The following is a 144179-nucleotide window of genomic DNA, read 5'->3' as shown; positions in this document are numbered from 1 at the left end:
CTGCTTCATTGACTATGCTAAAGCCTTTGACTGTGTGAATCACAAGCTGTGGAAAATTCTTGAAGAGATGGGAGTACCAGACCACCTTACCTGTCTCCTGAGAAACCTATATGTGGATCAAGAAGCAACAGTTTGAACCAGACATGGAACGACAGACTGGTCCAAATTGGGAAAGGAGTACAACAAGGCTGTATGTTGTCACCCTGCTTATATAACCTGTAGGCAGGGTACATCATGTGAAATGCCAGAATGGATGAATCTCAAGTTGGAATCAACATTGCTGGGAGAAATAACAACCTCAGATGGGCAGAGGATACCACTCTCATGGCAGAAAGTGTAGAGGAACTAAAGAGCCTCTTGATGAGGGAGAGTGAAAAAGCTGGCTTGAAACTCAACATTAAAAAACTAAGATATTGGCATCTAGTTGCATCACTTCATGGAAAATATAAGGGAAAAATTGGAAACAGTGACAAACTATTTTCTTGGGCTCCAAGATTACTGTAGACAGTGACTGTAACCATGAAATTAAAGACGCTTGCTCGTTGGAAGGAAAGCTATGACAAACATCTGTGTGTATGTGTCCTCCGTCACTAAGTCGTGTCTGACTCTGTGACCCATGGACTCTAGCCCATCAGGCTCCCCTGTCCATGGAATTCCACAGGCAAGAATCCTGGAGTGGTTGCCATTTCCTCCTCCAGATGATCTTCCCAACTCAGGGACTGAACCCACATCTCCTGCATCTCCTAGATAGCATGCTAAAAAGCAGAGACATCACTTTGCCGGCAAAGGTCCATACAGTCAAAGCTATGATTTTTCCATGTTAGGATGTGAGAGTTGGACTATAAGGAAGGCTAAGAACCAAAGAATTGTTGCTTTTGAATTGCAATACTGGAGAAGAGTCTTGAGCATCCCTTGGACTCCAAGGAGATCAACCATTCAATCCTAAAGGAAATCATCCTGAATATTCATTGGAAGGACTGATGCTGAAACTGATCTCTAATACTTTGGCCACCTAATGCGAAGAGATCATTCATTGGAAGGACCCTGATGCTAGGATAGATTGAAGGCAAAAGAAGAAGGGGACAGCAAAGGCTGAGTTGATTAGATAGCATCACTGACTCAATAGTCATTTGAGTAAACTCCAGGAGATAGTGGAGGATAGAGGAGCCTGGCATGTTGCAGTCCATGGGGTCGCAAAAGTTGCACACAACTTAGCAACTGAACATCAACAACAACAACAGTTAATGCTCATGCCTAGGTCCTGGGCTACATCGCATTATACCAATTCCATTTCAATAGCTCCTTGCTTCACGTGCAGATGTCAAATTTTCCACCATCACAGAAAGTTCTATTGGATAATATTGTTACAGGGAATGTCTTGTTTTTATCAAGTAATCTGCTGGTTCATATTGTTGGAACAGGTTTAAGTATCTGTATATTAATATCTGGGTGAAATAACAATATGGAAGAATATTTACACCAAGATTAATCTATGGATAGAAGAAATGCTACTTGGTAAAGTGAGCTTTGTAGTATATTAATACACAATATACTTGTCAGAAGCAAAAGATGTTTTTAAAAATTCAAAACTGATTTCTGAAAAACCATAAAACTAAAATTAACACAAAGCTGCAATATAGATTGTCATATATAAAGTATCCCATATAATGGACATTCTTTTGACTTGACAGTTTATATTTTCATTGCAGTTATTAGAACTAAGAAAAATAATGTTTATCAAAGTAGATAATCTGTTTATTCAACTACAATATTAAAATATAAGCAAAAGTATAACTAGTATTTTTAGAATATTAGAAAGGAATTTAAAATTATACCTCAGAGTGTGTGTGTGTGTGTGTGTGTGTGTGTGTGTATATATGTATGTATTTCATCTCTCACCAATAGTCTCATTCTTCAGATTTGTTTTAACCTTTTACAACTCAGTCTCAACCCTACCTTTTTCTTTATTCACAGGACTGGAAACTTTTTATACTTTAGAAGAGCATTTCCAAAATAATGGTATACATATCACTTTAGATGGAACATAGGAAATTATTTATTTTTAAAATTTACATATTAGAAAAATAATTATTCCTCCAAAACAATGAATTTTCAGATATTAAGCTTTAAAAAAATAACTTATACAAAAGTATAAGAGTTTATGAAAAATACTGGATAACTCGATAGAAAAAAAATCATGAAGTTAGTATGTTTATGAATGACTTTGGTTTAGAAAATACTACTTAAAATAAACACCACTCTTATCTGGCAGACTGTCCCTTACATGTGATGACTTAAAGGAAAACACACAATGTAAAAGTTGTGGGTTTGGTTTTCTAGAGGAACTTTACTGAAGACTATAGCCTGGAAAACAACCTCTCAGTAGCTCGGAGGGGACTTCCCCAAGAGGTAGGGGAGAAACCAGTACATGTATGGTGTTTAGCTAGGGAATACCTACAGTCAAGCAGACATTTGGGTAAAAGATTACTGCTGGGCGCAGAGAATAATCTCAGTTAATGATTTTAGAGTGCTTCTATGTATGGGAAGATGCAAGGATCTGAGTTCATTAAAATTCTCCCTGAGATACACATCTAAGGGACCTATGTATCCAAAGCACAGAGTGCTTCACCCTGGGATTTCTTCGGGTGTGAATTCCTTTCCGGGTACACTGTAGGTCTGCAGCGGCACTGGCTCATGACTTAATCTTTGTAGAATAGGATGGAGAGCCGCGGTCTTCATTTTACAGTCCTTCCTACTGGTCATAAATTCACATGGAAGGCACTTCATGACCACTTTGTCTCATAGTGCTGGGAAGGCTACTTCATGAGTCAGGTAAGGGTTTCTTTGATAGGTTGTTCAGTGTGATATGATGGGACTGGACTCTGTTAATAGTAGCCATAAAAGTCTCTGGACCACCAGTCTTTGCTAACCTGTTATGGTCCGGGAAATGATTCTCCCTTGTTGCTTCTTCCCATATTTAGAGTTATACTATGACAATAATCTTAATCTTAAATGGAACTATGCTTTGGGGCAATCATTTTGAGTCTCTTAGTCATCATTATTTTTGTCAGAGACTTGGTTATGCATTAGGTAATACGTGAAATAACGATCTTATAAAATAGGCAAAATACAATATATAATATAGCTAGTAGCACAAATTAGCTCACACATAAGAATTTAAGCCAAGAGTTTTCATTAGATGCAGCCCAATATAACCCCAGTTGTCTGATGCAGTCTGTTCTGTACCCATTGCTATTTTTAAGGATAATGATATATTTGCATTGTTTATAAGTCATCCAGCCCAGTTTCCTAGTGTTATTAGGCTGATTATCCTTTGTATGATCTAATACCCTAACGTAATGGGGCCTTTAAACTTAAATACTATAACCTGGTCTTACCCATACAAATCCATCCCGTAACTTAGGGAGAGTCCTTCATACTAAGTGGGTGGTTATGATTTTTGACTGAAATTTAGTTCATTGTTCTGAATTAGATTGAGTAACTTTTAAAGAAAAGTCATATACATGGCCAGAGTCATAGCAAGCATGATTGACTAGCCAAATAACAGGATCTCATCTAGTAATATCAACAGTGGCCCAAACAGAAGTATAACTTCTTTTTTCTAAAATAACTTTCTGAGGACCATCTAATCAGAGCCTTGAAGAAGAGAAATCCACCAAGGTAAACCAGAAATACTAGATGTAGGTAATTTACCATAAAGTCAACAATTGGATTCATTTTTAGGCTCTGCATAGGGTCGTGCCCATGATAGAAAAACATTTGATTCATATGCAAGATGTTCAAGAAATCAAGAAAACAGTGTAAATAATATATGGGTCAAGCCTAGCACCGTGGGCTGTCTACTTCTGGTGTCATCTTCTGGTCCTGGCAAGAGTGTCATTTATTCTCTATACGAACATTGTTTTAAGATGATTTTGAGGTCAGCAGTCCTCTCTATGGGCTTCCCAGGTGGCACTAGTGGTAAAGAACCCGCCTACCAATGCAGGAGACATAAGAGACACAGGTTCGATCCCTGGGTTGGGAAGATCCCCTGGAGGAAGGCATGGCAACCCACTCCAGTATTCTTGCCTGGAGAGTCCCATGGACAGAGGAGCCTGGAAGGCTACAGTCCATAGGGTCTCAAAGAGTCAACCACAACTGAAGGGACTTAGCACGCATGCACATCCTCGCTATCGACTAGTCCAGTGCAGGGTCCCCTTTAACTTGGGAAAATAGAGATCTAAGTGTTAATTTCTTTCATTTTTTTCCTGCTGCATTTGAGCTAGTTAAAAGTACCTGCTAAGGACCTTTCCATCAAGATTGAAGGGAGTCTTTTTACATGATGTCTTTTCCAGTATATATACTCTCCTGGTTGCAGGTCATGGGCATCTAATCTTCATCTAAATATAGATCACTTTAAAAAAAAAAGATAAGCTTCAAAAACAAGTTTAGAATGTGCTTTTAATAATTTAATTAAACTTTACAATAATGCAACGTCGTTACAAAAGTCTTAGCCTATAAATACAAAACTCAAAGAAAATTAAAAGGCAGTTAACAACAATGGAACTTAATATTCACTGAAACATTTTTTTCTCTAAAATTGACCCTTATTTCCATCAAATATAGCCAGATTAAGACTATTTATTGGCAAAGTAATTCTGGTTTCAATAAATTTGGTTTGATTACTACACAAGTGTTATTGATCATATAAGCTCTTTTAAATTGTTTTCACTGGAACTTTTCATCAGGAATCTCAGATTAAACTTTAAAAGGCCTCTCAAGGCAAGGAAAGCTATGCCAAATACTTCCCATCAGATTTTGCTTACAGTGCCTACATATTTGGGTGAATTCCTCTCTTCTTGAGGTCCCCCAACTATTTTGAGTTTCTTGCACTTGCCAGGAAGTGACCTTCCTTACTCACCTTGTAAGGATGCAGAGGATCCTGTGAGCAAGTTACCAGGTTGTTTTGCTAAGAGGCTTTTTGGTTCCCAAAGTTCACCTAAGTTCTTTAAAGCTAACTATTCATAGTTGGTTTTGCACATATTCTCAAATATATCATTGCACTCAAAACCTTGGTGATAGAACATTTCCAATTATGTCCTAGGAAGAACAGATTCTTATTGGACTTAATGCAAATAACAGTATGCTCATGAAAATAAGAATACTCACTAAGAGTTTCAAATTCTAGAGGGATCAGATTCAAGTACCTCTTCAACCATCACAGAATAAAACTCAGGATCAACCAAGATGGAAGATCTGAGACAAGAAAGACTTACTGAGTTACCTGAACTTGCCGAGGAGGCAGATGGACATAAGGGTCCCTTGCTGGTACCATGGCTCCGGACACTCATAGAGTTCAGGAGAAGGAGAGAAGTCTGCTCTGGGTTCCTTTATGGTCACCAAAAACTTTTAACTGGAAAAAAAATGCACAATGTAAGTGTTGTGGGTTTTGGTTTTATTCAGAGACTTCCAGTTCAGTTCAGTTCAGTCACTCAATTGTGTCTGACTCTTTGTGACCCCATGGACTGCAGCACCCCAGGCTTCACTATCCATCATCAACTCTCAGAGCTTGCTCAAACTCATGTCCACTGAGTCAGTGATGCCATCCAACCTTCTCATCCTCTGTTGTCCCCTTCTCCTACTGCCTTCAGTCTTTCCCCACATCAGGGTCTTTTCCAATGAGTCAATTTTTCGTATCAGGTGGCCAAAGTATTGGAACTTCAGCTTAGCAACAGTCCTTCCAATGACTATTCAGGGCTGATTTCCTTTAGGATTGACTGGTTTGATCTCCTTGCAGTCCAAGGGACTCAGGGACTTTACTGAAGACTATAGCCTGGGAAACAGCCTCTCAATAGCTCTGAGGAAACTGTCCCCAGGAGGCAGGGGAAGAAGCCATTATATATATGATTTTTGGCTGGGGAACACCTTCAGTCAAGCACACATCTCAATAAAGATAACTGTTAGTCACAAGGACAGATAAACTAGTTAACAATTTTAGAGTCTTTCTATATATGGGAAGATGCAAGAATCTCAGCTCATTAAACTTCTTCCTGAGATATATATCAACTATCTAGGGGGCCTGTTTTCCCAAAGCACAGAATGCCTCATCTGGCTTTTTGTCCTGAATTCCTCTCAGGGATTCCCAGGTGGCCCAGTGGTGAAGAATCCGCCTGCCAATGCAAGAGACTCAAGAGACCCGGGTTTAATCCCTGGGTTGGGAAGATCCCCTAGAGAAGGAAATGGCAACCCACTCCAGTATTCTTGCCTGGGAAATCCCATGGACAGAGGAGCCTGGTGGGCTACAGTCCATGGGTCACATAGAGTCATACACAGCTGAGCGCCTAGGCTCAAGCCTTTCAGGGTGGACTGTTGGTCAGCGACTACAGTGGCTGATGACGATCCTTGTATAATTGGATGGTGGGCAATGCTTGTTTTGCAGATGTTTTAACTTTATTCTAAAAGGCCTTATATTGGTCAGAGGTCCCAATCTTATTCCAGCTTTAATTCTCTAACATCATTTAGAATCTCAGTCTTATTTTTGGATTCCCATGAAGAGGTATTTCCTCATTTTCTCAGAACATTCCATTGCTGAAGCCTGTGAATTTCTAGTTTTACCTCTCTACCTTTCTTTTTCTTCTGGAGAAAACTCAGTTCTGACTGGTACTTGATATACTTTTTTAAAAAATTAATTTATTTTTTAATTAAAGGATAATTGCTTTACTGAATTTTGTTGTTTTCTGTCAAACATCAACATGAGATATACTTTAAATACACGCTTTAGTCTTTGTTGAGTAGCATTAACTTTGAGAACAGATTAAATGACAAGAGCCTTCTCATCAAATTAACTTCCCATCCAAGTTAGAAGATGTCTTCCCTGCAAGACTTCTCAGAACATTTCATATGCTTTTCTGGTAAAATCTCAGATGTTAACTTTGATTAAACCAGAGTTGCCTAAACTTGTTTATTGTAGAACCATTTCTTCAAATATAATTCTTCTCGAGTCAATCATTTGGGAAACGTTACTTAAAAGGCTTGTGTTTGAAAGCCAGGAGCTCAGAAAGCCAGTCACTTCCTTCAAGGTGCTTTTCTGTGTAAGGTTATGCTGCCCCCATGCGGTCAGAAAGGCCTTGGCCAGAAACCTGGAGTTTAAAGAGCAAGCTCTCCACAGGTGCAATTAAGAGGAAGTGAAATGCACGCACACACACACAAATGGTTTTTCTGTTCAGACATATCTTAAAATAATTTGGAAAAAGAGGTCTTTATTAAAACACTAAGTATAAAATAGTTATCGCCAGGTAGAGGGTACTAAAAGCTAAGGCTCTAAGTCACCTCCCATGAAAAGACATTGTCATTTCATTTTTATTATGTCCTGATTGGAACCCTCCACGCACATACAACAAGGTAATCGACAAATGTTTGCAAACTAAATGATTGCTTGGTTGATTTCTCTCAATGAGAGGCAAGAAAGGAAACTGAGAAAGCAAAGGCAATGCCTTGGCCTTTAGGGATCTCAAGCAACTGCTACAGATCTATATAAGATTTCAGGTAATATGGCTTAGATCAAAATTAAAAGGTGATGGACAGTTAACTAGCAAATTCAATGAACCAAAATAGCTAACTCTAAAAAATTACAAGCCAATAATTAAGCCTTTCTCTGAAAGAGCCATCTGAGAATGTGGGTGATGGGACAGTGGTTCTCAGCAGGGTCATATCGGAGAAGTTCCTACTCTCCAAGGGTTTATAATCATTTGTGATTCAAGGAAACCTTCTGTTTCCTTTCCCACCCTTCCTCCTCCTTGCCTTCTCCTTCTTTCCCCGATCTCCTCTCCTTCCTCCCCTTTCTCCTCCTCTTCCTCTTCTTCTACATAAGTCCTTTTCTTGAGTTCAGTTGGGAATGCAGTGATCTAAATGCCAATACTAAAAAATTGGGCATTGCTTCATTAGGGACCTTTCAGTTACAACTGACAGTAAATGACTTCCCTTGTGTTAAGCAGAAGTAAGAGACATATGGGAAACATCCTGGATTGCTGAGCAACCAATCTGTAGAAGAAATGGAAGCAGAAAAGTTCAAGATTCTTCGGCAGCAGAAACTGGTGGACATTCTGTCGTGCACCATTAACAGTGTTCATTTTTAATGACAGTTTCTCTGTCTCTCTCTTTTCGATCTCAAGTTCTAGAGCAAGAAGAGCTAATTTTCCAAACTGAGATAACACATGCACTGAATGTTTTCTGTTTTCTTTTCCAGATCCATTCGCTATTCTCCATCCTCTCCTGTGCCCCCAGGGAGGTCAACCTGTATGGACTGAATCAAGGGTCTCTTGTCCTCTGACTTGCAGTTGGGTTCGGCCAATGGAAAGCACTGCGGGAGACTGGAGGGAGAGAGGAGGGAGGAGACTAACTGGGGGTATCCGGTACCTCCCCCGACTCAAAGTCGTAGCTCCTGGCAGAGCTCTTTCCTTCTATGTCTGGGGCCAAGGTATTGCCTTTGCTTTCTCAGTTTCCTTATACCCTATCCACTCCATCTAGATGGTGCGTATGTGCTAAGCTGCTTTAGTCATGTCCAACTCTTTGTGACCCTTTGGACTGTAGCCCACCAGGTTCCTCTGTCCATGGGATTCTCCAGGCAAGAATACTGGAGTGGGTTGCTATGCCCTTCTCCAGGGGATCTTCCCAACCCAGAAACTGAACCTGCTTCTCTTATATCTTCTGCATAGGCAGGCAGATTGTTTACCACTAGCACCACCTGGGAAGCGCAGCTAGCATATCTAGTCCCAATATTAAACTCTTCCTGATTTACCCGATCTGAGTATCTCTTCTGTTTCCTGCTGGGAGCTGACAGATAGCAGAAATCAACCACAGAATCCACCTGGCAATTATTTAACCTCTCTGGGCTATAGCCTCCTCAGCTGAAAGATTGGATCAGTACCTCACAGGGTTATGGTGACCCTTCCGTGGGTTAATAATACATATAAAGCTTGGGCCTACAAAGACTCTCAGTAAGACTAGGCTATTTTTTTTCCATTTATTTTTATTAGTTGTATATATGTAAATCTGGTTAAGAATATTCTCTTTCTGAGAATTCTCACACACTTTTCAAAATGAAAAACAAATGTATGAGTGTGCCCACTTGGGGCAGGAGAGGGTGGGACCACGATGGCTGTGGAGCCCTGGCCAGCGTAGGGAAGTATCAGGTTCTCAGTGGTGATGCACTGATGTGCAGATCTCAGAAATGGACTGTGAGCAGTTCCCCCACCCACTAATCACCGTCCACTGCTGAACACCAAGAGAGTGGGTCTTCTGAAGAGCACCACCAGCAGACATCGCCCCTTCCTCTCCATGGAGCAACACTACTGCTGGCCCATCCTTCAAGATAAAAAATACTCCTATATGGAAGACAGTTCTCTTTCCAGGGAAAGCCATGGACCCAGGAACACTGCCTAAGTGGCTTGCTTACTCTCCGTAGCCCAAAGCCATAATGTCTGCTCTTAACTTCTGTGCTCCAGATCTGGGTCGTCTCAGAAAGGAAGAGACGAACTGAGAAAGCACCACCCCTGGGACATGGTTCCATGCGTTCAGCAAGGATTTTTTTTCCCCCTAGGAGAAGAAGTGACAGCAGTCCTAATGTTTAGGAGTGCCATTCCAGAGAGTCAAGATGGCTCAGCTGACAAAGGATGAGCCACAAAGCCAGACAGACCCGAGTTCAAATCCTAATTCAGTCAATTAAAGTGAAAGTGAAAATCGCTCAGTTGTGTCTGACTCTTTGCGACCCATGGACTGTATAGTCCATGGAATTCTCCAGGTCAGAATACTGGAGTGGGTAGCCTTTCCCTTCTCCAGGAGGTCTTCCTAACCCAGGGATCAAACCCAAGTCTCATTGCGGGCAGATTCGTTACCAGCTGAGCCACAAGGGAAGCCCTTCAGTCAATTACTTGCTGGATAATCTTGGGAAAGTTACTCACCGTCTCTGGGCCAAAGGATCCTTATCAGCACTATGGGGGATACTTTCTGCTTCTGCAGGATTCTTGTGAGGATTAAGCGAGAAAAGATGGAAAGTGCCTAACATGGTGCCTGACACTATGGACTGGAATTAACAGTCATTTATATTGGAATGATCATCGTTTTCTGTTTGTTGATTGTTAATGTCCTTGCCTTTTAAGCGGTGACCTCAAAACAACTCATAGACCCTTAGACTCTGATTTGGAAGGGCCAAAAGATCCAGCTGCTTTAACATCCCCACCACTCTGACCCTGTGTCAGAAAGATCCCCAGAAAGCCAGTTGAGCAGAAAATAGGGATATGTCTGAGACATCCAGTTGGCTTAAATCTAGACGTATAATAGCCATTTGCACCATGGATCCCCATACACTAGTCACTCTGTTCTAAGCACTGCACTAAGAGCTTCATAAATGTGAAGTGAATTCTAAATTAATCCTCAAAACAATCTATGCTATAATTTCTACCATTACTCCTCCCATATTGTACAGATTATGTAACTAAGGTTCAAAAGTGTTAAATGACTTTCCCAAAGTCACATAGGCCCATGAGTAGACTCGGAATTTGACCCGGGCAGCCTGATCTCAGAGCCCCCACTCCTAATCCTTTTGTTGCACGGCCTCTGTATTGGGCTGTGAGACACAGCAAGGCAGATCCACATTCCAGGATGTCTACTTGGGTTGAACTGATGAGGTAATTAGCAAAGCAAGTGATCTGATTGATTTAGTCATATCACATCCACCAGAGATGTAAGTATCCTATAGACCAGAGCTTCTCAACCTCTGGAGAGTGTTATAATCACTCAGAGAACTTTTCAAAAAATACCAATTCCTGGGCCCACTGAAAGATTCTTATTTAATTGCTCTAGAGTGGAGTCTGGGTGTAGAAAAATTTTAAAGCTCCCCAGGTTGTTCTAATGCACAGCCAGTGTTGAGAACCACTGATATAGGGTTTTTAATGGACACTTGATGTTGCCACCAAGTCTTGGAGTCCCTTCGGGATTGGGTCTGTTTATCTTGACATTTAGTTCTGAATTAATTAACTGATCCTCATACGTTAGGCAATAATACATTGTGTAAATTCTGACTTAGGGTACTGCTTTGCATAGAAATATGAGACTTTCCAAGGAGACTATTTTTCTCTATTACCAAGTGTAGTCAAGTTTCCTTTGGAAAATGGCAACATCCAAATCCTTTCATACTAATCATGTATTACAAAAAAAAAAAAAATTGCTTTGAAACATTGCAAGGCAGCCAACACCATTCAGTAAATTACACCATGTAACTGGCTTAGGCTTCATTAGGCTTGCCCTCTTTGGCTTTATCAAGGGAACAGCCACTTCTCTTTGCAATCCCTTATGGGAATGGATTTCTTCACTTTTCTCTGAAAGGTCAGTACATCCCCCTTTCCTGTATTCCTCATCAACTAGTGGCAGCTTGGCCTTTTGTTATCTTCTGGTGCAGCTCCCTTGGAGATGCTGTTTACTTCCAAATAAGAGATGTCTGCAATTTTAGACAATCTATATTTGTAAAAGAAACAGAACAATGTTATTTTGAATAAGGATCCTTCTAGTGAATCTGGTTAGCTATCTAGCCAGCATTTCCCTTACTCTTTCCAAGCAGCTCATGGCTTTTGTTGATTTATCATTACCCTCCCCTTCATGGTCTGAGTGTGCTCACTATTCCTTCGTGCTCCCCTCTTCCATTTGCTCCTCCAAATCCATCTTTATCCTTCTCCATTCTGACCTGATGATGGGTGTGCATTGGTGGGATTAGTGGCCCTCTGGCCCTGTGAATTTCAGCAACTGGAAGAAGAGTAAGGTTGGAGTATTTACTCTGTTGGCTTCCTCTATGGCTAAGTAATTGCAGGCCGACAGCATGCCTTTATGAATGGACAAAGACCCTCTGGGGTCGCCCTCGCCATCCAGTGCCCTGTGCGTGTGTTCTGAGAAGAGCTCCGCGTTGCTCGGGCTGAGGGGCAGTGGCGGCTCTCTGTTGCTGCCAGCCCCTGGGCACTGCACCAGCCATTGCCAAGTTTCTTCAGCTTTGCCCACAACCTCGTAAATGACCACTTGATTAAAGTTTCCTCAGCTAACCAGTTCTAATATGCCACCTACTTCCTGCTGGGACCCTAAGATATCACATGACTCACATCTCCAGTTTCAAGAGCTGGATCCTGACTAGTTTAATCTAGTCACAGCATCCCATTTGCCAGCAATCAGCTCAGACACCGCAGATGAAGGCACTCAGTGCACGGTACTTCCTTAACAAATGTTTCTGATCCAGAGATGGGCACCTAATTTATGTAGGCAGGCTACTTAGATGGAAGATGTTTCCTGTTCCATCCAGGCTGCCGTAAGAAAACACCACAGACTGGGTAACTTATAAACAACAGAGGAACTTCCCTGGTGATCCGGTGGTTAAGACTTCACCTTCCAACACAGGGTGTGTGGGTTTGATCCCTGGTCTGGGAGCTGAGACCCCCACATACCTCAAAATGAGAAAACAAAAACAAAAACAATATTATAACAAATTCAACAAAGACTTTAAAAAATAGTCCGTATCAAAAAAAAAATGTAAAATAAATAACAGAAGTATATTTCTAACAGTTCTGGAGGCTGGGGAGAGGGCTCCCGTGAAGGCCCGCTTTCTGATTCATAGCTGGCATTTTCTAGCTGTTTCCTCTAGCTGTCTGCCTTTCCACATCATGGAAGGGGAGAGAGATCTCTGTGGGGTCTCTTTGAAAAAGTGGAAGTGTTAGTCACTCAGTCGTGTCTAACTCTTTGTGACTCCATGGACTGTAGCCCACCAGGATCCTCTGTCCATGGGATTCTCCAGGCAAGAGTACAAGTGGATAGCCATGCCCTCCTCCAGGGGATCTTCCTGACCCAGGGATTTCACCTGGGTCTCCTGCCTTGCAGGCAATTTCTTTACTGTCTGAGCCACCGAAGATCTCTGTGAGGTCTCTTTAAGGAATGCTAATCCCATTCATGAGGGCTCCATCCTCATGACCCAAGCAGCTCCCAAGGGTCCCACCTTCTAAATACATTGTCTTTGGGGTTGAGGGTTTCATCATATGAATTTAGGAAAAGTAAAAGTGAAAGTCACTCAGTTGTGTCCGACTCTTTGTAACCCCACGTCGCACGTCCATGGAATTCTCCAGGCAGAATACTGGAGTGGGTAGCTGTTCCCTTCTCCTGGGGATCTTCCCAACCCAGGGGTTGAACCCAGATCTTCCACATTGCAGGTGGATTCTTTCCTAACTGGGCCACCAGGGAAGCCCAAGAATGCTGGAGTGGGTAGCCTACCCCTTCTACAGTGGACCTCCCTGACCCAGGAGTCGAACTGGGATCTCCTGCATTGCAGGCAGATTCTTTATCAGCTGAGCTACCAGGGAAGGCCCCATGAATTTGGGGGTAGGACATCAACATTCAGACCATTGCAGACAGGAAGAACAAGGTTTCAGCTTCTGTCAGTGACCATCCTGTGTGAGCAGAAGGGATGCCATTGTCAAAGGCCACGCACACGCAAGGACAGAGCAGGCGTAACAGCACCAGTGTCACGACTGTCACATCTGTGGAGTCAGAGTTATGGGAAAGCAGAAATCCTCCACAGGTGACTTAGCGTTATGGGAAACTAGAAATCCTCCACAGGTGACTTAGAGTTATGGGAAACTGGAAATCCTCTCACAGGTGACTTAGAGTTATGGGAAATTGGAAATCCTCTCACAGGTGACTTAGAGTTATGGGAAACTGGAAATCCTCTCACAGGTGACTTAGAGTTATGGGAAACTAGAAATCCTCCACAGGTGACTTAGAGTTATGGGAAACTAGAAATCCTCTCACAGGTGACTTAGAGTTATGGGAAACTAGAAATCCTCTCACAGGTGACTTAGAGTTATGGGAAACTGGAAATCCTCTCACAGGTGACTTAGAGTTATGGGAAACTGGAAATCCTCCACAGGTGACTTAGAGTTATGGGAAACTGGAAATCCTCTCACAGGTGACTTAGAGTTATGGGAAATTGGAAATCCTCCACAGGTGACTTAGAGTTATGGGAAACTGGAAATCCTCCACAGGTGACTTAGCGTTATGGGAAACTGGAAATCCTCCACAGGTGACTTAGAGTTATGGGAAACTAGAAATCCTCCACAGTTGACTTAGCGTTATGGGAAACTGGAAATCCTCTCACAGGTGACTTAGAGTTATGGGAAACTAGAAATCCTCTCACAGGTGACTTAGAGTTATGGGAAACTAGAAATCCTCTCACAGGTGACTTAGAGTTATGGGAAACTAGAAATCCTCTCACAGGTGACTTAGAGTTATGGGAAACTGGAAATCCTCCACAGGTGACTTAGAGTTATGGGAAACTGGAAATCCTCCACAGGTGACTTAGAGTTATGGGAAACTGGAAATCCTCCACAGGTGACTTAGAGTTATGGGAAACTGGAAATCCTCCACAGGTGACTTAGAGTTATGGGAAACTGGAAATCCTCCACAGGTGACTTAGAGTTATGGGAAACTGGAAATCCTCTCACAGGTGACTTAGAGTTATGGGAAACTGGAAATCCTCTCACAGGTGACTTAGAGTTATGGGAAACTGGAAATCCTCTCACAGGTGACTTAGAGTTATGGGAAACTGGAAATCCTCTCACAGGTGACTTAGTGTTATGGGAAACTAGAAATCCTCTCACAGGTGACTTAGAGTTATGGGAAACTGGAAATCCTCTCACAGGTGACTTAGCGTTATGGGAAACTAGAAATCCTCTCACAGGTGACTTAGAGTTATGGGAAACTGGAAATCCTCTCACAGGTGACTTAGAGTTATGGGAAACTGGAAATCCTCTCACAGGTGACTTAGAGTTATGGGAAACTAGAAATCCTCTCACAGGTGACTTAGAGTTATGGGAAACTGGAAATCCTCTCACAGGTGACTTAAAGTTATGGGAAACTGGAAATCCTCTCACAGGTGACTTAGAGTTATGGGAAACTGGAAATCCTCTCACAGGTGACTTAGAGTTATGGGAAAGTAGAAATCCTCTACAGGTGACTTAGTGTTATAGGAAAGTAGAAATCCTCCACAGGTGACTTAGTGTTATAGGAAAGTAGAAATCCTCTCACAGGTGACTTAGAGTTATGGGAAACTAGAAATCCTCTCACAGGTTAAGCCAGTTTTAGTAGGTTTTGCTTTGTAATTGCTGCTGAAAGCACCACAGCCAATACAGTTTTATCAGTATTTCTTTTATCTTTGTAGCAGCCATAGGACTCAAAGCACTTCCTGTGAGTTGTCCCATTTGATTTTCTCAATAAACACATGAATGATTATCATGATAGTAATAACTAAGATAATATGTAACAATAATAGCTTTGGGCCGGAGTTATTCAAAGCACTTCATAATTAGTAATTTGGTTAATTATCACAGCAGCTCTACTCAGTAGGCAATATTATTGATCCTATTCCACTTTTTATTAGATGACACAAGGCACAGAGGTACAAGAAACATGCATCAAGTCACCCAGCTGGTAAGTGGTGAAACTGGATTTGAACCTAGACAATCAGATCTGGGGGTCTGTGTTCTTCACCACTATGTTCTAGCACACTGTGGATTAGCAGGAGCAGGTTTTATGTCCATATTTTAAACGGGGAAACAATGGATCAGAGAGCCTGAGAGCTAGTCACAAGCAAACTTGACTTATGTTAGATCCAGCGCTATTTCTGCTATGCGCCATTTCCCTCCCAGTGAACTTTCCATCCAGGGCGTTTCTAATAATTTATGGAACAATCAGTGCAAATGAGTGTTCTGCACCCTTCCAAACTGTCCTAGAGTGGAACTGGGAAGAGGCTCCCTCTAGGGGCCATGGAATATAATGCAGCCTACAGACTCAGTTCAGTTCAGTCCAGTCACTGGGTCGTGTCTGACTCAGAGGCACCAGGCCAGGCCTCCCTGTCCATCACCAACTCCCGGAGTTTACTCAAACCCATGTCCATCGAGTCGGTGATGCCATCCAACAATCTCATCCTCTGTCGTCCCCTTCTCCTCCTGCCCCCAATCCCTCCCAGCATTAGGGTCTTTTCCAATGAGTCAACTCTTCGCATGAGGTGGCCAAAGTACTGGAGTTTCAGCTTCAGCATCAGTCCTTCCAATGAACACCCAGGACTGATCTCCTTTACGATGGACTGGTTGGATCTCCTTGCAGTCCAAGGGACTCTCAAGAGTCTTCTCCAACACCACAGTTCAAAAATATCAATTTTTCGGCGCTCAGCTTTCTTCACAGTCCAACTGTCACATCCATACATGACTACTGGAAAAACCATAGCCTTGACCAGACGGCCCTTTGTTGGCAAAGTAATGTCCCTGCTTTTTAATATGCTTTCTAGGTTGGTCATAACTTTCCTTCCAAGGAGTAAGCGTCTTTTAATTTCATGGCTGCAATCACCATCTGCAGTGATTTTGGAGCCCCAAAAAAATAAAGCCTATGGATTAGACAGTCTTTATTCAAACTTTGATCTCTACCCTCCCACCCCCCAAAAAAAGAGGCTCAACAAACTTTGATCTCACACACTCCCTAAAAAATTTCATAAAACCATATACCCCTTATATGAGGCTTCCCTGGTGCCTCAGATGGTAAAGAATCTACTTGCAATGCAGGAAACCCAAGTTCAATCCCTGAGTTGGGATGATCCTCTGGAGGAGGGAATGGCAACCCACTCCAGTATTCTTGCCTGGAGAATTCCATGGACAGAGGAGCCTGGTGAGCAACAGTCCATGGGATTGCAAAGAGTCAGACATGACTGAGCAACTAACACACACACCCCTTATATATTTTGAAGTTATTATTTTATCATGTGTTTCCAGGAATATAATTCCTAGTGTATTAAAATATTGACGTTTAAAATAAAACTAAGAAAATAAAAAACAAACAATAAAATAAAACCATAGACCATACTTATATAGGTATCCAATGAAATCTGAATTCCATTCCAATTTGGTACTCACCATAATCAACTCAAAATATGTGAATAAACACTTTGCTTATAGTTAGAAAATTTGTATCTTCCTATTTTAAAAAAAGTCATATTTCCATTCAATTTTGCATACAGAATTTTATCCCAATGATATACATGCTTAATTTCTTAAGGCATTTTGTTGATCTTTGCAATAAAAATATGAATATAAGTTAAAGGTCAGTGTGTTTTTTAAAAATTTCCTGTGACTATAAGATCCTAAGCATTAAAATATTTCTTTTGGATTGAGTAAAATGTACAAATATTACTAGTACACAATTTATAAATTATTAAAAAACTACAAAAGTTCACTTTAATTGGAAATGCATTTATTAATCAGATAAATGAAGATTTTTCTAACCTCCATTAGTTCATATAGAACTAATTTACTTATTGCTAGAATGAGTCAGGAATCAGTATTGATCCTATTTGTGTGTTTAAAATTTATTTTTTAATTTTAGGTATTTATTGATGTAAGTAGGCAAATGAGAATATAAGGTTTATTATAGTAATGTCCTTGATTTATTTGAACACCTTCAGATTTTTTGCCAAAAGTATATAGTGATCTATCATCAGAAATTATTTTCATGAAAAATTAGATGTTTATTGTCTTTAAAGCTCTCATCACACAAAATGATTACATTCTTTACTTCATGTCTCTCCTCCTGCATCCTTATAAGTCAGGATGCAGGCGTCACAAAAGCAGGAAACTTTCTCATATTCTTTGGAATTGTGTCTGATACATGGTAGGTAATTAACAAGTGTTTGTTGAACAAATGAATGAGGCAGCCTGTTCCCTAAGAGAAGGCAATCCTAGTGATTCTGTTAGGATGGGGATGAGGGAAGAGTGGATGTATAGGTAACTGGGTTCTCCTTGAGCCCAACTATTGAAGCTTCCTTCTCCATACATAATCTAAGTGCACGGTTGATCCAGTACAACAGAGATTCTCCTCCCAGCCTCAATGTGCAGAAGGGGCAGCGCTCCAGTTCTTCTGTACCTCTGGCTCCAGGGACCCTGGCAGTCACCCCCTGTCCTCTCCTCAATAGGTTTTCTCAATAGACTTCCCTGTAGACTAAATGGTCATCTGTGCTGTCCTTGGGTAATTCGATGGTGTCTGGTGTGTCCACCAAACTGTTCATTTTCCAGCTGTGTGCTACTTAGGAGAAAGCTTCTAGAAAGCTCTAGTGGTACCTTAACTTTCATTTCCATGCCATTTGAAGGTCTACAAGTTACATTGTCATATTTTATTTTTATTCTTATCCCAACTTTGTGAAGTGGACAGGACAGGTTTTTTCATCCTGAATTTAAAGATGAGAAAACTGAAGCCCAGAGAGATAGAGAAACATGTTTAATACCACAACATTAACAGATGGCTGAGTATGGTTTGAATGGCTAGTCTAGAAGTAGTATAGATTTGAAGTTAAACCCACTTTGCTTTAGCAATTTATTAATGTGACTATTAGGGAAGTAACTTAGCTTCTCTGAACTTCAGTTGAGGAAATTAATTTAGTTATAGCTTTACCATTCACTAGCACATAGCATTCCCTGCCATGAGCAGGTATTACTATTATCCCTGTTTTAAAGATGAGAAAACTGAGGCATATCATAGCAGAAGAGCATAACCTCCAAGAGTGTGGACTTTGGAGCCAAGCCGCCTGAGCTCAGGTCTTATCTCTATCACTGAGGAACTAAGTTACCTTGGGCAAGTTGCTTAATACCTGCCTGGTACAAGATAAAAATCAATGTATGTCAACTAATATTATTAGGCAACTTGTCCAAGGCTACAAATAAACAATGGCGGTGCCACACTAATAAAACCACCCCTGCCTCTGGCAAACTACACCCAGGAAGCCCTGCCTTCCTTTCCGCGGTAGTCAGGGCCCTGCGCATACTCCTGGCCTGCAGAAGAGAGATGGTCTCCTTTCTCAGCTGGTGTTAGATGTTACCTGTGGCCACCTGTGGGCTGCACTGGCGGCTCAATAGTAAAGAATCTGTCTGCATGGAGGAGACAAGGGTTCAATCCCTGGATCGGGAAGATCCCCTGGAGAAGGAAATGGCAACCCACTCCAGTATTCCTGCCTGGGAAATCCTATGGACAGAGGAGCCTGGTAAGGCTACAGTCTGTGGTGTCCCAAAAGAGTCAGACATGACCTAGCGACTAAACAACAAATGGCCACCTGTGGGAGACAGTGAATAGGCTCTGTACTGACCTGTAGCCTTATGTCTTTCAACAACTAGCTCTACCATTTGCCTGCAGTTTCAACAGCAACACCAACAATCATATCTAACATGCGCTGAACAACGACTACATTTGTTTGTTGAAGCCAGTTGTGTAGACTGTAAAATGTTACCTCCCCTTACCTCAGTTAGAGGATTGTTCTTCTTCCAGCATCCAGATGGTATAAATTCATTGTATACTATATGGTATTCTATGATTCCTCTTCAAGATGTTGTTATTATTACTGTTATTAGTTAAAATGAGGAAGGACATTTCTTAGACATATGCCATTGTGTTAAGTACTTAATATGTACTTGTTGTTTAGTTACTAAGTCATGTCTGACTCTTTTGCAACCCCATGGACTGTAGCCTGCCAGGCTCCTCTGTCTTCGGGATTTGCCCAGCAAGAATACTGGAATGGGTTGTCATTTCCTCCTCCAGGGAATGTTCCTGACCCAGGGCTCAAACCCACATCTCCTGCATTGGTGGGTGGACTTCTTTCCCACTGAGCCACTGGGGAAGTCCTTAATATGTATTAGCATGTTTAATTGCTAAAAAACCTTGTGAGGTATGTATGTATGTATTATTATCTTGAATTTGCAAATGGGGAGAATCAGAGTTTCGAAAGACAAACTTCTCAAGTTACATAGCTAGCTGTGAAAGAGCGGGGATGAAACCCTAACCTGTGTGACTTCAGGCTACCAGCTCTACTGGGTACAATTGTTCCTTCTAAGATATTCACGAACAAAAGGGTCCAATTTCCCTTTGTCTGTATGTCTGGGGCCAGAGATTGTGCAGTACCTACACACTGGTCTAAATCCAGGTTCATGTTTCCAGACATATTATTGGGAAAGATCAGGGTCTGCCTGTCAGATTCCTGCCTGACAGTGTCTGTATCCTCAGTGCGGATGGGAAGCCTGTCTGGAGTCCCGTTTTAGAACTTTGGAGAGTGCACATTGTAAGCTACGAAACAAATTCCATTCAGACAAGTGATCATGGTCCAGACTGTGTCCATGCCGCAGCACCAGGTAGTGGCAATTGTCAAGAGCTTATATATTTCCTTGGAATCAAAGCAAATTTAAGAAAGAGAAATGAAGACATCTGAGCAAAAAAAAAAGAGCAATTATGTGATAGAATAAGGCTTAAGAATGGTCATTGTGGAAGAAAATAATGTAGAAGCTTGTAGGAGAAATGCATGTCACCACTATAATCATTACTGAAACACTATGTGTCTCCTTACAGAGAACTTTGGGTTCTTCTAGAAGATGAACCCGACAAAAGGATTCTAGTACAAATAGTTTATTTAGGAACTGAAGGTAGAAAAATTAGGAAAGAGAGACAGGGAAGGAAAGGCAATGATTAAAGGACGTGTGATCAACAGCTCTTACTGTGGGCAGCTCAGCTTCATCTCACTGGGGAAACTCTGGGAGCCAGTGTCTATATACATTAAAAAAAGTTCACTACCAACTCTTATTGGTCATTGGTAGAAAGCTGATGGGAAGTTATTAATTTGCAGGCACCCTTTTTTACCATAGGGCAGGCAAAGTGCCTTAGAATCCAGGTAAAACTTTCAGGAAGAGAACTGCAAGAGCTAGTAGCTGGGAGTCAAGCTTTCCTGCACTGGAGAGGATAGAGGGATGTGGGTGGGTAACTGACAGTGTCTAAGCGAATTTACCTTTAGAGGACAAGAGACATGTAGAAGCTACCACTTACTGAATGCTTAGATTCACTTAATGATCACAGCCACTGTATAAAGTGGGCACTATTATTGCCATCATTTTGTAATTAACCAAAAGTACTGAGAGGTAACATAATTGCTCACATGCAAATAGCTGATAAATGCTAATGCCAGAAATTGAATCCAGGGCGTCTGACTCTAAAAATCATTACCTTTTCCCATCTATGTAGGCTCCTTAATCAATTCCCATTTCTCTAGCTCCATTCTTCATGGTTATGCTGGGTATTTTTATCCAGAAAAAAAAAATCGAAGTTGTTTCTAACTGATTTCCATTGCCCCTTGATTAGCATTTCGTAGGTAAGGTTGTTGATAATTAATGCTGACATTTAGCACTCTACTAAACTCTTTAAAGTGTTTATCTTAACAAATCTATGAGGCATTTACTGTTACATTCCCAACTTACTGATGAGAGAACAGAAACACAAGGTGGTAATAATCTGTTTGAGGCCATATGTTCAGTGAGTGGGAAAACCCAAGGTTCAGTCTGACTTCAGTGCCCTTGCTTAATCACTAAGTGCTGCTGTCTTCTTAGTCAGCAAGATTTACAAGAACAAAGTTTTGAGTGGACGTAGCCCTCAGCAATGCCAGGAACTACCTTTAAAAGGAGACAAAGTTAGTGAGCATAGCCAATCCAGGGAACTAGCATCTCCACTCAGTTTTTTTTTTTTTTTTTTTTTTTTATTGGTCTTGTTCAATCTCACAAGACCTCCAAAAATTATTGGGAAAGAGCTTTCTTCTTGGCTGTACTTGACTCGGTCTGCGTGGCAATACCAGAGACCAAGACCAAGTAGAGCCAAGAAGAAAGGGAAAAGGGTCCACTCAGTTTTGATTCAGAAAGTATGAATAGAAAAAGTCAACGATAAGCCTCTGGGTGAACATGCATATTTTTGAGCTCTTGTTTTAAGTCATCAATAGACAGGCTGACACTGGACTTAGAAATGTCATATTCATGTAAATTCCCAGCTGGGACAAAGCTCCCTTAGCCTTGGGAGTAACTTTTGATTCTAGACAGAGGATTTTTTCCCAAGGACTGAAAGGGAGACGTATCAGTAATTGACATTTTTATGTGCTTCTTTCTCATTTCAGTGGGATTTGTTTATTACAGAAAATACTGAAATAATGAGAATAAAAGCAACAGAAAAACAAAGTCGAAATTGTCTTTAATCACATCATTTTTTTTTCTTTTCTTATAACCACTATATAAGGTAAAGAATGAGAGCAGTCTCTGACCCCTATCCCAGTCTCTGTAATAACTGTAACCACTGGCAACATTCTGGTGCTCGAAAGTCTTTCTTTTCCCTCTGTGAGTATAAAAAATATACCTGTAGGCTAAATACAGGCATTCACACCATTGACAGCTTTTTGTTTTAATTAAAATATGATCATGCTTTTATTTTTTTCATTTAACCACACCTCCTAGGATTCCCTGATAGTTTTTACAGATTCACCTCATTTTCTTTTGAGGTGGTCCCCCAACAATCTTCCTTAAGGAGAATATTCTCCTTTTTATGATTACAAGAAAAAAAATAAATACTTGTGAGCAACAGAATGTCACCAGTGGTTAGGGTTACTACTGAGGCTGGGATAGAGGTCAGAGACTGCTTTCATTCTTTAGCTTATATACTGGTTTTAAGAAAAGAAACAAACAAGCAAAAAGGCTGTGATTAACTTTATTAACCCACTCCAGTATTCTTGCCTGGGAAATTCCGTGGACAGAGGAACCTGGCGGGGTACAATCCATGGGGTCACAAGAGCCCGACATGACAGAGTGACTAAATCCCCACCCCCACCAGTACAGTATTCCAGTATATAGGTTATAACTTGTCTAAACAATCTCTTATTGTTGGACATTTGGGTTACTTCAAAATATTTGTTAATACAAAAAGTGCTATAGAAATCATGTTGGTATTTTTTCTTAAACTGCCCAATTCATCTTTTTAATGCATTTAACACTTGCCTGAAGGTGTCAGGTGGTTGGAATTCCCTCCAACCCCCAACCACCCAGAAAAAGCATAACTAAATATTTATTTTTCAAAGGCCCAGACCCCCTTCCACAAATACTTCCTGCTTCTGATTCTAGTTGAGATACCCACAACTAATAGTAGCAATAATATAAATTATAAATCCCCAAAGGAATGTTGTCTGTCTGCATTCCCATTCTGATACCAGGGGACACCTTCCCTCACCCCTCCTCCATCGTTTCTCCCCGCCCGCTCAACCCTGTCATAGGTCCAGCCTTCCACCCTGACTTGTCTCCTGGGCCAGCCCCGGGCCCTCTGGGGATTCACAGAGACCAAAACCTGGAAGATGCTGCTCTGTCGGATTGAAGCATGCCTCGGTGCTTTCTGCCACACACCCACCAACCACACACACACATAAAGCATGCTCCAGCTTCTTAACAAAGACGGCATCTGTGGAAATCTTCCCTGGTCTTGGATGGAGAGGAAGACTTTCCTCCTTGAGCTCTGCCTCTACACTTAGAATGGAAGCCAGCAGAGAAGACCAATCTGAAGCAGAAGGATCTCAAACCTTCCTACAAAAGGCAAGGACCTCCAGACCTCAACCCCCAGCAGGGCCCTGGGAACCCGACCTTCCTCTCAGCTCTTCCTACAGGACCTGGGGGTGGTGAGATCTGGAAAGAGAGGAGGGAGGGAATGCGGAGACCACCCAGGGACTGGTGAAATGGGGACACTGAGATGCAAGACTAATACGGAGAGAATTCCACATCTAGCCACCCCTCCCCCCAAAGAGCCACGTTTCCAGGGGCTAGAGACTGGAAGTGGAGGGGGAAATGGGGAGATGAACTTACAGTCCTGGGAAATCTCAGCTCCACTGTGCAGAGACGCTTCTAACACATGTCTCTTCCTTCCCTCACTTGGAAGAGAAGGGGTACCTAGAGGGCTTGGGCTGTCTTTGACAAACCAGCCGCCCTCCGCCCTCCGGGGAGAAAAGCAAGGTCACCTCTGCCCTGCCGTCTCCTGGGTCCCGCGGCCGCCTTCTCCTCCTCTGTCATCTCCCTGGGTGCTGCCTCTCAGTGCAGAAGCTGAACTCCCAGCGCTGCAGACTTGGGTATTCAGGGGGGCGCCCCTTTCTTGGCCCTCTGACTCAGACCCTTCATAGGGCTCTTAGCTCAAGGCCTGACTCCAGGCTCCCAGAAGTCGCGGGTGTGGGTGGGGAGGGAGCAGAGCAAGAAGAAGTCGATGCGGACAGCCACAGTCCTGGTCCTCCCGGGTGGAACTGGAGACTGCCCAGGGCTGGGAGGACAGACAGACCTAGGGATGGCAGCTAACCATGGTCCTGGCCGACATCAACGCGTGGATGTTTAAGGCCAACCAACAGCAGCCCGCCCATATCACGCTAAAACGGGTAAAGCAGTAAAACGGAGCTATGGTACTGGAATTGGTTTTAATTAACCCACTTGCAGGCGGGCTAATTAAAGTCTGTGCCGCGTTTCCGCACCTTCCCAACCATGTGTCAATTGTCAGGGTGAATCTCAAAGTCTTAACACTTCCTGCTAGTACTATCTCCCCTTGTGAATTAAAAAGATGTTGATGCCTCCTACCCTCTTAGCCTGCCTCCTCCGAATCCTCCTCCAGCACCATTCCCAGCTCAGGCAGAAAAGCCACATGGTCCTTTCCTGCTTGACTCGAAATCCCCAAGCCCCTGAAACTGGTCCTGAAAGTTTCAGGGTGGAATGAATTTGGGATTGGCTTAAAATTCACTGCCCTGGCCTGTGAGTCCAGGGGATGCAATTTTAATTTTGTCAAATAAAAACTGGGTCTTTGGGTCAGTGAGGTTTGAACCCCTTAAAATGACATATATACACTGCTAAGCATAAAATAGATAGCTAGGGGAAGCTGCTGTGTAGTGATGAGAGCTCAGGTCGATGCTCTGTGATGACCTAGAGGGGTGGGGGGGGGAGGTCAAGAGGGAGGGGATATGTGTATACATACAGCTGATTTGTGGTGTTATACGGTGGAAGCTAATGCAACATTGTAAAGCAATTATGCTCCAATTAAAAAAGCAAAAGTGGAGCCTATGTTTTGATTCCATCTGAACTGAGTCTGAGCTAGGACTGAAGCATGGAAAGTGGTATCTTTCAGTTCAATGAGCTCCTGAGAGGGAAGAGAAAAGGAGATCAGGAAATGGGATGGTACAGAGGTGGCCACATACCAGCTGAACCAACACTCCAGTGGAGGGCCCATGGAGGCAGGCACTGCCAAAATGCCCTCCCAGTAATCATTTTAATGAGCCTGGTCCGCGGCTGAGCAGGAAGTAGACAGTCAAATAAATACTTGTTGAATTAGACCCAGAAAGTGCAATAAATTTTGTGTTTTTAAGCTTTGTATACTGGTATACTGGTTGGTTCTCTCTTCCATCTATCAAAGTATAGAGCTGATGACAAATTTTGGAAGCATTTATTCTATAATCCTTGTATAAGGATACCTTCTTATAACATCCACATCTTTGAGGGACTCATTCTGTTCTGCAAGAATTGTTATTTCCATCTGGTCTTCTACACTGGCTATTCTTTGGGTTGACATTGGAGCAAAATGTTCAAAGGGGGAAATGGCTTGATCATAGTACCAGCTACTTTTATTTTGAAAAAATGATCTCTACTTCCTGCCCCTGGAAAGATAAAAGGCCTGCCCAAGGTGACCTTAAAACTGGGCAGCAGACTGAAGCTAAGTTCTCTTGTGTTGGTTCCTCAGTAAAACAACATATCTAGAGAATGATGATTTTGATTCAATTTTGTTTATGTTAACCATCTTGTAGAATGAGTACAACATGATATTCCTAGCAGAAAGAAGTGTCATTAGCAGAAGAGTGAATGCTGGCTTTTGGAGGTTATGGTTTTAAACAGTGCTGGTAATGCCATAGCTCCAGAAGGAAAAAGAAAACAGGCAATGATGTGGGAATTGCAGAAATGGGATTAAAGGAGTGAAAGTCTACTGCTTTGAACTTCAAATGGGAAACTTCCATTTTGATTTCCAAAGTTATCTTTTACAAGATAGAGCTTTAGCTTTGAGTTGATGTACATTTCATTATTTTATAGCTCCCAACTTTTATGTATATGTGTACATAGATTTGGACTGTGGTGAAAGGTTTATATTCTGATTTAGTCAAACTCCTTTCTCAAGTGTAAACCAAATAGTCTTTATGTAGGGCACTTCCACAATTATCCATCTCTTTGGAAAAAATGGGTCAATTGGGATCTTGTTATTTGACCAAAACAACCATAATAATAATAACCAAATTTCATGTGAGTTCATTTGTGCTTTATGTCAGCGTAAAAATCTGGGAAAAATTGAGGGCAGTAGGAGAAGGGGATGGTAGAGGATGAGATGATTAGCTAGCATCATTGACTCAATGGATGTGAATCTGAGCAAACTCCAGGAGATAGTGAAGGAGAGGGAAGCCTGGCATGCTGCAGTCCATGGGGTCACAAGGGGTCAACTTAGAGACTAAATAATAGCAATAAATAAACATTTAAAATTGTTAGAATGTTACTAAAAGTGATTGAGAAGTGCCTATACACACATAATATGTTATTTGATTTATGTGGCAATCTTATAAGGTGAGCATACCTCTTCCCCATTTTACAGACGAGGAAATTGTAACTCAGGGAGATTAAGAGTCTGTCCAAGTAGGTTCAGCCTGATGGAAAAACAGGCATTTGAATCGGGGTCACCAGAGCAGTGCTACTGAAAGATGCTGTGTCTTCCAATCTCAAATGTGGGTGTGTACCGCTAACAAAAATATGACACCTGACTTTCATCTGTGTAAAGCATTGTCACCAAGGGGACCATGACCCACTGGTCCATCCTGCCTTGCCTTTACCCAGTCAAAATTTACTCAGTCCGTAGTGAGCAAGACAGTTGGCCGCTTCATCTGTGTACTTACTCCTCTGCTTTTTTCCCCCTTACCCTTACTTTTGCTCAGTGAAATGATAGCCTCCAGGTTTTCCATCCTCTTCCAGGTCAGTGAGTCAGTCCCCGCGCTGGGAGTGGGTGCTGTCCGCGGTGCTGAGACACTCAGCTTCTGGAGGCGCGGATAAATAGGGCCCTTTCCCCCCACTTACATCTTCTTTCCTGGTGGTGCTGGTGGTAAAGAACCTGCCTGCCAATGCAGAAGACAGTTCAATACCTGGGTCAGGAAGATCCCCTGGAGGAGGAAATGGCTACCCGCTCCAGTATTCTTGCCTGGAGAATTCCAAGGACAGAGGAGCCTGGTGGGCTTCAGTCTATAGGATTGCAGAGTCAGAGACAAATGAGTGACTTAGCATGCACTTCTCCACTCCAACCTCAGGCACATTTGAGCTCTCTTATTTGGCACGTCATGTTCATAAAACCCCGGTTCTGTAATCTGCTGTTTTGTAATCCCAGACCTCCCTGTGCACTGGGAAATTATTTTCTCCCCCAAGTGACACCCTTACAGGAGTCTCTTGTCTCCCTCCCTTTCCCAAGGGCATTCTGAGGATGGGAAGTTTGGGAAAGGTTCAGCTTCCTCATTTTTCATTTAGAAATTTGGTTTTTTTTAGGCCAAAGAAATGGAACTTAGCAGGCTCCACGGTTTTAGTGCTGGTGGGCAAGAGGAGTATTTGGATGCTAGAGACAATTGAAAGCCTTACTAGGCCAACAGTTACCCATCGCAAGTACTGCTGTGCTCCAAGCTGATTCTCTCCTTCTGGGTGGTGTCAATGGCTGGAGGCTCTCAAAGAAATGCTTTAAAACATGCTCCCTCCACCCTCAAATATGTCCTATGTGCCTTTATCTGCAGAGACCTTAACTCAGCCCCCAACTCATCTTTTGTAAAGTCTCTTAGAGGTCAAAGGAATGGTGTGTGTGTGTGTGTGTGTGTGTGTGTGTGTGTGTGTCTGTGATAGTATGAGATTCTTTTCAAAGAAACCCAAGGGCCACATTTTTGAAAAGAGAGCCATAAGGGAAAAACTGAAAACAAAGGAATGTACATTCCTTATCATTTCTTTCTAAGTCTAAACTCCACTCTCCCCTGACAACTCACAAGGAACAATGATAGTAAGTGTTTTGCCAACACTCTCTCCATTTGAAAGGTGATTGCAGAAAAGGACAGGATGCAGCTGACATTTTTTGAAAACGTGTAGGAATAAAGAAGCCTCAGAGAAGACTTAAATTTATTTCTTCCTTAATAGATAGTCTTTAATTTGCTTCTGGGAAGAATAAACTATAGACATCCAAAGCATGTACTAATTTTAATAACCTCAATGAAAGAAACTGATTTTGGGGCATCACCTACCTCCTAAGAATGATCTGAGAAAAAATACACACTGCAGTTTATGTGAATCACCGTTAACATTTTACCCGTTTAGACAGACCTGGAAACAAGCAGGTTTTATTCTTCTTGCAGTATCATCGCCTTCTTTTGGGAGACTCAGGTCCATCTCTCAATGAAGTACATTTTGTCTCTTTATTTTTCATAGGTGTTCTGTTATTCAGAGATTGTTATCATAAAAGAAACAGTGTGCAAGAGACATATAAAACAAATATTGTTAAAGAGTAACCCCAAACAATTATAAATAATGTTATAGGTGAGTTGTATAGATCCTGAAGAGCTAGAATCAATTTTCTCTGCAATTGCTTATCACTCTGAACTTATTCTTTTAAAATAATTGTGCTTACTACAGGTTAAAAGGTAAATTGTGCCTTGAAGCTAGCAAAGTTAAAAGTAAGAGCATAAATTAGGTAAAAATTCAAGGCACAGAAACTACTAGTTTCATTTCTAACGTATCAAATCTACTATAGCTTATAGCTTTTGAAACTGAATGGGAAAGCTATTAAAAGGCAGTGATCATGTGTGTGTGTGTGCAGACTTCATTGAGAAGGGAAAGTTTTGATCACATTTTTTCCTTCTTATTTTGAAAAGTCCATATTTTACTAAGCTTTCTCATTTTGTCTCCTGTGATTTTTTACAATCTTTAGACAAGTCACTTATTGCTTTCTGACCATTTCAGCCCCACTGTGGATAACTCTGAAGTTTTACCAATGCATTTTTTCCCCTTTATTAATTGACATTTATTAAGCACTCCCAAAGTCTTCCTTAGTGGCGCAGACAGTAAAGAATCCATCTGCCAAGCAGGAGATGCAGGTTCAGTCGCTAGGTGGGGAAGATCCCCTGGAGAAGGAAATGGCAAACCACTCCAGTATTCTTGCCTGGGAAATCTCATGGACAAAGGAGCCTAGCAGGCTACAGTCCAAGGGGTTGCAAAAGAGTTGGACATGACTTAGCAACTAAGCAACAACAAGCATTTCTAAATGTCAGTTGTTGAAGTAGTGTAAGATACAAACTACCTAGCCATAACCTAGCTTAAACAGGAGATAATATTTTTCTTTTAAAAAGTCATAACTTAGTGTAATATTTTTCAATAGATTTAAAAAGGGGAAATCACAAATTTAGTTGTTCTCAAATTTTTCTTGCAAAATAGTTTATTTGTGAGAGACAATTTCACTATACTTTTTGTGATTAAACTCAGAAAAAGTTTTAAAGATTAAAGAGTATTGAGCACCTACCATGTGTAACATGCCCAGGCTTTCCAGTGGTGAAAAAGATAATAAAGGTTCTTGATTTCATGAAGATGATATTTTAGTGGTAGATTCTCTGAAGCACAACTAAATGATATAACTTAGAAATTTAGAATTAAAATTTAGTTTCCTCCTTTCAGAAACTTACTGAACACTAATACTACACAATTTTAATATTCTTCCATGTATTTCTTTTGTTTGGACATAGCAAGATTAGCTGTCAGTAAAACATTACTATTGCTTCCTTAAAAACTGTTTATTTACTGCATGTTGAACAAATAATAATACTAACACATGGAAATATACTGAATCCAATTGCTGTACCTTTTATATCTAGATGAAAGAAGCTAAGTACTGAGTAACACATGAAAATTTCAGAGACTAGCTTCCATCCAGTACATAATTTCTTCCTGCCTAAGCTTTCACTTAGAACACACTAAATTATCTTCAGTAGGACTAAAAATCACTATAAAATAAAATAGCCAGTATAAGATACTTTATAATATCCCAGTACCAAAATCAAGAAATGTTCTAACTTACATTTAATGTGAAGTAAAGAAACAGTTTGAAAAAGGAAAAGGCAACCCACTCCAGTATTCTTGCCTGGAAAATCCCATGAACAGAGTAACCTGGTGGGCTGTAGTCCTTGGGATTGCAAAGAGCTGGACACAACTTAGCAACCGAACAGAGCAAAAAAAAAAAAAAAGTCATCAAAACAGTTCCTTTGCAGGGTACTTGAACCCTAGATGAACACCAGAGAAAAAGTCCACTTCCAGTTTTAGAATCAGAGCTTGTCAAGGAGTTCTTCTAAGGCAAGAGGAAACAGAGAAAAGAAAATCCCCCTTTCAAAGCAATGAAACCTCAGACACATTCAGACCAAATTGTTCTTTCCACCCATCTGGCATACTTGGGCGGGTATTATTACACCCTATTAGCAGATTAGTGACAGCTGTTTAAAGACACAAGTTAGCATTTGAATTATATTTCAAGGCCAGAAGGGATCTTGATTCATCCAGTTTAACTCCTCATTGTCAGAGTAAACCCAAGGTCCAAAGAGGAGAAGTGACTTATGCAAGGTGACATCATTAGCAAGTGGCAGAACTGACCGCCAGAAATCAGGGCTTCTCAAACTTGAGGTACCCAGTAGATGTGGCTGGGCATAAGAGAATAACTGGAGTGCTTAAAAACACAGGTCTCTGTGTCCCATCCCCAGATATTCTACTTGGGTAAAGACCTTAACGCCGGGGAAAAGTGAGGGAAGGAGAAGCGGGCGGGGGACAGAGGATGAGATGGTTGAATGGTTTCACTGACTCTCAATGGACATGAGTTTGAGCAAACTCAGGGAGATGGTGAAGGACAGGGTAGCCTGGCGTGCTTCAGTCCATGGGGTTGCAAAGAGTCAGATGCAACTGAACAACAAGGCTGGGATTGTGCTTCTGATTTACTGTTGATAATGATACAACTGGTCTAAGAATCACACTTGCAGAAGTATTACAAAAATCATTGACGATTTAACTATTTCCATGATAAAATGATAGTGGTGTGAGAATTTCAAAGCAAAGCTTTTAAGACACTGCTTTTCCCCCGCTGTTTCTTATATTTGTATAGTCACGTAAAATGCGCAACCAACAAAAGTCAAAATCTGTCAACTGCCCAGACTTGACTTAGATCATCACAATGATCCCCTGCAAGGGGTGGGAAATCTGAAACTCTGATCATTCTTTCACATTACAAGTTTATCCAGCTAATATATTTCTAAGGCAATGAGAGGATTATTTCATTCCAAGAAACTACAAAATTGAGAAACCACTAATGTTTTTTGTTTGTTTGTTTGTTTCATTTATTTTTATTAGTTGGAGGCTAATTACTTTGCAATATTGTAGTGGTTTTTGTCATACATTGACATGAATCAGCCATGGATTTACATGTATTCCCCGTCCCGGTCCCCCCTCTCACCTCCCTCTCTACCCGATTCCTCTGGGTCTTCCCAGTGCACCAGGCCCAAGCACTTGTCTCATGCATCCAGCCTGGGCTGGTGATCTGTTTCACCCTAGATAATATACATATCGATGCTGTTCTCTCGAAACATCCCACCCTCGCCTTTTAATGTATTTTAAATTCTCACATTTGTTGAAGATTTGCTGTTTAATAAATGTATTCCCTTATTCATTCAATGAATATTTACTGAAAATCTACCATCTGGGATTTTAATTAACATCTATTGCATCTTAAAGGGGCTTCTCAGGCGGTGCTAGTGGTAAAGAACCCACCTGCCAATAGAGGAAACTTAAGAGACTTGGATTCTATCCCTGGATTAGGAAGATCCCCTGGAGGAAGAAATGGCAACCCTCTCCAGTATTCTTGCCTGAAGAAACCCATTAACAGAGGAACCTGGTGGGCTACAGTCCATGTGGTTGCAAAAAGTCAGCCATGACTGAAGTGACTTAGCATGTATGCACTGCATCTTAAATGTCTTCAAAATGTCTCCCAAAACAGACTTGACGATTGATTGGAAAATGATACTGCAAGTTGAATCAGATGGAGAGTTCTACCGCCTTCCATACCAGTGTTTATGATGATAATAAAACACAAAAATATTTTGATAGTACATTATGAACTTTAATATTTGTACTGATTTTAATAGGCTTCTGAATTAAAGAAAATCTACGTAGGCAAAATAGCAAAGCAGTAAGTAGAATCGTAGTTCCCTGAAATAGAAAATGACTTTTGTAGGCTAAAATTTATATTAAATCCAGAAATTCAATTCTGGTAGGCTTGTGTTTCACAGTGAGGGATATATATCCCTTTAGAAATTCTCTACAGCAAATACTGAAAGTATTTAGGAAGGTTGAATAAAGCAGGTCCCAAATTTTCATTAACTTTGATGAAGTGTGACAGGTTATTGATTTTTAATTCAATTCAGAGTATGAGATTATCATCTCTAAATCACAGATGACCCCAAAAGACCCATCATTATGCTTTGGGGTATTATTAATATGCTGTCATTTCAGATTATTTTATTTGTTGACCCACCATCTTGCTCTCGAAAGGATTTAAGGCTTCATTTTGAATTAAGACTTGTTTTTTACACTTTTTAAGATGAAATGAAAGAAGCAGTTGGATTTCCATCGAGAGATTCTCAGTTTAGGCTCTGTCTGTGACTTCACTTTAATTTCTGGAGGGCACTGCAAAGGATTTCAACTTCACCTACAAAGAAAAACAGAGGAGCCACTCATACTGTGAACAAACACCCTTCAAGTGTCTGCAGTGTGTAAAAGGTTAGGGAATCAGTGGGGTGTGTGCATACACTAGGAACTACCCCGACCTTCAAGGAGCTGATAGCTTAGCTAGGGTGATAAAATCTGATCCATTACAGATGATTCCAAGTTGTAGGAACTGCTAAAGAGCTATTAATGTAATTACGCTTCCTCTTTCCATTGTCTGTTTCTCAGTGAAGGAGGTAATAGTTTTCTCCCCAAGGAAATCACTAGCTTTTCTGTTTCCTTTTCACATGACCATCCACAGATGCTTGTAAAGGGCTAAGCCACAGGACCTAAAAGTAGGGTTCACGTTGCCCCCCACCCCCACTCCATGTCAGAATTCCCTGGGGCTTCATTACAAATACAAATCCCTGACTCATATCACACATTCAGGGAATTTATCTGGGAGTACAACTCAGGACTATCCATGTCTAACTAGCTCTCCAAGTGATTCTGAGGCACACGAGGTTTGAGAAGGCATGGTCTAAGCAGAGAACTCAGCCTAGATTGCCAGACCACCAGACTAAGTAAGGTATGATGGAGTCGCTTTCATTCATGCCAGATTCTCACAAGCCAAGGGGCCACAAGGACACAGACTCTTCATAGAAGTGGAAGGGGACTTGGAGACAGACCAGCCTTATTCCTGCCTAGATCCTGAGGACAGTATAGAGATGATGGGGCCTCATATAAGGTCACAGAACTCTAAGGACCCTCCAGTTCCTAAATCTGTTAGTCAGTGATTTTTAGAAACCTCTTATAAATAATAGTCTTTGAAATTATTTTCACTTTCTCAGGGGAAATGAGAGAGAGAAAACGGCTACGGCCTAACCCTCCTCTCTCACACCCCAGCCTCCAGAGCCCGTGGCTGGCCTCTTTGGTGAACAGATTATTCCAGCTGAGTGTTCAAGATGGGATCTATGGGAGGGAATCAGCCTTGGACTTTATCACAATGGCTCATTATGGGAGGGAGGCCATACCTGATGGAAACCAGTATAATGGGCTAGTTCTGCATATTAGCAGTGGCCTCAGGCAACGTCACAGGGGTAGAGAGGGATAAGCCAAGTCCACCAGCCCTTCCGGCCTTTCTTAGCACGTTTTTACAGACAGACACTCCCCACCCCTTGGACTAGAACTTCTCCCTTTAAAGCTTGATCCTTGGGTGGTTTTGTCCATTCATTCAATAGTTCTTGAGTACCTAATATGATTTTTCGGAATATGGCTAACTGCTGGGGATTTGACAGCAAACCCGACATGGCCCTCTGCTCAAGTCTAGCTGGGGAGACAGACAAGCAAACAATTATAAAATAAAAAACCTATGATAAGTGCTCTGAGAGAGGGATCTATGGGAAGGCCAAGACCTAGGAGGGACACCCAAACCAGACTTACCCTAAGAAGAGATATGTATGAACAATTGAAAGATGAACTGGGATGGGGTCCCTAAACAGGAGTGGTAAAGAGAGTATTTTAAACAAAAACTGTATGGGCAAAGGCCAGGGGAATGCATGGGAACTAAGAGCTGGTCAGTGTTGCTTGAGGGGAATTTGAAGGCTAGAAAGAATTGGGAGATGAACATAATAGCACAATGACTTTTTAAGAACAACTATTATAATAATCTTGTCCAGAAAAAATAAAAGGTCAATGGATGAACTGCTCTGTGATTGATAAAGTAGATAAAATCTACCCTTAGGAGCTGGGATTCCAGGCAGAGTAAGGTCCAGTGGACACTTAGAGGGGAAGGGGTGAAAATGCAAAGAGAAAGGGGAACGTGCCAGCAACAAGCCAGGGTAGAAAGGTGGTGGGTCATAGGAGGTGGGGTGGGATCCAGGAAGGTCAAAGCAGAGAGGACACTCAAGGCAATTCTGGCTTTTTACTGCTCAGTTTTTCTCTCTCAATAAGTCAGTAGCTTCCCTGAAAATGTTTTTCTTAAATATTTAATACATTTCTTACTGTTCCTCTGAGGAAGGTAAGAAAACACAATCCTATATGAGAATGGCCTCAGAGGGTGTATGTTACTTACTACTGATGGAGTCAGCCAAAATCTTAAGTTGCTGGGTGTTGTCCAAGACCTCAATCCGTTGAGTGTATGGGTCGTAACGAACTGAGAAGGGCCGTGGGATTGTGGCAGCAAAGTTCCTGAAACCAAAATCATAGGTCTGAGTGAAGGCTACCATTTGGGGGAAAGTAATTTAAAAAGATTTTTCAGTGGCATTCACTTGGTTATTAGTAGCATTGAAACCTCACCAGGGGCTTTAGTACTGGGCTGAGAAGTGAAATGGAGTTTTAGGTCCTCTTTGGGAAGACTTTGTATGTGGTAGGTGTGTCTGTGTATATACAAACACACTTATGCACATGCCTCCAAAATGTCAGAAGTAGCTTACAATAAAAGCACAGTATACAATAAGGCCAAATTCTTATCATTAAATAAAATAAAAGGAGTAAGTAAAATCTAGCCAAAGAATGTTACAGAAGGGAAAAAACTTCTGAGATGCTTGATCATCAAGGCAAAGAAGGAAAACATGGTTCTCAAAGTTGAAGACAACACTATGAATGAAACTTAACATGGATTGAGGGCCTCCTACGTTTGAGAACTAGAGCAAGTTTCAACTGTTTTATACTCTTAACAACTATTATCTATTAACTAACTATTAACTATTTACTAAATTAGCCTTCATAAAAACCTTAAGAGGAAGGTACCATTTTACTATTCCCATTTTACGATGAGGAAACTGAGGCTTGAGGAAGCTAAATAACTACTAAGGCCATGCTGGCAACACATTATAAAGAAGGGAAAGAATACAGGTAGTCTGAATCTGGCCTGGGCCCCTCACTTCCCTGCCTGCCTGGTGCATCACTCCTGGGCCTGGGAGGAATCTTTTCTTAGTGACTGGGGATGCATGAAGAATAAGTGGTTAAGTATCCTGCCCCATCTCTTCTTTGGAAAAAGCCTTCTCAGTCCAGCTGGTGGCATGAACCAAGCAGTAGACACCTGTGACTCTGCCTGCTCTTCCCCTCGTCCCTCATTCCAGGGTGCAGCTTGTTTTTTCTTTGGGGACTCGACCTCCCCCACTGGAGATATATGAGTTGGGCTGTCAGTCTGAGGCCCACTTAGTGCTCCTCAGGTCAAGCAGCGGGTGTGTGAACAAACTCAGCCCTGTCTCTGCTAGAATTTGAATACTGAAACTGAAAATGGTTGGCATCGGTTTCTTTTAGTTGGGATGCTCTGAGGGTATCCCAGAGGAGCTCAGATCCCCTCCTTTTTTGAATTATCTTTCGTTCTGTGAGCCAGCTCTCAGCAGATGAGAGCTTTTGTGTCTCCTCTGGGCTCTAGACACTAGCAGTGAGTGAGTGCGTACTCAGTCATGTCTGACTCTCTGTGACCCCATGGACTATATAGCTCACCAGACTCCTTGGTCCACGGGATTTTCCAGACAAGAATACTGGAGTGGGTTGCCATTTCCTCCTCCAGGGGATCTCTCTGACCCAGGGAATGGACCCGCGTCTCCTGCATTGCAGGCAGGTTCCTTATTACCAAGTCATCAGGGGAAGCAGACACTAGCAGAGCAGGTGGAATTTCAAAGAGAGGCCCATGTCCTGGCAAGGTCTTCCCTGTTGGCCTGAGGCTGATCACTCCCTGAGTGAGAGAATCATCTCCAGAACGACCTGTCCATGTGGGAATCTCAGTGCAACTCAGCAGTTAAGAGTACCAGCTCTGAGTTCCACTGCCTGAGTCCAAACCCTGGGCCGGCCACTTACTAGCTGTGTGATGCTGAGGGAGTTACTTACCCCTTCAATGTTTCTGCACCCCTATCGCAATTTGTGGTCTAAATGAATTAATATCTGAAAAGCACTGAGAACAATGTTTGGTACAAAATAGCTACTAGGCATCTTGAAAAGTGAAAGTGTTAGTCACTCACATGTGTCCAGCTCTTCGTGACACCATGGCATGTAGCCCACCAGGCTCTCGGTCCATGGGACTCTCCTGGCAAGAATACTGGAGTGGGTAGCCATTCCCTTCTCCAGGGGATCTTCCCGACCCCAGGGGTCGAACCCATGTCTCGTTCATTGCAGGTGGATTCTTTACTGTCTGGGCCACCTTACCTGTAACTATAATTACCTTGGTGGAATAATGCATGAACTCCTGAAAATCCATAACCCTAAAGGAGTTCCAGGAATGGCAGAGTGGAACCTTTAGGGCCACAGAAAGCCTAGGTTCTCAGTAAGGGTGAAAATTTAGGAGAAAAATGGCAAAGAATGGCAGGAAGGACCTAAGGGCCCTGGAGAAAAGAGCGGAGGGAGTCATTTGGGGTCAAAGAAAGTGCGTTTGTGGGCTACCATTTTACTGTTGGTTACCTAAGCCCGGTGCATTCAAAGCTGACATGCCCAGCTTCAGGGATTCCAGAAGCCTGTAGGACTTACATTTATTACACATCACTGCTAAGATACAACAAAAGAAGTGGTAACAATGGAATCATGGCTGCCCTGTATAAGTAGACCCTCTGTCCATCCCACCACCTGCTGGGAGCAGTATGGCTCTGGCAGGTTGATGGCAGGGCCATCTTCTCAGGGAGCTGAGAGTCTCAAAGTCCTGGTACCACTCCACCAGCCTGGGGCTGAATTGCCTCTGAGATTGGCACATTTGCCAGTTACTCACTGATTCAGAGGATGAGATGGTTGGATGGCATCACGACCCAATGGACATGAGTGTGAGCAAACTCCAGGAGACAGTGAAGGACAAGCAAGTCTGGTGTGCTGCAGTCCATGGAGTCACAAAGAGCCTGACATGACTTAGCAACTGAACAATAGCAATACTGAGTGTTTGCTAGGTGTCCGGCACTGTTCTTGAAGTCGGGGGAAAGAGCAGAAAGGACAAAATCCCCTATCCTCAGGGACCTTAAATCACACAAGATTTTAGACATTAATAAGTGCTAAGGAGAAAAGTAAATCACAGAGCCAGTAATGAGTAGTGGGGGGTGGGGGTGGGAGACAGGGCTGGGTATTGATTTTAAGCAAGTTGTTTAGAGAAAGACACACAAAAACGGTTAAATGTGGGTAAAGGCTGAAGAGAGGGAGGGAGGGAGTTATGCAAGTATGTGGGAGAATAAAGTGGCAAAGGACTCCCCTGGGTGAGAAAATGTCTAGTGCTGTTTGATGGGGGGACGTCTGCGGCTGCTCTGAACATATGAGAGTTCAGTGGGCCTGGTGGCCGCACTGAGCAAGGATAAGGTGGTAGGCCTGTCTGCAGGGGTCATCATGTTCGGCTAATAAGCTACGAAACGGGGTCCTGTAAAGGAAGGCACTTCTCTCAACAGGGAGTGGAGAGAGACAGGGTGGGGAGAGAATACTGTCTGATGCACGCCGCTGCTGTAGGCACTGAAATCCATTCTCCTGCCCAACCTCCCGCAGACGAGCGGCACCAGGTCGAGTCCCAAGGGCTGCTGGCCTAGCTTGGTTACCATCTCACCTCACTTTCTCCTTGGCATCATTAAAACTCTCAGCCACATAATAAAGAGGCTGGAACTCTGTGATCGTATACTCCTGGACAGCGGTCTTCTCCAGTTCCAGAGGAAGGAGCTTCGGCTTGCCTGATAGGCAATACTGCGGGTCCCAAATGGAAAGTCGTCATGGTTAAGTCAGCGCTGCTGGTCCCTGCCTCATCCCCTATTTGTGCATCCCTTCCCAACTTATCCTGATTCCTGCCATACCCTAGTCCCAATGCAGGTGAACTAAATTATTTTGCACATACTAGAGAGCAATCAGGATCAAGAGGAATATTTTACCCCAACCATTTTCAGGTAAGGTGATCAACAGATGGTGTGGGAGCAGCCACATTTTCTGGCATGTGTTTGCCTGTGTCCCAATGCATAGTTCAACCCTAGATTCAGGAGGCCCCTCTGGTCTGGAGACCTGTGTATCTGCAGTTCAATTTCAATCTCTAAAACCCACAGTCACAACCAAATCACAGCTGGTAAGAGGTCAATCACTTGAGGAGAAACCCTGAGGTTTAGTTTCAAAGTGGATGTAAGAGGGTTTCGACAGCACAAAGGGAAAATGAATGGTCTGCTGTACCTATCACTCTCAAATCCATCCATGGTTCCTATTCGGTTCATACCTGTAATTCACCAAAGGATGACAGGAGCCCAGCACCATATGCCTTTATGGAGTCTCCTTGCTTGCAGAGCCCGAACTCCACAGTAAACCAGTAAATCTGAAATGGAAAGTCAAGTTGAAAGCGTACACAAGGAAGCAGCAGGTGACCCAGGGCCAGAGACAAGGTGCCCAGGTGGGAGTTTGTGCAGGTCTGTTCTCTGAATCAGCCTGACCTGGGGTAGTGGTTTCCTGTGCTATGTCTTAGCCTATCCAGTTACCTGTTGAATTAAGAGTTGGCTGAATGCAAGATGCTAAAGCTGAAACTCTAATACTTTGGCCACCTGATGTGAAGAACTGACTCCTTGGAAAAGACCTTGATGCTGGGAAAGATTGAAGGCAGGAGGAGAAGGGGATGACAGAGGATGAAATGACTGGATGGCACCACCGACTCCATGGACATGAGTTTGAGCAGGCCCCAGGAGTTGGTGATGACAGGGAAGCCGGCATGCTGCAGTCCACGGGGTCACAAAGAGTCGGACATGACTCAGAGATTGAACTGCTGCTGCTGCTGCTAAGTCGCTTCAGTCGTGTCTGACTCTGTGCGACCCCATAGATGGCAGCCCAGCAGGCTCCCCCGTCCCTGGGATTCTCCAGGCAAGAACATTGGAGTGGGCTACCATTTCCTTCTCCAATGCATGAAAGTGAAACGTGAAAGTAAAGTCGCTCAGTCGTGTCTAACTCTTAGTGACCCCATGGACTGCAGCCTACCAGGCTCCCCTGTCCATGGGATTTTCCAGGCAAGAACATTGGAGTGGGTTGCCATTTCCTTCTCCAATGCATGAAAGTGAAAAGTGAAAGTGAAGTCGCTCAGTCGTGTCTAACTCTTAGTGACCCCATGGACTGCAGCCCACCAGGCTCCCCTGTCCATGGGATTTTCCAGGCGAGAGGACTGGAGTGGGGTGCCACTGCCTTCTCCAAGCGATTGAACTGAACTGAACTGACTGCAAGATGTGATGGGAAGTGGTGGGAGAGTATTAAGGAAGCCCCCCAAAAGGTACCCCCAACAAGCCACTCTCTATGACAGGAACTCTTCCACCCTCTCTGCTTTCTTCTCTGTGGCATCGGCTAGAGGGAGTTGCTCCCCCAAGTTGGCTGGAGTTACCAGACAATCCCATCAGGCTCAGTGAGAGGTAGGGAATCGGGTCATGATAGAATCAGTGAGGGAGTATATCCTGTTATCTCTGTGACTGAACCACACCAATGCCATTTTGTCAGCTCCATGTAAGCCTGAAGTCCTAACCCTATTCTTTTCTGTAAGGTTGAGCTTCAGTCTATTCACAAGGAATGCGCCAGGTAAGTTCCTCGTCAACTTTTACCCTTCTTATCCAATATAGAATCTTCATCTGACATATGAACACTTTTGCTGAGGCAGATGGATAATGCCTCACAAGGATTAATGGTCATGAGACCTTCCGGGGGAGGGGGGGGAAACCCCTAACTCCTGACAGTGTGAACCTGCTTCTCCCTTAGTAATCAGATTCTATCCTTAGCTTTGACCCCTTTAGTTAATTAACTAATCAATTTTAATTTGGCTGCACTGGATCTTAGTAGTGTTGGCCCCTTTAGCCCCACTGTACCCTTTTCATGGCATAGAGTGTGGTTGCCAAAGCCTCTGGCTGCTGTCTACCCGCCCTTTCCTGTGTCAGTTACCCACAGTAAACTTCATCACTGCATTTTATTGAGCTATCTGCTTCCTTATTCGGCCTCAAATTTCCTTCTCGGTTCTAAGGTTATTATTCAGTATCCCCATCATGCAACAATCTGTGTTAAACCCCTGTCAGTCACTGCACTCAGCCTCCCAAATAACCAAGTCTTTTCCTTCAATAGCTCCCAGTGCAACATGGCCCAGATAAATGGCTTGGGAAATAAGGGTCTAGAATCGATTCCTGGGTCAGGAACATCTGCTGGAGAAGGGATAGGCCGCCCACTCCAGGATTCTCTGGCTCCCCTTGTGGCTCAGCTGGTAAAGAATCCACCTGCCATGTGGGAGACCTGGGTTTGATCCCTGTTGGGAAGATCCCCTGGAGAAGGGAAAGGCTACCCACTCCAGTATTCTGACCTGGAGAATTGCATGGACTGTATAGTCTATGGGATCACAAAGAGTCGGACACAACTGAGCGACTTTCACTTTCTTTCCTACTGAATAGGGCCAAGAGAAAGCCAAGGCCCAGGGTTTCTAGGTAAGTCTATTTATTGTACTAGAGAACATGAAACCTGGGAAGGCTGTCAGAACTGAGTCAGTCTGAGCTCACATACAGATGAGACATCTTTAGCCCAGAGAGGTGAAGTTACATACATACAGTGACACAGCATCTCAAGGCAGAGCAAGGGCCCCAAGACTATTCCCAGATCAGCATATCAATAATAAGATTGTTTTTGAGAAGCTAGGTTGGTGATGAATATTTTTATCACAATTACAGCAAGTAACTTAATGCTGTGTATTTCAGTTTTTTTTTTTTTTCTTACAACTGAGAAATTCTATCAAGTTCTGCAGTTTCTTTGAAAGTCACTTTTTGTATCACCACAGCATCTGGCTTTTAAAAACTCACATCCACACAAGTTTAACTCTTTTGATCCTCAAGATCCTCATGATGTACTTTTGAGATGGAAACGGTATAAACAATTGTATCCATTTTTAGAAATGAGGGTGCAAAAGCCACTTGCCCGGGGTCTCAGAGCAGCTGGGCAGTGAGAAAGGATCTTAGAGGTTTCAACCTTCTCATAAATTCACAAACTTCTAAACTGATATATCATAATGACAGGGAAGCCTGGAGTGCTGCAGTCCATTGGGTCGCTAAGAGTCAGACACGACTGAGCAACTGAACTGAATGATATGTGTGCATTAATTTGAAGTCCCTAATTCCACTATAAAGTTTTATTTCCTATCTTCCAAGCTGAGCACATTATAAAAAACGTGGCTTAGAGGTTAGGAGTGCATCGGTCAAGTTGGAAGGGGCTCTACAGGAAGGAGGCCCTGCCCTGCAGTTGCTCATCCATGGTATCTATGGATGAGAGTTGTCACCCCCTGTGGCAGAGAGTGTTTGGTTAGAAGGCAGAGCCCAGTTCCCACTTTTACCTCGGATCTGAGAAAGGAAAGATCCTCATGCTGGCCCCAGCGCCAGGTAGAAAGTAAATACTTTCCTCTTCAAAGATGTGAATCTAGACTACTTCCCACCCATTCAAGGGGGTTCCCAACGACTATCATTACAGCCTGTTGTAATGATAGTTTAAGACATACTGTTTAAAGTTACATGGAAACATCTGTGTGTAGTTGATTTCAAAATCAAACCACCAAGAAGTCAATATGTGAAATGTCACTTGTGCAAAAGTAAGCAAGGCATTCTGATTATTTTTTCTTTTCAAATGATCTGGCTTTCAGGAAAACAGCAAAGTTTCAAAGACCCGAGACATTCCCACCAGCCAGCAGGGAGAGAGGATACTTACTGTCGCAAGTTTCTCAACGTACTCATCAGGGGCACCCAGGGAGGCGAGGCCGATTTCCTGCAATGGCAGAGAAACAGCCACTGACATGGCTGGGGTCTGCTGACCTTCAGCCTTGACCCTCAGATCCAACCTCGTATTTGACCACAGGAAGGGGATGAGTGACTAGATACCTTCAGAAGGGCCCAGGTACACTCTAACTGTTCTGTCAAGGCTTCCCTGACCACACTTCATAGAATCACAGATCTCAAGAATGGAGGAAGCCTAGTCCTCTATTCACTTTACAAAAGAGAAAACCGAGGCACAGAGTAAAGAGATGACCTGCTCAAGGTCACACGGTATGTTGTGCCTAACATTTCAAATCCTCATTATCCTTCCACAGTTCAAGTGGAATATTCCTGGTGCACTAGATGAGACTTCATCAAGCCCCCTGAAGACACCATAGGAGACTTGCTGTGAAGTTCCTGACATCTGTCCTGGTATATGCACAGCTGGAGAGTCTGAGATGTCACCGGCCACCTCTCATCACATCTCCCAACTCAGAAGCCTCTAGTGGTTTCTGTCTCTTTTACAGCATTTGCTCCAGCCTGATTTGCAGCAGACAGAGCACATATATAAATATATATGTGTGTGGGGGTGTGGGTGTGGGTGTGCGTGCATATATATATATTTCTTTCCTACTAATATGCATTCATTCATTCCAAAAATATTTACTGAATGCCTTTTATGTGACAGGCAATGTACAAAAATGATAAAAATCCCTGACCTTTACATTTAAGTGGATAGACAATAAATAACAAGCATATACATAGGTATGTTAAAGGTGATAAGTTCTTCGGAAAGAAGAAACAAAAGGAGAAAGGGACAAGAGGGATCCAGAGTGCCAGAGAAGCATGGGTGGGGTCAGGGGCTTTGATTGCCCTTTCCTTCATCTTTTTTTTCTTGGCTGCATTGGGTCCGCTTACAGGCTCAGTAGGTGCAGCATTCAGGCTCTCTAGTTCAGGCATGCGGGATTAGTTGCCCTGCAGTATATGGCATCTTAGTTCCCAACCAGGAATAGAATTGAACCTTCGAATGCCTGCATTGGAAGGCAGAGTCTTAACCTCTGCACCATAAGAAAAGTCCTGAGACTGTGATTTTAAATAAGGCCCCAGAATTATTTTGACAAATTGCTGTGTTGCTGTTGTTCAATCTCGAAGTCATGTCTGACTCTTTGCAACCCCATGGACCGAGGCACGCCAGGCTTCCCTGTGCTTCACTCAATTTGCTCAAACTCATGTCCATTGAATCGGTGATGCCATCCAACCATCTCAGTCTCTGTCACCTCCTTTTCCTCTTGCCCTCGATATTTCCCAGCATCAGGGTCACTTCTAATGAGTCAGCTCATCACATCAGGTGGCCAAAGTACTGGAGCTTCAGCCTTAGCATCAGTCCTTCCAATGAACATTCAGGGTTGATTTCTTTTAGGATTGACTGGTTTGATCTCCCTGTAGTCCAAGGGACTTTCAAGAATCTTCTCCAGCACCACAAATTTGAAAGCATCATTGGAAAGGTGATATTTGAGCAAAGACTTGATGGAAGTAAGGCTGTTATTGGCTCTGCTGATAGCTGAGGAAAGAACATTGTACAGGCCAAATGCACAGCCCATGAAAAATCTCTTGAAGGAGAGGCAATGTCCTCTTCCAGGGGATCTTCCCGACTCAGAGGTTGAACCCACGTCTCTTATGTCTCTTGAACTGGCAGGCGGGTTCTTTACCTCTTGCATCACCTGGGAAACCCAAGTCTAACAGAAGACATCATCAATAAATGCAAGGTTGAAAGGGTTCCCTGTTCTCATAGCCACTATTCTTTGGGAGTCTAGATCTTGCCTAAAACAAGGAACCCAAAGTGCTTCACCCCATTCCATCCTGCACTCTAGTGGGAAACTAGTCCTACTTTTAGATCAAAAAAGAATATGCTCGGGGAACTCAAAATAACTCCCTGCTTTGGAACTGTCCAGGTCAAAATTGGAACCAGGAACACTGATGAGCCAGAAGCTCCTGTCTGCTGACTCAGGTAACTTCCAACCCCGCTGTGGGGATCCCCAAAATGGAAATGGCTTAAGAAGGATGGCCATTTAGTCTCTGACTGGGAAATAAAACTTTTAGTAATGAGAATAAAAACTTCCAATCCTAGTTTGAAAGCAATCTATGACATCTTGGCAGCAGGAACCACACTTCTGAAAGTCAGCCACTCCTGTGGTGACACTTCCACAGCAAAGGTTCACCTAATTTCTAAACACTCCCACTTCTAAAAGTCCAACAATCTCTGAACTTCACAATTCCTCCAAGCCCACATAAGGGGCTCACTGGTAAAGAATCTGCCTGCCAATTCAGGAGGCACAGGAAACAAAGGTTCAATCCCTTGGTTTGTTAGATCCCCTAGGGGAGGAAATGGCAGCCCACTCCAGTATTCCTGCCTGGAGAATCCCATGGACAGAGGAGCCTGGTGGGCTACAGTCCATGGGGTCGCAAAGAGTCAGACACGACTGAGCATCTAAAACACATAAAAGCAGTTGTTTTCTTTGTTTAGAGAGGCTGTGTCTAACAAGTACAGTTTTTCCTTGTTTAGTAAGCAGTTAATTTTGCTTTCTGTTTGTTTCAGCTACCATGTGGCAGCCTCTTCATTCAAGAGTAGAAATAGTTCTTTCTTTCTGGCTGAAGGAAGATGCTTAAGTGATTCACATACAATCCCACTACTGTGAAATTCATGCTTGGCCCAGCATTTGCTCATAGGTCATTCCATTTGATCGTTATTCTTCCTTGTGAGGAAGGAGACGATCAGGAAGGCTCTTTATTGATCCACATCTGTGGTGACTGAGACTCAGGGTTGCCTGGCAACTTGCCCTGGGCCACACAGCACTACCATTCCACTCTCCACCATCCCAGTTGCCCAACCATGGTTTGGGCTGCCTCTCAGTGCCAGAAGAGATTTTGTAGGATTCTTTCACTCATCCGAAAAGCATTTTTGAGCCTGCTCACCACTGTAATAGATGAATCAAAGCTTAGTCTGCTGCCTTGACGATGGTGAGATGGCAACTGGCTCTTTATTTTTTTGCCGTGAGTCAGGCTACTGGCACTAGAATCTTGGCAAATGACATCTTACGTACTTAAAGCATATACAAAAATTATTGCCTGATAAGGTATAAAGTGGCAAAGACCCAAAATGTGAGGGGAAAGATGCCACGAGAACTTGGAAGAAGGCAAGGTTACTTCTGCATGGGGATCTGGGAGGTTTTCACAGATGAAAAGGCTCTTAAACTACATTCAGTAGGACAGGTGAAATTAGCTAAGTCAATAACACAGAATTCCTAGGATGACCAAATCACCAGCTCCATGCTGTGGTCCCTGGAATTGGTAATTAGCCTGCCCCATGGGACCACATTCCCACCTGTGGTGGGGTCACAGAACTATATCTGGATTCCATCCTCACAGAGGCCATGAGGGCCCCTCCATGGGTTCAATTTATCTGAGCAATCCAGGTCTCACCCTGTAACTAGAAGGCGAGAGAAATTAATTGCTCACCTGGGAAAACTGGGCAAAGCTGCGATCCGAAAACAAAGGTACATGTCCCAAGAGCTCATGGCATATGTCACTGAAAAACAAAAAGCACAGAGCTTGGAGGGGAGGAGGGTTATAAGCCATGCAGGACTCAGTTTTTCTGCATGAGCTATGGGCAGAAAGCAACAAGCAACTCATTCAGTCTTATAACCTCATTCCTAAGAACAAGGGGTATGTAAGGCTTGGTATCAGCTGAGACAAGATACAAGAGAAAAAGAAGAAGGGAAAAGAAATGTAAGGGACAGGACAGAGCACAGTGGCCAGGGGATTTTGAGTGCATGCCCAGTGGGAAGCAGAACAAAAGAGCCAGGACTCCTATGGGCAGCCATACCCCCGAGTGACCCACGGATCACAAACACTTCCCACCCCATCTTCTCCTTGGGACTGACATCCCTGTACAGATACAATATGCTCAGCTATTCTCCATGGGAACTAAATAACAATAATAGTAGAAGTAATAATAACAGTAACAACAACAACAATAATAATAGTAATGATGCGCCTCTCTTATCCTGGAGGGGGCTGACATTGGTTACAAAAGAAAACTTACATTTACTTAACACTCTAGGTACCAGGTTTACTAGGAATAGGTCTTTTCTGATTTCTAGTAATGAATTTTGCAGGCTGGGAAAGATCATTTGTGGTATCCTGCTGACTGTTCACATAAACTACTTCAGTTCCAGCTGACTAAGGAGATGGCTACATGCAAAAATAAGAAGCATAGTGGCCAGACATTCTGTATCTTCAGCTGAGATCCAACCTAGGCAAAGAGAGATGAGAATCATCTAGATGTGATCCAGGAATTAGGAAGTGTTGAGACAGCCTGGGTGTCCCTTGTTCCTATTCCAGTTTGGCATTTCTAGCTCTGACTTTTCTACAATCCCTTTGGAATTTGAATGTGAACTCTCATTCTCTCATCTGAACCTTTGATTCAGAAGATGCCTAAATCTCCAATCAGTACAGTCTATTTGGATGAGGGAAATCCCCAGAAGAGATGAAATTCCCTTGTTGCACTATCACCAAACAATGCAGGCAATGAGTCCTGTGGACCAGCCCACAGTGGGTCCCAGCCTTGTTCCTGGAGCCGGGTGAGATGGAACTCATTGTGGCTGGAAGCTGATAGCAAAAGGACAGTACTCACGGTTCTGGTGTATACATGGGCTTAGACCCATGTCTGATGTACTGAGTGCAGTGGAAGACTCGGAAAGCGAGGCCCCCCAAGAAATCCCGAGAAGAAAGCAGGCCAGCCACTGGTCGGAGGCGGAAACCAGTGCAACCTGGGAAGCAAAGGAGAAAAAAAACTCAGAGCCCGTCACAGGGAGCCGGAGGGGCCTGAAGACGGCTGGGGAGGAAAGCAGTACATTCAACTGGCCAAGAGCCCGGACGCTGACGCCCAGCAGACCTGACTTCAAATCTATGCCCTAGTACTTTCTAGCTGGGTGATCTGAGTCAGGTAACTTTACCTCTCTGAGCCTCGGTTGTCTCATGTGCAAAATGTGGGGAGATATTTCTTAGGATTATTCTGAGAATCAGAAGAGCTAATAAGTATAAAAGACTTAGAGCCTAGCACATGGAAATTTCCAATCAATTGAAACTTTCATTATTGTTTGTTAGGGTGGAACATTTATTCCTTCCTTCTCAGGTTTCCAGAGTAGCAGGGAATTTTCATTCCACTTCCCAGGAGGGAAGAATATGAAAAGACCACTTCTAGCTTTTCTGTAGTGCTTTCCATATAGCACATATAGGTCCACCCCATGAGGAACAGTGACTTCTCTGACTGAGGATTTGAGAAGAGGAAATGAATATTCTCAACTTAACCCTCTCTGCCCTTTCTCTCTTGACTGTCCACACAGGAACACATTCTTGTCTGCTCTTGGCCAGCCAATGGACTAGATACTGTGCCCGTGAATTAATTGGCAAGTTAGCTTACCTAATCCGGGGGTGAAACATTAGAAAGTCCATTTTGCCTACAATCTATACCACGTTCTTGAAGCAACTTCTATCAGTAATAAAGCTGACATTTTGATCACCCATCCTCTGGCTCTTGTATCTGTCTCTCAGTCTCCCTAATTTCAGACTTGAAAGGAGAATGGTAACGACCATGATCATGACAGTAATAGTTAACACTGTATAATACCCACCATGTGTCAGACACAGGTTTAAGTACTTTATATACATGAATTAATCCTCATTGTAACTCTAGGAGGTAGAGCTCTTATTCTCTGCACTTTACAGACAGGAGAGCTGAGAAGATGCAGTGATTAAAGCTCTGCCCAAGGGCACAGAGCTACCAGCACTCTGACTTCAGAGTTTGCTTTTATAATTGCTACTAGATGCTTCTCTTCTACTGCTCATGGGGTTCTCAAGGCAAGAATTCTGAAGTAGTTTGCCAGTGTCTTCTCCAATGGGCATCTGGTCCCATTGCTTCATGGCAAATAGATGGAGCAACAATGGAAACAGTGAGAGACTATTTTCTTGGGCTCCAAAATCACTGCAGATGGTGACTGCAGCCATGAAATTAAAAGAAGCTTGCTCCTTGGAATAAAAGCTATGACCAACCTAGACAGCATAATAAAAAGCAGAGACATTACTTTGCCAACAAAGGCCTGTCTAGTCAAAGTTATGATTTTTCCAGTAGTCGTGTATGGATGTGAGAGCTGGACTGTAAAGAAAGCTGAGTGCTGAAGAATTGATGCTTTTGAACTGGGGTGTTGGAGAAGACTCTTGAGAGTCCCTTGGACTGCAAGGAGATCCAACACGTCCATCCTAAAGGAAATCAGTCCCGGATATTCACTGGAAGGACTGATGCTGAAGCTGAAACTCCAATACTTTGGCCACCTGATGTGAAGAACTGACTCACTGGAAAAGACCCTGATGCTGGGAAAGATTGAAGGCAGGAGGAGAAGGGGATGACAGAGGATGAGATGGTTGGATGGCATCACCAACTCCATGGACAGGAGTTTGAGCAAACCCAGGAGTTGGTGATGGACAGGGAAGACTGGCGTGCTGCAGTCCATGGGGTCACAAAGAGTCAGACATGACTGAGTGACTGAATTGAACTGTAATTCTCTCCTAGGTACTGGTGCAGTATATAGTCCATTGGTTTCCCTGGTTGCTCAGATGGTAAAGAATTTGCCTGCAGTGCTGAAGATCCAGGTTCAATCCCAGGGTTGGGAAGATCCCCTGGAGGAGGGCATGGCAACCCACTCCAGTATTCTTGCCTGGAGAATCCCATGGACAGAGGAGCCTGGAGGGCTATAGCTCATGGGGTTGTAAAAACTCAGACACAACTAGAACGACTTAGCACATACTTCTCTCCCACCCCTACCTGCCACCCCACCAATTGGTGGCACGGTGGTAAAGAATCCAGCTGCCAATGCAGGAGACATGGGTTCAATCCCTGGGTCAGGAAGATCCCCTGGAAGAGGAAATGGCAACCCACTCCAGTATTCTTGCCTGGAAAATTCCATGGACAGAGGAGCCTGGTGGGCTACAGTCTTTGGGGTTGCAAAAGAGTCAGATATGACTGAGTGCACACACACACACACCCCTACAGTATTACTATTGTATTCTTCTTGTTATTGGCCATAGCAATGCAAGTAATTAGCCAAAGAATATCTTTAAGATTCCTTTGTCCCTCTGCTTCTGTGTCTTAGACCCTCAGGTTGAAGTCCATTTTGCTTGAGCCTGCTCCTCTCTTTATCTGAATAGTAAAGACCCTAAATAGAAGGGGTTCAAAAGGTCATCCAACTCACTCCCCATCTAGTCCAGCTCCCACTTCCCTCCCTGCCAGGAAGCTTCCCTGACTTCCTTCCCTAGAGCTGGCCACACCGTCTCTGCATAGCTCTGAGGCATAGAAAACTCTTCCTTCTATAACCCTGTGGTCTGACTCCTAATTTCCCACATTTTACCTAGCACATGGTAGGTGTTTAACATGTGTTGACTGTCTATCTTGGTTTTGCTGAGTCAACAGCTCCTGGCAGAACAGAAAATACTTTTCTCCCCTGAAATGATGGGCAGATCACTTCAATCACCTGTTTACCTACTGAGTTACTCAGATTCCAGTGCAGCCAAACTCAGTGAGCACCTACTATACATGAGCGCTAAGCTTTCATGTTCAATATTTTATTTTATTCTCATAGTTTCCCTATGAGAAAGACTAAATGGTGAATGGTCTCCATTTGGCAAATGACTAAACTCAGGAAGGTTCTCCCAACTAGAGAGGATCAAAACAAGATTTCAGAGACCAGATGAATAGACTTAGGGCTCAGATCTCTTGGCACAAATAGTGCATGTCTTACCCAAATGCACACTGCAGCCAACTCATAATATAGCAGGAGCTGTGGGGAGAACCCTGACTAGGCACCTTGGGCTTTGAGTATTAAAAAATCCTTTCAGGGATATAGGCATGGCAAAATCCACACCAGATGCCTTTTCTTGGGTGACAGTGTTCTACTGGTGGGGCCTGGCAGGGAGGCAGAGCCCAGCAGTGAAATACTCATCTTCCTGGAAGTATCAACTTGCCTGTATCAGCATGTACACACTCACACTTGCCTAAATTTCCTTCTCTGCCCCTTTCCACCCCCAGCCCCCGACCTTTTGACCCGGATGTGCACTTACTCTGCAGAAACTGAGAAACCTCTTCGAGCTGGGGAATGTTATCTTCGCGGAAGCCGCAATACTTTTCCAGAAGGGGGAAAATGTGGTTGTGCTCATAGCAAGCATGGGTCTTATACAAGGACTTCAGGGTCCTGAACACCGTCCCCCATGTTTTCTTTTCTTCCTCCGTGTATTCCACTTGAGGAATGGGCTGCCCGCTAGGAAACAGACATGAAATATTTGTCAGCAGCAGGGCAGGTGCAGAGGAGAGGGTGAAGGAGCTTGGGCAGAGCTCCTTCTCCGGAGCTCTGAGTCCATGGGTCCAGAGTCTATGAGCTGCCACCCCAGATGACAGTGGATTTCCTATTTCATAAGTTATTTGAAAGAGGAAAATTCCACTTCTTGACATAGGAAACATTCACGTGACTTGGTTAAGCAAGGACAGAGGCTTGCAACCTTACCCACTGCACCAAGGATTTCTTCTCATTTTGAGAAACCACTGGGCTTTTCTGCTCTCCTGTCTCCTACTCTTTACTCAGTGTGGAAATGCACTTACCTTCAGAAGCCTATAACATAAATGTGTAAAGTAGCAGGGATAGATAACAGGAGGGTGGGGCTGAGACAAGTGAAGAATACACCCTCTTTCTGAACAAACTCATCCAAGCTCAAGTAAAACAGGAATGTTTTGTATTGTCAACTAAAGCAACCATACCTGTAGGTTCAAGTGGATCTACTATATGCACCATGAGGTTGAGATCCCTTGTTGAGTGGGCATAAACTTGCTGGACTTGGTATTTCTTCCCCCAGGATGTTATAAGGATATTTAAATGTCTGCTAGGTATAAGATCTGCTCACCCAGCATCTGTTGCTATGATGTAGCAAAACTATGGAGAGCTTGCTAAAGTACATATGTTGGACCTACCCCTCATATCCTGGACCCGTGGGGAAGGGGAGAGCCCAGGCTTCTGGATTCCAATATACTCCCAGGTGACACTCTATTATCTGAGTTTCATTAGTTCAAAAGGTTCTTTTGAAAACCAGCTAAGAGTGAGCTGTGTTCTGAACAGCAAAAAAATGAAAACCAAACAAAGCTTGACTTCAAAGACCCGTGACTGTTCTCTGGGCTGCCGGCCTGTTTCCTAACAGGGTACACAATGTCTGGGACAAGGCAAGACTGTTTACCTTATAATTATGGATCATCTTCAGGCTCCAAACTAGGCCCCTCTTGCCCTTTCAGAGTTGTAGCTCTTCCAAAGACATTAAAGCAAAGTCACTGTTATGTTCCATGGAGTGATGGGCAGCGGGTAGGGGGGAAAGACCAATTTTTGCTTAAGAATGAAAAGCCCAGAGGGTTTATAATGGCGTAGGAACTGTGAAAAGAACACCACGTAAGACCTGGCTACAGAGGCACCATTGTTTCAGGGTTAAGTGCTGATGAAGGGAAAGAAGAGGCTTTGGAAAGGGACGGAGGTAAGTAGACAGCTTTGCTCTGCCATTGGCTGAGTGGCCTCAGGCAATTTAGTAAACCTCTCTCAGCCCTGCAGTCAGGACATGGGCTAATAACAAGCAACTCTTTGAAGGGTATGGTGGAGAGGTAAGTGAAATGCTATGTATAAAGTACCTAACACTGGTGCTGACAAACAATCCCATTGGATAGTTGGAAATTATCAACATAACAGATTCTCATTTAGAAAGCAAAGTCTCTGCTATAACAACAACACATTTTCAAGAGACGGCAACATACTAGGCAATGAGATATCCCCTCGGTTGACATTTGCCGTTCCAGGGTTCCATACGCATTCCCATTCTTCCAGTAAAGCCCCCTTCTCCCCTCTCAGTCTGCAGGTTCAAGTAAGAGGCGACTCCACCCCTCCTACCTTCAGAGGTGGGCATGTGACCAGGCCTGGCCAATTAGAGTGTCTCATTTCCCCGGCCACAGCGATTGGCTGAGAGATGGGCCCATTTCCTGATCAGAGCCAATGAGACTCAGTGAAAGAACTTTTGTTGATTCTGTTTTAAAGAGATAGAACCTCTAGCCAGATTGTGGTGTCAGCCTAGAGGGGCTGGGTCCACTTCCGAGAGAGAAGAGGCCAGTGCCTCAGAGCAAGGTCACTACAGAGGACCCCAGAGTCGGGAGGAAGGAAGGAGAATGAGATGCAGAGTCCTAGATCCACCTCAACTACTCTCTTTACACTTTGCACTTATAGGAGCCAATGAAACACCCCTTTTGTTTCAGTTCAGTTGTGGCTAAAAGATAAAAATTCTTATAGTACATTTAGCATATTCTTTGATAAAATTCTAAAGTCTAAGCCCCACCCCAGAAACATAATCAAACTCTATAGCAGCTGCCTTCTAAGTGGTTCTAGACACAACCCCTAGCTCCATCTTTGCCTTGGTACTTTGAATCTTTACTGTCATAGGACTCCTAGGTTCATGCATTCATCCAACAAATATTTATAGAACACCCATGATGTTCTGGGAATATTTATTGCTATTTAGTCACTAAATCATGTGACCTTGCTAGGCTCCTCTGTCTGTCCATGGTCTACTTAGGAATTAAATTCTGCACATTTGCTTCCATCTTCTGCTTCCACCAAGAGACCTAGGTTCCACAAGATCCTCAGTCTTTGACTATATCATCAATTATCTTATCAAACTATCATCTCATGAAGTAAAATAAACCAAGAATTTGAGGAAAATTATTAATTTGGCTTGAAATAAAAATTATCAATTGAGCTTGAAATAAGATTTCAGCCAATCGGAATCTCTCTTCAAAAAAAAAAAAAAAAAAACATTTTAAGGAGAAGATACTGGTTTTGAATTATTGCACCAACCAAAGATGGCATTCAAGATAGTCCAGCACCTATAGCCCAGGAAAGTATCAGCTTCCTCACTCAGTCTTATTTTACACCAAGTCCCCATACATGTGATCATTACCAAGGCAAATAATTTGGTGCCCCTAAACACAAGAGTAATTTGACAGTACCTCTTCAAACTGATGTTTTCAGACTTTTGGTAAATATTCTTAGGGTGGAGCCAGAGCATCACATGGTGGGTGGGCCAAGGAGAGGTTGCTGACAGGGTTTAGCAGCTTCCTGACTGCCGCCAGTAACTCAGTTCTGGGCCCAAATATACATCTTAGAACAAAAGCCCTGTTTCTAACCACACCTGCCCTCCTGTTCACTTTCCTCATTCTCTTGAGCTGATAAACTCCTACTCCATCTTCTGTTCCCAGTCTAAATGTCACTTCCTCTAACCAATCCCCCCAGTCACAATTAAAGTTCCCAATTATATGGCCTCGTGACACCTGTGTTTTGACTTTGGTCATACTGATTGCATTTATTGTTCTTTTTGTCATTGTCTGTCTTTCTCAATAATCCCCAGAGGACATGGAGTTTGTTGGTCTTGCTCTTGGCATGTGTCCTGGAACAGAGTAAACACACTGGATCAACTGATCCTGTGAGTCTATGACTCAAGGGGCAGGATTTTGACCTCCATGTGGGAGGATGACTGGGAAGGTGTTACAGGCCAGAATGTGGGGCTGTTGGCATGGAGGCTGGCAGAGCCCAAGGAAGAGGTCAAAACTGGGTCTTGAAAGGCATGATGATTTCTGGGGTAGGAGGAGGAGGCCAGAGGAGACTGAGACGAAGCTTGCAAGAGGAAGGAGGGAAACCTGCAGAGAGTAGAACAGAGTTTATTCTCCTTATTGACAGCAGTTCTGCTCCATCAAGACATCGTGAACTCTGAGTGAGCGAACACTGAACCGCTGCTCCTACGCGAAATGCAGGACCCAGATCACATTTTCAACTCATAATCCCAAACTTGTCTTGTGTGTGGCTTTGTTTAAAGACACCTTACTTAATGTATATGGTTGATTCATTCACACTGAACTCAGCCAGCAGCACTACAGCCCAGGACTGAAGGAAGCATATTGAACACACGTTTTCCCCATTAGGCATGTCAGAGCCATCCTGTACTCAAGACCACAAGACAGACTTTCAGCTCTATGCTGGAGGGCCATTTTAAACAACAAAATTACCAACCAAAAAAACAAAAAGTCGACAAACATGGTTCTAAAGAGACCGCAAAAAAAAAAAAAAAAAAATGTTTACAGTAGAAAAGCTGAAACAAGAAGGCAGTGTTGCCTTGTTTGACCTCAGTTGGAAACTGGTGCATCAGGAGATTCGCATTTTTCCTTGCTCTGCCCATGTCTGGAGATTAGTGTGGAAATGCCCTGAGTTTGTGGGGGTCCCAAATCAGTGTAAGCAAGTAACGTTCAAAGAATGAGAATCAACTGTAACAGATGCTGAGATAAAAGACAAAAGCAAAGAAGGAAGGGACAGAAAACATCATCAGAAGTTCAAAAGAGATGAGCAGAGATGAGGTCAGAAACAGGCTTTAAATTGGAAGACAAGTTCAAACCGTAATGAGACATATGACCTTCAGCACATCACTTAACCAATTGGGGTTTATCTATATGAGGTGATTCCCTGGTAGCTCAGCTGGTAAAGAATCTGCCTGCAATGTGGGAAACTTGGGTTTGATCCCTGGGTTAGGAAGATCCCCTGGAGAAGGGAATGGCAAACCACTTCAGCATTCTTGCCTGGAGAATGCCTTGAACAGAGGAGACTGGCAGGTTCGTGGGGTCGCATAGAGTTGGACATGGCTGAGCAACTTTCACTTCACTATTCAGTTCAGTCACTCAGTCACGTCCAACTCTTTGTGACCCCATGGGCTGGAGCATGCAAGACTTCCCTGTCCATCACCAACTCCTGGAGCTTGCTCAAACTCCTGTCCATCCCGTCAGTGATGCCATCCAACCATCTCACCCTGTTGTCCCCTTCTCCTCCTGCCTTCAATCTTTCCCAGCATCAGGGTCTTTTCCAAAGTACTGGAGTTTCAGCTTCAGGATCAGTCCTTCCAATAAATATTAAGGACTAATTTCCTTTATTATTGACTGGTTTGATCTCTGTGCTATCCAAGAGACTCTCAAGAGTCTTCTCTAACACTACAGTTCAGAAGCATCATTTCTTCAGTGCTCAGCTTTCTTTACGGTCCGACTCTCACATCCATACGACTAAGGGAAAAACCGTAGCTTTGACTAGATGGACCTTTGTTGGTAAAGCAATCTCTCTATCTTTTAATATGTTGTCTAGGTTTGTCATATCTTTTCTTCCAAAGAGCAAGTGTCTTTTGATTTCACTTCACTACATGAGGTGAGTTCACTACATGAAGTGAATTTCACTTCACTAAATCCTAAAAGATGATGCTGTGACTCAATATGTCAGCAAATTTGGAAAACTCAGCAGTGGCAACAGGACTAGAAAAGTTCAGTTTTCATTCCAATCCCAAAGAAAGGCAATGCCAAAGAATGCTCAAACTACCGCACAATTACACTCATCTCCCACGCTAGTAAAGTAATGCTCAAAATTCTCCAAGCCAGGCTTCAGCAATATGTGAACCGTGAACTTCCAGATGTTCAAGCTGGTTTTAGAAAAGGCAGAGGAACAAGAGATCAAATTGCCAACATCTGCTGGATCATGGAAAAAGCAAGAGAGTTCCAGAAAAACATCTATTTCTGCTTTATTGACTATGCCAAAGCCTTTGACTGTGTGGATCACAATAAACTGTGGAAAATTCTTCAAGAGATGGGAATACCAGACCACCTGATCTGCCTCTTGAGAAACCTCTATACAGGTCAGGAAGCAACAGTTAGAACTGGACATGGAACAACAGACTAGTTCCAAATAGGAAAAGGAGTACATCAAGGCTGTATATTGTCACCCTGCTTGTATAACTTATATGGCAGAGTACATCATGAGAAACGCTGGGCTGGAGGAAGCACAAGCTGGAATCAAGATTGTCAGGAGAAATATCAATAACCTCAGATATGCAGATGACACCACCCTTATGGCAGAAAGTGAAGAAGAGCCTCCTGATGAAAGTGAAAGAGGAGAGTGAAAAAGTTGGGTTAAAGCTCAACATTCAGAAAACTAAGATCATGGCATCCCGTCCCATCACTTCATGGCAAACAGATGGAAAAACAGTGGAAACAGTGGCTGACTTTATTTTTTGGGGGGCTCCAAAAAATCACCACTGCAGATGGTGATTGCAGCCATGAAATTAAAAGATGCTTACTCCTTGGAAGAAAAGTTATGACCAACCTTGACAGTATATTAAAAAGCAGAGCAATTACTTTGCCAAGAAAGGTCCATCTAATCAAGGCTATGGTTTTTCCAGTAGTCATGTATGGATGTGAGAGTTGGACTAAAAAGAAAGCTGAGTGCCAAAGAATTGATGCTTTTGAACTGTGGTGTTCAAGAAGACTCTTGAGAGTCCCTTGGACTGCAAAGAGATCCAACGAGTCCATCCTATAGGAAATCAGTCCTGGGTGTTCATTGGAAGGACTGATGTTGAAGCTGGAACTCCAATACTTTGGCCACCTGATGCGAAGAGCTGACTCATTTGAAAAGACCCTGATGCTGGGAAAGACTGAGGGCAGGAAGAGAAGGGGACGACAGAGGGTGAGATGGTTGAATGGCATCACTGACTCAATGGACATGGGTTTGGGTAGACTCTGGGAGTTGGTGATGGACAGGGAGGCCTGGCGTGCTGCGGTTCATGGGGTCACAGAGAGTCAGACACGACTGAGTGACTGAACTGAACATAAGGTGCAAAACTGCCTGAAAATATCTGGTGTGCCTTTGAGTACCAGCCATCTCTGGATTGTTTTCAGTAGCCAATTTAACTCAAGAGCATCCAGAATCATGAGGCATTCAACCAATTCCACACTTCTTCACCAGGTATGATATTTTTATGGAAAAGAGGTAGTTTGAGTTTCTCCCTCTCAAGTCCCAACAGCCAAGAAGGAGTGAGTGCACCCCATAAGCAGCTCCTGGGACATCTGGAGAAGCATGGTCTCCTGACTTGGAGAGTCCCCAGACACTCAAGGAAGTGGTTGAGAACGACTTTGTGGTTAAAAAAGCCTGAGTTCATGGTGTATGATTTTTTTAATATGTTGTTGTATTCTGTTTGCTAGAATTTTGTTAAGGATTTTTGCATCTATGTTCATCAGTGATATTGGCCTGTAGTTTTCTTTTTTTGTGGCATCTTTGTCTGGTTTTGGCATTAGGGTGATGGTGGCCTCATAGAATGAGTTTGGAAGTTTACCTTCTGCAATTTTCTGGAAGAGTTTGAGTAAGATAGGTGTTAGCGCTTCTCTAAATTTTTGGTAGAATTCAGCTGTGAAGCCATCTGGTCCTGGGCTTTTGTTTGCTGGAAGATTTCTGATTACAGTTTTGATTTCCTTGCTTGTGATGGGTCTGTTAAGATCTTCTATTTCTTCCTGGTTCAGTTGTGGAAAGTTATACTTTTCTACGAATTTGTCCATTTCTTCCAAGTTGTCCATTTTATTGGCATACAGGTGCTGGTAGTAGTCTCTTATGATCCTTTGTATTTCAGTGTTGTCTGTTGTGATCTCTCCATTTTCGTTTCTAATTTTGTTAATTTGGTTCTTCTCCCTTTGTTTCTTAATGAGTCTTGCTAATGGTTTGTCAATTTTGTTTATTTTTTCAAAAAACCAGCTTTTAGCTTTGTTCATTTTTGCTATGGTCTCTTTAGTTTCTTTTGCATTTATTTCTGCCCTAAGTTTTAAGATTTCTTTCCTTCTACTAACCCTGGGGTTCTTCATTTCTTCCTTCTCAAGTTGCTTTAGGTGTAGAGTTAGGTTATTTATTTGACTTTTTTCTTGTTTCTTGAGGTAAGGCTGTAATGCTATGAACCTTCCCCTTAGCACTGCTTTTACAGTGTCCCATAGGTTTTGGGTTGTTGTGTTTTCATTTTCATTCATTTCTATGCATATTTTGATTTCTTTTTTTTATTTATTCTATGATTTGTTGGTTATTCAGAAGTGTGTTATTTAGCCTCCATATGTTTGAATTTTTAACAATTTTTTTTCCTGTAATTGAGATCTAATCTTACTGCACTGTGGTCAGAAAAGATGACTGGAATGATTTCAATTTTTTTGAATTTACCAAGGCTAGATTTATGGCCCAGGATGTGATCTATTCTGGAGAAGGTTCCATGTGCACTTGAGAAAAAGGTGAAGTTGATTGTTTTGGGGTGAAATGTCCTATAGATATCAATTAGGTCTAGCTGGTCCATGTGTCATTTAAAGTTTGTGTTTCCTTGTTAATTTTCTGTTTAGTTGATCTATCCATAGTTGTGAGTGGGGTATTAAAGTCTCCCACTATTATTGTGTTACTATTAATTTCCTCTTTCATACTCATTAGCATTTGCCTTACCCAGGAATGCAAGGATCCTTTAATATCCACAAATCAATCAATGTAATACACCACATTAACAAATTGAAAGATAAAAACCATATGATTATCTCAATAGATGCAGAAAAAGCCTTTGACAAAATTCAACACCCATTTATGATTAAAACTCTCCAGAAAGCAGGAATAGAAGGAACATACCTCAACATAATAAAAGCTATATATGACAAACCCACAGCAAGCATTACCATCAATGATGAAAAATTGAAAGCATTTCCCCTAAAATCAGGAACAAGACAAGGGTGCCCACTCTCACCACTACTATTCAACATAGTTTTGGAAGTTTTGGCCAAAGCAATCAGAGCAGAAAAAGAAGTAAAAGGAATCCAGATAGGAAAAGAAGAAGTGAAACTCTTGCTGTTGGCAGATGACATGATCCTCTACATAGAAAACCCTAAAGACTCTACCAGAAAATTACTAGAGCTAATCAATGAATATAGTGAAGTTGCAGGATATAAAATTAACACACAGAAATCTCTTGCATTCCCATACACTAACAATGAGAAAACAGAAAGAGAAATTAAGGAAACAATACCATTCACCATTGCAACAAAAAGAATAAAATACTTAGGAGTATATCTACCTAAAGAAATGAAAGACCTATACATAGAAAACTATAAAACACTGATGAAAGAAATCAAAGAGGACACAAACAGATGGAGAAACATACCGTGTTCATGGATTGGAAGAATCAATATTGTCAAAATGGCAATACTACCCAAAGCAATCTATAGATTCAATGCAATCCCTATTAAGCTACCAACAGTATTTTTCACAGAACTAGAACAAATAATTTCACAATTTGTATGGAAATACAAAAAACCTCGAATAGTCATCAAGACAGTATGGTACTGGCACAAAGACAGAAATATAGATCAATGGAACAAAATAGAAAGCCCAGAGATAAATCCATGAACCTATGGACACCTTATCTTCAACAAAGGAGGCAAGGATATACAATGGAAAAAAGACAACCTCTTTAACAAGTGGTGCTGGGAAAACTGGTCAACCACCTGTAAAAGAATGAAACTAGAACACTTTCTAACACCATACACAAAAATAAACTCAAAATGGATTAAAGATCTAAATGTAAGAACAGAAACTATAAAACTCCTAGAGGAGAACATAGGCAAAACACTCTCTGACATAAATCACAGCAGGATCCTCTATGACCCACCTCCAAGAATATTGGAAATAAAAGCAAAAATAAACAAATGGGACCTAATGAAACTTAAAAGCTTTGCACAACAAAGGAAATTATAAGCAAGGTGAAAAGACAGCCCTCAGATTGGGAGAAAATAATAGCAAATGAAGCAACAGACAAAGGATTAATCTCAAAAATATACAAGCAACTCCTGCAGCTCAATTCCAGAAAAATAAATGGCCCAATCAAAAAATGGGCCAAAGAACTAAACAGACATTTCTCCAAAGAAGACATACAGATGGCTAACAAACATATGAAAAGATGCTCAACATCACTCATTATCAGAGAAATGCAAATCAAAACCACAGTGAGGTACCATTACACGCCAGTCAGGATGGCTGCTATCCAAAAGTCTACAAGCAGTAAATGCTGGAGAGGGTGTGGAGAAAAGGGAACCCTCTCACACTGTTGGTGGGAATGCAAACTAGTACAGCCGCTATGGAGAATAGTGTGGAGATTTCTTAAAAAGCTGGAAATAGAACTGCCATATGACCCAGCAATCCCACTCCTGGGCATACACACCAAGGAAACCAGATCTGAAAGAGACACGTGCACCCCAATGTTCACGCAGCACTGTTTATAATAGCCAGGACATGGAAGCAACCTAGATGCCCATCAGCAGACGAATGGATAAGGAAGCTGTGGTACATATACACCATGGAATCTGACTCAGCCATTAAAAAGAATACATTTGAATCAGTTCTAATGAGATGGATAAAACTGGAGCCCATTATACAGAGTGAAGTAAGCCAGAAAGATAAAGAACATTACAGCATACTAACACATATATATGGAAAGATGGTAATGATAACCCTATATGCAAAACAGAAAAAGAGACACAGATGTACAGAACAGACTTTTGGACTCTGTGGGAGAAGGCAAGGGTGGGATGTTTCGAGAGAACAGCATTGAAACATGTATATTATCTAGGGTGAAACAGATCACCAGCCCAGGTTTGATGCATGAGACAAGTGCTCGGGCCTGGTGCACTGGGAAGACCCAGAGGAATCGGGTGGAAAGGGAGGTGGGAGGGGGGATCGGGATGGGGAATACATGTAAAACCATGGCTGATTCATGTCAATGTATGACAAAACCCACTACAATATTGTGGAGTGGTTGGCCTCCAGCTGGTAAAAATAAATGAAAAAAAAAAAAAAGCCTGAGTTCAAAACCAGACTCTGCCACCTTTCAGTTCTATGACTTTGGCAAGTTATTTACTAGGATGTTCTAAAGCTTTAGTTTTTCCATCTGAAAAATGGGGAGTTATATTAAGACTAAATGAAATTATGTACATTAAGCATTTAACAAAGCCTTGGACATAGCAAAGAGATTAAACATGACCTGTTATTATTGACTATCTGAAGAAGGGCTCTTGTCTGTACCTGATGTGCCCACCTGACCATGATGGGACAGGGGAGACAGGTCACCACATTCTGTGATTCCTGCTTGCCACAAGCCAAAGTCCAGCTGGGTCTAGACATGACTAAGGTCAGCACTGTTCTGGATCCTTCTACTACCAGGACTCATTCAGATAAAGGAATTTTCTCATTTTCTCTGGAAGCCTTTCCCTTGTGAAGGTCATTTTTATTCCATGTATAGAATGTGAGCATCTCCTTTATCTCCCCCATAGTCTAGCAAAGCTGTTAAAGTCCCATCACCTCAGTGTTCTAAACCCTGTATGTTTCTTCTTGAGCACGCCTTTTCTCACACCCTTAACTCAGGAATGGAGCTCAGGTCTCCAAACTCTAAGTTTCTCATGGGAGCATTTCTGTAGTTCCCAAGAACTCAAAATAGCAAAACAATTCTCTTCCCAAATAACATTTGATATTTGCATTTTCCTCTGGCTAAAATCTGGTGGAATCCCAGAGAGAAAAAAATAAACTCATTCTAAAATTGGTCTTCGCATCTGGGTCAGATCAGATAAAAGTAGAACCCTGAGGCCTGGCTCTCCTGAAACCTCCAATGATTCACTAATTCAGTAAAGCAGCCAACTCCTTGAATGTAAATATTTCTTTCTCCTTCTTCCGGGTTTAATGCAGAAACATCAGAGGCTCTTTTATTCAGGACTGAGGCCTGTCATAATTAATGTCAAACGTCACTGCGTAATTATACAACAAAGTTTGGGAGAGAGCTGGGCCCTGGTGCAGGGGGTAATATTGTTTTATTGGTGATTTTTTTAATGTGTGTTACTAAAGGGAGGGTTTAAACATACACAAACAAGCACAGAGGGACGGATTCTCCAAGGTGGTATTTTCCAACTTTGGGCAAAGCAGACTTACTGTCTATAGTTGTAGGCAATGTCAGCGAATTGCTTCCGTCTTGCTCGGTATACAGGATCTTTAAATCCCTAGGAAGAAAGGAGACACTTGATTTCTTCAGGCTTTGAAACCTGGCCTATCTACACATGCTTTGAATGGGGGCCTTTGACCACTGACAGTTCATTTTGCCTTCCCCTGATTATACTCTGAAAATAAAATCTCAGTTAATCTGAGCATAAATTGTCCCACAAGATATCATGAGTGACACATTACTAGCCACACTTTCAATGCAATGTGAGCTCTGCCTTGGGATTCCTAAGCGCAAATGGTGTCTGGGTTTTAAAGAAATCTCATCTATAGCATTTCAAATCTATAAATATGCTAAACTAGGCAGAGTTCTTAGGATAAATGTCTATGAAGAAGATATACAATAGCCACTCAACTCCTGACCAATGGTATGAGTCCAGCACTGCCTCCTAACTTCTTAATAGACTAACAGGTAAACGCTTACTGGTATTGCAATTTTTAAAAATACCATTTATTCAGTGTCTATTATGTGTCAGTCTGTGCATGCTAGGAACTTGTAACTCTCACAAGAAATAGGTAAGGTAAACCAGTGTGATGATCCCTTTCTTTTCAGAATAAATGGTGGTTCAGAGAAGAGCAATCCAGTAAAGATAAATCACGACTTGAATCACTCAGCTCCATACTCTCTTCACTTCACTTCAGGAAATGTCAGCCTTTACAACTTGGCAGGGGCCTGACTAACTAAGATTCTGCCCCAGGGCATAAAAAGGATGATACTAGTTTCTCCTCTGAGGCTGACTTGCAGGCAGCCTTTCTCCAACTATTTGTAAACATTTCTGAGTGAAAAGAGGCCAAGAGTGTCTTTCAGTGTTGGGGTTTGGGGAAGGTCACATCCTAGAGTTGGAGATGATCCCAATTGGTTAAAAGGACATTTTCCTTATGTTTTCTTCTTGGAGTTTCATCATTTCAGGTCTTAATTTAATGCAGTTCAAGTTTATTTTTTGAGTGGTGTAAGACAGGAGTCTAATTTCATTCTTTTGCCTATGAATATCCAGTTTTCCCAACACCATCTACAGAAGAGACTACCCTTTCCCCATTGCGTATTCTTCACTCCCTTATCAAATACTAGTTGACTATATGTGCATGAGTCTATTTCCAGGCTCTTAATCTGTTCCATTAGTTCATCTGTCTGTTTTTATGCCCATACTAAAATGTCTTGATTGCTATAGCTTTGTAATATAGCTTGAAATCAGGGCATGTAATTCCTCTAGCTTTGTTCTTTCTCAGAATTGCTCCTTGATCTTGGCCTAGAAAATGAATTTTTTTCATATGATACCAAAAGCACAAGCAACAAAAGCAAAAGTAAATAAGTGGGACTGCATCAAACAGAAAAGCTTCTGCACAGCAAAAGAAGCAATTAACCACATGAAAAGGCAATCAATAAAACAGGAGAAAATATTTGCAAACTCTTCATCAGCTAAGGAATTAATATCCAAAACATACAAGAAACTCAAACAACTCAATAGACAAAAATCAAATAGTCTGATTTAAAAATAGGCAGAGGATCAGAACAGCCATTTTTCCAAAGAAGACATACAAATGGTCAACAGGTACATGAAGAGATGCTCAACATCACTAATCATCAGTAAGATGAAACTAAAATCACAATGAGCTATCACTTCATATCTGTTAGAATAGCTATTATCAAAAAGAGGAGTGTTGGCAAGAATGTGGAGAAAGGGAACCCTTTGTGTACTATTGATGGGAATGTAAACTGGTATAACTACTTTGGAAAATAGTATGGAGGTTCCTCAAAAAATTAAAAATAGAACTACCATATGATCCAGCGATCCTACTTGTACGTATATATCCAAAGGAAGTAAAATCACTCTTAGAGAGGTACCGGCACCTCTATGACCACTGCATCTCCATTCAAACAGTAAAGATACAGAAATAAACTAAGTGTTTGCTGACAGATAAATGGATAAAGAAAATGTGGTACATATATACAATGGGATATTGTTCATCCATAAAAGAGAAGGAAAAACCTTCTGACAACATGGTGGAACTTGAGAGCATTTTACTAAGTGAAACAAGGTAGAGAAAGACCAAGAACTGTATGGCATCACTTATATGTGGAATCTAAAAAGGCCAAATTCATAGGCAGAAAGCAGACTGGTGGTTGCCAGAGAATGGAGAGTGGGAGAAACAGGGAGATATTAGTTAAAGGGTCAAACTTAAAGTTACAAGATGAACAAATTCTAGGGATCTAATATACAGGATGATGACTATAGTTAAAGTACTACTCTTTATACTTGAAAGTTGATAAGAGAGTAGATCTTCAATGTTTTCACCACAGGAAAAGAGTGGTAATTATGGGAGAAGATAGAGATGTTAACTAACATTATAATACATATAGTAATCACATATGGCAATCATTTTACAATATACACACATATCAAATCAGCATGTTGTAAGTCCAAACTTACATGATGCTGTATGTCAATTATATTTCAAAAAAGCTAGAAAAAAGGTCGTTTTCCAAAAAAATTTTGATTGTAATCTGTATTTTAGTTAAACAAGATAATCACTGTCATCACTCTAGAACTTGCTTTGTTCCCTCCAAGCATCTACCAATAAACCATACCATCCAACACTTCAGCTTGCAATTTCTGTGTCCCACCATCCCTCCAAACCAAGGCATTAATGAATCAACAACAAAGGTTTATGCCATGGAGAGTAATATTTAATGATTCTTTTTAAAGGATAAGTACACCCTGACTTTCAGATATTGTTTTCTGCCTCACTTGATTGGTTGGCTGGTTATTGTGTTCATTTGTTTTATAAAACCCAACTCCACCAGTAATTCCAAAGAACCAGGGGTCCATGTATATAATGTAGTTTCACCTGAGTATCCATAGCATATAGAGTCTGGTTGGCATAATGAAAGAAACACCAATACTTGTTAAAATAGAGAAGGAAGAAAAGGATAAGGGGGAGGGAGGGGTAAATAGCGGGGGAGAGGAAGGAAGGGCAGAAAGGAGTTCCCTAGTTTGTTTCCTTGGATATTTATGTTTTATTGAGAAAAAGAAAAAGCTAAATGTTTCACACTGAAAAAGTAAAGTAAAAATTCCATATTATTTAGTATTTACTCCAAAACTAAGTCTCAAATTAAGCAATTATTCAGCTTAGATAATTGTTCATTTATCCATAACATAGTTATTACAATGTATAACTATAGTGTTTTCCCTTAAGCACTGAATGATTTTAAATCATTAACTACAGTCAGGAAAGCTTAGGAATCTGAAAACCTAAAACTACTGCTGGACCCAGTTCTTCTGGATGAAAGTAAGTTGCTTTGGGACAATGCAGTAAGAAAACTGGACACTATTGGTCTTCCCTGGCAGTGCACTGGTTAAGACTCCACACTTTCAATGCAGGGGCCGTGGGGTCAATCCCCGGTCAGGGAAAGTCCCACATGCCCTGTGTTGTGTCCAAAAATAAATAAATAAAAATAAATCAAAGAAAATTGGACTCTTATCATTTTATTTCCAAGCAGCACTAACAAACACTTTGAGGAACCTGTCTACTGGGCTAAATGAAGAACATATCTCCAAACTTAAAGACTCAAAATTTAACCTTAATATTTGTCAGTCATTAATGCTTGACTTACAGTCATCCTCACTACAAGTCCTATTTAATGGTCATGGCTTTTCCCTGTCCCCATAGGATTTGCACTTGTAAAGTTGCCTTGGAGAATATCTATTTTTATATTTTGATGTAGATATACAGAAAGTGAAGCCCATAGACCCATTTGCCGAGGGGCCCTTAACTGCATGAAACAGCACTTCCACTTGGGTTTTCTGGTCCTAGCCAGGTGGTGAGATGTGGTTTGAAGTCTGAGATAGTTATCCAGGGAGAGGAGTGAAGAATTCAAATTCGCTTAACCGGTGGATTGCCACTAATTTGTCTTACCATTTGGCTCATTTTTCTTTTACCTTCAATGTATTTTGTCTAGGTAGTTTAAAGATTTTTCCACCAATAAAAAAAAATAAAAACTTAACATAAAATTGTATCTCCAATAGGTAGCAACTATGTCAGAGGGATTATTTAAATAGAATAAAAACAATGATAGAATAAATACACCCAAATTCAATCAATGGTATGAGATGGGAACCCTTATTTTTCCGTGCCATTTAGGCTTCTAAATGTATTTTTAATGTGTAAAAATACACAATTTTTTTTTTTACTGTGAATGTGGGTTTCTTTTTCCCTCCTCTTTTTTTTTTTTTTGCAGTTGGGTTTATTTTATTGTTTCATTTTTATTTATTTATTTGAGGTATAATTGATTTACAATATCATGTTAATTTCAGGTATACGGCACAGTGATTCATTTATATATATGTATAACTGAATACATATACATACATATATCTTTTTCAGATTTTCCCCTTATAGGTTATTATAAAATATTAAGTATAGCTCCCTGTGCTATATAGTGAGTGAGTGAGTGAGTGAGTGAGTGAAGTCGCTCAGTCATGTGTGACTCTTTGCGACCCTGTGGATTGTAGCCTACCAGGCTCCTCCATCCATGGGATTCTCCAGGCAAGAATACTGGAGCAGGTTGCCATTTCCTTCTCCAGGGGATCTTCCCGACCCAGGGATCGAACCCAGGTCTCCCGCATTGGAGGCAGATGCTTTAACCTCTGAGTCACCAGGGAAGCCCATCTATTTTATATATAGCAATGTGTATATATCAATCTCTGGTGGCTCAGTGGTAAAGAATCTGCCTGCCATTGCAGGAGACACAGGTTCAATCCCTGGGTCAGGAAGATCCCATGGAGAAGGAAATGGCAACCCACTCTAGTTGCCTGGGAAATCACATGGACAGAGGAGATTGGTGGGCTACAGTCACAAAAGAGAGAGGTCATCACAAAAGAGCTGGATGCAATGTAGTGACTAAACGACAAAAACATATGTTAATCCCAGCTTGAAAATTTCTCTTGGCATGCATGCTCAATCACTTCAGTTGTGTCCAACTCTTTGCAACCATATGGGCTATAGCCCATCAGGCTCCTCTGTCCACAGGATTCACCAGGCAAGAACACTGGAGTGGATTGCCATGCCCTCCTCCAGGGGATCTTCCTGACCCAGGGATTGAACCAGCGTCTCCTACACTGCAGGCGAATTCTTTACTGCTGAGCCACTGGGGAAGCCCAATTTATCTCTACCCCTTTTATAATTAGAAAAAAAGGAAAATAATATTAAAAACCCACCTCAAATCATTATGGGAATGGACAGAAGATTGATACAGTGAGCTATATCAACACACCCAAATATAATATTATATTTTATATTGCATAATATTTTATATGCTATTATATGTCATTTATATAATTATGTATACTATTATTTTATAAAGATTTTCTATATGGGAAGTTTTCTAACTATGGCCTTTTCCAACTTCAAGTTTCTTAGAAGATCATTATCAATGTACAAAGGAACCCTGCCAACTAGGCAGCACAGACTTTAGTTCTGTTACCAGCAAAAGAGATATGCAGCCTCGGAGCCCACCTCTCGGGCATTTGGCCTTGCATCCCCTGGCTGCCAGGTGGCCACAGGGCCCTGTGACCACACGGAAGACACTCTGAATTAAGCTACAGTTGGTGATGACTAATCATCCCATCTCAATTTAGACTAATAGCAGCAATTTCGGTAGGACTGCATATCATTTATTTATAATCACCCTGTCTCAATTAAGCTAATAGCAGCAATTTTGGTTGCACTGCATGTAACCAAGTATGTTTTGACAGGAAAATATATTGTTGGTAAAGGAGTGGTGGGGGGAGGCGGAGGAGAGGCATAGTGGATGGGAAGATGGTGAGAGAAGTCTACAGGATGCAAGGTTGCAACATCACCCGCAGTCCACCTGGAATCTCTCACCGTAATCTCAGCAAATTTTTTACTTGGGGTGTTGAACAGTATGATTTTGCTTCAGCAGCGTTGACTTATAGGAAGACTGAGTGCGTGCTAAGTCACTTCAGTCATGTCTGACTGTTTGCGACCCTGTGGAACGCAGCCTGCCAGGTTCCTCTCTTCCATGGGATTCTCCAGTCAAGAAGGTTGGAGGAGGTTGCATGCCCTCCTCCAGGGGATCTTCCCAACCCAGGGATCAAACATTTGTCTCTGGAATTGCAGGCAGACTATTTACCGCTGAGTTACCAGGGAAGCCCTTACAGATTAGTAAGTTGCAAAACACTTATTTTATGATCAAGTTGCGGATGACTTCTGTCCAATAGAAAACACTCGTGGTTGTGACTTTGTTGTTTTATAGGACATTAATCACATGTACCCATCTTTGTAATCTCATTCCAGCATCCCATTTTTCAGTGACCATGTATGTTTTCGTCTCATAACTTCCTTTGCACTGTCCTTGTCATCTTATTGTTTTCCGTACTCCGGAGTCCATAGGTCTTGGAGAGATGCTCACTATCTACCTATATGACAGTTGTTTTTAACTTTTTAAAAGTTATGCTTTGACAAAGCAGCTTAGTAGAAGCACAAGGAGTCTTTGATGACTCAACTCTCTGACTAATCCTTAAAACAGATCTTGACAGGACCCTGGGGTGGAGAAGGTTGGATGGGCAAAGGAAAAGGGAAAGAGAAGTATTGGAAAGATAGTCCTGCTTTCAGGAAAGAGCAAGGCTCTTCTTGGAGAGCAGGGAAACTCAGCACCTATGTTCTGGAAAGATTGAAAAGCAATTTGAGAGATTTAAATCAAGAAGTAGAAAGAGACACAGAAAAGCAGTTGTATCAGCTAAAATTTTCCCCACCAGAAAGCCTCCCCTCATGCAGACCTTCAGTTTAGAAGCAGGTACAGGTGCCAGGAGAACTGGAAGAGGGATCTATGGGGTTACGGTCTGTGTGGCAGAGGCTGCTGGTGGTCCCCAAGATCTGAGCCCTCTTGCTTTCAGACAGCATTGCTAAACCACTGTTTGTGGTCTTTTTTTCAGGGAGTAGTAATGCTGTGACTGAGCTGCAGGCAGTGGAACTGAAGTGAAGGGATATGAGTCACCTTTCATCCTGGACCACAACAACCTCCCAGGAGGAATTCTCCCATGCAGAATGGAGACGGCTCCCAGGATCCAGATGAGGGTGCCACCACTAGATTGAAGGAGATTTGATCTCTGCAGGACTGTGGGAGGAAATTTCCCTTTTGAACTACATTGGAAATGAACTTTTACTGGGTTAATTCATAGAGATTTGGGGGTTGTTTGACAAGCACTTGGCCCTATTGATCAATACTTTGGTCACCTGGTGGGAAGGGTCGACTCACTGGAAAAGACCCTGAGGCTGGGAAAGATTGAATGCAGGAGGAGAAGAGGGCAGCAGAGGATGAGATGGTTGGATGGCATCACCGACTCCATGGACATGAATCTGAGCAAACTCCGGGGGAGAGTGAAAGGGAAGCCTGGTGCACTGCAGTCCATGGGGTTGCAAAGAGTCAGACACAACTTAGCAACTGAACAACAGCTATTGACCTTGATACTAGAGGGCTCACCTCAGATCTCCCTCTTTTCAGAAGTCCTCCCAAACCATTCTAGTCCACAGGGACCTTAGAACTGATAGTAAGTACTACCTGACTCTTTTAAACCTGATGTTTAATCATATACTTTGTGTGTTATGATTTTACCAAATATTACTCAAACTATGTTTCATGGAACACTACCATTCAAGATAGTGCTGCTAGGTATTTCATGAAAAGGGGGTTCCATGGGTAAATAAATTTAAGGAACATTAGGTTGAATGGGTTTCATTTTTATAGGATTTTCCAAAGCCTCTAGTGAGATAATGGAACTTATAGATGATTAAAATCATCTATTCTCTAGATGAGAATCTAGAATACAGACTTTATTCCTTGATCCTGAGAATTTTTTTCAAAGACTACAATTTGAGAACTAGGCAATGAATTTATTTCAAGCTGATACTGTGTTCAAAGTATAAAACCCAGTGCACACAGTTCTGCAGCATCAGTATGAAAAACTTGACCAGGAGAAACAGGTCAGGAGGAGGGCTTTAGGGAAGCCAAGATATGTGAGCTGGGCCTTAAAAGATGAAAAGACAGGTTTGCCAGCAGGCAAAGAAGTGAGAGGATAAGAAAAAATAACCCAGGGAAATGAAATGACACGGACAGGAGCACAGAGGCTGGGAGACATCAGAGGAAGGAGAGTCCATTTTAGAAACGGGGATCAAACAGACCCACTTGGGAGACTTCCCTGGTGACCCAGTGGCTAAGACTCCGTGTTCCCAATGCAGGGGGCCTCTCAGTTCGATCCCTGGTCAGGGCACTAGACCTCACAAGACCCAAAGCGACCAAATTAATTAATGATCTAAAAAACAAAAACTAGACCTATTTGAATTCCGCCTGACAGACTGTATCCTAGCCCCCTCTAGCATCCATTTGGGAAGATTGGACACCCCTCCCCACTCTACCCCACGACCGAAGGCCTGTGGAGGGCAGGAGGAACCAGGTCTCACTAATCATGTCCACCCCCTTTCCTCTACACAGCCTGGGATGCAGTCCACATACATGTGAGGCCAGACAGCCCTCTGATCTGAGTTGTCACCTCTGAAATGAGAAAATCCAATCCTCCCAGGGAGGTTATAACACTGAAATTTTGAACATGCGGGTAAAGCACTCAGCACAGTGTCTGGCATGCAGTCCTCACTGGAGAAACATTAGCTGTGAATATTATTTGCTTAATCAATGTTTGTGGAGGGAAGGAGGGTGGCGGGGGAGGCGGGAGAGAGCCGGGAGAAGAAGGCAGGTGAGCTGGCCCCTTCCCCAGTCCTGCCTGGCCGACGCCGAGAGGCAGGTCCCCTCTACCCTGCATTCGGGAACAAGTCTTCCTTGGCCTCCTTTCTCAAAGGGGCTGTTCTGAAGGCCCTGAAGTGAGAAGCTGGGCCAGGCGTCAGGGCGCACTGCCAAGGGCAGGGGGTCAGCCTGAACACCAGGGGACCGAGAGGGACAGAGGGTCCTTTCGGGAAGAACACCCGAGCCACTCCCCGCGGCGAGGCCAGGCCCTGCGGGGAAGCACCCTGGAGGGGTTACTCTGTCCTTGGCCCGCGAGTTCCCCGGATCTGATGAGAAGTCACAGAAAGGAACACAGAGAGCCTGGCCTCCTCGCCAGGGGGACTGTGTACCTGATAAATTGTATTTTTATGGTAAAAAGCGTGACACGAAGAGGCCAGGGAGCCAAAGACACGGGCTGGCTCTGTAAAGAAAATGAATTCCAGGGAGTGTTAAGACCAGCCCCAACCGCCTCTGAGAGACACGAGGGTAAGGAGCAGGAACGGGCCGTTTCTGAGGACTGGCCTCTTCCCCGCTGCTCCGAGGGAGCCAGCACGTGGCCGACGGAAGGGACACGGAGCCCGGCGGGAGGCGGGGAGCTTGGGGAGAGGGGAAAGCATCCCGGGGATGGGCTCAGGGTGGCCGGACAGCATTTCTGAGAAACGGAGTCTTTGGAGATGCTCGTCTCCCTGGGCAGGAGGCAAAGTAGGTCTGCCCTAGACGTGTCATGGGGCGTGTAGAGCATCTCCTTCTGTGCCCCACCTTCCCCGGGCTCCACTCAGCCCTTTCTACCCAGGTAGATGGGATGAGATTCCAAATGCTGCAACTTTACCTCTAGCTTTTGCAGGGAACAGGTGTTTAAGTCATAGATATGAGGAGCCCGAAATCCAGTTCTATCCTTAAATAATTTCACAAATAAGAATCAAAGAAGCTCTGGGAAGTTCACATAAAGATGCACTGGCTGGAGGATTCACTGCCGAATTATCCTAAAACAATGAAACCTCCTACAGGCTTCCTGTTGGGGGCGGATTAGTATCCTGACTTAAAATATGTATATTCATGCTGTGTGTGTGCATGCTCAGTCGTGCCCGACTCTTTGTGACCCCACAGACAGTAGCCCACCAGGCTCCTCTGTCCAAGGGATTTCCCAGATAAGAATACTGGAGTGGGTTGTCATTTCCTACTATCGGGGATTGTCCCGACCCAGGGATCGAACCCAAGTCTCCTGCATCTCCTGCACTTGGCAGGCACATTCTTTACCACTGCACCACCTGGGAAGTGCCACGTGGACTCATGTGTGTCTAAATAAATAAATTAATAAAATATTGATGATTTTGGACAGTATAATAGGTGATTTTTTTGTTTTGAAGTATAGGAGCTGGGGGAAATTCACTTTTGCTTCAGCTTATAAAACACTTTCTCCGTGTTGAAAAAAAAATACATAATAGAACCAAGAGAAAAAAGAGAAATAACTGAGATTAGGGATGATCCTCGTATTCTTCCTCATGCTTTTTTGCACTTTTGAGTCCACTCTAAGGGGTTTACTATCTGCACTGGAACAAGCAACAACTGTTCATATTTTAAAAGGCTAGCCTGCCCACGTAGCTTGCTCTGTCTCTGTGAAAGGGCCTGAATTTCTGACACTGGTTAGACTTCTGTCCTCAGGTACTACGAGCACAGATGGAACAGTGGAAGAATCCAAAGTTTAGGATGACTTAGGAAAGTCATTTACTCTTGCTGTGACTCAACTCTGTCTGTATAATGGGAACATCAGCTTTGCTTACTGAAAAGAGCCTGTGTGAAGAGAAAGTTCACAACCTGCTCAGCTGTAAAGACCACATAGCTGAGACGGAGAAGAAAGCAGAGTCCTGATAAAATGCTGAGGCTCTAAGCGAGTTACAGTAACCACCACCAATGAAGACAGCCTCCAAGTCGTTTAAGGATTGAGAAACCATTTGCCTGGTCGGAGAACAAATGACAGTCAACACGATGACGGCATCTCTCACCTCCAGGCTGCTCCTTCTAGAGTCCTCTGCCCTAAAAAGGAGAATAAGACTCCAACCCTGGTCCTCTACTTAAAAATACTAACGGACACAGGATACAGTCAAATGCTCTGTCTGATACATCAGGTCTTTTAAAATCTGACCATAACCCACTGCCCAGCTTCACCTCCTGACACTCCCACACCCTCACGCCTAACACCTCAACCCAGCCATTCGCCAAATACTGCTGTTGTTGTCCAGTAACTGAGTTGTTTCCAACTCTTGGCGCCCCATGGACGTCAGCATGCCAGGCTCCCCTGTCTTTTACCATTTCCTAGAGTTTACTCAGATCCATGTCCAAATATTCCAGACACTTTCAGGACTCTGGGCCTTTGCATACGCTATTCCCTTGGCTCATAGAGCCTCTTGGCTCCTTATATGACGAGCATCTTGTTCTCAGGCTTTGAAATCCAGTTCCAGGTCACCACTCCCCACTGCCCCACTGTACCTGGTGGAGTTGTTAGTAGTTGAGTGTTGCCCAAGCACTTAATGTACACATCTGTACAAATCAGAAATAAACGTGATTTACATATGTGCATGTGTGGATACACATCCCTTACGTACATATATGATAAATAAATAATAGTTTCTGGAGGGTGATCTGTATTTGCTTCAAAGATAACCATGACAATGATGATGTCTAAGTAGACACTCAGTACATGTTTGTGCTACAAACAAACAAAGACACACTCCTCCAGACGGGGTGGAGCGGGTGGAGGGAGGAACTCAGGGAGCCTCGTGGGCCGGGCTGCGGGCTCACCGGGTGATCTGCGTCCAGTTCGGCTCCGTAGCTGAGAATCTGATTGGCAAAGTTGTCGAGTTCCTGAATGGTTCTTGGAAACCAGGGCACTGCAACAGAGAAAGGGTAAAGGCCTGATTCACTGATGGTGAGACATGGCCAAAGGCCTCGCCAAGATCAGGAGCGGGGTCAGCTCCAATGAGGCCAGCCCATGGTGCTGGCAAGTGGGGCCCCAGATAACCCCCAAAACCTACTCATAAGTCAAATCTCATTTTCCTTGGAAACCAATTCTATATATTTTTTTGGCTTATTCAACACTGAAGTTGAATAAGCCAGTAACAAAACCTGACGATAGCTTAAGCGTATATCATGATGGTTTGATAGACATACACATTGTGAGAGGATTCCCCCCATCTGGTTAATTAACACATCCATCACCACACATATTTATCTTTTGAGGGTTCTATTCTCTTCACAAATTTCAACAATACAGTACAGAGTTATTAACTACAGTCACCATGTTTTACATTAGATCCTCAGACCTGATCCATCTGTTTTGGGGGCCATTCCACACGGCATGTGGAATCTTAGTTCTGTCACCAGGGATTGAACCCATGCCCCCTGCATGGGAAGTACAGAGTCTTAACCACTGAACCATTGGGGAAGTCTCAGACCTCATCCATCTTATAGCTGAAAAGTTTGTACCCTTTTACCAGCCTCTCCCTATTTCCCCACCATTAAGCCCCTGGTAACCAGTTACCTACCTTATGCTTCTATGAATTTACCTTTTTTTTTCTCTCTTTTTGAAGGTTCTACATATAAGTGATACCATTCAGTATGTATTTTTTTTCTACCTCACTTATTTCACTTAAAACATGTTCCCTCACCTATTTCTTTTCCTGGATATTTTCTCTGAATGATCTTAAAATTCATCTCTTGTCATGGCACAGAGGAGTGGTATCTGATGGTTTACTTTAGCAGCAGAATATTTCATGTGATATATATTCCAGATATATTCTGTAGTAGGCATTCTATGCATGCCAAGTTGCTTCAATCATGTCTGACTCTGCGACCCTATGGACTTTAGCCCACCAGGCTCCTCTGTCCATGGGATTCTCCAGGCAAGAATACTGGAGTGGGTTGCCATGCCCTCCTCCAGGGGATCTTCCCAACCCAGGGACTGAAACCACATCTCTTATGTCTCCTGCATTGACAAGTGGGTTCTTTACCACCAGGCTTCCCTGATAGCTCAGTTGGTAAAGAATCACCTGCAATGCAGGAGACCCCAGTTCAATTCCTGGGTCAGAAAGATCCACTGGAGAAGGGATAGGCTACCCACTGCAGTATTCTTGGGCTTCCCTTGTGGCTCAGCTGGTAAAGAATCTGCCTGTACTGCAGGAGAACTGGGTTTGATCCCTGGGTTGGGAAGATCCCCTAGAGAAGGGAAAGGCTACCCATTCCAGTATTCTGGCCTAGAGAATTCCATGGACTGTACAGTCCATGGGGTCAGAAAGAGTCGGACACCGCTGAGCAGCTCTCACTTTCACTTTCTTTCGGCACCACCTGGGAAGCCTGTTCTATTGTAAGCACCAGGAAGCCCAAGAACCCTCCTCTTACGACCCATCTTCCTTTCATGTATCTCCCTCCCAAGGGCCTCCAGGAAACCTTGCAAAATCTTTTGATGTCACAGCCATGGTGACATGGAATAAACACCATCCAGCAGTTTGGGATTTGACGATGCTCTGCAGTACCTAAAAACCCATGGGCTTGCTCTGAAGCAGTAGCAATACAGTGGGAGAGAAGGTGGGGTCTGAATGGTGTGACCCACGTGACTGGGTCCTGCAGAGCAGGTGGGAGCACCCAGATCTCGGTGGCCTTCAAGAAGGAAGGCACACCGAGAGTGGAACTGTGCCAGGAATGAATGAACAGAGATGAGGACATTTTGGATTGTAAGTTCCATGAAATCAGGAACCAGACTGCACTGTAGTTCTATGTGCAGAGAGGGAAAGGAGGGAGGAAATTTTAGGGGAAAAGATGCTAAACTTGCAGCCAGTTGGGTCTACCTTTTAGAACCCAGGCTCCAGCTGCCTACTCACCCTCTCTGTGTCTTAGTCCCAACTCTGTAAAAATAGCATCAACAACAATAGGAAGCATCGTAAACATATTTTGAGGTTTTATCATATGCCAGGAATTGTCCTTAGCATTTTTGGTGAAATATGTCCTTTAATCTGGGGACTGCTGTGAGGCTGTGAGGAGTAAATGAGAATGTAGGCGTAGGATGCAGCCCAGCGGCAGGAGGATAAAAGGTAGCTTTCCACTGCTTACGTTTCTGTCTGGCTTTGGTCAAGTCAGGCAGGAAAGAACATGCGTGCCATCTAGTGGTCATACTGGAGAACTGTCACCCATGGTCTACACACTAGAGCATGACAGGAAACAGCTGCATTCTATCTGATGATTCTACAAGATGATTATGTGAACACAAGTAATAAAGGTCCACTTAACAGCCTTCTTTCCATAGATCTAAGATGCTAATCTTTCTTCCCCCTGTGTTAGTAATAAAAACTAAATAACACTGAGAATCATTCCAAATACTTTACTTAGTATTTGTACTATTGTGTGTGTATTATTGGTGTGGGTACTATTGGTGTGGGTACTATTGGTGGGTACTATTCAATGAGTTGGATCATCAAAAAAACAAGAGAGTTCCAGAAAAAACATCTACTTCTGCTTTATTGACTATGCCAAAGCCCCGTATGGATCACAACAAACTGTGGAAAATCTTCAAGAGATGGAAATACCAGACCACCTGACCTGCCTCTTGAGAAACCTGTATGCAGATCAGGAAACAACAGTTAGAACTGGACATGGAACAATAGACTGGTTCCAAATCGGGAAAGGAGTACGTCAAGGCTGTATACTGTCACCCTGCTTATTTAACTTATATGCAGAGTACATCATGAGAAATACTGGACTGGAGGAAGCACAAGCTGGAATCAAGATTTCAGGGAGAAATATCAATAACCTCAGATATACAGATGACACCACCTTTATGTCAGGAAGTGAAGAGGAACTAAAGAGCCTCTTGATGAAAGTGAAAGAGGATAGTGAAAAAGTTGGCTTAACACTCCACATTCAGAAAACTAAGATCATGGCATCTGGCTCCATCACTTTATGGCAAATAGATGGGGAAGCAATGGAAACAGTGAGAGACTTTATTTTCTTGGGCTCCAAAATCACTGCAGATGGTGGTTGCAGCCATGAAATTAAAATTGCTCCTTGGAAGAAAAGCTATGACCAACCTAGATAGCATATTCAAAAGCAGAGACATTACTTCGCCAACAAAAGTCCATCTAATCAAAGTTGTGGTTTTTCCAGTAGTCATGTATGGATGTGAGAGTTGGACTATAAAGAAAGTTGAGCATTGAAGAATTAATGCTTTTGAACTGTGGTGTTGGAGAAGACTCTTGAGAGTCCCTTGGACTGCAAGGAGATCCAACCAGTCCATCCTAAAGGAAATCAGTCCTGAATATTCATTGGAAAGACTGATGCTGAAGCTGAAACTCAAATCCTTTGGCCACCTGATGCAAAGAACTGACTTATTTGAAAAGACCCTGATGCTGGGAAAGATTGAAGGCGGGAGGAGAAAGGGAACAAGAGAGGATGAGATGGTTGGATGGCATCACTGACTCAATGGACATGAGTTTGAGTAAGCTCTGGGAGTTGGTGATGGACAAGGAGGCCTGGCGTGCTGCAGTCCGTGGGGTCGCAAAGAGTCGAACACAACTGAGCAACTAAACTGACTGAACTGATTGTGTGTGTGTTAATTGTTCAGTTGTGTCCAATTCTTTGAGACCCCATGGACTATAGGCTACCAGGCTCCCCTGTCCATGGAATTCTCCAGGCAAAAATACTGGAGAGGGCTGTCATTCCCTTCTCCAGGGGATCTTCCTGACCCGGGGATCGAACCTTGCATTGCAGTTGGATTCTTTACTGTCTGAGCCACAAGGGAAACCTGGGATACTACTGGTCTCCCCATATTGAAAATGAGAAAGCCAGGATACAGAGAGGTTAAGTGATAAACCCAAATACACACACTGCTAGGAAACAGTGGGTTCAAGATTCAAACCTGGGCCTGGATGATGTTGTGGTCTCAGGTCTGGACCACAAAACCCCTCCTGCCAGGTACGGGGGTGGGGAGCACAGTGGTTGGGAGAGAGGTTGGCTCTGGAGCCTGACTGCCTGGTTTTCTTTCCAGGGTCCCACCTGGAGGTCTGCACGCCCCCAAGCCCAGCCCACTTCTCAAGGTGGGCCCCCTACAACAGTAATAACAGGAACAGACGTTGTGGCAGTCATTCCAGCTAAGACTCAGAGAGCTCTTGTTCCGTGCCGGGCGCTGTCCTAAACACTACATACCCTTCCTCACCCAGTTCTCAAAGCAGCCCCGTCAGGTTGGTGTTATTATCACCCCCATTTTCAGAAAAGGAAAGTGAGGGGCAGGAAGGATGAGCCCCTCCACAGACCCCCGCTGTCCCAGATGCTAGACTTTGGAGTCTGGGGTGACTCAGCCCTGCAGTCAGCTCACTGAAGGTGAGACCTGACCTCCCACTTTGTCACTTGAATTCTCTCCAGGCTTTTCTTTCTCCTTGAATCCAGGGCCTTGCATGAAGGATCTCTGTTGTCAGCACTGAAAATGGGGCCTGTTCCCTCCACGGGTCTGGGAGGGCATGAGGAAGAATGCCCTGTTGTAGTTGGTCAGGACTCAGGAGCCCTGAGACTCCTCTAAGACCCTCTAAAACCCTGCCTGCTTCTCTAGGGTGTCGCTGCCCTGTCACTTCCCTCCCAAGGCTGCCTGTCCTTGCTCATTCACAGCCTCTGTTTTGCCACAGATTTATCCATAATTCTGGCAATAACAGCCGCCCTTGGAGATACAGCAAGCCAGCCTTTCCTCACTGCACCATCTTCTGACTTGGGGGACCCTTAGCCCTGCCAAAGGAGTTTTCATGATTACGTATTGAGCACTTATTACCAGGCTCTGGACGCTGAGGAGCAAATACAGTGGATTCTTCACTCCTGTGGGGCTTATATTCAAGAGAGTGACAAGGAATAAGCTATAAATAAATTTAAACATATAACAATGCCAGGAAGTCCCTGGAGAAGAAAAAAGCAGTGCCAGGAAATAGAAAAGAAACAGGATACTATTTTATATAACATCTCATGTCTCCAGACCCCAGGGCGAAGGTCGGAGAGACATGACGCAACTTTGCCATGGCTCAAGGGGACTGGGATAGCCAGAGTTTGTCCCCAGCTCAGAGCAGGGTCCCTGTTTCTCAGGAGGAGACAATCTAGCTATGGTTAAGGCCCTGATTACACAGGCAGACAGATCTAGGCTTGAATGCAATCTCTGGGGCACCCAGGACAAATAATTAACCCTGCTTTAGTCTTCCTACCGGTAGAGTGGGGATAATAAAGTACGACTTTATAGGAAGACATAAGTTTAAAAGAGTTAATATGTGTGATCTGTTGAGAACAGAGTCTGGCACATAATAAATACAGATTCATGTTGGAAATAGGGATTCCCTGATGGCTCAGTAGTAAAGAATCCATCTGCAATGCAGGAGATGCAGGAGATGTGGGTTCGATCCCTAGGTCAGGAAGATCCCCTGGAGGAGGGCATGGCAACCCACTCCTGTGTTCTTGCCTGGAGAATCCCATGGGCAGAGGAGCCTGGCGGGCTACAGTCCAGAGGTTTGCAAAGAGTCGGACACAACTGCAGTCACTGAGCACTCACGCATGTTGGGAATACTGGGGCTTTGGCTCCAGATCACCACGATGAAGAGGGTATCACAGAAAAGAGAGTCACAGGAACTCTGAGGTTTCCCAGGACATATAAAGGTTGTGTTTCTACATTATGCTGTAGTCTAGGAAGTGTGCAATAATGCTACACCTGAAAAAGCAATGTATATATCTTAATTTAAAAATATTTATTTGCTAAAACTGCTAAGTATCATCGAGCCTTCAGTAAGTCATAGTAGTAACATCGCTGATCTCAGATCACCATGACAAATACAATCATGAGAAAGGCTGAAATATTATGAGAACTACCAGCATAGGATACAGAGACAGGAAGCGAACAAACGCTGTTGGAAAAATGAAGCTTGTAGACTTGCTCCATACAGGGCTTCCACAAACCTGCCATTTGGGAAAAATACAATACCTGTGAAGCATGGTATAGCAAAGCACGATAGACGAGGACTGTCTGCACTAGGACTGTTCAGCTACAAACTCTGGGGACTTTGCTTTTGTTCTTACTCTGCCCTTAATATAATACAGGGAGCAGAGCATAGACTTCCAGTGAGGCTAGGAATCTGTCCACTTACTCTGTTGTGTAACTGAGCAAACATTTTATCTCTCAGAGCCTTAGGTTCTTTAACCACAAAATGAATTAAAACTGTCTTTCCATATTATTGCATCATTACGCACATTAAGATGGCTCAGTGGAAAGAATCCGCCTGCCAATGCAGGAGCCTTAGATTCAGTCCCTGGGTCAGCAGATCCCCTGGAGGAGGCAATGGCCACCCTCTCCAGTATTCCTGCCTGGGAAATCCCATGGACAGAGCAGTCTGGCTGGCTACAGTCCTTGGGGTCTCAGAGGTGGCCACAACTGAGCACACACACACTTGTGTTAAATGCTATAGGAAATGGGACACATTTTAGCAGAGCGACTGGCCACAGTAAGTGTTCCATTGGCGTTAACCACGAGGATGGGAAAAGCTCAGAGGTGATGAGGAAGAAGGAAAAGGAATGAGGGGAGAAGGGCGGGGAGGAGGGGAGGGAACAGGAGGAAAGAAGGGAGGCTGGAGTCAGAAGCACCTTCTCAGACAGGCTCTGACTTGATATTAACAGGTTTTCTGAACTTGGGCTCAGCCTCCCCCTGCATAAAATGTGGGGTGTTGGATTCACAGCTGCTGAGATCCTTTTGGGGCTTCATATGCCTATGTGGAGGGCTAATGCTGGCTAGGGGACACATGAAAATACACTTCAAGTCAATCGATGTGTCAGCCTCATTTGTTCTCGGAAGCACAGTTACTGTGTTTCTTCAGCTCCCCAAATGCCTGACCCTACTGTTTCCCAAAGAAACAAGGCTCTGCTCCAGAGACAAGGTTCTTTGTCCCACCGGGTTCAGCTTCCAGCTGAACGCCAGAGGGCAGCAGAACCAGCTTACTTTCACTTTGGCTGATTTCTCTTCCTCTCTTCTCTTTCTTTTCTCTTCTCTTCTCTCCTTTTCTCTTTTCCTCTCCTCCAAAAGCAAAACCCTCTGTACTTGGGCCACATGGCTTGGTTCAGGCCTTTTGGTGGGGAAAAAAAATCAGAGAACTTGAGAGGGTTGCAAAGACTCAAAGGATTCAAGTCTTAGCAAAGTGAAGTTGCTTAGTCGTGTCCGATTCTGCGACCTGATGGACTATAGCCTTCCATCCATGGGATTTTCCAGGCAAGAAAACTGGAGTGAGTTGCCATGTCCTTCTCCAGGAGATCTTCCCGATTCAGGGATCAAACCCAGGTCTCCCACACTGCAGGCAGACTCTTTACCATCCAAGTCACCAGGAATCCCCCAGGTGTTAAGTCTTGGCAAAGAGAAGACAAAGGTTGAAGCAGCTTAACAAGCCCCAGGGGAGAGACTGTCAGAGAGACTCAGGTGGCGCTGTGAGGCTGTGGGGCCCTCACCCAAGTCCAGGGGCTTCTAGTAGCTTCTGAGCCCCAGCATCATTCAGAAAAGGCTCAGAACACACTTATCTGGTTAAGTAAGGTCCCGCAGGCCACTGCTGGCCAGGATAGGACACTTACCCATGTCCCCATTGTCAACTTCTGGGTTCTTCCAATTTTCCCAGTCCCAAGGTTATAGTAACTGCTTTTTTCCTTTAAAGTTACACTTTTTGAGAGCTTCCCGGCCACCAAACGCTGCACTAAGCACTTGACTTCCACTCTCTGTTTTAATTCTCAGAGTCACCCTGGCAGGCGTGTGTTAGTCACTCAGTCGTGTCCAGCTCTTTGTGACCCATGGACTGTACCTGCAAGGCTCCTCTGTCCGTGAACTTCTCCAGGCAAGAATACTGGACCGGGTTGCCATTTCCTACTCCAGGGGATCTTCCCAAGCCGGGGATAGAACCCAGATTTCCTGCACTGCAGGCAGATTCTTTACCATCTGAGCCCCCAGGGAAGCCCTGGGGGGTAGACAGGATTATTTTTGCATTATTAACGGAGCACACGGAAGGTCAGAGGGATGAGGTGACTCTTGTTCAGGACTGCAGAGCCAGCGGGGCTGGAATCAACTGAACCACAGGGCTGGTTTAGAATAAAGTGGGGGTGGGGGACCCTCGATTTTAGATTTCTGTTCTCCCATCTAGAGAGGGGGAGGAAATGACAAACTAAGGCAGGAATTTAGAGGGGCTGATAGAAAATCCCTAGGATAGCCCTGGGTCCTCTCCACCTTCCGTCAGGCACCCTGGCTTTAGACGTGGTAGCTTTATAGCATGCAAGGTCTAGGTTCCTCCAAGACCCCTTCCTATTCCCTTTCTCTTCTTCAGGGACGGTTACAGGCCTCTCCCCTCCCAACCAGACTTACAAAGCTGGGAATAGAGACTGACCCCAGCGACCCAGGCTTCTGTTTGGAAAAGTGAAATCAGATTAGCTCATTAATGACCTTTGCAAATACCTCCGCGGTGGACTGGCCTCTGTGAGCCCTTCCACAGCCTCACGGGCGGCGGGGCTCAGTGGTTAATGAATGGCTCCGGCAGGCTGGTGTAACAGAGGGGCCTCTGTGAAGCCAGAGGCATCCGGGGGTGGGGTGAGAGGGGCAGATCATTAATAAATATTGATTTGGCTCCAAAGGAAGCAGCCCACGGGAGAGCTGGCCCTGGACACCCACGTTGTAGTCTCATTAAGTCGGGGTCAACTGCTCAGCCCGGACGCCGAGGGGCGGCTGGCTCAGGGGTGCTCCTGAGCAAAAAGCATCACCGCCACCAACACCACCACCCCGCCCCTCACAGGCCTGGCTGGAGCCTGCTTCCTGGCCAGGAAGATTTATAGCAGTTCAAGGTGCAGGTTGAATCCCATCTGACCCCCTCCCTCCACCAGATGCTCACCAGCCCCAGGGTGTAGCCAGCAAGGCACCCAGGCTTGCCCCAGACTTCTGCCTCCAGCCTGTCTCAGGGAGAGCAATAAATCCTCGGCTTTCGAGGCCCAAAATAGAAGGGTGTTCACTTCCCCCACTACTGAGACTCCTGGATGTCTTTTCTGAGGCCATGGCCTCAAGCCCAGCAGAGAAGCCTTTGCCGAACTGACCCCAACAGGGCTGGTGTGTCCACCTCCTGAAGGATGAATGCCTTTGAGGGCATTAGGTTTCTCCTTTAAGGAGCTTCCATTTTCTTTCTGAAGAAGGAACGCTCTCTGTGAAGGTCTTGGCAAGAATGGGTGAGCCAAATGTGGATGACAGTGCCAAGCCAGTTCCCTCCTCCTGGACCAAACGGAAGCATGATGGAGGCAGGGCTCACTTATCACTGACAGGCCAGACAAAGCATGCCATCCCTCCATCCACGTATCAAAATGAGAATGAAACCAGGGAATAAAAGGCATCTACCCGGAAGTAAAGACTGAAAAGGTGTCAAAATGAATAAATGGATGGAATGAGTGAGAGATGACAGTGAAACGATGAACAAAGAAAAGGGCACATATTCGAATCACCAAGCTAAACTGGAGCTATCCTCCCAACAGCCATTTTAAGATGTCACTTATCTTATTAACTTACTTATTGACGGGGATGTTCACCATGTTCCCAAACACTGAATTCCACATTGTAGTGAGATCTGATACCACTCACTTGACCCTGGTGAAAAAGTTGGCTTAAAGCTCAACATTCAGAAAACTAAGATCATGGCATCTGGTCCCATCACTTCATGGCAAATAGATGGGGAAACAGTGGAAGCAGTGTCAGACTTTATTTTTGAGGGCTCCAGAATCACTGCAGATGGTGACTGCAGCCATGAAATTAAAAGACGCTTACTCCTTGGAAGGAAAGTTATGACCAACCTAGATAGCATATTAAAAAGCAGAGACGTTACTTTGCCAACAAAGGTCCGTCTAGTCAAGGCTATGGTTTTTCCAGTAGTCATGTATGGATGTGAGAGTTGGACTGTGAAGAAAGCTGAGCACTGAAGAATTGATGCTTTTGAACTGTGGTGTTAGAGAAGACTCTTGAGAGTCCCTTGGACTGCAGGGAGATCCAACCAGTCCATCCCAAAGGAGATCAGTCCTGGGTGTTCACTGGAAGGACTGATGTTGAAGATGAAACTGCAGTACTTTGGCCACCTCATGTGAAGAGTTGACTCATTAGAAAAGACCCTGATGCTGGGAGGGATTGGGGGCAGGAGGAGAAGGGGATGACAGAGGATGAGACGGCTGGATGGCATTGCCGACTCAATGGACATGAGTTTGAGTAATCTCCGGGAGTTGGTGATGGACAGGGAGGCCTGGCATGCTGTGATTCATGGGGTCTCAAAGAGTCGGACATAACTGAGCGACTGAACTGAACTGACCCTGGAATTATGGTCAACCTACATTGGCTCAAACAGAATGCATCGAAAGCCCCACAGGAGTCCCTGCTCAACCCCTGCTCCCCTCTCCCCACCATGCCCAAGACACACCTCAGTGTAGACCCTTGGTGTGCCTGGCACACACCCACTCCCCTATCCCTACACAGACATGGCCGAACAGCAACCTCCTAGACATTAAGACACATGAGTCAAGACACCACGTGACTGATTTTCCCTAATGCACCCCTCCATGTGGCTGCTGCTGAATGGGTATTCAATATACATGAGTGGTGTGGATGGAAGACCCACTGAATTGGGGCATAAATGTGAATGAATGATTAGAAGGAGGTAAAGCAGACTGGTTTTGGAGAAGATGTAAAAGAAAAAGGAAGAAAACCCCAATCGTCAGGATTTTAATAAGAAAGAGCCATGCGATTTAGCAAATATGAAGGAGAAAGAGACTTTCAGGGAGAAAAATGCCGTCAAACACTACAAATATTGCAAAGAGGAAGATGACAAAAAAGAGGCTACTGCTTTTGGCAATGAATGTTGTCAGAATGATGAGGAAGAAGGAGGAAAAAAGGGAAAGGAGGGAAGAAAGGAAGAACAAAGAGGAAGAAGCAGGAAGTCTGAGTGTGAATCTGTCCTTCCATCTCCTAGACCAGTGCTATTTCCAGTATAACACAGCCACATGGACAGTATCAAACACCCAAGCTGCGTCCACAGGAAGTCATCTTTGTGAATGAGAGATCATTCCCAGGGGCCCTCACATCATCCCGCGTGGCAAGTTGACTCCCTGGCTTCTAGGTGGGGCCAGTCCAGTGAAGGAGTGGCTGCCACCAACTCCCTATTTGTTATTAGCCTGGTGGTGAGTGTCCACCCCAAGGAGCTGATGGTAGCAAATAGCCTGATACAAAGCCGCGGTTGCTTCCCTGGTGGTTCAATGGTAAAGAATCTGCCTGCCAATGCCGGAGACATGGGTTCCATCTCTGGGACAGGAAGATCCCCTGGAGAAAGAAATCCAGTATTGCTTGTGGAATCCCAAGGACAGAGGAGACTGGCAGGCTACAGTCCATGGGGTTGCAAAGGGTCACACACGACTTAGCGTCTGAACAGCAAGACCACAAAGCTCCCCCCTCACTGAGGCTTAAGGATATCTAAGATCAAGGGCCTCTCTAACTCAAGCAAGTTCAACTCAGTCCATCAAACATCCTAACATACTGAGTATCTTGCATGATGCCCCTGTGAGACCCAGAAAGTGACAGAGTGGATCTCAGCTCTATTTTACAGATGAGGAAGGAGAGGTAATGAGGTCTCCCAGCTGGCAGGAAGTCAGATGGGATTCAAGCCTAGCTGCCATTGTACAGAATAGGAATTCACATCCTGGCTCTTGACTCTTTTCAAGTAGTTGCTCTTTTTAACTTGCTATGCTGCCCCCTCAACTCAGCATCAATGGCAAATTGACATTTCATTATAAGCATTTCATTTTCTCTTATTACCTCCTTCAATTGAGGGAACACATCTGTACAGAGAGAAAGGGTGTTCTCAGTCTGTTTCTTTGTAATCTTTACCATTTTTGGATTGATCCAAATAGCACACCATGGTAGTCTTTCTTTATCAAAGATCAGGACTTTGGAGATTCTGACTCTGTCTCCACCATGAGATTCATTGTGTACCCTTCGAAAAGACTAGGCATGAGTTTCCTGACCTTTTTGCGTGGATCCTTTATGCCAGGCACATTGTACAATCATATCACAGAATTTACACAACTGCACTGGCACACAGATATCTTCATTTTACACACAAGAATAGCTAGGCCTACAGAGGGCGAGCAACTTGGCCAAAAAACTACAGCCCAGGAATTGAACCGGAAAAATGAAGACTCCAAAATCCACACTGCCATTCAAGTGTACCTCTGCCTCATTTCCTAGTATGGAGAATAAAAATCACATTATCTGCTTACTCTGGCCAGTTAAGTTGCAAAGCTTCAGTGAGACAACCTAAGGGGAAAATATTTTGGATTTAGCCCGCAAATAAGGAATTCTGCTTACTCTGGCCAGTTGAGTTGCAAAGCTTCAGTGAGACAACCTAAGGGGAAAATATTTTGGATTTAGCCCGCAAATAAGGAATTCCTGTTAGAATGAAAGCCTGCTTATAATCTTATGATATTCCTCAGCTTGAAGCCCTGGAACCTGGGAAGCAGACTGGCTTCAGAAACTGCATTTACTGAGGATCTTCCCTCACCAGTGAATAGACATGCTTCTGACAGCTTGCAAGAGGGCAAGCACTAGTCCAGCCTCCAGCTTCAGGGTTGCTGCCACCTCATCAAACAGGTTTGTCCTCTTAGCTGTGGGCGTGCTTGTCGCGATGAGGCAGGCCACTGAAACAAAGTCCCATCCCCAGCTGCCAGAGGGCTTAGAACGATGCTGCCACAGGTAGCAAGCATCCAGATAGACGGGAAAAGATGTCAATCAATCCTGTATGTCTTTATGGACATGCAGATCCCAGGTCTCCCGCAGACCCAGGTCCACGAGCATCTCCAGCCCTGAGACACATGTGGGGCCAAGTGAATTGCCAGGGAGGAGGTTCAGCAGTGAGAGGGGGATAAAGGGAAGATGATGGAAATGGATGCGCAGAGCAGAGGAAGAGCCAGAGGAAAGGCAGGAGCAGGTGGTAGAAATGGGGAAATATCCTGACCATCTGGACTCCCCTCCTGCCCTAAGCAGCTTCTCTCTACAGGATCTCAACTCTTTGAGAACTATGACCCCTTTGAAAATCCTCTCTCCTAAAATATATGCAAGCAGGTGCACATGTACAATTTTGCCCACAATCCCAGGGGCTATTCAGACTCCTCCAAGGAACCCTACCCTTCTTCCTCCCACGATGGATCTGAAACTTCAGCCTTATCATGACACTGCCTTTAAGAGCACTGATGTTGAAGCAGAAAAGAGAAAAACTCAAGCGGGCTGGGAGGGGAGAGGGGCATATAAGAGGGAGGAAATAAATATAATGTATAAGAAGGAGAGAATAAATATAATGTTATTTTGTCTTCTGCAATAATTTTTCCACTTAAATCATGGCTTCAAGAATTAATCCAAATAAAAAAGACAAAATCATAAGCACCTCCAGGCTAAACAGGTAGTAGATAGATGAATTAGTAAATAAATAGCCTTTCTTCTCCCCACAGAAAATACAGTTGTCCTGGCAATCTGGATGTGCTTTGTTTCCACACCAAGACCCTTATAATCACCCCAATTTGGGCAAAATCTACCCAGTTGCTCTTGGAAGATAACTCTCAAGTCCAATTGTTCTTGGAAAATAACTCCAAACAGATAAATTTCTCGAAAGGTGACAATCCTACACCTCTGTCTAGCCAAGACATTTTGTCCATCTGCTTCTCCTGGCTGCAATCTGGCTCTACGTAGGAATTTTACATCCCCCCCAGCTAAACGTAATGTCATGCAAAAGATTTAAAGAGAAAGGTAAAAGGATTAGTAGACTAATCGATGGAAGATATTAACACTCTTTCATGTTGGGTTGAAGAAGGATTTGAGGTCATCAGGAGACAGGGGAACAGGAGAATAGACCTCAAGTATTCAAAAGACTCTATGGATTAAAATCCTATTAAATTCCTATCAGCCAGGAGCCATTTGAGAAGGTTGGGGTTTCTTTAACTTGTCACCATAATTAGCCTTCCCTTAAGCTGTTTTGGGTGGGAAACTTTAGCAATTAAGAAACTGAAAACTTTCATTTTCTAGCACCCATACGGCCTTTTGAATGGTTTAACAACTAGAATGGAAAGTGATTTAGCCCAATTGATTTGAGGGGTTCAGATCTCCCCCTCCTTCAGCCTGTTGTCAGACTCACCCCTGAGATCTGAGCCCCTCACTAGAAAGGGCACTTTGCTGAATGAAAGAATCAAAGGTTCAGATCTACGAAGATGCTTTCTTCTCCTAATCATCCTCCCGTGGAGTTTGATGGAAAGAACAATTCTGCAAAGGGATGGCTGTTTCCCCTAAAAAAAAAAAATCCGTTTCTGGGCCCAGACACCAGTTCACAAAAACTAACCCAGAAACCCAAAGGGCCATGTCTTTCAGCAGGTGCAAGGGTCAGGAAACTGTGCCAGGGAAGGGCAACCAATATGGGCCGGGGTGAAGAACCAGCCAAAGAAACAAGGGTCCTGAGACACACACTGTTCTGGAAGGTTAGTCTGAGCAGTGTTTTCCTCACTAGGTAAAATATCGCCCCAGTGTTTAACATCAATACCCTGCCACTTCCGGCCCCGCCAGGGAATCAGACCTGCGTCATGTTCCACCTCTGATGAGCCCAACATTGATGATGTGGTGCCTCGAGGTCAGAGCGTGCGCTTCCTCACTTTCACACTTGCTGGGTCCTCGGAGTTAAGGTGGAATCGAGGCCAAATTCTACCAGCCGTGTCTCCACCACAGCACCCACCCCTCTTCTGCATTCACCCGGCTGCCCAGTTGCCCTCGTCAGCCTGTGAGCTCCCTAAGGACAGGCCCTGCCAGCTCTCTCTCCCTCCAGCTCCAAGCACGGTGCTCGGCAGAGAGCGGTGCCCGGCACTCTCTTTCCCACAACTGCAGAGGATTCACTCTGTGCCTGAAGGCAAGTCATGGCCTCTGATTATAACGGATGAAAAATTAAGGAGGCTGTTGGGCTGCATGACCTCTGAGGTCATTTTCCAGTTCCCAGAACCTCTGAAAATGCAGTTGTGTACCGGCTAGCTTTTCGTGGCTCCTGTGCTCAAGTCATTATTTATAATAACAATGATGATAACATTAAGAATAGAGAACCTCTATTAAGCCCTTAACTGTGCTCTGGGCTGTCCTCAATACACCACTGGTGTTATTTCATTAATCTTGTAAGACAGAGACTTCTTACTTGAATTCAATACAGTGATAAACTATGACGATCAATAATCTGCCCCAAATCACACCAAGTGGGTGTCCTGGTTCCGGAGTCTGGGCTCCTAACTGCTCTTCCACATCTGCTTTCTGAGCCTCCAGTTCAGGCTGCCAGCCCTTCAGCTGATCTATGTACATCTTCCCTGCCTCCCCGAGGGGCTGCCTGCCTGCCTGTCAATTGCTTTGAATTTCTACCCCAGGGCCCCAGCTGGCCCGGCCTCCACCTGCTCCCAGCAGAGGCAGAGCTCGCCCCAGGATCCGGCAGGCTCTTTGCCCCGAGGGCCTGAGGCTCCTGTTGGGAGCAGGTGGCCGGAAAAGCAGGAGAAGGAGGTCATCAGGGAAGCAGCTCACTCAGAAGGTAGAATAAGAAGGGAAGCAGACAGGGTTAATTTGAGGAGGAATTCCAAGTGCCCCCCAACCCCAGACACCAGTGACCAGAGCCCGCATACATGGCTGCCACCATCAGCAAGGGCAGACACCCAGGGTGGACTTCCTGGTCTTGGTTACAGCCACAGAGAGCAAGGGAAGAGATCCCCTAGGATGGCTTCAGAGGAGTCTTTTAGAAAATGCTTCAGTGGCCTATGGTGGGGGAGGGGGGTGGAGTGGTGCAGGCTTGTGTCTCATTTTATAGCATCTCTGCAGTAATTATTAACATGTTATCTTCAACTACGGAGCCTGAGATCCTCTTGAGGTAGTCTTTAATGTTGTGGCCAAAAAAAAGCTTTTGATTTTAGATTTTACAACAGGAAAAAAATTTTGATTATATAGAAAAAAATAGTTCATCTCAGCAATCACTTCTAAGTAGTGACCCAAATGAGTTGAAAACTTTGAAAACAGAAAAACCTGCACATGAATATTTAACAGCCTCACCCATAATTGCCAAAATTTAGAAGCAGCCAAAATGTCCTTCAATAGATTGAGCAAAATGGATAAATGAGATGTGGCACATCTATACAACGGAACATTATTCAGTGATTACCAAAAAATGAGCTATCAAGTCACAAAAAGGCATGAAGGAAACCCGCTAAATGAAACCAACAAACAAAAAAAAAAAACACAGTCTAAAAGGATATAGGGACATCCCTGGTGGTCCAGTGGTTAAGATTCTGCCTTGCAATGCCCAGGACACAGGTTCAATTCCTGGTTGGGGAACTAAGATCCCACATGTTTCAGAGCAACTAAGCCCTCATGCCACAAGTAGAGAGTCTGCAACAAAAGATCCCACATAACGTAACTGAGACCCAACACAGCAAGTAAATAAATATTTTTAAAAAGGATGTATAGTCTGTGGTTCCATATTCATACAGCATAACATTCTGGAAAAGTCAAAATCACGGAGACAGTAAAAAGATGAATAGTTGCCAGGGAGAAAGGGGAGGTGGGGGTGGGGATGTGCCCGTGGGGCACAGGGCACTGTGAGAGCTCTGAAACCGTTCTGCGTGACACGTAATGGCAAACACATGACATCACGCATCCGTCAAAATCAACAGAACTCTCCAATGCAAAGCATCACCCCTAATGGGAACTCTGGCCTTTACTTAACAGTCACCTATTAGCATGGCTCATCAGTTCAACAACCACCACATACTATCATCTATCCAGCTGGGCACTGTTTTAAGCAATGACTATGCAAGGTCTCATTTAATGCTCACAGAAGTCCTATGAAAAATAGAGGTCAGGGCTGTAAAACAGACTTGTCAAGGGTCTCAAAGCCAATAAGTGGAAAAAGTAGGGCTTGAACTGAAGGCTCTCCAAGGCCAAGCCCATGAAAGTCCTACACTCTATTGCCCTAACTCCTCTCCAGGGCAACATTCTGTAATAGGGACGAACAAACATGACTCCATATTAGATGCTGCTTTTATTTTAACCTTTGAGCTCTGCTGCCAGTGGTTAGTCACACGGGCTCTCCACCTTTTATAAAAGAACTTGCCTAGAACCTAAAATATACAGGATGGCCCATTCTCAGGGCTCTGGCCTTTATACCTATATGGGTAAAAAGTTGCAAAACAGAGAATGACATTTGTTTTGTTGGGGATTCATAGGAACATCGTGACCTGACCCACAGGGACACCTCCAGGAACAGGAGATTCCTGCAGCAAGAAGTTTGCCATAGACAACTAACTTCTCTTCTTAACATAAAAATAAAATGCGGGCTACCCCAAATTCTGACTGGGGTAAGATGGTTCTTTGAGACATCAGTCTGCCATCTTCTCAGTCTGCTGGCTTTCTGAATAAAGTCACTAATCCTTGTCCCCAACAACTTGTCTCCTGATTTACTGGCCCATCGTGACAGAGCAGAACCAGTTTGGATTCAGTAGCAGTTTCAGTAAGTAAACCAGTGGGCAGAGCAAGTCTCGACAATTGCTCTGTTTAGTCATTCATGCACAAATATTTGCTGAAAGCTATGTAACTCTAAGGATATTAATGTAGGTAAGAGACTCTCCCTGCCTACAGGGAGCTTGTAATCTAGTGGAAGAGATAATGAAAGTCCTAAGAACAAGGAACCAAAAAGCTCCAGCTCATGAGAAGCACATGGGGAGAGATCATGAGATGCAATAGAGATTACTAAAGAATCTGTCCTGACATTATATTTAAATAGAAAGCATCCTGGACACCCTAATCATCCTACCTCTAGAGATTGGGAAATTTTGAGAGCATAATAATCCACCAATGAAAAATGTATAAAAATTGCACTATAAGGCAACTAAAGACAGCCAATATAAGAAACAGCTATCCTGAGGAAGGGGAAAAGGAAAATGTCTAACTATGACAGGCACTATTCTGCATCCCTAAACTACATCCTCTCACTAAATCCTGGCCTTTCATGGTAGAGATGACCTTTGACATTATTTTTTTGTTAAGTTTTTTTCATGTGGTCGCACAGAGTCAGACAGAACTGAAGCAACCTAGCAGGAGCACGATTTTTAAAATCTTTATTGAATTTGTTTCAATGTTGTTTCCATTTTATGTTTTGGTTTCTTGGCCACAAGGCATGTGAGATCCCCGCTTCCCAACCAGGGATGGGACCAGCACCCCCTACATTGGAAGGCAATGTCCTAACCACTGGGCTCCCAGGTCAGTCCTTCTTTGCCGTTACTTTACGATGAGGATGTACAGCTATTTACCTTGTGAAATTCCTGCCTCTCACCTGTGTCTTTCTTCTTATCCCGGGAAAGCTCATGCACAGTGGCACCAATATCATGTCTCAAGATCTTGATGATGTTTGCCAGGGCAGGCACGCTGCGCTGATCCAGATTGGTGAAAAATTCATACTCGTCTTTCTTTAAACGTGAAGGTCTTGATTCAATGTGGGTCAGGTTTATATCATTCTCCTAGAAAAGAGGAGTTAAGGGAGTATGAAGGGGACAGTAACTGGAATAGACACAGACCAAACAGGCAAAACCAGAGCAAACACAACAAAATGTGAAGTGAGAAAGAAGAGTTCTTTCTTCCCCTTTCTTCCTTTTTTCCCCAATATAAGAGTAGAAGAAAGCCTTTAACACAGCAACAATTGTTTACTTTTTCTTCTGCAAAACCAAATAACAAATCAAATGTTAGGGAAAGAGTTCAAATGTCACAGAATTTAATCACGTGGACATCTGCTCAAGGCCTAGAATTGTAAACATGAGATTTCAGTTTGGTACACAGAAGCAAGACTGTGCTGCTTGGATGGAGTCCACAAGAGTCAGGCTTTTTGGGTTTAAATCAAAGTCCTTAACTATATCAGCTACGAGACCTTAGAAAATGTACTTTTATATTTCTAACCATCAGTTTCTCCATCTGTAATTTTGTGGGTCGTTGTGGTGCTTAGTCGCTCAGTCGTGTCCGACTCTTTGCCACCCCAAGGACTGCAGACCGCCAGGCTCCTCTGTCCATGGGATTCTCCAGGCAAGAATGCTGGAGTGGGTTGCCATGCCTTTCTCCAGGTATTCATGGTACCTGGTTCATAAATTTCTAGGAAATACTGAATGAGATGATACATACAGACTGCCAGGTACATAATCCATGCTCAGTTAAAATTATCCAGTATAAACACTGCTCATACTTTGATATAATTACTATTCATTCCAGTTATGCCACAAATGTATATGTAGCACCTGCCAGGTACTGATCACTTTCTAGGTGGCTGGGATACAGTAGTGAACAAAACAAAGATATTTTCCTTTAATAGAGTTTACATTCAAGTTGTGAAGATACAAACAACAAACAAAAAAGATAACTGATTTTTGTATTATAATGACAAAGGCTAGGGAAAAAATCAAAGCAGAGCAGGGTGAAGGAAACAGGTAATCTTGGAGTGGAACGGGGCAGTTTCAATAATTAACAGAATGGACAGGTGAAGTCTCATTGAGAAGGGAAGACTCACGTGCATTAAATGCCACAAAATAATAATCACTTAACACAGCTTCTCAACTTCAATGTCTCTGGCTGGTGATACTTTAGCCCTTATGGAGTTCATCAGTAAAAAGAGTCACTTACTTAAACTGGCCCTCAAATTTCAATGTGTGGTTTTCATTATTACTTATTCAAAACTCTGATTTCATTGACAGTACTGTTCTTTGTGAAGAAAATCAAGGAGTATCCTCTTTATTAATTTTTCTTTAAAAGAGGGTTTCTCCAAACATTGAAACAGACAAAATGTAGCCAGAAAAAAATGCTTAACTTGAATAATTCTATAATTGCAAAGAAATGAAATTCATCAACCTTAGAGTTCAAGAAGTGTATCTTTTTCCTTGATGGTTAGTGGCATATGGTTGAAGAGCACATGGATAATTACAGTAATGATACTTAAATACAGTGATGATATTCAAATAATATCACTTTACAGTTTCAACTTATTTTCTGTGACCTTCTCAAGAATCCTCTGTAGAGGTTAAGGAAGATGTGAAAAACGAAATCAGAGACCAAGATGCTTTGTTAAAAGGGGCCCGAGAGGAAGCTGCTGTGAAACACAGGAGCTCAGCTCGGGGCTCAGCTCGGGGCTCTGTGATGACCGGGATGGCTGGGATGGGCAATGCTTGGTGGCAGGGAGGGCCAGAAGGGAGGGGGTATATGTATACATACAGCTGATTCGCTGCGTTATGCAGCAGAAACGAGTACAACATTGTAAAGCAATTAGTGTGGTTTAGTCGCTAAGTCACGTCCAACTCTTTTGCAACTCCATAGACTATAGCCCACCAGGCTCCTCTGTCCATGGGATTCTCCAGGTAAGAATACTCGAGTGGGTTGCAATTTCCTTCTCCAGAGGATCTTCCCAACCCAGGGATGGAACCCAGGTCTCTTGCACTGTAGGCAGATTCTTACCATCTGAGCCACCAGGGAAGCCACTTGGGAAACCCAAAGCAATTACACACCTATTTTTTAAAAAAAAGTGGCTGGAGAGAGAAGCTCATTTTCTTTAACCTTAGACATTGGTCTTTGAACCACACGACCTGTCCTGCCCGGGACATGGTGAGCATCCCACAGATACCAGGTCTCGTCATTCTTATTAGTATTATGCCAAGTCCCTCAAAGTGAAGACACTATGGGAGTAAACACAATCATAGGCAATCCTGCACAGGCACTGCTTCCTGCTCCTTCTTCCCCATAATTCTCAAGGGTACATGATAAAGCCATTATATATGGGCACCAGCTGCAGAAGAACATACCCCTGCCCAGGTAACACAATGTGGGGACTTCTGACCAGAGAGAGAGAAGATCACATGGAGGAAGGAAGATCAGACAGATAGCAGTTGCTCTAAAGCTTTCTTTGCAAACAGAGGTGACTTCCTAATGGAAACAAAGAGCAATGTCATCCTTCTTGGCTCTGGATGAAAGCGAATGGTTAAGCTCCGCCTATTGACCTAAGCTGAAACTTTAAATGAAGTTTAAAGTAACTTCAAACTTTAACCAATTCCTGCCTTGTTAAGAGCAGAGAAAACACAGCAAAGCCAAGAAATAGGAATGGATGCACCTTGGGCATGTTTATTCATGGGACAGCAAGGGAGGGCGGGTGGTATAGGAGGTGGGAATGGGTGTAGAGTGAAAAAAAAATTTTTAAGTTTGGAAGGCAGACACTACACTGATTGAGTTTCCCCACTTCTATCCCACCCCTCCTAACGCAACACCACTTCCCAGGGAGAAGTCTCTCATCTTGGAAATAGCCAGAAGACAATGTATGCCGTGTGTACACCACCTTGAGTAAAACAGAGAGCTGGTAGGAAGCTGCCGCATAGCGCAGAGCTCAGCTCAGAGCTCTGTGATGACTGAGGAGGGTGGGAAGGAGGGAGGGAGGGGGCCTCAAGAGGAAGGGAATAAACATATACTTCCCGCGGATCCACTTCATTGTACAGCAGAAACAAACACATGGCTAAGCAATTTTGCTCCAGTTTAGAAAAATAAAAACAATGTATGCCCCATGACTCAGCTTTTGTCATTCTGGAGACCTAACTTATGGGAGAACTTTTTACCAAAATTTGTAAGCCGACTACACAAGAGTGGAATGATTAGATGGGCTATAGAGTAATCATCACTGGAGATCCTGCAACCATTAAAAAGAAACTAACAACAACGTGTGTAAAATAAAGTGCCAGCAAGCACTCCCACGGTGATGACCTCTGGTGATGAGTCTGAGCAAACTCCAGGAGACAGTGAGGACACAGAAGTCTCGCGTGTCGCAGCCCGTGAGGTTGCGAAGAGTCGGACATGGTTCAGCGACTGAACAACTCCAGTGATGGGCCTCAGGGTGGTTTTTGTCTCTATTTTCTTTTTGATCACAGTTCAACTTTTCAAAAAACAATCTTTATTACTAAAATTTAACTTTCTCTGTTAAATGACAGACCCTTGGGAAAATACCTATGATGGATATAGGTATGTGATAGATAATTAAAATATGTTTTAAAACTTCTGTCCAATGCAAGGAAAAAAGGCTAGAATGAAAGGCATCATGATATTATGTCAAGATTATGTGTAACTTCCTATTTATTTGCCAAAAGTTTCATACTATTACCGATGCAACAAAAATTAAAATATATCTTTTTAATGTGAGTGAAATTTCTGGCTAAGATCACCCAGCTAAATTCTTCAGATGATTTTTTTCCCATTTGAATCAATTAATTCTCTAACTTAGCATGCAATTTCCTTAGTGGTGTTTCTCTGGTTTAATAGCGTGGATCCTTAGATACCAATAATTTTGGTTGCTAAGAAATGCTTTAGAAATGAACCTCCAAATCTGAATATGGTCATAGTTAGCTTTTAAGAAATGAATTTTTATTATTATTTATTTATTTGGCCATGCCACATGGCATGTGGAATCTTAGTTCCCCAACAGGGATTGAATCCACACTCCCTGCAGTGGAAGCACAGAGTCTTAACCACCAGACAGCCAGGAAGTCCCTGAATTTGTATTTTCAAATGAGGGCTCTATGCAAGTTAAAAATTGACCCATGCACACTCACCACATCTTCGCGGACATTTTGGCAGAGGCAAGAAAAGTTAGAGCTCAACATGGCAAAGCCAATTTCATAACTTGCCCAGGAGTTAATTTCTGCAGACAAGAAGGCAGAGTGACAACTTGACGACTCAGGACTCTTGAAAAGAGCGTGGGGACCAGAAAAAAGCAAAGTGAAACGAATGGTCTATTTTAACAAGGATTGACCAGAAACCCTTTTGTGCTCCCATCCATGAGGAAAATCTTCCAAAAGGGGGATTCGTCATGAATGAATGACGATGAAACACAGAATGGATATGATGAAATGTGAAAAATGGATTCGTGCTTCTGGACCTTTTCTTGAACTCAAGCTCCTTCTTTTCCTCTTCCATTTCATTCCTCAAGGAAAGAAGAATGGTAACGTGAAAAGTGTGGGCTTTGGGACTAATCTGAGTTCAAATTCTGTTCTGTACTCAATACCTTTGGAAACATTAGTTAGCCATTATGAACTTTTATTTTCCATGTTTAATATAAAAATCATAATATTATCTGGCAGCTTAAAGAGCATTAACAAGAGAGAAAGCGCCTAGCACCATTGTGGCTTCAATCGCAGTTTCTCAGTAAGAAGTCAGTATAGCCTACCTTTCTCAACCTGGCACAGATACATATTCTCCTGGAAACTGAAACACATTAAGCTGGCAAGTCACTTCCCCTTTAATATTTGCTGTACTTTAAGCCCTTCTCAGCTTTTCCCCTGAAAGTATGTTTCCAAAAGGAGAATGAAATGCTGAGCATATTTTCAGATGAGACTAGATTGGAAAAGGGGAGTTTCTTGAATTCTTGGACCTCCTACATGCTGTTGCCTTGGCATAAGCTCAAATGAAGTTATGTCCTGGTCTGTTTCAGAGCTTTCTGGGGTGGGAGGCAACATCAAAGACAGTCACAGATGATGGGCCACATCACTGGTCTCACATAAATAGACAGGAGCTTTCATAACTCATTCAATCCAACACCTTCCTGGTGCCAAACACTGCCCTAAGCACTGGGCTCTAAGAGCAGACAAAGCAGGAAAAATCCCTGCCTTCCTGGAGCTTACATTCTGGAAGGAAGACACAAATAATAACTATGATAATAAAATATACAGTCTTCAGATGGAACATACAAAAATAAGCAGAGAAGAGGGACAGATTATTCCAGAGGTTCAATCGAGGTGCCATTTTAAACAATGGGATCATGAAATCCTCAAAAAATAAACAGGTGACATGTAAGCCTAGACCTAAAATCAATGAGGAAGCAAATCATAAGGGAACAGAAAGTGGAAGGGTCCTGCGGTCAGCCATTTCACAATATGACTGAAGACCAGCAATGAGGCGAGTATTACAGGGGTAGAATGGGCAGGGGGCGGTAGGATATGAGGCAGAGAAGTAACCAAGAATAACCTGTTGGCCATTATCTTAATCTTGGTTTTCACTTGGAGTGATATTAAGAACCTATGTGTAAAATAGATAAACAACAATGACCTACTGTAAGCAAAGGGAACTCTACTCAACATTCTGTAATAACCTATAAAGGTAAAGTATCTGAAAAAGGCTTCCCTGATAGCTCAGTTGGTAAAGAATCTGCCTGCAATGCAGGAGACCCTAGTTCGATTCCTGGGTCAGGAAGATCCACTGGAGAAGGGATAGGCTACCCACTCCAATATTCTTGGGCTTCCTTTGTGGCTCAGTTGGTAAAGAATCTGCCTGCAGTGTGGGAGACCTGAGTTTGATCCCTGGATTGAGAAGATCCCCTGGAGAAGGGAAAGGCTACCCACTCCAGTATTCTGGCCTGGAGAATTCCATGGACTGTATAGTCTATGGGGTGGCAAAGAGTCAGGACACGACTGAGAGACTTTCACTTTCATCTGAAAAAAGAATGAATATATGTATGTATGTAACTTAAACACTTTGCTATACACCTGAAACTAACACAACATTGTAAATCAACTACACCCCAATAAAATAAGCTATGAGAGGTAGAAAGGCAGAGGGAGAGAGAGATTGTCACTCATGTTTTCAATGAAGCACTCTGGCAGGTATTTTAAGAATAAACTGGGGACTTCCTGGTGATCCAGTGGTTAGGACTCTGTACTTCCACTGCAGACGGCATAGGTTCAATCCCTGGTTGGAGAACTGAGATCCCACAAACCTTGGGGCACAGCCAAAAAAAAAAAGACTGCAATGGGACAAAGGCAGAAACTGTCTGGGGATGGCCACAACATCTGGGGTGAGAAATAGCAGTTACAAAAATAGAGAAGTCTCACAGAGGTACAGGCAGGGCTTCTTGTCTATTTTACTGATCTCTTCTTGTGAGAGGTCCAGTAACAGCCCCAGTTGACTAAGAGTCTAAAAATCAAACCCACTGGGCTAAAGAGGAAACCAAAAACATTCAGGAAAGCAGGAGCAGCACAATTAAAGTCTAGAGGGAGCTCAAGATTCTCCCCAACTCCACACTAGAGGCGAGTTCTCGGGCAGGTTCAAGTTAACTTTCAGGATTCACCCCCTGGAAACCATCTTTTAGGATCCCACTCTCACCTCCCCTGGGAGTGTCTCTGTGGTCAGCTCCTATCTTCCCTTCCCCTGGTCTTGTCCCTCTTTGTTGGGTTATTTCTTCCTCATCTTCCCCTCCCTGTGGTTGGAACTGTGTCCAATTCAGAGGGAAACCCTTTCCTGGGGAAGAGCTGGGCTGGCAGCTTACTCCAGGCTCTTTTCAAGGCTTTACAGGAAAGAGCTGTCCTGTTCCAGGTTCCCCTTTCTACCCCTTGTTTTCGGCACCAAAGAGATAAAATCTAAATGGCCCAGTGGCCTGTTTCAGTCCAAGCTATCCATGTGCAATCACAACCCACGTGCCATCAATAGACCACGGCACTCCATCTACATTTTCACAACATGGGACTGAACTTTATGATGAAAGTTTAGAAAGTCAGCTCCATGCTACTGTTTCTCAAATATGCCTGGTTTTGAACAGATGAACAGCTGAAAACAGTGCCAGTTTTCCATTTGAGGTTCCTTTATTCAATAACTGGATCACCAAACATACTCTAAATGTTTGAGGCAGCACCATCTGCATGGACACACAACAGAAGCAAGCTGAAGATCCATCAATAAGAAATAAAGTATAGTCACACAATGGAAAATAGAGAGGAAAAAAAAGTGAACGAGCAAAAATACATGCACAAATCTCAAAAACGATGCCCCCCATCTTCTCCCCCAAAAGAAAACTGCAGACAGACTATTACAATATGATTCCAATCTTATGAAGATTAAAAGCTTACAGGATAATTTTTTTTAAAATGAAAAAAATTAAAAAATACAAGCTTACAGGATAAACAACAAGGTCCTGTATAGCACAAGGAATTATATATATATAATATCTTGTGATATACCATAATGGAAAAGAATATGAAGTCTATATATGTAAAGTATATATGTTCATATACAAATGAATCACTTTGCTGTATACCAGAAATTAATACAGCATTGTAAATCAACTTTAGTTCAAAAAAGCAAAACTTGCAAGACCATGCTATATATCCTAATGGATATCTTTATATAACAAAGTCTAAAAAGATGCATGGGAATAATATGTATCAAATTCAGATTAATAGCTACTTCTGAGGAGGGAAGTACAAGGGGAAGGGGTACCCAGGGATTTAAGTCATTTCAGTAATGATTTACTGCTTAAATAGGAAGTAAGTTACATGGGCATTCTTTATATCATTATCTATATTTTGGGGTTTAAATAAGATGAAAAAGTCATTTGGGTTGTAAGAACTTTTCCCCAGTGAAACTCAATGCTCTTCTTATTTTGACTAAAGATGGAATGTTCCCTGTAAACACGTTACTGCCGCAACAGCTCTGGACCAAGGCCAAAAGGATAAAAGGAACTCTCGTGATTCAGTCTTGATGCTGTCCTGCTCACCAGACGCAGGAGTCATAGGCAGGACCTGAAGCCCAAAGTCGAGAGCAGTAAACATCTCATTATCTGCCAAACGTCTCCTCTGCAACCCGCCTCTGTTCCCAGGAACACTGAGGTTGGTGGATGGTAAAGGATTCAAGGATTCCGTGACCTGGATATGTATTTACTCTCTCCCCTCAAGTCATTTGTTTCTTCATTCTGGAATTGACTCCCCTGTTTTCCTCACTAGTCAGTCCTTTAGGTTTCAGCTTAAACGTTATGTCTGCAAGAAACTTCTTAACCAATTTTTCCCCCAGCCTGGGTTAAGAATGCTCATGGAAGCCTGAGCTTCTCCTCGTTCTGTAGGTGCAGAGAGTGACTGCTTCACTCATCCCAGTCTCCTCAGCACCTATGTACGGTCTGATAACCGCTGATACTCACAGAAGGTTAATGGAAGGCATGCATGAGACAGAATGAGCTCGTTGAGTGTCTTGTGAGGGTGGGAGGTGGGTCATCTGTGCAGAGAGGGAGCAGAGAAAGTGACTGTGACATAGACGGTACTTGTGAACATTTAGACTATAAACACACAGAGAGATTTGTTTTCAAATCTACTGTGAAAATGGAGGGTGATCTTGGAAGCAGTTTTTAGCTGAGTGTCTAGCCCTGGGCGGCTTGCTTAGTCTGAACCTGTGTGTCTCCATCAGTTAAATGATGGCAACTGAGCACACTCATCATGTGCTTCGGAGCTCTGCGTATGTGCCTGACGGCTTATTCCTGTCCTTAGGGAATTGGAGGTAAAATGATTAGTGGCGTTCTGGCAGAGAAAGGGAGACCTCTTCTCTGCAACTTCTCCCAGGAGTTAGATTCTAATTTTATAGCCCATTACTAAGCCATTTGCAATAAAGACTCTCAGGAGACTATTTTTCTAAGTAGGCGAAGGATATGAGTGAGTAGAAGCTAAAAATAAAGAGAACTTTGGAAAATGCAGAGAATTGAGAGATCAATGTACTGAGGACAGTGGGATTTTGGGGGTTAGCAGACAGAGGTTTGAGTATGTTCCTAATTATTTGGCCCCAATTCACGAAACCATCTGCCTCATCACCCCCATCACCAAACAACCAATGCATGTAAACACCATACCTCTGTATCTCCAATGCAAATATCAAGCCTATTACATTCTTTTTTTAAGTTAATGAATCTTTATTTATTTTTGTATTATTAGCATTATTTTTAATTGGAGGATAATTGCTTTATAACATTGTCTTGGCTTTTGCTATATAATACGAATCAGCTGTCAGTATAGATATATAGATATAGATATATCCCCTCCGTCTCGAGCCTCCCTCCCACCGCCACCCATCCCACCTCTCCAGGTTTGCGTTGCATTCTGATGTTGTTACTGCTGAGGTCTAACAGACCAGGAGCGCACTGGCAGGCAGTACCACCACTTGGTGGGATGATGACTTTGGTGTTAATCAGCTGTGGGAAAGACAGTCGTGCTCATCAAGGATGGAGGTGACTGCAAGAGTACTTAGCAAGGGGCTCATCGGTGCAGGTGATTCCACCATATAACATTTCTCCTCCATTGCCAATTTTGGAGAAACTAGAATGGATTTTTCCTTTGTCTTTACTAAGGAAAGGTAAGTTTATTTATACCATAATTTTTTCATTGATTCTGCCCTGCCTTTTTACTAGCTGTTTTGATAGTAATAATGCTTGAAATCAGTGCCTTCCAGTTCTCTTCTACAGTAGAGATGATGCCTTTAAGTGATTTGAAGTATACTCCCTGTAATTTCGTGCTTTGTCCTTTTGCCTGTGAAGTAACAAAAAATAAGCAGTATTCCTCTTTCTGACTCTTTTTGACTTCATGGACTGTAGCCTGCCCGCCAGGCTCCCCTGTCCATGGGATTCTCCAGGCAAGAATACTGGAGTGGGTAGCCATTCCCTTCTCCAGGGGATCTTCCCCACCCAGGGATCAAACCCAGGTGTCCCACACTACAAGCATTCTTTACCATCTGAATCACCAGGGAAGCCCCATTCTTTTTCTATGATGGCACTTCAAGTATTTGAATGAAACTATTGTTTCCTCGCCGCATAATTCCTTTTCAAGTCAATTAACCTTAATCTTAATCCTTTAGCTATCTGTCACAGAGCTAAGAATGTAAGTCTCTGATGCTCCAAGACTCTCCAAAAATGATACTGCATAGAAATAATGAGAGCAAACATTTATTGAGCTCTTACTATGTGACAGATACTATCATTAAGTACTTTGCCTGTGTTAATTTATTTAATTTTCACAACAGCCCTACAAAAAAATCTTATTACCTTCAGTTTAAACATGAGGAAACTAAGTCACCAAGAGGATAAATAACTTTCCTAAGGTCACCCAGTTCACAGGTGGCACAACTGGATTTTCAACCCAAACAATTTGGTTCCAGACAACATAGTCTTAATCCCAATGCCATTCTACTCCTCAGGGTCCCAAATCTCACTCATAACTGAGTCTGGAGCTCCCAACTCTATAATAGCGTAAGTTCAGTGGGATACTAGTGCCTGCAAAATGGTAATATGTCTTTGTTGAACAAGGTTCCATGGTCAAAAACATTTGGGAAATGCTGAGTAAGGTAACACTGAATAAGCTTCCACTCTGCAGGGCTTTCCAAAGTCTTTAATATTTTCACAAGCATCAGGGGTCTCCAAAATCTAGATGCAGAATTTTTCAACCCTATTAACCTTTGGAACTCTCATGTAATAAAACACCTAATAATATGTGGCATTTGATAGAATATTGCTTAGGAAACACTGCCCTAAAGTGTAGTTTAGATTCATCCTTATTCTTTTTCTTTTCTTTTTTTTTTTTCTGGCAGAAAATGATTTCATTTTATATGATCCAGAAGTTTAGCATCATCTACACAACATAAATGGCTTCCCCATGGGGTCAGCAATAAAGAATCTGCCCGCAATTCAGGAGACGCAAGAGACACAGGTTTGATCCCTGGGCGGGGAAGATCCCCTGGAGGAGGGCATGGCAACCCACTCCAGTATTCTTGCCTGGAGAATCCCATGGACAGAGGAGTCTGGTGGGCTACAGTCCATGAGGTCACACAGAGTCATATACAACTGAGCGACTAAGCACACATGCACACAATTTAAAGTTTTGTATCTAACACTTACTTCTCCATCTCATTGAGGGTATCATGAGAGGCGTGAAGTGCACAAATACACTGTGGCCACCATAACCCCTGGTTCTACTAAGCTGTGCTTACTGCACTGTGCTTACTCGCTCAGCCGTGTCCGGCTCTTTGCCACCCTATGCTATTCTACTTTTTTTCCTGCCTTGACTCTTGGTCATTGCAATTTGCTATAAATGCTCACAATACATACTAAGCCATTTATTCTAAATTTTTTTTTTTTACTTTTTTAGGAAAAAAACTTAAATCAAGGCTCCTGAATATCTCTAGGCGTCTAATCTTTTTTTGCTCTTCACACAGTCTCAAAGATTTCTCATGGGGCTCATAGATAACAGGAACAGACATCAAGTGAGAATCTTATGCGGACTCAGAGCCATACCATGCATTTTATGTGGCACATAAAATCTCCCCGACCGAGGGAGGTGTGCGTCATTAGTTCCAGTTTACAGATGAGTAAGCAAAGGCACACATTAAACAACGGGTCACGGCCAATGAACTTTGGCATTCAATCGTCCCACGTGCAGTCCATGTTTCTTGGGTACATTTCATCCTGGTAAATAGTTACTTGTGGCTTACTTATTAGGTTGAAAACATCCTGTTAATTTACTATTATTTAATTTATTAACCTTAAGGTCTGACTGTTGCGAGGAAAATGCTTATGAACCGTGTAATACAGAGGCAAAAATGTGACATTCCTGTATTTTACAGATATATTCTTTCTCAGGATCAGCTTGCCATGCAGAAACCTCTCTGTCTCTCTTTTCTACACTCATTTCTTGCTCTCACTCAGGCAGATATTTTTATTCCTCACTTTGGATAGCCAGGTTTAATTTCTTTAAAACAGACTTTATTTTTTAGGTCAACTTTAGATTTACAGAAAAAGTAAGAAGCTAGTAGAGAGAATTCCCATATATTCTGAAGCCAATTTCCCCAAATATTAGTGTCATGTATAAGTACAGAACATGTGTTATAATGAATGAACTGATGCTGATATATTATCACAAACTAAAGCCCATACTTGATTTGAATTTCTTTAGTTTGTGTCTCATGTCCTCTTTCTGCTCTACAATCCCACTCAGGACACTACATTATAATTAGTTGTCATATACCTTGAGGCTCCTTTGGACTGGGACAACTTCCCAGACACTTCTAGTTGTTGATGACCTTGACAGCTTTGAAGAGTACTAGTCAAGTATTCTGTACACTGTTCCTTAACTGGAATTTGTCAGATGTTTTCCTCATGGTTAGACTGGGGTTATGGGTTTAGGGAAAGAAGATCACAGAGGTGAAGGGCCATTTCATCAAGTCACTCTGTATGGCCCACACCAAAGGAGTGGAGAGTTATGTTCTTTTCCTTCTTTGACTCCAGAGTGTCTGTTTAAATTATTTGGCATTCTTCTGCCCAGGAGATCTGTCTCTTCACCTATTGATGTATTCAGTCACCAGGTAGAATGTAACTAAAGTACTAGGGGGTAAAAAATTATTTGGTTCAAAAATATTTCTTCTTACAATCCAGGGCAAAAGCATTTTTGAACGTCTATTTTCCTTTGCTCATATTTAAATATAATCTCATTCTTCATTTATGATTTGATGCTGGAGGATAATCGCTTTGCAATGTTGCATTAGTTTCTGCTGTTCAACAAAGTGAATCAGCTGTAACTGCACACACATCCCCTTCCTCCCAAACCTCCTTCCCACCAACTTCCCCCAGCGCATCCCACCCCTCTGGGTCAGCGTTACACAGCAGCTTCCCACGGTAGTGTACACATGTGAGCGCTACCCTCTCGATTCATCCCACTCTGAGCCTGCAGACGATATAAAGACGACTCACACAAGGCTCCCTGCTGGAAGAAACACTCCTCGGGGTCAGTCAGAAATGTATGCATTTCACAAGGTAAATAAGTGCTGGGAAAGTGTGAGTCTGTGGTCCAAAGTTAGTGTTAGTTAGTAGTTAGTCTAACTAGTTAGTGTTAATCTAACTAACTAACTAGTTAGTGTTAGTCTGTAGTCCAAAGTCTGTAGTCTCTCAGTGTTTGGGAACACTGAGAGAATAGTACCATCATCCTTCTGTATCCATGGAGGACTGATTACAGGACCCCATGGGTACCAAAACCCCTGGATGCTCAAGACCCTTATATAAAATGGCAGTGCTAGGATAATGAGTACAGTTAGGCCTCCCTACCAGTGAGCTGCACATCTGTGGATTCAATCAATCCCAGACAGAAATTTTGGTTGACTCTGAAGGAGGTATGACTTGTAAATATGAAGGCCAACTGTAATTAATTCAGGCAAAGTTTGATACAGGAAGATGGAGTCCAGTGTTGACTTCCTGGGTGTGCAACCATGATTCTGAATGATCCTAATTATGGAAATGGAGAAACCTTAGCTCACAGACAATGAAAGATTTATCTAAGATCACACAGTTGGGTAATGTAAGAGCCTAAGCTGAAAATCAAGTCTTCCAGTTCCAGACCCTATGTTCTTTTCACTGCATCCAACCAGAAGATAACACAGAAGTCTGCTGTGCCATGACTTAAAGCTGAAATGAACAGAGCACTTACCTCAAATAAACGTAAAACTTTGGCCAGTGCACCAACTTCTTCTTTGAGTGAGAAGATCAGTGATACAGCATTTTGATCGGAGTTGCCTTCAATATAGCTCGTTTCCTATAGGAGTAAATGCATTTGAGTGAAATGTTTTTTTCACAGCTCAGCAATTCGGTCCTGTGAAACCTCCAAGGAAGAAGTGAGCATGAACTTTCTCTTCTAGTTAAGCCTTGGAATACAATGAGCTACATACATTCTATATAGAAGTACACATGCAAGGGAAAATAAGTAAATCAAGGAAAGTAAAACACTAAATGACGCTCACAGATCATATTTCAGTTTTAGAAAACTCTACTTTTTCACTGGGGCTTCCCTGGTGGCTCAGATGGTAAACAATCTGCCCGCAATGCAGGAGATCCAGGTTCAACCCCTGGGTTGAGAAGAGTCCCCCCTGGAGAAGGGAATGACTACCTACTCCAGTATTCTTGCCTGGAGAATTCCATGGACAGAGAAGCCTGGCCAGTTACAGTCCATGGGGTCGCAGAGTCAGACACGACTGAGTAATTAACACACACACAATTATTCACTGATGTCACCAGTCACTCTAAAGATTGCCTTTCAGTGACACCAAGTGCGAGGTACAATCAGGGCTCTGAGAGAAACAAATGAATAAGAGGATGCCCCATTCATCAGCAGCTCAAATTTTTCCTTAATAGACACATACACAACAAGCAAAGTAAGTAGGAAAAGATCTTAAAGGTGGTATGATGGTTCAACAATTGTCCCAGGAAAACACAAAAACAGAGGGTAGAAAATACTAAAATTAGAACACACACAGGCTTTTAGCTCCAAAGACGTGGGTTGGAATCCTCTCTCTTCCACTGACCAACCAGAGCACTCTGGGACCAACAGCTTAACCTCCTTAATCTCCTCATTTGTGAAATCAGGCTAATGTATAATCATGCCAAGCCCTATCAAAACAGTATTCAGATGATGAAAGTAAGACAGAGAGAAAATATTTTAAATATAATATTAAGAAAAGCGTACAAAATTATGGAAATACTAAAAATACCCACAAAAGATTTCTTGGTCTTCAGTAAAGATCTCGCAGGAGCATTAACTTGCTCCCAGATGCTGGGATCTGAGATACCAATTGTTGAAAGAGAGTCACAGAATACATAAGAGCACACAAATAACCTACTGGAAGATGGATGTCTTAAAACAGCAAAGAATGTCAAGGATCTAACTCTTTCTCCAGCCACATGACAGCAAATTAAGGTGAGACTAGGGTTGCCACTCCACAAAGGGTTGGCCGAAGTCTTAAAATTTTAAAGTTAAGGATTAAATTAGGTTTGACAATAATACACAAAGTTCCATGTGTGCCTTCAAATACACATCATATACCTAAAACTGGGAACAAAAACTCCATGCAGAACAATTACTCTCTTGTAAGCAAGTTAATGAAATTAGCGGAATTGATGTCGCGTTATCTCAGTGAGAAGGCTGTCCTGGGCAGGCTCTCGGTGACTTGGCATCTTAAGTGCTGTGTGGCCACTGATGACCCTTAGGATGAAATTCTTTTAATTCAGAGAATTCAGATTTTCCCAGAACCTCACCTGAAACAATGTGGGGGAAGAACCAGAATTATCAGTAAGTGTGATCAGAGGGAGCCTTGATGAATAGCAAGACTGAACTGTTATATATCTTTGTATGGATCACAGTACTATCTTTCTAAAAAAAATTTTTTTTGGATCTACCATATATTAAAAGCCCCTATAAAGTCATGTCTGACTCTTTGTGACCCCATGGACTGTAGCCTACCAGGTTCCTCTGTCCATGGGATTCTCCAGGCAAGAATACTGGAGTGGGTAGTCATTCCCTTCTCCAGGGGATCTTCCCAACCCAGAGATTCAACCCGCGTCTCATGTCTCCTGCACTGCAGGAGGTTCTTAACCACTAGTACCGCCTGGTTAGTATACTGTCCTAAGCATTATAATAAGCACTTGATTTGGATCATCTCATTTAATTTTGATAACTGTCTAGAAAGTAGGTTCTCTCCAAGTGCCGTTTTTATCGATGACAAGAGGAAGGCTTAGAGAAGTGACATAACTCGTCCAGAGCCGCAAGATTAGCGGTGGAGCCCATGTCACTGGATGCCAGCACTCTGTCCCTGAATCACAACTTCCTATGGGCTCTACTTTCTGCCTCCAACCCTGCCAGAGACACACAAACCAGTCACTGATGTCGGTCTTCCTCCTAGGAGAGAACACTAAGCCCTCGGTTCTTCCCAGTTTCCTTGAAAGGACAAAAAATTTCTACTTCCAGTTCACTTGGCAACATTTTCCTTTCTGTTGGCTTCCAGGAAACAGAACATTTCAACAGATGTCACCTATGACTAGTGCGATTCAGATGTGAATGTGTGAAACTCTGTCAGCCACCACCTTCCCACTTCCACCCAGTCCAGTCTGACCTTCTCCAGAAATGGCTCTCAGGGTCAGGCCTTTCTTTGGTTCCCACGGACAACACTCCAGCCCTTAGTGACTGGCAGTGATTGGATGCCCCTAGCAGAATTTAGGGCTTCAGAGGAGCCTGGTGGGCTATAGTTCATGGGGTCACAAGGAGTCAGACATGACTTGGCAACTGAACAACAACATGGCCAACAGTATACAATACTTCTTTTGAATTTTCAAAAATCTCCTTGGTGCCTCATCTCCTGAGATTCACCCTCAGGAAACTCCTCTCCAGAAAACTGACTTCCTCCTTGTTCTTTCAACACCTCACTACCAGAAACGCACTGCATCCCACCCTCTTCCCCTTTCAAATCCATTACCCTTCCTCAAAAGCCCCACAAGTAGTATTTCTCTCAAAAAACTTCTGTACTCCTCAGCCAAGGTGAATAACCCCTCCTCAGTCTAGGTATTCCGTTTGTCTCCTGATGCCCTCATGGGACTTGAGGATAACTGAGTCACAGAGACAGGCTTGTCCAAATCTCATTTTGGGGAAACTATGGGCCAAAGAACGTGACTGACCTGAGAGCACACAGGAAGTGCATGGCAGTTAAGAGCTCAGGCTCCTGCTGTGGGGAACAGCACGGAGGTTCCGCACAAAACTAAACATAGAATCGCCATATGATCCAGCAGTCCCACTCCTAGACATTTATCTGGATGAAACTATATTTCAAAAAAATACATGCACCCCAATATTCATCACAGCACTATTCACAATAGCTAAGACCTGGAAACAACCGATAGGTCCATCTGACAGATGAATGGATAAAGATGTAGTACATATATATATATACCAGAATATATACATATTGAAATATATATATATTGCCAGGAGAAATATCAATAACCTCAAATATGCAGATGACACCACCCTTATTATTTTGAAATGAGGAAACAGACTCAGCAAGATTAAGTGGCTTGTCCAAGGACACTCAGCTAATGAGTGGCAGAGCCTGTAAGTGAACCCAGGTCCAATAACTCCAAAATCCTTAGTCTAAATCCCAGTGACCCAACTGGAACAATAGCTCCCTCTTCAAAGCTTGAGGGACCTGAACTGAAAGGAAGCGCATGGAATTTTGTGAAATGATGTTTCTTGGATGGATTCTGATTCCAATACTGTTCTGTGGACCAGCATGGGATCTTGGGCAAACCTTATCCAGAATGTGTTTAAACTTGCTCATAATCTGTAATTATTTGCTTCAAATAGATATGTGAGTTGACTTAAAAACACATGTACACTCAGGATGCATAAAGGTACAGAAAATTAGTTTAAAAACTAGAAAAGGTGAAAGAAAGCAGGAAGAAAAAAAAAGTCTTTACTAGCAACCAAGAAGAAAAGAATTTTGATCACTGAGAATTGCACAACTGCCCTCATCTCACATGCCAGAAAAGTAAAACTCAAAATTCTCCAAGCAGGGCTTCAACAGTACGTGAACCATGAACTTCCAGATGTTCAAGTTGGATTTCCAAAAGGCAGAGGAACCAGAGATCAAACTGCCAACATCTGTTGGATCATCAAAAAAGCAAGAGAATTTCAGGAAAAAATCTACTGCTGCTTTATTGACTATGCCAAAGCCTTTGACTGAGTGGATCACAACAAACTGTGGAAAATTCTTCAAGAGATGGGAATACCAGCCCACCTGACCTGCCTCCTGAGAAATCTGTTTGCAGGTCAGGAAGCAAGAGTTAGAACTGGACATGGAACAACAGACTGGTTCCAAATCCGGAAAGGACTACATCAAGGCTGTATATTGTCATCCTGCTTATTTAACTTATATGCAGAGTACATCATGAGAAACATTAGGCTAGATGAAGCACAAGCTGGAATCAAGATTGCTGGGGGAAATAGCAATAACCTCAGATATGCAGATGACACCACCCTTATGGCAGAAAGCGAAGAAGAACTAAAGAGCCTCTTAATGAAAGTGAAAGAGGGGAGTGAAAAAAGTTGGGTTAAAGCTCAACATTCAGAAAACTAAGATCATGGCATCTGGTCCCATCACTTCATGGCAAATAGATGAGGAAACAGTGGGAACAGTGGCTGGCTTTATTTTTTTGGGCTCCAAATTCACTACAGATGGTGATTGCAGCCATGAAATTAAAAGACACTTGCTCCTTGGAAGAAAAGCTATGACCAACCTAGACAGCATATTAAAAAGCAGAGACATTACTTTGTCAACAAAGGTCCATCTAGTCAAAGCTATGATTTTTCCAGTAGTCATGTATGGATGTGAGAGTTGAATTATAAAGAAAGTGAGTGCTGAAGAATTGATGCTTTTGAACTGTGGTGTTGGAGAAGACTCTTAAGAGTCCATTGGACTACAAGGAGATCCAACCAGTCCATCTTAAAGGAAATCAGTCCTGAATAGTCATTGGAAGGACTGATGCTGAAGCTGAAACTCTAATCCTTTGGCCACCTGATGTGAAAAACTGACCCTGATGCTGGGAAAGACTGAAGGCAGGAGGAGAAGGGGACAACAGAGGATGAGATGGTTGGATGGCATCACCAACTCAATGGACATGAATTTGAGTAGGCTTTGTTGGTGACGGACAGGGAAGCCTGGCATGCTACAGTCCACGGTAGCACGTGTCAAAGAGTTGGACAAGACTGAGTGACTGAACTGAACTGAGAAATACACTTAACAACAGAAATAAATTCCCTTTGCTTTAGTCTAACAAATATATTCTATTGTTAATATATTTGGGAAAAGAGCAGTTTTCATAACTACAAGCAATTAATCTACAGTAAAGATATTCCAGGGGCACTCACTGTCGACCTTACTGCTTTTGGGGGTCATGGGCAGAGGTCTGTTTTCACATGTGTGATTATACTAACACACATCTACAGTGTAAGACACCCAGAAACAAGAGCAGACATCCTGCGTGGACACACCAAGCCTGTATACTGCAGAATTTATCTACAGGAGGAAGCAGTGTGGTTGCAGGAGTGCACAGGGTATTGGAGTCAGACCTGGGTCTAAACACTGACTCTGTGCCATTTACAGCTATGATTTCTGATTCCTTCATCTTTTAATCCATTGCCCCATTCTATTTTTCATCACAGCACTTATCCTCCACATGAAATTATATGTTCATTTGGTTAAATGTTATAGTCTTGTCTCCTCCACAAGAATTTAAGTTTCACCAGGGCAGACTTTATACCAGCTAGCTGTGCCTAGCTCAGAGTGGTGCTCAATAAGTCTTTGTTGAGTTGAGTGAACGAATGAGCCAGATGTCTCTTGCAGGATCGTTGTGCTTGCATGTGTAGCTCAGCCTTCTATCTGGACTACACCTAGGGCATTCTGTTTACCTGCGTTAGAGCTTCAAGAAGGTAATAAATGTGTCTTTTTGTAGATTGTCAGAGCTGGAGTCCTAGAGACTCAAAAGTGTTAGTAGCTCAGTCCTGTTCAACTCTTTGTGACCCCATGGACTGTAACCCACCAGGCTCCTCTGCCCACAGAATTCTCCAGGCAAGAATACTGGCATGGGTAGCCATTCCCTTCTCCAGGGGATCTTCCTGACCCTGGGATCAAACCTGGGTCTCCCACATGGCAGGCAGATCCTTCACCATCTGAGTCAGCAGGGAAGCCCTCCTAGAGACTATTCTTTATCCACCTCCCCCACCCCCTCATTTTACAGATCCCAAACTGAGCCTCTTCACCCAGTTAGGGGACTTCTTGGTGATACACAGCACCAGCAAACCAAACCCAGAGTCCACATCACCTGATCCCAGGTCCATCACCTTTCCACTGAGAAGCTCCACCAGACACTGGGCTTGACTCACTGTATGTTCCTGCTGCCAGGATTCTGACACATTTTGTTGAACAAACAAATCGTTTCTGGCAAGACACCCCTGGCACTTCTCCTATACTCCAGAAAGCGTGCTACGAGCTTTAAAGATATTATTTCACTTGATTCTCATACTAACTCTAGGATATGGGTATTTTTATTCCAACCTTTCAAATGAATAGACCTGAGGCTCTGCAAAGTTAAATAGCTTGCTTTCAACACACAGGTATTACAGGGCACTCTCTAAAGCCTCCTCTTTACATGCCCCCCCGCCATCATCGATAGTGATCATTTGTGGTTCTTAGGCTTCTAAGTACTCTGTAAATGAAGTTTTCGGATCCCATGGCTCCCTAACCAGATTGCTGCCTCTAACCTCCCACCATGCTTGTGAGGATCCCATGGCCAGCAGCACAGAAGCTAAATAATGGCACAGCTGGGGTCAGTTCTGGGATCTGAAACCCATGGCGTCCCTCTTCAACATGAAGTTCTATCTCCCAAGTCCTATATACCATTTCCAAAGGAAGTCTTTCTCTTCGGATTAAAAAAAAAAAAGTCCACTTTTCTGCACTCTCTAGTTATACTAAAACATCAATCACCCTCTGTCCTCCAGCCCCCCTGGTCTTTAAATCATTCTTAATAATCCTACAGATGACAAATGCCCATAGACCCACCTTATCTCCCAGGGCTGGGCTTTAAGTCTGAACCCTAAATTCTGGGAACGTGGCCAGTCAATTAAAGAACTCTGCAGTTCACCTCAAGGGACAGGCAACACTTTCTAGAGAAATGAACGCACCCTGGTCATTATTCCTGCCACATTTAAGGTTCTCTTACATTCCAAGTTCAAGGCTAACTCTTGAGTATTTTCCTCTGTGTTTAATTTTCTCCTTCCCCAGGTGGGAGTAAGTCTGGGACCTCTTCATGACCCATTTTCTCCCAAAGGTGAAAAAAAGGATACAATTTCTTACAATTTTGCCATTTTGATTCCTGGCTGAGAACACTTGTAAAACATCACGGAAAGGCAAATCCGGATGGACCCCAACTCCCATTCCAGATTGTTAAGGACCAATGCACAGAAGAAAAAGAAGGCGACAGAGACTTGTGTAGAGACACACAGCGAGTCCATCCGTGGCAGCTCTGAAAGCCGACCCCCAGCTCCTGGAGCTCATTCCCTGAAAGTCACCCAAGAGAGATGTCCTCTTCTTGGGAAACGTGGTGAGCACATGTGTTATCTGTCAACTTCCTAAACGTGTCCATCTTCCTCAAATGAACTCTCAATGTCCTGGTGAGCTGATGGGAGTTGGAAACACCAACACTGCTCAGACCTCTTTCCACGGCGGGAGGTGGGGGCAAACGGCCCTCCCTGCGCAGCTAAGGCCCCCCAGGCTCACCTGTCCAAAGTCGCTGAGTTTCCTGCCCAAGGCTCCGGTCTCCAGGACGAGAGCTGACATGCTGGCTCGGTAGCGCGGGCCTTCTCTACAGTACGGCGGTCAGCCGCAGGGAGATTTGCAAACAGCGCAAACAGCAGGTAGCGCTGAGGTTTTAAACCTGGCTTTCGGGAGGAGCGCCTCAAAGTCTCCTGCCGCGCACCCGCCGCGGGAACGCCCCCCGATGGGCGTTGTCCTGACGCTGCTGGGCTCTGGGTCGGGACCTGGACTACCCAGACGGAAGGGGCGGGCGGGGCGGCCGGGGAGGGTGTGACGGCTGCCCAGAAGCCGAACTTGGCTGCCCTCCTGGCATGTGGGAAGGCCAGCGAGGGAGGGCAGGACCACCTGTGCCCTGGCGATTAGACAGGTTGGGCATTTCCAGGACTTTCCAAAGCCCGGGCACAGATTCTCTGCCACTGGAGTAAATCTGTGGCTGCCTGATGAAAACAATTATAAGAAGCAGAGTCAAGATCCTAGAGTGACCCACTCCAGTACTCTTGCCTAGAAAACCCCATGGACGGAGGAGCTTGGTGCAGGCTACTGTCCATGAGGTCGCAGAGGGTTGGGCACGACTGAGCGACTTCACTTTCCTTTCTAGTAACCACCAAAGAAACGACCTTTTGGGGTCTGACTTCAGAAAACTAAATAGGTGACGCTGTGAATACTGGGCACTGTTGCTAAGGAGCAGAGGTGGGAGCAGGACCTGGGCTGAAATGCAGCCCGCGTGTCACTGAGTTGATTACATCGCCGCTGGGAGCGCGCAGAAGGGGGTGGTGGCAGTACCTTACCAGGACGTTGTGGTAAGGCTGTGGGTAAGAGAAAGCATGAGGTTTTGCCCTCTGAGCCACCCTCCCTCCCTCCGAGGTGGCGCTAGCGGTAAAGAACCCGCCTCCCATTGCAGGAGGCATAAGAGAAGATCCGCTGGAGGAGGGCATGGCAACCCACTTCACTATTCTTGTATCCTCTGTCTGTGGGATAGGAGAATTCCTGGAGAATCAATCCCATGGACAGAGGAGCCTGGCAAGCTAGGATCCACGAGGCTGCAGAATCTGAAAGAACTGAAGCGAGATAACAGAGTTCTTGCCGTATAGGTCAGCACCCAGTAACGGGAGATACCGCTTCAAAGTGCACCATAGAAGTGCTTCCTGTGGGCCTGTCTTGTGTGCTATGTGAAGGGGATGCAGGGGGGACCCTGCCTTCATTCTGGAAGACAGACAGCTAACATGTAAGTTTAAGCAGAGTTAAGCCTTCTGAAGAAAATAAAATAGGGGGACGGGCTAATCTGCAGGAAGATGTCATTCACCTCCACTTTTTCAGTTCTGACACTGAGATGAGACACTCATTCCCAGCAGGCAAAACTAATTTATAAGAACACTGCAAAGACAGAAGTTCAGAAAAGATGTGAAACAAATCAAGATCGTCAAGGCCTTGAGTCTCTGCCTAATATTTAGCCAGGAGAGTGTAATGGGCTAAGAGAAAACAAGTCAAGAAGCCAATAATAGAGGCTGCTAGAAATCCACCCATTCCCCTCCCACGATTCTTTGACGGAGCGACCAGGCACATGCCAAAAGATTAAAAAAATAAATAAATCTCAGATTTGGGATTCAAAACAAGCAGATTGATTCCTGATGCCACCACTAACTTTGGTCAAGTCCTTGCCTCAGTTTGTCTTTAAAATGGGGTTTTAACAGGGAGTCTGGCTCAGTGCTCTGTGATGACCTAGAGGGTGATATGAAGGTGGGGTGGGAGGGAGGCTCAAGAGGCAAGGGGTATATATGTGCTTATGACTGACTCGTGATGTTGTACTGCACAGACCCACACAACTTTGTGATGAAATTATCCTCCAATTAAGAATAAACAAATAATAAATTTAAGAGGCAAAAAAATAAAATAAAATGGGGTTTTAAGGGTTGTTTAGGATTCTTGGAGCCTCTATTGCATGCCTGGCTTTCTACTGGTTGCTATGAATACAGACATAATTTCTGTTCAAAAGGAGTCTTTGGGTGTGTGGTTAATATTCCCTGTGGTCAGATGGAGGATCAATGTTGTTGAACATAGAAGAGCAAGACCTTGACTTCCACCCTCAGGAGAATCCATATCCTTGATCAGACTCCAGTGTTCTTCTAGGTGTGATAGACGTGAGGTTCAGCCCCTAGTTCTAGAAGATCCGTTGGAGGAGGAAATGGCAACCCACTCCAGTATACTTGCCTGGAAAGTTCTATGGACAGAAAAGCCTGGTGGGCTACAGTCCATGGGGCCTCAAAGAGTTGGATATGACTGAGTGACTAAGCTCGCACATACACACAGACATGAGATGAAGAGTTTTCCTCCACCCCAAGATTGCCTTACAAACATCACTTCATCCCTTGATGTTGCTGCCATACTAAGGAGAGCAATGAATGTGACAACCCTGTTATGTTGCTATTTAAGAGGCATGCAATGAATAAAAGCAAGCAATAACAGTTTCTTACTTAAATAAATATATGCTGTATGGTGGACACTGCCAAGCATTCCCCATGCGTGGTTTCATTTTTCCCTCTAAAACCTTGAACTACGAATCCCCACTTTATAAATAAAGAAACTGAGACACGGAAAGTTTAAATAAGTAGTTCAAAGTCACGACATTTCACCCAGTTCCAAGGCACTGGCTCTTACACACTCTTCCTTCCCCTTTAAAAATAAGGGCAGTAATGATTTTTAGGACAACAAAATAATAGCACTTCTTTTTTCTTTTCTCATCTACTAAAAATAAAATTCTTAATTTCCTCTCACATAAAAATGACCCAGATCTGTGTTGGGAGGAGAGCACAATTAGTTGCCTGCTGCTTTAGGGGGAAACATTTAGTAGCTTCTTTTCAAAATTGTTTTGGCTAAAAGGGGAAATTTATCCATGCAATAATATTAAAACTCACTTATCATGAGATTGCTGCTGACATGAATTTTGTACTGATTTTAAAAAAACTATCATTTTAATTGGGATGGAATGCAATGTGTTGCTGTTGTGCACTGAGCCCTAAGAAAATTGGTGTAAAAGGAACACCCAAGAATTCAGCCTGTGTGGAGAGGATATGGAGAAAAAGGAACCCTCTTACACTGTTGGTGGGAATGCAAACTAGTACAGCCACTATGGAAAATAGTGTGGAAATTCCTTAAAAAACTAGACATAGAACTGCCAAACAACCCACCAATCCCACTGCTGGGCATACACACCGAGGAAACCAGAACTGAAAGAGTCACGTGCACCCCAATGTTCATCGCAGCACTGTTTACAATAGCCAGGACATGGAAGCAACCTAGATGTCCAATGTCAGATGAATGGATAAGAAAGATGTGGTACATATACACAATGGAATATTACTCAGCTATTGAAAAGAATGCATTTGAATCAGTTCTAATGAGGTGGATGAAACTGGAGCATATTATACAGAGTAAACTAAGTCAGAAAGAAAAACACCAATACAGTATATTAACACACACATATATATATATAATTTAGAAAGGTGGTAACAATGACCCTATATGCAAGATAGCAAAAGAGACACAGATATAAAGAACAGACTTTTGGACTCTATGGGAGAAGGCGAGGGTAGGATAATTTGAGAGAATAGCATTGAAACATGTATATTACCATATGTGAAATAGATTGCCAGTCCAGGTTTCATGCATGAGACAAGTGCTCAGGGCTGGTGCACTGGGATGACCCAGAGGGATGGGTGGGGAGGGAGGTGGGAGGGGTGATTGGGATGGGGGACACATGTAAATCCATGGCTGATTCATGTCAATGTCTGGCAAAAACCACTACAATATTGTAAAGTAATTAGCTTCCAACTAATAAAAATAAAGGAAAAAAAGAGAGAGAGAATAGCATCGAAACATGTATATTACACATGTGAAATAGATGACCAGTCCAAGCTTGATGCATGAAATGGCACTCAAAGCCAGTGCACTGGGACAACCCTGAGGGATGGGGAGGGAGGTGGGAGGGGCGTTCAGGATGGGGGCACATGTACACCCATGGCTGATTCATGTTAACGTATGGCAAAAACCACTACGATATTCTAAAGTAATTAGACTCCAATTAAAATAAATAAATTAGTTTTTTTAAAAAAAGAGAGAGCATTCAGCCTGTCGACCACTGAGATTGGCTAACCGACCAGGCAGAAGTAGGCACCATGTCGCAAGATGTGCAGTTGTATGCCTGGTAAACTGAGAGCTGACCTTCACTGATTTGGAAGTTGAAGATTTCCCAATCACCGCAGGTTATCAAACACTTGTCATTTAACCTCACAGGTAGAGAGTTGAGTTAATCATAATCTCTGAGTTCATGGCAAGTAATCAAAACCTCCAAGGCCCCTCTCTTGTTTTATTTATTCATTCTCTTTTATCTTCATGCCACATTCCCATTCCCTTCCCCTAGATACAACATCCTTAACATGTTTTAATATTTAGTCATGGATTTATTAGCTACAAGGAAATATAGGCGAATTTTAATGAATATGAGTGGTGTCATAATATAGATTTGTTGTTGTTTAGTCATTAAGCCGTGTCCAACTCTTTCGTGACCCCATGAACTGTAGCCTGCCAGGCTCCTCTGTCCATGGGATTCTCCAGGCAAGGATACCGGAGAAGGTTGCCATTTCCCACTCCAGGGGCCCTTACTGACCCAGGGTTTGAACCTGTGTCTCCTGCATTGGCAGGCAGATTCCTTACCACTGAACCATCTGGGAAGCCCCAGTATAGATTTACTACAGCCTATCAATGTACTACAGATTTTCTGGTTTCTAACTTTTTTCTTTCTACATTCTTGGAATGTGGCCATGCTACTGAATGTAGTAACTCTTTGCTCCTTTAGCTAGTGTAGTATGTTTCACACTGTGTAACTACCATATTTGATTTTTCCATTCCCCGTGATAGATTCTAAGCTATCTCTAACTTTCCACCACGCCCCACAGTAAAACTGTGATAAATATCCTCATCCTTGTCCTCTTACATCCTGTGTGAGAATTTTTTTCTGGGATAGAAGGATGAGGTCCTGAATCGTAGCAAACACGCATCCTTAATTTCACAAAGTAATGCCAGATTGCCCCTTTGAATGGCTTGTATGAGTCCACATTCCCACGAGCAGAACAAATGGGTTCCTGTTGCTAGGTATCCTCAATATTTGGTCTTTTCCAAATGTCTGATTCCTTGCCAGTCTGTTCAATATGAATAGGTATGTTCCCCAGTGGCTCAGCTGGTAAAGAACTGCCAGTCAATATAGCAGACTCAGGTTTGAACCCTGGGTCAGGAAGATCCCCTGGAGAAGGGAATGGCAACCCTCACTAGTATTCTTGCCTGGAAAATTCCGTGGATGGGGGAGACTGGCAGGCTACAGTCCATGGAGTAGCCAGGGGTCCGACACAACCGCACATGCACACACACACGTGTCTACTGAGTGAGCTTGAGCACCTATGTACTTAAGAACTGCACTCTGAATGCTGCTAAGTCGCTTCAGTCGTGTCTGACTCTGTGCGACCCCATAGACGGCAGCCCACCAGGGTCCTCTGTCCCAGGGGTTCTCCAGGCAAGAATACTGGAGTGGGTTGCCATTTCCTTCTCTGATGCATGCTTGCTAAGTTGCTTCCGTCGTGTCCGACTCTGTGCGACCCCATAGATGGCAGCCCACCAGTCTCTGCCTGGTTATAGTTATCAAACACTTTGCCTATTTTTGTATTAGGGTTCCTGGCTTTTGTATTTAATCGCAGGAATAATTTGTGTAGTCTTGATATTAGCCTTGTGCCTTTCTCAGATCACTAAGGATGTCATCTCATCACAAATCACTCTCACTTAACTGTCAACTGGTGTCTTTCTTTGAGAAAAGTTATAATTAAGATATAAAAAATCGATCTTAAAAATGTTGTGGCTTGTGCTATTGGGATATTTTTAAAGAAGTCCTTCCTTATTCCTATGTTGCTATGATACTCACTTCTTTCTTCTGTCATCCTGAGTTTTCTCTTTCACATTCAGATCTTTAATCTTTCTGGATCTCTTGTATATGGGATACAGTAATGACCCAGCTGTTTTTTTCTTCTCTCTCCAAATCACAAGTCAGCTTTTCTATAACAAGTGCAAAAAATTCCCCCCAATTTTTATGTCAGAGTTTTCTGAGTCAAGATGAAATTGTCATTTGTAATTGAGTCTTTCTCTAAAGCTTAATTTTATTCCATTGGTGTATTGCATTATATCTATTCTTGTGTCAGTATCATACTACATTTATTATTACAATATGGTCTGGTAGTATATCTTAATATCTGGTTGTCAGGTCCCCTTTCTTGCTTGTATGTTTTGAAAAGTTTATCTGGGTATCAGTACACACTTATTCTTCCATATTTCATCTGAAATATTGATTAATTTAACCCTGAATGTGTTGGATAATCTGTGGACACTTGTTTAAACAGGAGCAGTCAAGAGTAGACACACACACTAGATCCAAATTTATGAATGCAGCCAAAGTTTCTTTATCAAGATTATACTTGATGTAGGTTTTTGATGTTATGACAATCATTGGATTTACAAAATCTCTCTGCCCTGTGTGCTGAGGCTTGTTTTTATTATAAAGCATTGAATTTAGCAAATGCTTTTTCTGTATCTTCCAAGAAAATGATGTGATGTATTTCCTTTCATCTATTAGTATAATGAATCACATTGGTAGATTTTTTTTTAGATGTTAAACTCTTCTTATATGCCAGGATAAACCTTCTTTGATTATGATATATTAATTTTTATTACACTAGTAGATACAGTTAGCTTATGTTTTATATAAGATTTTCCCATCTCTTTTTAGTAGTGAAATGAAACTGAAATTTTATTACTTGTACCATCATCTTATTTTGAAATCAAGATTATAGTAATCCTGCTCAAGGAGTTGTACAACATGCCCTGTTTTTATAATTTCTGGAATAACCTATAGAAGATAGAAAGTATTTGTTTCTTGAAGATTTGGTAGGACCTCTTGTAAATATGTTGGACTGAAATTTTGGAAAGCAGGAAAAGTAATATAGCTCAATTTATTTCACTTTTGTTGGCATATTTTTTTTCTCAGCTTGTATTTTTTCAGAAATTAATTCATTGTGTCAAGGTCTCAACAAAACTAACATATTACTGTTTATAACATTCTTTTCTTATTTTTGGGAGTTCTATTGTGTCTATATTTATTTTTCCTTTTTTACTTTGTATTTTGTTTATCTGAATTTTCTCTTGTCCTGCCAGATGTTTACCCGATAAGAGTCAGCATTTCATAAGACGGCTCCTCTCTGTTGTTCGTGTTGTCCTCTATTTCGTTGTTTTTCTCCACTTTTCTTTACTATGTTGTATTTGAGCTTGCTTTGTTGTTCTTTTCCAAACTTCTTGAGTTGAACACTTAGCTTATTTGTTTTTAATTTTCTTTGTTTCCTGATAAGTGCATTTAAAATGAAGTATTTCTAAGTACTGCTTTGGCTGTGTCTCATTAATTTGATATAGTTAGTGTTTTTGTTATTGTTTGGTTCTAAGCTTTGAATATAATGATCTCAATAATTCAAGAGTTATTAGTAGTCTGTTATTTAAATTCAAAATACTGGAGATGTTTTTAGCTCTCAGTTTTAAAATTTATAACTGAATTACCTCATGGCTAAAGAGCCCAGTCTTTGTCACCATGATTCTTTGGGGTTTGTTGAAGCTTTTTCGGTGACCAAGTACCTATGGCCAATTTTTGTTTACAGATATTCAAAATTTTCAGATATAATAGAAAAAATAGGTATTCTTTATTTCTTAGATATAGATAGATTCAGATATCTTAACATGCTCACTTCAGAAGTTAATAGATCAGATCAAAAAACTGATATAAAACACAAACAACACATTCAAACATTTATACAGAGAATATAATATACATACATATCTTGCGTTTTAATCTAATCTGACAATTTCTTCTTATTATTAAGCTTAACTAATTTAAATTTATTATAACAACTTTTATGTTAGGGCATATTTCTTTTATTTTATTTCCTATTTTCCATTTCCTGCACTTTCTCTTGATTTCATTTTCTCCTTTTTAACCTTTCTATGGAAGAACAGATCAAGTTTTGCTCTTATGATAAAGAGTTATCCCTTCTATTTTTTTTTTTTTTTTTTTGCTGGTTGTCATGGCCTGAAATGTTTGTGTCCCTCCTAAAGTTCATATTGCGATGCCTCATCCTCAGTGTGATGGTATTTAGAACTGAGGAATCTGGGAGGTGATTAGGATGTGAAGATGGAGCCCTCATGAGAGGGATTAGTGCCCTTATGGGAGGAGACATAAAAGAGTTTGTTTCTTCTCTCTGCTTTTTACTGTGTATCACACTGAGAAGATGGCCATCTGAAAACCAGGAAAGGGGTTCTCACCAAACAGTAGATCTGCTAGCACCTTGATCTTGTCCCAGCCTCCAAAATTGTAAGAAAAAGAAAAAGTGTTTGCTATTTTAGCCACCCAGTCTATGGTATATTTGTTATAGCAGACCAAACTAAGACACTGGTTATCTCTAAGTTGTTATTTATTTTTTCCATTTTGATATAATGTTTAATTTCATTTATTTGGGTTTGAAGAGTTACACACTCATGTGGATTAAAAATCCAAAAATAAAAGCATAAACAATGAAAATTCTCTCACACTCCCACATCCTTCAGTTGCCTGATTCTCTTCCCCAAAGACAACCAACATTATTATTTTCTTCCAGAGACTTTAAAGCAAATATATGTTTGCATTTGTGTGTGTTTACATGTATTCTTTCTCTTCCATTCAAATAGTAGCATAGCATACACGGTACCTTGCCATTTTAAACTTTTATCTTAATAACATGTCTTGGGATCATCCTGCTTACTATATTATATACCGTCTTCATTCTTTTTTTTTTTTTTTGGCAGAGCTGCACAGCCTGAAAGATCTTAGTTCCCTGACCAGAGATTGAAGCCGTGCAGCATGCAGTGGAAGCTCGAAGTCCTTACTGCTGGACTGCCAGGGAGTTCCTCGTCATTCTTTTTAATAGCTCCATGGTACTTCTTTGTATAAATCATCATAATTCAATTAGTATTCTGTAATTAACAGTTTTGTTGTTTCCAATCTTTTGCTATTACAAATAATGCTGTGATAAGTAACTTTTATGTGCATCTTTTTTTTACATGTATGTTAGCTTATATCTGTATGAAAAAAAGACTGTGGGTAGAATTTCTGGGTCAAAAGGTATGGACCTATATCATTTCTATAGATACTGGCAAATTATCCTCCAGAGCATGGCCATATAATTTATCATCTAAACGGGAATTTTTTGGTAGTGAAAGTAGTGCTAGTGATAATTACACTGACATAACAGGTATAAATTGGGACTATCTAAGGCAAATCATCATGAATAGTTTTCCAGTCCTTATGGGTTCTGACAGTTCATACACTGTCAGATAAATATTTTCATCTGATCTATTTTATCTATTTATTTTCTACCTATTTTCTATTTATTTTATCTATTACCTATTTATTTCATTTATTTCCTATAATTTTTCCAGCCCAATATGAGGTTGCTTACCTCGGTATTGACAATTCTTAACAAGTAGGTTCAGATACACAGAAAAACCAGACATCACTTGAGGAAACCTAAAACTCTGCCAAGTCAGGATTCATAGCAAAATGGTCATCAGCCTTATCTGGGGATGAGCAGGGCTATAGCCTTCTTGGGTGAGTACCCACAGGCAGACTAGAATATTGAGGGAATGAGAGATCTGTCAGACCTTACGGGAGCTCAGCTTCACACCAACCTGATGACCTTGAGACTAAGGCAGACCTGGATCTCAGAGCCTTTCCTGGGTCACGCAGAAGTCATTGACCTCAGCCATCCATTGCATAAGCTGACGAAGAAACTATAGCACAAAACCTTGACCTAACTTCCCACTTACCATCTCTTCGCACTAATGTGAACCACTTGAGCCAAGAACATTTATGAATTCATCACTGTGAGAGGAGAACCCACATATGTGGCCTTTAGACCGGCCATGAGACCTCTTCTGCACTTAGAAATTTTAAAATCCTTTAAAATCTTGAGGGGGAAGAAACTCATTATAGTTTTAATTAGAATATCTTTTATGTTGGGCAAGGTTTCTATTTACTTTTCTGTGAACTATTTATACCTTGAGTTATACCCCTGCCCTTTACAGTTTAAATCATTGGACAGGACAGAGGCTTAGGGCTTTATCCCCAAACCCTGCCCCCGACCTCACTGTGGAAGATACCTGCTCTTCATGGAAGCATCTATAGGTATAATCTAGTATTGTTCTCTGGCACAGACACACAAAAGATGTCCCAACTCTGATTATTTTTCTAACAGAGAGTCTTGTATTTAGCTTGGAGATTTCCCACTGGGGGATTTTAAATATGGTTCTGTAGTCTAAGTGATGGCCTCTGACTTAAAGAGGTTCATCCCACAATGAATTGTCTCTTTGGGGTCATCTCACCATGTAGCCTAATTCAAGAAAGACATACCTCTGTCCTTCCAACAGAAGAGTCTAGCTTGCTCTCACTGTGACCACACATTCATGTTCAATATTCAGATAAGCTAGAGAGTTTCTTGCCTTTATACAAGAGTTAGGCATAGTCCGTCCATCCCCTAAATTCCAGAAGACAAAGGCCATGCTCTCTGTTAGGTTCTTTTCAACCTCCCTAACTTGCTGTAAAGTGAAGGCGAAAGAAGTCTGGGAAGAAAGAGTAAGATAAATATCTTATGATATTGCTTCTATGCAGAATCTTAAAAATGGGTACAGATGAACTTATCTACAAAACATAAATAGAGTTACAGATGCAGAAAACAAAGTTATTGGTACCAGGATGGGCGGGTAGGGAGGGATAAACTGGGAGACTGGGAAAAAAGAAAGGAGAAGTGTGACAGCATACTAATCAGTGGAAAGGAAAGATGTCCCAGCAAACTAACAAATCTCTCTCTAATAAATTTTCTATTCCAGCCATTTGTGTTAGTCTCCTAGACTGCTCTTATAAATCCTTAAAGTGAGTGTTGAACTGAGAGTTGCAAGATGGGCTTCGGCATCTCTTAGAATGTCCTGTGTAGAGTGGCAGACTCCAAAAGAACAACCATGAAACAATCACATTTAACATATATTAAACTAGTAACAGGAACTAAGGTTCTCAAACAAATTCAGATATTCCCTTTACGTGTGTAATTAGGGTATGCATTTGTGTAGAATTTAGAAAAGGAGCATGTGGAGAGGTAATTTCCACAGCACTTCTGCATTTTGTGGACTACCTTTTCAAAGATATTGGCAGAGCAAACAGCCTTGGAGCTGGGAGATAAGACCATGTGGGTCAAAGGGCAGAATGTTGATCAGCATGATAGATGGAGAACCTCTCCATCCCAGAAGACATCCCATGATAATAAAGCTTTCTCCTTTACCCAGAGATGATTTTTCATATGTTCCAGGGTAAAGACAATGCCTCACTTTGGAGAGGAGGATGGGAAAGTTGCCATCAATCCTTAAATAAGATCGGAGTTTCCTGAGCTCCTTGTTCCTCTGCTGTGACACAAATCCAACGTGTGCTCAGCATCTGCCCAGATTCACTCTGCGCTGATACCCATGAACTTGAGGGACAAGGGGAGACAACAGGAACATAAAACATGTTGCCTGCTGTGCTCTGAGAAATTTACTGCTTAAGTTCATTTGGGTTTGTTGTTTCCTTACTGGCCAATTTCATGGAAATTTGACACATCAGCCTAGTAGTTACACTGATATTTGGGAACTGCTTAACCCACTTGATGGAGAAGAAACAAAGATGTGGCATCTGTGGTGAGTTGCCCCGTTTTCTTTCTCTCTCTCTCAGGAAATAGAAACTCTGAATGTTAGCTATCCAGCCCCAAGACTTCCCCAAATAAAAGCATCACCCAGCTAGGTGTAACCACAGTTCTAATAGTTGATCAAGGAGACGCAAAGAGAGGGGTTTCCCAGATGGAGCTAGTGGTAAAAAAAAATCCCTCCTGCCAATGAAGGAGACATAAAAGACACGAGCTCAATCGCTGGGTCAGAAAGATCCCCTGGAGGAGGGCATGGCACCCCACTCCAGTGTTCTTGCCTGGAGAATCCCACGGACAGAGGAGACTTGTGGGCTACTGTCCATGGGGTCCCAAAGAAAGAGTTGGATGTGACTGAACCAACATAGCGCACAGCACACACAGAGGAGAGGTCTGTGCAACACCTACGAATTGTTCCTGACGGAAGCCTGTCCTCCTCCTTTTATTTTCTCCTCACTGCAGGTTGGAATGCAGAAGTGCCGACTGGAGACGGAGAAGCCATATTGGATTGTGAGGTAAATATAGGAATGGGAGCCATGCTTTTCAGAGCAAAAAAGAGAAGGAACAAGACAGGAGGAGCCTGATTCTCGACACCACGGACCATCACTCCAGCAGCCTTAGACTGCTGCCTTAGACACTGACCTAGGAGAAAAACTAACTTCTATTTTGTTTAAACCCATGTTATTTTGAAATTTCTGCCACTCATGGCCAAGTCTACTTCTAGCAATATGAGAGATGTGAGGATAATATTTAAGATGGGTTTATCTAGGCAAGAACTACTCTTTCATCATCAGAATTTAAAAAACAGTGCAACATCAGGTTGAAGTCCCTGAGTATCATTCATACATTGTCATTCATACACTCATTCATTAAACAAATTGTTGTGTATATTCCGTTTCTCTTCCAAGGAATCTTTCTGACACAGCAGCGACCGAATATATTCTTGAAGCATCAGGCACGGTTCAAGACATTGGTGAACAGGACAGCCCATGCGCTCACTGATTTCACATTCTTTTAAGGGGGATATGATGAGTAAACAAGAAGGGAAAAAAGCAAGGTACACTCAGTATTAATGATGGCCAAGAAGAAATAAAGTTTTAAAAAGAGGTATCATAAAGGAAACAAACTGTTCTGAAGAGGCCGATTCGAGTTGGATGCAAAAGGATGACCTATTCAACCAGGTACTATTTGACCTGAGAACTGAATTATGAGAAGGCTCAACTCCAAATGCAAAGATGAGAAGGCAGAAGGATCCCACTGAAGGGAACATTTTATAAAATCTCTAAAACAATGAGTAGTGGAACTTTTTTGAGGAACAGAGGCCTGTCATGACTGAAGTAGACAGTGAAGGGGAGAGAGGGGTGAGTCGAGTTTTGAGAGATGGGCAGAACCAGCTCTTGTATTTATAACCATGGTGCACCACTAAAGCCTGCTTATATAGGCGTGAGAGAGTGCATTCTTCAGTTTTGTGAGATTGTTGCTAAACACACCCCTGACTATAAACTAAATTATATAAACTTAAAATTAAATAAGGTGTATTTAAAACAAAGGTAATAAATCCTCAAGATGTTATTTCATAATTCTTTTACTAAATGTCATTTTTCATGCTCCTAAGGTTATTTATGTCTATTTATCTGTGGGGTAGAAACACTACATAATAATATGCTACCACATCTCTGTTCTCAACTTCATGCTCACATTGGTAGCTTGAAATCTGCCAAAGCAGGAATATTTACTCCACGGAAATCAGCAAACACCATACGTCAGGAGTGAAGTCAGCGGGTTGTTAAACATTTACCACCATCCCATCAACAACAGCTACAGCAGCAAAACCACAAGTAGGACTGGTTCAAAGTCAGGGGCTCAGAGGCAGGACGACAAAGTCAGTCCAGAAACTGAAGACACTTCGGGGCAGAGGGGGCTCAGCCACTGGTCAACAGAGCGATGGCATCAAATCCAAGTAGGTCAGAGTAAGATTCGGTCTAAGAAAAATCCAAAGCCATAGCCAGCGGACGCCGCCCCAGTGGTGGGGCTCACAAGTAAGTGCTGGCTCCGTTGGTCAAGGCTAACACCACCTCCTCCAAAAACACTGCCCCCGGGTGGGAGTGGTGGCCCCTGACTCAGGTCACATCTTGACTTTCCTTCAGTAACTAAACTTGTAAACTCTCTTGTCTTGTTTTCACTATTCTCTCTCCTCCTTCAAGATTAAGAACTCTCAGTCTAGAAACCAAATCTTAGTCTTTCTAAATTCCAGGACTAAGCATGGTGTCTGGTTCATTATACTAAGCGCTCATTCACATTAGTTTAATAGAGAATGTAGAAATATATGTACAAAGGTGTTCAGATCAAAAAAGTTTGGGGAGAAATGAAAACTTCATCAATAGGGAATTAATTAAATTATATTTCATTCACATAATAGATACAGTCATAAAATTATTTTTTAAATCATAAACATTTATCATATTTCATAAACATTTATCATACTCCATAAACATTTATCATACTCCAAATACACACAATTCAACTCATGACTGATAAAATTAAAACATAAAGTCTTGTATTCCACATTGTGTAAATATGTCAGGAGGCATACAAAAACAACACAAAGGAATGAGAAACAGGAATTTTCTCTAGTCATGGGATTGGGGGAACAGGTTTTGTTGCTGTGGTTTTTATCTTTTCCATTTAAATGTATATAAGGAAGGAAATTTGCAAGGAATAAAGGAGCTTGCGTAGAAAATTTTCGCAAAGCCATACTGGATTTCTAATTAGACATAAAAGGCTATCCCTCAGCTTTACTCTTTCTGTCTCCTCCTCTCTGGAAACAGAAAGGAACAAATATTTGTTCTGTATTTAAATATTTACTCAGTACCAGGCAGTTTGCAGAGGCTGTCTTATTTTCATTCTAGAATCCAGGGGAATAGATTTTGGATATTCCTGCTGTATGGATGAGGAATCTGAGATATAAGCAAAAGACCTGCAGTGGTGATGTTAGTCTTGAGAAAAACACCCATTATCCTTTCCCATTGATTCTTGAGTGACAGGAGAGCCTTCTGTGGAAGGCAAGGGTGGTATAAACACCTCTGTCCACTCAGAGATTCCTGGTCCCTACAGAGTCTCGGTAGGCTTGGCCATTTGAAAGCTACAGTCTTAGTGGTTATGATCATTATTCACAGAGTAATTAATTTGGGAGGCATGCAGCCCACTAGACCAATGGGATGCCCAGTTTCTTGTAAAACACATACATGGTCTTAGACCTTGATTTTTTTCTAATTCTTTTGCATCTCTCTCATTGGTAGGAGGAGGGGAGGTAGCTGAACTCTTAAGATTGAGAAGATACATGGGGGGACTAGAAGTGAGTGAGACTCATCCATACAATCTGAAAATATGTATTAGAGTTTTGTTGAAAAACAGGCCCTATTCTAGTTCCAAGTATAAATGTTTCCCTGAGTTTATGCTCTTTTTGGGATTAGTAAAATTACAGAGATAAATTCAAATTTACAGCTGTAACAGACAGCATGAAAGAGACACACATGATGCTGTAAGAAGCTTTCCCTAGGAGGTTTTCTTGATTTAAGAATACCTAGGTGAAAAAGGAAGGGAAGAATCTGGAACTGTCTGGAACCTTCCAGGCAGAAGGAGAAGCATACGCAAAAGTCAAATATGGTAGAAACAATGGGGAATAAAGTTGAAGATGTAGCCAGAGAGCTAGAGAGAGCTAGACCATGCAGAGTCTCATAGACCAAGAGTTTTTTTTTTAAAATATTTTTTCTGGAAGAATTTCCAGGCCATTGAAGTATGTAATAAAATGGTGCTCTTCTATGAGATTGCCAGTTTCCCTGGTGGCTCAGCCAGTAAAGAATCTGCCTGCCATCAAGGAGACTGGGTTCAATCCCTGGGTCAGGAAGATCTCCTGGAGAGGGGCCTGGCAGCCCACTCCAGTATTCTTGCCTGGGAAATCCCGTGGACAGAGGAGCCTGGTGGGTTACCCACAATGGGGTTGTAAAGAGTCGGACATGACTGAGCAACTAACGCTTTTTATGATATTTGCATTATAACAAATCACTCGGGCTGGTGGGGTGGATGGCAGGGAAGCATAGCAAGAGCAGTTCAGAGGAAATTACAGTTGTTCAGGCAAGAAATGGACATCTCAGACTAAAATGGTAGAGATAAAAAAATGGGATGCATTTAAGAAAGACTTAGAAGCTTGAAAGAATCAATTTAGATATGGTGGGTGAGGGTGAGAAACAGGTCAAAGATGATTTCTGGGCCTCTGAGTCAATGGAAATAGTGCCATTCTCAGAGATGCCTCCATGCATGCTCTTTGATGGTTTTACTCCTGTTTTGCTTTTTAATTTATTTATTTCTAATTGAAGGATAATTGCTTTACAATATTGTGTTGGTTTCTGTCATACATCAACATGAATCAGCCATAGGTACACATATGGCCCCTGCCTCTTGAACCTCCCTCCCGCCCCATTCCACCCTGGTCACAGAGCCCCGGCTTGAGTTCCCGGAGTCAGACAGCAGATTCTCACTGGCTCTCTATATTACATATGATAGTGTACTGAATAAATATTTAAATGCAGTGACCCAGACTTTTTTGAGATCAACCTAAGGAGAAGTAAAGATGAAGGTTCATTTAATCTGTATTTAGTAGATGCATTCAAGTCATTTGCTGTCACTTGCATGGATAGCTATTGCTGGTTGTCTAGAAGTAAGAGGGGTTTCCAGGAACACTCCTACTGTTTCTGTCCTAGGTCACTGACTCTTAGATTCAAAGTCAGAAGTCCTGAAAATGTGGCCTAAGTGTCCAGTTTTCTTCAGCCCTTAATTAAAACAATTTCCTTTCTGGAGAGCTAATGCGCAACAAAGTTAACAATACTGTATTGCATAAATGAAATTTACTAAGCAGGTGGATCTTAAGTCGGCTCAACACACACACACACACACACACACACACACGAGAGAGAGAGAGAGAGAGAGAGAGAGAGAGAGAGAGAGAGAGAGGAAAAAGAAAATGGTAATTATGTGAGGTGATCAGTATGTTAATTACTTGATTGTTGTGATATGAACATCAAAACTTCAAGTTGTACAACTTAAATATACACAATTTTAACTTGTCAATTAATTATAAAATTGGGGGGAAATATCATACACTTGGGCAACTCCCCTCAAATTAAAAAAAAAAAGCAGGATTTCTTTCCTTGTTGGGAATAAACTTGATAATAAAACACAAGGATGAGAGGAACTCGATGGGAAGTTAAGATTTCCAAGGTGGAGCTGTTCTGAGTGCAGACCACACCCAGGATGTAGCCTTGGAGGAGTGTAACAAAGGGGAGTGGAGGTTAAGCTTGTTAAAGTCTCAAAAGTCAAGAGAGCAAGATGCTCTGTGTTGGGTAGATTGCTCCCATAGCCCTTTTCTTGCCACTGCAAATTTCCATCAGTGCTTCAGGGCCAGCATCAAAGACCATCTCTGTAGTAACTTACCAATCATCTCCATTTCCTTCAGTAGTCATTGGGACACCCCTTCATCCCAAGAAAGTATATTTATGGAACTAGTGTAACTTCTTTATCAGAAGATTAATTCTTCATAGCTCTGAATAATGAAGACTATGTCTTATCACCTGGAACACCTCTAGAGTACTAATTCTCCATCTGCAGAGTACAAAATGACTACTGTATAGCTTGTTTAAAAGGCCAGCTGGCCAGATTATGACTTGGTAGGGCTGGGATGAAGCTTTATAATCTGAACATTAATAGGCATCTCCTATATTTCTAATGTAAGTATTGTGTGGATGTGATACAGATAGCACAATGCTCTGTGAACTGAACTATATGGGGTAAATTTAGTAGAATCTACTTGTAATGAAATTAGTAGACCATTAGTAGACGATTGTTTCTTGGCAGAAAGCTATGACAAACCTAGACAGTGTGTTAAAAAGCAAAGCCATCACTTTGCCAACAAAGGTATGTATAGTCAAGGTTATGGTCTTTCCATTATTCATGTATGGATATAAGAGCTGGACCATAGAGAAGGATGAGTGAGTATGAGTGAAAGTCGCTCAGTCGTGTCCAGTTCTTTGCGAACCTATGGACTATACATTCCATGGTATTCTCCAGGACAGAATACTAGAGTGGGTAGCCGTTCCCTTCTCCAAGGGATCTTCCAAATCCAGGGATCGGACCCGGGTCTCCAGCACTGCAGGCAGATTCTTTACCAGCTGAGCCACAAGAGAAGCCCAACACCAAAGAATTGATGCTTTTGAAATGTGGTGCTGCAGAATACTCTTGAGAGTCCCTTGGACAGCAAGGAGATCAAACCAGTCAATATTAAAGGAAATCAACCCTGAATACTCATTGGAAGGGCTGATGCTGAAGCTGAAGCTCCAGTACTTTGGCCACCTGATGAGAAGAGGACTCCTGACTTAGTGACTGCAAAACAGATGTGCAAGGTATGGAATTGCAGTCGTCGCTGCAGTTCAAGAAATGACCAGCAGGTGGCGAGCGATTCACACAACCCAGCAAGGAGGACGTCGCGTTTTCAGTTCGGTTCAGTCGCTCAGTCGTGTCCGACTCTTTGCGACCCCATGAATTGCAGCACGCCAGAACTCCCTGTCCATCACCAACTCCTGGAGTTCACCCAAACTCATGCCCATCGAGTCGGTGATGCCATCCAGCCATCTCATCCTCTGTCGCCCCCTTCTCCTCCTGCCCCCAATCCCTCCCAGCATCAGGGTCTTTTCCAATGAGTCAACTCTTCGCATGAGGTGGCCAAAGTACTGGAGTTTCAGCTTCAGCATCAGTCCTTCCAATGAACACCCAGGACTGATCTCCTTTAGGATGGACTGGTTGTATCTCCTTTTACTGAGTCCCAAATCCCAAACCAAAATCTGCTCAGGCAGTCCAGTCGAGGGGAATCCTGTTTCCCAAGCAAAGTCTTAGTCAGAGTGGTGGTATTCTTTTCTTTGCATGTGAATCCCCATGAGACAGTGGCCCATCTAACTCTCAGGGCTAAAGTTATGCTGACCCTATAATTCAGCCTCTGGCCACTAGGAGCCTTTATCTTGGTACTAGCAAGGGCTGGTCTCTATCTTGAAACTCTGGATGAGGTCATGTGCCTTCTGAAGGTTCCTGCAGTAAACATCAGCAGAAGATGTTTGTCTGCTCGAAGAGGAAAGCTGTTGTCAGCAGAGGGGCAGATGGCCGTGCCTCTATTGTCTGTGTAGTTGTGTAGAGGTGAAGGTGGGGGGTGGGGGGTTACTCAGTCCCCTCATTTGATAGATGAGGATAGTCTAGGAGAAGGTGAGCCTTTTGCCTAAGGGCACAGGGCTGGAAAGTTCCAGAACCTGGAGTCTGTCTGACTTCAAGCAACTTGCCTTTTCACTTCATTTGACATTCACTACAGGTGTTAAAGGTGTTTACTTCATTAGTGTCTGCTCATGAGCTGTCACACAGAAGCTGGGAGCGACCATCTGGTTGGGGAAGAGGGCCTGGCTCTGTTTGCATCAACAAGTCCACTTTTTACCTGGGCTGTGTATTTATTTGCAGTAACCAGGAGGGTGACCAGGGGCAGGGGTTGGGGGTGGAGTCCACACTAACAGTCCATGAGGGCAGAGGGCAGAGGCTCTCCACTGTTTTCAAACTGTGTTTTAATGGATAGTCTTGTCTTTTACTCTTCCTTTTTTTGTCGGCTAAACTAGGTTACTGAAGGCAGATAGTCTTATTTATCTCTGATTATGTTCAATAGTTATTTGACGAATCAGTGAGCATATCCACCTTCATCATTTTGGGGTCAAAGCAATATTTTCTAACATCTGAGATGAGCAGGTCACCTCCTATGATGCCCGCATTTATTTAACGAATGTATAAAGTGTTCACTCAGTGCCCACCACTGTTCTCAGCGTTTTACAAATATTAACTCATTTAATTTTGTTTTTATTGCTGTGTGTTGAAGGTTCCATGACAACAAATAACCATGTATCAGATATTAAGCTCTTCCCCTCCCTCCACCTCCTCCCCTCAAAGATTCTGCAAATGCTAGGGAAGCGGGTGGGGAGGGAGGAAAGAGTTTACTGCCCCACCGCGGGGGCTTACAGTTGCTCAAGCGGACCCTGGGCCTTGGCAGCCTCGGCTTTCTAGCTAACCTGGTGCGAGCAAACTTTCCCCTTGGCCGGCGGGGCGGGCGTCCAGGGCGGCACCGAGGTGCCGACGGCTCGCAGCCTCCGGCTGATTTATAGGCGGGAGCATTCCCAGGCCGCGCCGCAAGGAGTCGGGCTGAGCTCGGACTTTGGGGAGGTGATGATGGACACCGGACACGTGGCCACACAATGGGGACACACGACTGACCTCAGTCACTTCGGCAAACTGCCCCTGCTTTCCGGAGACGGCAGGAGCGTTTCAGGAGCTCCAGCTCAAGGGCCCGGGGCGCCCGCTTTTCCTCTCCCCAGCAGGTAGCGCCCCTCGCCCGCACTGGTGAGTGCAGAGGGCACCCGAGGGCGTGCTGGGGCCCCCGGAGCTTTCAGAGGCCTCTGACCCCGAGTCTCAAAGTCCTTCCCCGAGGATGCGCTCCTCGGTGCCTTCCCTACTTGGCAAAGACAGACACACGAACCATCTCCGCTTGGGGGCTGAGTCTGGCCCGAAAGCGCTGGGAGTCAACTTCCCTGGCAGGTCAGATAGAGACACTCCGGGATTTTGCCCTGGCACCAGGCGGCAGGGCCGGGTGAAAGACGAGGAAGGGTCCAAGGGGGGGTGGAGTGTGCGTGTTTCGTGTGTGGCAGGAGGTCAGGGGGATGTGAGGAGAGGGAATCAGGGGAATATGGGTTTGGGGACGCCTGAATTTGAGAAGAGGCGATCAAGTTGGGGGGGGGGGGGTGGCGGAATAACCGGGCTTTTCTTTTTCTTTCCTGCGATATGCAAACTGTCACTTCGGGTTAGACTGAACCCTTATCTGGCTCATTAGCATGAGCTGTGGCTAACGCGCTTAAACCCTCTAATTATTTATTATGCCGTCACGGAGCGGGTCGCCACCCCGGGGCGCACTTGCGGGGACCCAGGCGCAGCGCGCGGGCTGGTTGCGCACTACCCGGCCCTTTTCGCCAGGGCCCCCGCGGGGCGCTGCTCCAGGAGGCAGCGTCGCAGAGTTGTTGGGGAGTGTATCAGAAGTGCCCTCTCCCCAAAACTGACCCTCAGGAAGGTAATTCAGCACTCAACCCTCGTCTGTACTCGCGCCACATCTTTTCTATTGCTAACCGAAAGCAAGATTTTTGCAAAAATGGAAGGCAAACAAGGAGTCGGGGATTTGGGCGCAGTGGTGTGTTGGATGCATCCTTTAAAGCGACCTCAGGGAGACCCTAAAGAATGCAGGAGTCCTCCTTTCACCCCCCTTCCCCACCCTAGGCCCCCACTCCCCACCGAGTTCCAAGAGAGTTCAGAAAGTTGGAGGGGGAGGGGGAGGACGCGCTGGGCTGACAGCCGGCCACTCACTTCCACGGTCCTATTCAGAAAACAGTTTCAAAATAAGTTAACCTCCGTCGGGTGTTTTTCCCCCCTCCCTTTCTAATTGTCCCCCCTTCCCCCTCCCGCTCTGCATTCGCGTCTGTTTTCTGTTCTTCTGCGTTGTGCCAACTATTTTATCTTTATTCCTTCTCTTTCTCCCTGGCCATTCATTCCTTTTTTTGTGTGTGTGGCTTCTCCGGGCTGATGTGCCGCTCGTTACCACCCACTGCACGCTCGCTCCTGTCGCTGAGGTGTTTCTATACAAACCGGAGCGTCCAGTTGTCATATTAATTATTACACTGAGTAATGACTGAAATGGTCAAAATAAGGGGAGAGTCGAGAGCGCTTTTTCTTGCTGCTCAAAGATTCAGCAAAGAAGCCGTGCAACAAAGCACTAATTGGTCCCCAGAAGCACTCGGACAAGGCGCGGAAGATAGGTTTCATAGAACCCAGGGATTGTGAAGGGGGGAAAGCGCTGAATGGACCCCACGCTCCCTTTCTAAACTCTCTTGCTGAGCAAAAAATGGACCTCTGTTTGAATACTGCCCCGATCCTTGAATACTATACCCAGCAGAGAAAAAATGCACCATTTATTGTAAGTTTTTTTTTTTTTTCCTTCTCCAGCTATTCATGGGTTCTCTGTGAAGAATCAGCTGGTTTTGTTTACCGTGAAAGACCTTCACTTTATTTCCTTTCTTGGAGGAGGTGGGGAAGGGGGGAGGGGAGGAGGGCCATGTGCCTAGACCTAGAGGAGCTGGCCTACTGTAACAAAATAGGGTGTAACAAATCCTACAAAAGTTCAGAATGTATTGGTGCTTTGGAGAGCTATATAGATTAACGACTTTCTTTATGCTTATCCGAGGAAGGTATTTAATCATAATGTAAATGGGGCTTTAGAAAAAAATAAATAAAGACTTTGCAGCATCACTTCTTATTTGAAGAACTTCAAAAGGATTTGTGAGGGTGGCTGCAAATTGCCCCCTTCCCTCGCTGCAGCTCCCCTCCCTCACCAAAAAGCCACGAGAAAATAATAGTTTGTGCTTTTTTTGTTTTGTTTTTCCAGCTTTGCCCCCTCCTCTCCCTTTGTAAGGCGTATTGAAAAAGCAAATAGATGGGTTAGGAGCCTGGATTCCTTAATGCAGGTGCAGGCCTGGCTGCTGCGACCCAGAGGCTCAGCCAAATCCCCTCCCCTACTCCCACAGGCCATCCCCGTGGCTGGTAGACTCAGCCCAGGCTGGGCAGCTTCTGAAGTAGCTTTGGGTAGGGTGCCTTGGAAAGTAGACTTCACAGTAGTGAACTTTTCCCTGGGTAGCTCAGGGAAAAGTAGCTCCTAGTGTCAGCTCAGGCTTGGGGCAGCCAAGACCCCAAGACATTTGATAGCTACTGGGAATGGGATGTCTGCTATGAATTTCCTGCACACTCACTTTTCTCAAAGTTCCCCTGGTTTATGGGGTTCACACTCCCCAACACTGAGGGTTGCACCCCAAATTTCCTGTTCAAGTCAAGGCTCTAAGGCCTGTGTTCATCTTTGCACTCTCTTTGCCCTTTATTTGGGGTCCACTCTAAATAGGATTCTATTAAATGATTCCTTCAATGGGAAACTAGTTTCACTTTTAACATGAACTCCTTTCCCTCCAGAGAAAAAGCACAGAAGCCGCTGTGAGAAAGCGATGAGGCCTGTCTCCTTTCCACAGAGAGAAGCCGGACACGTAGGCAGTGGGAGTGCAGCCTGTAAGAACAGGTGGCCTGGCTTCCAACTAAGGTTGGGAAGAAGGTGGCAGAAGATTCAGGGCCCCAGCACCTGACGTGTCCCGGGTAACTGATCCCCATGCATCACCAGGAACATCAATTTCCCATGCAGATCCTGGTGTTGAACGCAGTTTTCATCTAAGGGATGATCTACCTCCAGGATTCCCTAACATAAAAGAGGGATCTGGAGATCCAGAAACTAAGACCTTAGAGCAAGGGAGGAGAAAGAGGAACCTCCCCACCTCTCTGGGTGTGTGTGCATGCTCAATCACTCAGTCGTATCTGACTCTTTGCCCCTAAGGACCAGACCATCGCCCACCAGGCTCTGTCCATGGGACTTCCTAGGCAAGAATACTGGCGTGGGTTGCTAGTTTCTCCTCCAGGGGATCTTCCCGACCCAGGGATCGAACCTATGTCTCCTGCGTTGGCAGGCAGATTCATTAGCCATGTAGGAAGCTCTATATTCTGAGGAATTCACACAAAAGGGGGTCAGAGACCTGCCTTCCTATTAAAACAGTGGCAACCCCTGTAAACTGTGGAGGGATCTGCAAAGTGAATTTACAAACAACATCCTATTTCCTTGACAGGCAAACGAAGGGAGTGCCACTACTCCATTTATGGATGAAAGTATGGAACCCTGGGGGTTCCCAGGTGGCACTAGTGGTGAAGAATCCGCCCGCCAATGCAGGAGACATAAGAGACGCAGGTTTGATCCCTGGGTCAGGAAGATCTCCTGGAGGAGGGCATGGCAACCCACTCTAGTATTCTTGCCTGGAGAATCCCATGGACAGAGGACACTGGTGGGCTACAGTCCATAGGGTCTCAGTGAGTTGGACATGACTGAGCATCTGAGCACTTCACATGGAAGTTATCTTCTTCTCCTTCCACTTCTAGATAAATGGGACCTTGAGCATCCCTGTCAAGTAAAGCCTGGAGATTTGCACTATCAGGCCCACTGGGTGTCAATGGAGCATCAGACAGCTGGAGGGCAGGGCCACTGGGTCTGCTGAAGCCCATCCCTGGGCTGGCCTTGAAACTTGTATGTATTTGATCTGACTTGTTACTGTTTGTGTGTATTAAAAAAAAAAAATTGGTTTCTCTGTCACCAGCATTTGCCAGTGAGCATCACCACCATTCCTCAAAAAGGACAGAAATGACTCCCAGATGCTGGGACAGTGGGACACGGTGGCATGACTCTCCAAGGGCTGGAGCATTAGGGCAGTGTGGTTCTAGGAAGCTGGGGGTCAAGCATCCTCTTCCCACAAACCCTTTCCTGGATGGGCTCTGTGAGCAGGGCCTTTCTCCTTGTTTGAAAAAGGCCATTAAAATTCATCACTTTCTGTCTGACCTCCTCCTGAGCACTCCAGGGACATCTCTCGGAAACTCACACCTCTTGGAGGTAGGTGCTCTAACCATGGGCATGTAGATGAGGAAACTGAGATGCAGAGTGTCCGCTAATAGCTCAAAGTCGCAGTTCTTAAGAAACAGCCTGGATACCAAATCGAGTCCCTCTGCCTTAACCCCTGTGTAAAGGCTGGAGCCCCCCGGGCCTGGGGCAGGAAGTGGCAGCTCCCTTAGGTGTGTGAGTGTGTGTGTGTTGGTGCGGGGGTGGCGGGTGGGGGGCTGGGAGCACTCTTTGTGTTTACTTGAGTAGGAGATAGAGAAAGCCTGGAGATTTGGCCAAGCCTATAAGGAAACAGGCTGAGGATGCGGGAGTAGGGAGGGATTTTGGCTCGGGACTGGAGAGGGAAGAATAGGGACAAATGTTCTGTGGCTTTGGCCGGAAGGATCGCAGCACCCGCTGTCTTTGCTCCTGGGTGGAGGCCAAAGCGTAGGGCCACTACAATGCGCGTCTTCACTAGTTGGCGCTTCTATTTGAGCGCCCATTGCATGGCGTGTGTGTGTGTGTGTGTGTGTGTGTGTGTGTGCACATGAGCGCGTGTGTGTGTGTAAGGTTGGGAGTAGGCTCTGGCCTTGATATCCCTGATAATGAGGATCTCTGTGTACCCGTGGAGCCCGCACTCTGGAAAGAAACTGAGAAGTGCTGGCCATTAGCAAATTTCCCTGCTCCCAGACGTGTTTCTAAATGAGCTGGTGGATGCGTGTCTGGTCCATAGAGACTGTTCAAGGTCACAACTCGAAACGGTGGTGGAGCCGAGATTATCGGCCTTTGCCAAGTGTGGAAGAATAGGGTCTGAATTGGAATGGAGCTCAAGGCGCAAGATGCAGCCTAAGGTGAAGGAAAATGCACCTCGGTGCGTTGCTATTGGCTACCCGCCCTGCACCCTGCCCTCAGCTTGTGTTTTCCTAAGGAGGAGGGGACGCCGCCTAGCGGCCGCCCCGACGTTCCCCACGGGGGCAAGTGGGCGGCCGGATGTGCCCGAAGGCCCTTTACTCTGCCGGCTGGTCCGAGGCTTCCTCCTGTTAGAAAGTGTAGGGGTGCGCCTCTGCTTTAGGCCTCATGGCCTCTTGTCCTTCCCAGAAGAGGAGACAAGCGTAATCTGGGCGCCCTCTCAGCTCCAAGGCCAGAGGACAGAGTTCGACTCGGTCCTGTCAGGGTCAGCGGGCCACAGGTTCCCGTCGGGGAGAGGGCTGTGTGGGTGGGAGGCTTACAGATCTGAGCTTTGTTGGCACCATGCAGTCCTATATTTCCTAAACCCGTCTGTTTCAAAAGAAGAAGCTGAGGCCGAGAAGAGAGGCGATTCATCTCCGGAGCCCCCTCACCCCCAGCGCTCGCAGCCACTCACACATACCAAAGGAGGCTCCCAGGGTCACCCCCACGATCTTTTAGAAAGACCCATCTCCACAAAGGGCAGTTCAGTGAGAAGCAATTCTTAGGATGCCTCACCACCAGCATTCCTGCACCCATAACCCGAACTGCCTATTTCTAGTGGACAAATCAACCAGATGGTTACCCTCTGCTTTTTCCAGTCGACGTAAAGGCGACCTGGGACGCGCCCCAGTTGACTTCTTCCCTCACGGGAGCGGCACAGAGATGAGACCCGTGGCTCCGTCTGCGTCCGCGCTCCCTGCAGCGCCGTGTCCCAAGGAGCCCCGAAGCTGGACCAGGCTCTGGCCAGAGAGGGCCAGGGCCGAGGGCCCAGAAAGGGCGCCTGGGTGGGCGCTGTCCAAGCGGCCGAGCGGCGGCTGCAAGCGTCTCCTCCCCCCTCGCGGCGCCAGCACGCGGCCGGGCCGGGCTCGGCTCCCAGTCGCCTGCCACCGGCCCGCCGGGCACACGCCTGGGGCGGGATGGAGGCCGCGCCAAGGCAGCCGAGGTGCCTGCGGCGGCGCCGAACTGCGGGCGAAGCTGCTCCCCCAACCCCTTTCCCCAGCTCCATCACCGCTTCCATCTCTTTTTCTCAGATCCCCCGTGGGTACACGCCAAAGCGCTCTCCTCTTTACGCATCCCCCTAGCCGGTCTGGAAATAATCCTTGCGCTGGTGGCGATGCTACAGGCGGGAGCTCACCCTGGCAGAGTATCCATGCTTCAAACACCTGTCTAAGTGCTGATCACAACGCCTCTCAGTGCGATCACCTCCCTTCTTGACCTCCTCCACACTTGTTCAGTTTGCGGGAGCATAGTCTAGTTCTCACAACTGGATGGTACATTAGAGACCACCCAACCCAACCTTCTGTGGTTCCCGATGAGGAAACTGAGGCTCGGTGCGGATGCCGCTCAGCAAGGGTCACAGAGTTAGTGAGAGGATGCCTTGGTACCAGAACGTAAGTTTTAACCATCACTTAGTTCCACGGAGTTTTCCCCATCTTTCTGAACTTCAGGAGCTAATTTGCTTCTGCTCCCAACGACATCGGACCCCCTCCCCCAAGAGAGTGGCCGTAGGGTAGGAGAAGAAAACAGGAGTAATGGAGCCCCACTGTCCCTAACCTGGGCCGTGCGTCACTTTTTACGCCCAAACCCTAGCCTGTGCTTTTTTTCCAAGTTTTCAGGAGAATCCCGGGACACGTCACCCCACACCTGTCTACCCCTCCACCTCCAATTTCCAGAGCTCTTTGCCTATCCGGCGACGCTAGCCCCCCGTTTTCCAGAACCACCCCCCGGCTGCAGCCCGCCCTGAGCGCGCCGCCTGTTTATTCAGCCGGGAGTCCGGCACGCGCCAGGCGCACGCACTGCAACAACAAACCCGGCTGAATGGAGAGTTTGCTAGGGACGGGCGCAGGGGACGGGCGGGGGCGGGGTGGGGGGGAGGGGAGGGGGGGGGTCGGGGAGTGGGTGGGAGGAGGCGGTAAGAGGAGGGGGTGCGGGCTGCCGTCGCTCGCTGCAGCAGCGGGGAGTGGGGGGCGAGGCGGGGCCAGCGCTGCGCGTGGGGCTGGGTGTCCCGTTGAAAAGGCGGCCGCACTCCGGCCGCCCAGCACTCTCTCACTTCTGGCCAGGGAACGTGGAAGGCGCAGCGACAGGGAGCCGGCCAAGGAGGGCGAGTGAAAAGAAGGAAATACGCAAAGAAAGGGGGTTAACCAAATAACACAAACAGCCCGAGTCGCGGCTGGAGAGACCGGGCGCAAGAGCGCGCAACCCTCAGGGGAGAAGAACAGAAGACAGCAGAGCGCGCTCACCGCCGACTTTTGCTTCTGCTGCTGCTTGCTTTTTTTTTTTTTTAAACCAGAAGGCGCTAGCGGCAGCCTCACACGCGAGCGCCACGCGAGGCTCCTGAAGCCGACCTGCGAAGGGGGGAGGGGAGGAGGAGGCGGGGTGGAGGGAGGAGGGGACGGATTTGCACCTTCCTCGCTCCCACCCTAAGAAGTCGCTCCCGGGGATTTTGTATTTCTGTAACTTACCTCGGGACTCCAGCTTTCTCTCTCCCCTTCTCTCCCTTCTCTGTTCGTGCCCCTCCCCGGTCCTGTCTGTGCCCCCCTAGCGTGCGCCCCGCACCTCGCGTCCCCGCTCGCTCCGATCGCGCGACTCCTTGGCCGCCGCGGTGCATGGAGAGCCCTGCCAAGATGGAGAGCGGCGGCGCCGGCCCGCAGCCCCCGCAGCCCTTCCTGCCGCCCGCAGCCTGCTTCTTTGCCACGGCGGCACAGAGCGCGCAGCCGCCGCCGCCGCCGCCGCCGCCGCCGCCGCAGCTGAGCCCCGCGGCCGACGGCCAGCCCTCAGGGGGCGGTCACAAGTCAGCGCCCAAGCAAGTCAAGCGCCAGCGCTCTTCGTCGCCCGAACTGATGCGCTGCAAACGCCGGCTCAACTTCAGCGGCTTTGGCTACAGCCTGCCGCAGCAGCAGCCGGCCGCCGTGGCGCGTCGCAACGAGCGCGAGCGCAACCGCGTCAAGCTGGTCAACCTGGGCTTCGCCACCCTGCGGGAGCACGTACCCAACGGCGCGGCCAACAAGAAGATGAGCAAGGTGGAGACGCTGCGCTCGGCCGTCGAGTACATCCGCGCGCTCCAGCAACTGCTGGACGAGCACGATGCGGTGAGCGCCGCCTTCCAGGCCGGCGTCCTGTCGCCCACCATCTCCCCCAACTACTCCAACGACATGAACTCCATGGCCGGCTCGCCGGTCTCGTCCTACTCTTCGGACGAGGGCTCCTACGACCCTCTCAGCCCCGAGGAGCAAGAACTGCTCGACTTCACCAACTGGTTCTGAGGGGCTCGGCCTGGTCAGGCCCTGGTGCGAATGGACTTCGGAAGCAGGTAGGCGACAAGGGGGGCTGGACCGGGGGATTCTCTAGCCTTCATTCTTTTTCTTCTGTAGGAGGGCGACTGCCCCCCACGGAGATGAGGGGAGGGGTGGATTGAAAGGTTTTGTGAGTTTGTCCTTTTCAAATCCTGGCGTGTAAGTTTCAGCCTTGGCTTCAGAGAACGGCGGCTTTGCCCAGGTCTTCAAGGACTTGCAGGGTAGGTGGGGGTACCCAGGTGGGGTACCGAGAACTAGACTTGTCAGAAGAGGCGCTCTACCTGACAGATCTTCCTCCTGGGACTCCACTTCCTCCCACCACTAGCCTCCAAGTTCACACTAACCTCTCCCCTTCTTATGTTATAGGGCCTGCACAAGCTGCATATTTAGTGCTTTCTCCTCGGCGATGTTGGAAGGGAGAAGAAAGAAGAAGAAGAGAATAAGAAGAAAACAAACAAATCCAGGCACCCCACCCCCTACATCAACTAAGCGCCGCCCGCCTGAGAAGCAAGGCTCTCGCAAAACAGGGATGGGCTCAGAACAGTATCTTTGCACTCCAATCATTCCCGGAGATAGAGTGACTAGGACCCTAGGATGACTAGGATGCACAGATTGCAGCTGGTGTGCAAAAGCAGTGGGTTCCTGGCGTCAGGGAGCAGCACACGCCCTGTAGGAACTCCCACCCACCGCTAACAGGCAGAGCTGACCTCCCCACCCTCTCTTGAAAGCCAGTTCTTTGGCCCTCTAGAAGTGGGTTGGTGTCCTTCATCTGTATGCCCCACCCTGATAAAGCTGTGGACGTTGGTCTGCAGTGGAAGTATGGTATTTGAAACCCCGATCCTCCTGGGGTTTTTCAAAACCCCCAGCCTCTTGGGGCCCCCCTCCCCAAGCTTCACTCCCTCACACCATCTTTTCCATCATTTTCATCATAGAATGCTTCCAATCTTTTGTGAATTTTTTTTTATTATAAGAAAAATCTATTTGTATCTATCCTAACCAGTTTGGGGATATATTAAGATATTTTTGTACATAAGAGAGAAAGAAAGAAAAAAATTTATAGAGTTTTGTACAAATGGTTTAAAATGTGTATATCTTGATACTTTAACATGTAATGCTATTACCTCTGCATATTTTAGATGTA

The 144179-nt window shown here is 43.7% G+C and overlaps 2 protein-coding genes and 2 long non-coding RNA genes across 8 annotated transcripts in view; 3 read left to right on the top strand and 1 right to left on the bottom strand.

Moving 5' to 3' along the window:
* Nucleotides 1–32108: 32108 nt before the first annotated feature.
* PAH (phenylalanine hydroxylase) lies at nt 32109–114456 on the bottom strand. Its single transcript, XM_020880112.2, has 13 exons — nt 114294–114456; nt 106625–106729; nt 92677–92860; nt 74039–74127; nt 62380–62447; nt 50579–50775; nt 47100–47235; nt 45923–45992; nt 42363–42419; nt 38881–38976; nt 38233–38366; nt 34789–34904; nt 32109–32718 (listed from the first exon to the last, which is right to left on the bottom strand). The coding sequence occupies exons 1-13, from the start codon at nt 114351–114353 to the stop codon at nt 32675–32677; spliced, it is 1356 nt and encodes a 451-aa protein (XP_020735771.2). The 5' UTR covers nt 114354–114456; the 3' UTR covers nt 32109–32674.
* An 11112-nt stretch (nt 114457–125568) lies between these two features.
* On the top strand, nt 125569–127740 carry LOC139030643 (uncharacterized). 2 transcript variants are annotated; one of them, XR_011483048.1, is made up of 3 exons: nt 125569–126164; nt 126629–126681; nt 127075–127740. It is a non-coding gene; the product is annotated as an uncharacterized lncRNA (long non-coding RNA). The 2 variants fall into 2 exon arrangements; XR_011483047.1 differs by lacking the exon at nt 127075–127740 and having other exon boundaries at nt 126629–127054.
* Nucleotides 127741–127992: 252 nt separating this feature from the next.
* LOC139030642 (uncharacterized) lies at nt 127993–138518 on the top strand. 4 transcript variants are annotated; one of them, XR_011483044.1, is made up of 2 exons: nt 127993–128205; nt 137303–138518. It is a non-coding gene; the product is annotated as an uncharacterized lncRNA (long non-coding RNA). The 4 variants fall into 4 exon arrangements; XR_011483046.1 differs by lacking the exon at nt 127993–128205 and adding an exon at nt 129917–134619; XR_011483045.1 differs by lacking the exon at nt 127993–128205 and adding an exon at nt 129917–134641.
* A 3210-nt stretch (nt 138519–141728) lies between these two features.
* ASCL1 (achaete-scute family bHLH transcription factor 1) overlaps nt 141729–144179 on the top strand; it is a 2819-nt gene continuing 368 nt past the window's right edge. The window contains exons 1-2 of the mRNA XM_070454038.1: nt 141729–143055; nt 143405–144179. The exon at nt 143405–144179 is cut by the window's right edge and continues 368 nt beyond it. Of these exons, the coding sequence (XP_070310139.1) occupies nt 142352–143008 (657 nt within the window). The 5' untranslated portion in view covers nt 141729–142351 and the 3' untranslated portion in view covers nt 143009–143055; nt 143405–144179. The remainder of the gene's footprint in view (nt 143056–143404) is intronic.

This window comes from Odocoileus virginianus, chromosome 23 (assembly GCF_023699985.2).
Source record: "Odocoileus virginianus isolate 20LAN1187 ecotype Illinois chromosome 23, Ovbor_1.2, whole genome shotgun sequence".
NCBI classification, from domain to species: Eukaryota; Metazoa; Chordata; class Mammalia; order Artiodactyla; family Cervidae; genus Odocoileus; species Odocoileus virginianus.
Note: the sequence above shows the minus strand (reverse complement) of the source record. Positions and strands in the feature narration are given on the sequence as shown.

Excerpts from the sequence above, each read along its gene's own strand:
- PAH (XM_020880112.2), bottom strand. The coding sequence starts at position 114,353 with ATGTCAGCTCTCGTCCTGGAGACCGGAGCCTTGGGCAGGAAACTCAGC. Across the intron at positions 47,236-50,578 it reads GGTTTCTCAGTTTCTGCAGA|GTTGCACTGGTTTCCGCCTC; the intron begins GTAAGTGCACAT and ends TTTGCTTCCCAG. Across the intron at positions 42,420-45,922 it reads GCTTTGCCCAGTTTTCCCAG|GAAATCGGCCTCGCCTCCCT; the intron begins GTGAGCAATTAA and ends CTGCCATTGCAG.